General features: G+C 37.4%; 10 protein-coding genes and 2 gene segments (V, D, J or C); 10 read left to right on the top strand and 2 right to left on the bottom strand.

Annotated features, from left to right (window-relative positions):
• tbl3 (transducin beta like 3) overlaps window positions 1-15,381 on the bottom strand; it is a 29,342-nt gene extending 13,961 nt beyond the window's left edge. The window contains exons 1-16 of the mRNA XM_073833800.1: window positions 15,233-15,381; window positions 15,039-15,090; window positions 14,839-14,934; window positions 13,402-13,449; window positions 13,192-13,333; window positions 11,530-11,614; window positions 11,238-11,408; window positions 11,079-11,154; window positions 10,879-10,975; window positions 8,939-9,150; window positions 8,058-8,199; window positions 6,844-6,902; window positions 6,608-6,714; window positions 4,393-4,528; window positions 2,875-3,105; window positions 80-150 (exon numbers count right to left, since the gene is read on the bottom strand). Coding sequence (XP_073689901.1) covers window positions 80-150; window positions 2,875-3,105; window positions 4,393-4,528; window positions 6,608-6,714; window positions 6,844-6,902; window positions 8,058-8,199; window positions 8,939-9,150; window positions 10,879-10,975; window positions 11,079-11,154; window positions 11,238-11,408; window positions 11,530-11,614; window positions 13,192-13,333; window positions 13,402-13,449; window positions 14,839-14,934; window positions 15,039-15,090; window positions 15,233-15,264 — 1,757 coding nt within the window. The 5' untranslated portion in view covers window positions 15,265-15,381. The remainder of the gene's footprint in view (window positions 1-79; window positions 151-2,874; window positions 3,106-4,392; window positions 4,529-6,607; window positions 6,715-6,843; window positions 6,903-8,057; window positions 8,200-8,938; window positions 9,151-10,878; window positions 10,976-11,078; window positions 11,155-11,237; window positions 11,409-11,529; window positions 11,615-13,191; window positions 13,334-13,401; window positions 13,450-14,838; window positions 14,935-15,038; window positions 15,091-15,232) is intronic.
• Window positions 15,382-16,734: 1,353 nt separating this feature from the next.
• On the top strand, window positions 16,735-20,055 carry LOC141325242 (protein SCO1 homolog, mitochondrial-like). The gene is made up of 7 exons (XM_073833812.1): window positions 16,735-16,912; window positions 17,261-17,374; window positions 17,738-17,828; window positions 17,937-18,134; window positions 18,976-19,068; window positions 19,158-19,273; window positions 19,666-20,055. The coding sequence occupies exons 1-7, from the start codon at window positions 16,742-16,744 to the stop codon at window positions 19,798-19,800; spliced, it is 918 nt and encodes a 305-aa protein (XP_073689913.1). The 5' UTR covers window positions 16,735-16,741; the 3' UTR covers window positions 19,801-20,055.
• Window positions 20,056-21,905: 1,850 nt separating this feature from the next.
• On the top strand, window positions 21,906-24,467 carry LOC141325219 (immunoglobulin lambda-1 light chain-like). 2 transcript variants are annotated; one of them, XM_073833786.1, is made up of 4 exons: window positions 21,931-21,973; window positions 22,063-22,382; window positions 23,038-23,077; window positions 23,933-24,467. In XM_073833786.1, exons 1-4 carry the CDS (start codon window positions 21,931-21,933, stop codon window positions 24,253-24,255), a joined length of 726 nt encoding a protein of 241 aa, XP_073689887.1. In that variant the 3' UTR covers window positions 24,256-24,467. The 2 variants fall into 2 exon arrangements, 1 of the variants encoding a protein (XP_073689887.1); XR_012353757.1 differs by lacking the exon at window positions 22,063-22,382 and having other exon boundaries at window positions 21,906-21,973; window positions 22,997-23,077; window positions 23,933-24,071.
• Window positions 24,468-33,285: 8,818 nt separating this feature from the next.
• Window positions 33,286-36,599, top strand: LOC141325206 (protein SCO1 homolog, mitochondrial-like). The gene is made up of 7 exons (XM_073833755.1): window positions 33,286-33,460; window positions 33,792-33,905; window positions 34,269-34,359; window positions 34,468-34,665; window positions 35,503-35,595; window positions 35,685-35,800; window positions 36,193-36,599. Exons 1-7 carry the CDS (start codon window positions 33,290-33,292, stop codon window positions 36,325-36,327), a joined length of 918 nt encoding a protein of 305 aa, XP_073689856.1. The 5' UTR covers window positions 33,286-33,289; the 3' UTR covers window positions 36,328-36,599.
• Window positions 36,600-38,237: 1,638 nt separating this feature from the next.
• On the top strand, window positions 38,238-40,797 carry LOC141325211 (immunoglobulin lambda-1 light chain-like). 2 transcript variants are annotated; one of them, XM_073833768.1, is made up of 4 exons: window positions 38,263-38,305; window positions 38,395-38,714; window positions 39,370-39,409; window positions 40,263-40,797. In XM_073833768.1, exons 1-4 carry the CDS (start codon window positions 38,263-38,265, stop codon window positions 40,583-40,585), a joined length of 726 nt encoding a protein of 241 aa, XP_073689869.1. In that variant the 3' UTR covers window positions 40,586-40,797. The 2 variants fall into 2 exon arrangements, 1 of the variants encoding a protein (XP_073689869.1); XR_012353755.1 differs by lacking the exon at window positions 38,395-38,714 and having other exon boundaries at window positions 38,238-38,305; window positions 39,329-39,409; window positions 40,263-40,401.
• A 6,934-nt stretch (window positions 40,798-47,731) lies between these two features.
• On the top strand, window positions 47,732-54,943 carry LOC141325199 (immunoglobulin lambda-1 light chain-like). The gene is made up of 4 exons (XM_073833742.1): window positions 47,732-47,771; window positions 47,851-48,172; window positions 53,871-53,905; window positions 54,620-54,943. The coding sequence occupies exons 1-4, from the start codon at window positions 47,732-47,734 to the stop codon at window positions 54,940-54,942; spliced, it is 720 nt and encodes a 239-aa protein (XP_073689843.1). The 3' UTR covers window position 54,943.
• Window positions 49,965-51,599, top strand: LOC141342364 (protein SCO1 homolog, mitochondrial-like). The gene is made up of 2 exons (XM_073846808.1): window positions 49,965-50,186; window positions 51,309-51,599. Exons 1-2 carry the CDS (start codon window positions 49,965-49,967, stop codon window positions 51,441-51,443), a joined length of 357 nt encoding a protein of 118 aa, XP_073702909.1. The 3' UTR covers window positions 51,444-51,599.
• A 3,079-nt stretch (window positions 54,944-58,022) lies between the features above and the next one.
• On the bottom strand, window positions 58,023-58,603 carry LOC141317784 (immunoglobulin kappa variable 3-20-like). The segment is given in 2 exon segments: window positions 58,023-58,360; window positions 58,582-58,603. Coding segments are annotated over 2 exon segments (360 nt in total).
• A 2,934-nt stretch (window positions 58,604-61,537) lies between these two features.
• Window positions 61,538-66,659, top strand: LOC141317767 (immunoglobulin lambda-1 light chain-like). Its single transcript, XM_073833159.1, has 5 exons — window positions 61,538-61,798; window positions 64,096-64,222; window positions 64,303-64,627; window positions 65,285-65,319; window positions 66,129-66,659. The coding sequence occupies exons 1-5, from the start codon at window positions 61,538-61,540 to the stop codon at window positions 66,449-66,451; spliced, it is 1,071 nt and encodes a 356-aa protein (XP_073689260.1). The 3' UTR covers window positions 66,452-66,659.
• Window positions 66,660-70,615: 3,956 nt separating this feature from the next.
• Window positions 70,616-71,069, top strand: LOC141317751 (immunoglobulin lambda variable 3-21-like). The segment is given in 2 exon segments: window positions 70,616-70,655; window positions 70,735-71,069. Coding segments are annotated over 2 exon segments (375 nt in total).
• Window positions 71,070-82,500: 11,431 nt separating this feature from the next.
• On the top strand, window positions 82,501-87,824 carry LOC141317735 (immunoglobulin lambda-1 light chain-like). Its single transcript, XM_073833158.1, has 5 exons — window positions 82,501-82,506; window positions 85,391-85,517; window positions 85,598-85,925; window positions 86,612-86,646; window positions 87,402-87,824. Exons 1-5 carry the CDS (start codon window positions 82,501-82,503, stop codon window positions 87,722-87,724), a joined length of 819 nt encoding a protein of 272 aa, XP_073689259.1. The 3' UTR covers window positions 87,725-87,824.
• A 7,705-nt stretch (window positions 87,825-95,529) lies between these two features.
• Window positions 95,530-118,816, top strand: LOC141337146 (myosin heavy chain, fast skeletal muscle-like). Its single transcript, XM_073842913.1, has 39 exons — window positions 95,530-95,752; window positions 95,856-95,989; window positions 96,074-96,230; window positions 96,523-96,550; window positions 96,660-96,771; window positions 96,839-96,931; window positions 97,010-97,073; window positions 97,144-97,242; window positions 97,575-97,678; window positions 98,832-98,970; window positions 102,963-103,081; window positions 103,163-103,312; window positions 103,441-103,611; window positions 105,996-106,305; window positions 106,401-106,462; window positions 106,543-106,630; window positions 106,725-106,842; window positions 107,739-107,862; window positions 107,951-108,087; window positions 108,211-108,466; window positions 109,169-109,411; window positions 110,614-110,790; window positions 110,862-111,007; window positions 111,085-111,175; window positions 111,270-111,659; window positions 111,729-111,855; window positions 111,931-112,049; window positions 112,131-112,327; window positions 112,951-113,134; window positions 113,298-113,463; window positions 113,563-113,687; window positions 113,765-114,073; window positions 114,450-114,653; window positions 114,926-115,051; window positions 116,046-116,216; window positions 116,294-116,398; window positions 116,475-116,570; window positions 116,651-116,785; window positions 116,916-118,816. The coding sequence occupies exons 1-39, from the start codon at window positions 95,530-95,532 to the stop codon at window positions 116,937-116,939; spliced, it is 5,823 nt and encodes a 1,940-aa protein (XP_073699014.1). The 3' UTR covers window positions 116,940-118,816.
• The last annotated feature ends 24,516 nt before the right edge of the window (window positions 118,817-143,332 follow it).

The following is a 143,332-nucleotide window of genomic DNA, read 5'->3' as shown; positions in this document are numbered from 1 at the left end:
TTATTAAAATGAAAGTGAATGTTTACATAGCTGAACGTAGTCCGTGTGAATCGTGGTTACAAAATGTAAGATAACCTACCTAGACACTACTTGAGTTCCTCGGCTGACAAATATGATGTTTAGCACAGAGGCATCATGACCCTCAAAAGTCTGCAGAGACAAAACACAGAAATCATTTAAAGCTAATGTTTGAAGAAGGATTAAAATACAGTGTAGTTTCTCACAGTGAAATTAAAAAAATGAAAATGTACCCTGTTTACTTTTCTAATACATGTTCTAGGTCTCCAATGATTCAGTGCATGTTAAGCTAAAGAAATATATACATTTGCCTTCAAAAAAAAAAAAAAAAGCTGAATAAATTAAGCTTTCAATTGATGTATGGTTTGTTAGCATAAGACATTATTTGGCCGAGATACAACTATTTGAAAATCTGGAACCTGAGGGTGCAAAACAGTGTTGTTTTTGACAACCATCTTAGATTTAGTCTTAGTCTTATGGACTAAAATGCTTCTTAGTTTTAGTCAAATTTTAGTCACTTCTATATGTTATAGTTTTAGTCCAATTTTAGTCGACGAAAAGTCAAAAAGGTTTTAGTCTAGTTTTAGTCAAAAAAGGGAAAAAAGTAGTCTTTTAACAAATTAATGTAGGTCAGTAAGTATTTTGCTGTTGGGTAGTGTCACTTATAAGTTCTGAAAATAGCAGATCCATAGTTCAACACAATGTGAGCTTCCGGATCGACTATTTTCACCAATAATTACAATAATGAAGGAATGTTTTAGAACATAAAAGACAAAAAAGGATGGAATGCTAAAACGGCTTGCCATACTAGTATAGCAAAGAGTATTTAATGCTAAAACGGCTTGCCATAGCGTCAGATACTTCATAGGTTTTAATTGGCATGCACAATAAGCAGAAATGTCATGCATTTTAAACGTCTGACGGACCACCCACTAACATTTTCGTCTATTCTCGTCTCGTCAACGAAAACTCACGTCTCGTCATGTTTTAGTCATCAACGAGCCATTTTTATCTCGTCATCGTCTCGTTATCGTCATGAAAAAAAGTGGCGTCAACGAAATGATTTCGTCATCGTCATCGTTGACGAAAACAACACTGGTGCAAAAAAATCAAAATATTGAGAAAATCACCACAAGTTGTCCAAATGAAGTTCTTACGCCTGTTTCACACATACTCCGTCTGCAGTGCGTATGCATGGCGTATTTTTTTCCCGCACCCATGTTAACGGACTAGAGCGTCCACACTGCACGCGTTTGCTGTCCGGCAGTGCATTCCAGAAGCGGTGCGTTTGCAGCAGTGCAGCGAGTCTATTTTTTGCTGTGCTGCAGCCTTGAATTAAAGTGACAGTGCATTGTTAGCTGTTAAAATTTACATGTATTGACATGGAAATGTGGTGATTACACCATAAATGCATATAAATGTCTACTATGTTTTACAGTCAACACGTGGCTTTTTGGCTAAGTTTAAAACTAGGAAAAGTGCACTTTTAAATAAACAAGGCAACATAATAGATGCACCTGTCCAGGTAGAAAAGTTCTTTAAGGGATTGTTTTTAATAACGATTTAATGCGAAAGGCACGAGAGCCGTCTGTTTCTGTCTGTGATAAGTTTTAATTTAAAATATTTGTGATAGCCCAATTTTAATAAGAAAAGGAAGCTATACCTATGCTGTTTATATGTGCTGCAACTTGCTTTAGCAACTTAATATATACATCTAGAAGTCAAGTGCATTGAATATTATGTTTAATCTATTGAGTTTAAATGTGAATATGTCTATGAACGATTGTATTACTGTACTGTAATAAAAGAGGATCACAATGCTGAAAAAGCACTTTTGTATTCGAAATCAAAATAATGGATAAATGGTGTGTTTGTGGTAAACAGCCGTGGATCAGGAACGGACTGCAAACGCGGCCTGTGTGAAAGCAAAACGAGTCCGTGCGGACTGCATGCTCACTGCAGACGGAGTATGTGTGAAACAGGCGTTAGCAATGCATATTACTAATCAAAAGTTAAGTTTTAATTTATTTATGGTAGAAAATGTACAAAATATCTTCATGGAATATGATCTTTACTTAGCATAAAAGAAAATCAATCATTTTAACTCATACAATGTATTGTTGGCTATTGCTACAAATATACCCGTGCTACTTAAGACCAGGGTCACATTTTACTATCAAATAGGATAAAATTAAATCCACCTTTACTGATTTTCTAAGATTTTGCACCCTCAGATTCCTTTCAAATAGTTTTATCTTGGTCAAATATTGTCCTATTGTCCTAACAATCCATACATGGAAAGCTTATTTATTCAGCTGTCAGATGATGGCAAAATTGACCCTAATGAGTGGTTTTGTGGTCCAGGGTCACAATTCACGAAATTAAATCAATAGCTTTATATTTCTCCATTGTTTTTAATTTGATTGCTATTCACAATGATTCATGGAATTGTACTTCTTTCCTTCATTAAAGCTGCAAATATAATCCTATAACGTTTTGCTTGTTTTTCAATTATTTTGCTTTAAAGAGGATACCAGATGGCCATTTTCCGACTGTTTAGGTTTTTTGGCGATTAAAAGATGTAGATGTAGATGTAGATGTATTTATTTCATTGTAGGGTGGTTGTGTCCACACAATGATAAGACACATTTATATGCAAACACCATGTAAAAGTGAATTTTTCATCCTATGCCCCATTTAAATCAAAGTTAGTAAGGTTGGAATAAAATGCTTTTTGGCTTGGTTTATGGCATGTACCTCTTTAACAAAGAGTTACGTTACGGTATGGAAAAAAAAAAAAACTCTCTAGAACACACATATCAAAGTTACCTAAACAGCTCTTTAAACGTAACTCACCTTGAGGCAGCTGAAGTCTTGAATGCTCCAGATTTTGATGGAGCCATCCGCTGAGGCCGTGGCCAGGACCTGGTCCACAGGAGAGAACTGAACACACCAAATACCTCGACTATGACCTCTGAAGACACCTAACAGACTCATATCAGCCAGCGACCAGAGTTTAGCCGTGCGATCCTGAGAGCCAGAGGCCAGCAGCTTGTCATTGGGAGAGATGGTCACGCTGTTCACATCCTTCAGGAATTTATGAGAAAGAGACAGGACAACAGAAGAGGAGATGATGAAATATAAAATGACAACTTTGATACATTTTGATAGTTCAAATAAATAAAGGCCAAAAACAGCAAATCGACATCACCATTTGTTTGTGTTTGATAAATACAACTCTGATTAAAATACATATACACTGCCTTTCAAAAGTCTGGGATCAGTAATATTTTTACAGTTTTAATAATCACTTATGCTCATCAAGGCTGTATTTATTTGATCAAAAAGACAGTAACGTTGTGAAATATTATTGCAATTTTTAATATTTATTTCCTACTTTAATATACTTTAAAATGCAATTTATTTTTGTGACGCAGCACTTCATTTTCACCAGCAGTTACTCCAGACTTCAGTGTCCCATGATCCTTCAGAAATCATTCTAATATGCTGATATATTATGAGTATTGAAACAGTTGTGCTGCTTAATATTTTTTTAAGGAATGAAAGGTTAAAATAGAACAGCATTTATTCAAAATAGAAACCTTTTCTAACAATGTAAGACTTTACTATCACTTTTTATCCATTTAACACATCCTTACTGAATAAAAAGTATTAATTTCTTACAAAATAAAAAAAAAACTTACTGGTCTCAAACAATTTAATAGTAGTGTATATTGTAACACAAAATTTCAATTTTGAATAAATACTGTTCTTTTAACCTATTTATCAAAGAATCCCGAAAAAGTATCACACGTTCTAAAAATATTAAGCAGAACAACTGTTTCCAACTTTGATAATAAAGCATATTAGAATGATTTCTGTAGGATCATGTGACACTGAAGACTAGAATAATGATGCTTTGCATCACAGGAATACATTTTATTTTAAACTACATTAAAACAGAAAATTGATCATTTAAATTTCAATAATATTTCACAAAATTATTTTTTTTTGTATTTTAATTAAATAGCTACAGCATTAATGAGCATAAGAAACTTCTTAAAAAAAAAAAAAAACATTAAAAATGTTACTGATCCCAAACGTTTGAACAGCAGTGTATATTCTTATATATTAAAAAAATACTGACTATTTGAATGATTTTCACGACATCAGAGAAAGACAAACTTCTCAACACCCTGTTTTTGATGTAATGGACACACAAGAGACGTCAATAACAAAAAAAGCAATGTGTTTAAAAGCATGGTTTCTGCTGTCAAAACTATTTTTGCAACTGGATAAACATGTTTTCATCCACATTTCATCATTGAAGGCATTTCCTGTCTGAGAGAGAACGTGACAGGGGCAACTACCCACCTTGTCGTGAACTTTCTCTGTGAGTCTTGCTGTTATCAAAAGCGGTTCACATCCCACATCAGGAAGAAGGTCAGGCAAGTCCCAGACCTTAATAGTACAGTCCTGACTGCCCGACACCAGGAAGGTGCTCCTTAACCTGTGTACATAACAGGGTTATTATGATTAACTAAAAACATAAAACGGTAACACTAAGCTGTCATTTGTTAACATTAGTTAATGTATTAACTAACATGAACCAACAATAGATTTTTTTAAACTACTTGTTAATCTTTGCTAATGTTAGTTAATAAAAATAGTCATTCATTGTTTGTTCATAGTGCATTAACTAATGTTAACTGTAATTTTAATTATTGTTCATTCTTAGCTTGTGTTAACTACTAAACCTTATTGTAAAGTGTTAACATTTTTTTTTTTTTTTACTTGAAACACTTTAATACACTACCAGTCATAAGATTTGAACAGTAAGATTTTTAATGTTTTTTAAAGAAGGATCATGTGACTGGAGTAATGATGCTGAAAATTCAGCTTTGAAATCACAGAAATAAATTACATTTGAAAATATATTCTAACAGAAAGCAATTATATTAAATAGTAAAAATATAACTGCTTTTGCTCTATTTTCGATCAAATAAATGCAGACTTGGTGAGCAACTTCAAAGAAGAGACTTCAAAAAATTATACTGTTCAAAAACTTTTGACGGGTAGTGTATGTATTAAAATAATAGCATTTATAGCAAAAGTTCACAAAAAATTATTGATGGTATTATTAGTGTATATTTGTGATATTCCGTGTAAATATATCAGTTCAAAAACATCTAACTGAGATCATGTTTGCTTCAAATCTAAGTGAAACTAAAATGAAATAAAACTATACTTTATTTCAGCTAGCTGCCAATGCAACGTTTCTCAATTTTATTTATGCTCTAAAAAACTAAAAGAAAAGACAAAAACAAACTTTAAATTTAAAAATAAAATTAAAAAACAAAAAACAAAAGCAAAAATAACACTGGCACAGGAACAAGGAAACACAACCGTTTACATAATATAAAGTGACAAATATACAAACCAATAAATGGTTAAAAAAAAATGGATCTGTTTTTTTAAAGTTCATTTCCAGAACAAAAATTTACAGATAATGTACTCACCCCCTTGTCATCCAAGAGGTTCGTGTCTTTCTTTCTTCAGTTGTAAAGAAAAAAAAAAAAAAGTGTTTTTTTTGTGGAAAACAATTCAGGATTTTTCTCTATATAGTGGACTTCTATGGTGCCCTGAGTCTGAACTTCCAAAATGCGGTTTAAATTTGGTTTCAGACGATCCCAGACAAGCAAAATAATTTTTTTTATTTTAAATTCCTTAAATTACAATTTATGTACTTTTTAACCTCAAACGCTTGTCTTGTTTTGCTCTGCCTGAGCTCTGATTTCTGATTCAAGACAGTTAGGGTATGTTGAAAAACTCCCCTTTTTTGTTAAAGATGTTTAAGCTTCTTTGCATGTTTACTTTGTAAACACTGGGTCGCTACTTCTGCAGCGACATAGGATAATTTTGAAATGATTTTTGAAGTTGAGAGAGAAAATCAGATGGGAGTTTTTTGACATGCTCTAACTGTCTTGAACTGGAAAAAACTGAGTTCAGGCAGAGCAAGACAAGTCGAGCGTTTGAGGTTAAAAAGTATATAAACTGTATTTCTTTTAATTAAAGATTGTTTCGCTGGATAAGACCCTTCTTTCTCAGCTGGGACAGTCTACAACTGCATGTGGGATTGTTTGAAGCAGCTGCATTTAAACTGCATTTTGGAAGTTTAAACTCGGGGCACTGTAGAAGTCCACTATTTCTTTACAACTGAAGAAAGAAAGAAAGAAAGAAAGAAAGACAGACATAAACATCTTGGATGACAAGGGCGTGAGTACATTATCTGTAAATTTTTGTTCTGGAAGTGAACTTCTTAAATCTGATTAGATAGGCCATGTTCTAAGGTGTTATAAAATTGCCAGTAAGTGCTGCATAACATGGCAGCCGAAAAAGTTTGTGAACTAAATTAGACTAGATTATAATGTTTAGGAATGTCGCAATTATTAATCTAAATATGACAGAATGTGTTATCAGCTTAGTAGAAAGTGTGTCAATGATTCAGGAAACAGACTTTTCAAAGGTGTTCTGCTTGTGTCTCAACTTCTATTGCTTATCTAACTAATATTTCTAAGAGAGATCAGACCTGGAGCAGGCGACAGAACCCACAGCATTGGAGTGTCCGCTCCCCTGAGCCACACAGTGCACCCGCCCGCTCTCCGGATCCATTTTCCACAGCCGCAAGGACTTGTCCTGTGCAAAAGATTACATAAACGTCACCTTTCCAAGTGTGGGGGCGAAGCTGTACATTTTTTTTGAATGGCGTTCCAAGCCAGTGAAAAGCAACCAGTGCAGCTTTTCATGAAAAAGTGAAAGAATCACCTTTGCACAGCTTGCAAACATGGAACCTTTGCGAAAGACATCAATAGATAAGATGGTATCTGCAGACGAAGAATAGAAAATAGTCAGATGACTTGAAGAGAATTGTGCACTAACAATGTCAACAATGCAGACTGATTACTGAAGAGGAAAGAACGTAGGCAGCCTGACAATCCCTACTTAAAGTTATAAAGACAGTTGTTTTAAAGGAGAAGTGGCTTCCAGAACAAAAATGTACAGATAATGTACTCACCCCCTTGTCATCCAAGATGTTACTGTTTTTCTTTCTTAAGTCGTAAAGAAATTATTTTTTTGAGAAAAACATTTCAGGAATTTTCTCCATATAGTGGACTTCTATGGTGCCCCCGAGTTTGAATTTCCAAAATGCAGTTTCAAAGGGCTCTACATGATCCTAGCCGAAGAAAAAGGGCCTTATCTAGTGAAACAATCGGTTATTTTCTTTAAAAAAACAAACAAAACTATTTATATACTTTTTAACCTGTGTATTCCAGTTAGGGTATGTTGAAAAACTCATATCTCATTTTCTTCTCCAACCTCAAAATCATCCTACATCGCTGCAGAAGTATTAACAAAGTGAACGTGCAAAGAAGATCAAATGCTTTTTACAAAAAAAAGGTCAAATGGCGATTTAGGGCAATTTCGAAGTTGGAGGAGACAATGAGGTGGGAGTTTTTCAACATACCCTAACTGTATTGAACCAGAATACACATAGCTGATGCAGTGCTACATAAGATGAGCATTTGAGGTTAAAACATATATAATTGTATTTTTTTTTAAAGAGAATAACTGATCATTTTGCTATATAAGACCGTTCTTCCTCAGCTGTGATGGTTTAGAGCCCTTTGAAACTGCATTTTGGAAGTTCAAACTCGGGGCACCATAGAAGTCCACTATAAGGAGAGAAATCCTGAAATGTTTTTCTGAAAAAAGACAGACATGAACATCTTGGATGACAAGGTGGCGAGTAAATCTTTAGAACAGTTTTATTCTGGAAGTGAACTAATCCTTCAACATACAACCTTTTCACTAAAACAATTTTCAGTGGTTAATCACAGCAGGCCTAGTCGTGAGGTCATGTGACAGCAATACAAATTACTAAAGTTGCTTAAAACATACTGTGCGCACCCAGCATATACTGTGGTGTGTAGTAAGCAGAACATATCCACAGTGCTGCCGCCCTCTTGTGGCTCACTCACCTGTGTGTCCATACAGAATCTGACAGCTGTTAGTGGCCAACTCAAACACCTTCAGCTGAGAGCTGTTAGTGGCCACAACTATGTGTGTGTCATCCTTTCCCAAGAACTTCACATCCAGGATATCATCATTGTAGCCAACAAACTTTATAAGAAGAGAAAAACAAGCAACATGAATTACCATTTCAGATTCTGAATAAGACAGGTCATCTAAAAATAAAAATTCTGTCACTATTTACTCATTTTCAAGCTGTTCTAAACCTATATGTGACTCTGGACCGCAACACCAGTCATAAGGGTCAATTTGTTTCCACTTATGTAAGGATTGTTAAGATAGGACAATACTTGGTCGAAATTCAACTATTTGAAAATCTGGAATCTCAAAAATACTGAGAAAATCGCCTATTAATACATATTACTAATCAAAAATTAAGTTTTGATATGTTTACGGTAGGAAATTTACAAAATATCTTCATGGAACATGATCTTTACTTAATATCCTAAAAATTCTTGGCATAAAAGAAAAATTTATCATTTTGAACCATACATTGTATCTTTGGCTATGGCTACAAATATACCCTTGCAACTTAAGACTGTTTTTTTTTTGGTCCAGGGTCACATATTTCTTTTTCTTCTGTTAAACACAAAAGAAGATATTTTAAAGAATATTGTTAACCAAACAGTTTAGCCATTGGCATCCATAGTATAAAAAAACTAAATGGTATGAAAGTCATTCTTCAAAATATCTTCTTTTGTGTGCTTTAGTACAAATGGAGGGTAAGTAAATAATGACAGTTTTTATTTTTGGGTGAACTATCCCTTTAAACTCAGTAATTAGCTATATAGTAGATGTTTTCTGATGGAAATTGGATTGTTAGGCTTACCTGCTGCTGTACAGCGAGATCGGGCATCTGATGGATGATGATGTTGTGCTCTGCGGTGACGGTAACCAGTTTGTTGGACTGTGGCATGGGCAGAAGGTGCATCAGACTGCGCGGGTCCAAATCGCCATCCTCTGTTTTGAGAACTTGAGCATCACGCAGCGTTTGAGTGAACACACATTGCGCTGAGCTAGAGTCCCACACTCGAAGAACACCTGTGGAAAACAGCAGAACATCCACTTACACACAAACAACCTAAGGCCATATAGAGGGTATTCAACATATGTTATGCATAGAGGCACCATACAGCATTAATAAATGTGACCCTTGACCACAAAACCAGTATACCAATAAGGTTAAATTTCTTATATTGAGATTTACAGTGGTGTGTGCAATTTCTAAAGCTTTGGGTCTCCAGCGAACCACAGTGAGAGCCATTATCCACAAATGGCGAAAACACGGAACAGTGGTGAACCTTCCCAGGAGTGGCCGGCCGACCAAAAATTACCCCAAGAGTGCAGCGACGACTCATCCAAGAGGTCACAAAAGACCCCACAACAACATCTAAAGAACTGCAGGCCTTTCTTGCCTCAGTTAAGGTCAGTGTTCATGACCCCACCATAAGAAAGAGACTGGGCAAAAATGGCCTGCATGGCAGAGCTCCAAGACGAAAACAGTTGCTGAGAAAAAAGAATATAAAGGCTCACCTCAGTTTTGCCAGAACTCATCTTGATGATCCCCAAGACTTTTGGGAAAATACTGTGGACTGATGAGACAAAAGTTTAATTTTTGGAAGGTGTGTGTCCCATTACATCTGGAGTAAAAGTAACACAGCATTTCAGAAAAAGAACATCATACCAGCACTAAAAAATGGTGGTGGTAGTGTGATGGTCTTGGGCTGTTTTGCTGCTTCTGGACCTGGAAGACTTGCTGTGATAAATGGAACCATAAATTCTGCTGTCTACCAAAAAATCCTGAAGGACAATGTCCGGCCATCTGTTCGTGACCTCAAGCTGAAGCAAACTTGGTTTTTGCAGCAGGACAATGATCCAAAACACACCAGCAAATCCACCTCTGAGTGGCTGAAGAAAAACAAAATGAAGACTTTGGAGTGGCCTAGTCAAAGTCCTGACCTGAATCCTGTTGAGATGCTGTGGCATGACCTTAAAAGGGCAGTTCATGCTCAAAAACCCTCCAATGTGGCTGAATTACAACAATTCTGCTAAGATGAGTGGGCCCAAATTCCTGCACAGCGCTGTAACAGACTCATGGCAAGTTATTCGCAAACGCTTGATTGCAGTTGTTGCTGCTAAGGGTGGCCCAACCAGTTATTAAGTTTAGGGGGCAAACACTTTCTCACACAGGGCCATGTGGGTTTGGATTTTCCCTTCATAATAAAAAAACTTCATTCAAAAACTGCATGTTGTGTTTACTCGTGTTATCTTTGATTAATATTTAAAATGGTTTGATGATCTGAAACATTAAAGAGTGACAAACATGCAAAAAAAAAAAAAAAAATCAGGAAGGGGGGCAACATTTTTTCACACCACTGTATACATCATATGAAAGCTGAATAAATAGCTTTGTATTGATATATGGTATGATATTTGGTTGAGATACAACTATTTGGAATAAATCCAGAATCTGAGGGTGCAAAAAAAATCTAAATATTGAGAAAATCACCTTCAAAGTTGTCCAAATGAAGTTCTGAGCAATGCATTACTAATCAAAAATTAAGTTTTGATATATTTACGGTAGGAAACTTACATCTTCATGGAACACAATTTTTACTTTATATCCTAATGATTTTTGGAATAAAAGAAAAAACGACCCATACAATGCATTTTTGGCTATTGCTCGAACTATACCCATGCTACTTACGACTGGTTTTGTGGTCCAAGGTCACAAATAACTGTGATTCTGATTTGAAATACAGCGCTTACCTTTACTGCCAGCTGTGACAAAGTGTAAACTGTCATTTTTCACACCCATCTGAGAGTAATCACTCTTCCCAGGGAGAAGAACAACACCTTCCACAGTCTGAACATTGACAAACAAAATAAGTCCACGTAAAATATCAATGCTGTATTTGCAGAGAAATCTGCTTGAGGATAATAGTTAAGGTGCAAAGTCACTGTCTGACCTCATAGACAGGGACAGTCTTCTTCACCGCATTACTCTTCAGGTCCCAAACTGAACAGATTTTGTCTCGGCCAGAGCTGAAAATGAAGACAGCACATCTCTGTTCAAATTTGACCAGTACAAGCACAAATTCTTCACAAGATTTTCTTTTTTTTATTACCTGACTAGAATTTGGCCATCAGGAGAGAAGGCCAGCGATGTGACGGCACTGTAGTGGGACTCCAAAATACAAATACACTTGCTGGTCTGCAGATCCCAAATACGGATGCCACAGTCCACAGAGGAAGAGAAGAGTTGCAGTCTGCTGATGTCTGGATGAAACTCAACCAAACTAGAAGAGAGATGTTATAGTTGTTATATATGGTATAACAAGCAGCTGTGCCTGTATTACAAACTGAGAGACAATTCCAGAGCAGACTAAATTTTGGAAGGAAAGTTTCTTTAGTACTTACTGTACAACGCCAGACGATCCTTTCAGATTGTGTGTGCAGTACTGCTTCACAACATCCCACAGCTTGATGGTGCCATCACAACCACCTATGAACACAATTAGGTGCACTTAAAGAGAGACACTTCCATGTTTCTTAACATACTTAAGTGCACTTTGCAATGTTAAATTCAAAGATTTACTTTAAAGTGCATTTTAAATCATTATGTTTTAATAATCTTTTGTCGTGCAGTTATTTTGATGTGTTGAAGCACATGTTAAGTTCTTGATGATAATTTTAACTGTAGTGATATGCAACATTACATTTAAAAAGTTAAAATATTTTAAAATGTACTAAATTGCAAAAGTCACCATTACAAATAAGTAAATACAAATATCTTCAAATGGATGACATACAAGCTTCAATAGCAATTATATTAAAGTCAAAGTATATTTTAATGCTTGACAGTACAATTAGCAGTTCACTTTAAACATATTTTAAAGCCAACAGAAGTGCATTTAAAAAAGTTCTACCTAAATGAACCAAAAAAGCATTTATTTGCATTTGAAAAACTAGCACACTTAATTGCAATTAACATTCAATTAAGCGTCTAAACACTTTAGATTCAGTTGCACTAAGGTATACATTTTGTAAATGTGTTATTTTCATAAGTACTCTTTGTAAAATATGCAAAAGTGTACTTTTTCACAAGCGTAGTCCTGAGCAAAATAATTAAAATCAAGACTTCAAATCAATATTCACTACCAGTCAAAAGTTTTTGGACAGTAAGATCTTTAATGTTTTTTTATGAAGTCTGCATTTATTTGATCCAAAGTACAGCAAAAACTTTGATTTTTTTTTTTACCATTTATTTATATTTATTTAAATATATTTTAAAATGTAATTTATTTATGTGATCAAAGCTACATTTTTAGCATCATTACTCAGTCTTAAGCATCACATGATCCTTCAAAAATCATATATATATGTTAATTTGCTGCTCAAAAAACATTTATTATTATTATTATTGTTGAAAACAGCAGTAAAACTTTGTAAGGTTTCTTTGATGTAAAATTTATGAACTGCATTTATCTTCAATAGAAATCTTTTATAACATTACAACTGTCTTTATCATCAACTTTGATAAATTTAAAACATCCTTGCTAAAGTATTGGTTTACTGTAAGTAAAAGTAATAGAATAAAGTATAATATTAAAAAAGCTTTTTAATTCAGATAAATGCTGCTCTTTGGATCTTTCGATTCATCAAAGAATCCTGAAAAAAAAAATACCATTTTAAATAATGATGATGATAATGATAATAATTTAAAAAAAAAAGGTTAAAGCATATTAGCATATTAGAATGATTTCTGAAGGATCATGTGACACTGAAGACTGGAGCAATGATGCTGAAAATGTAGCTTTGATCACACAAATAAATTACATTTCAAAATATATTCAAATAGAAAACAGTTATTTTAAATAGTAAATATATTTTACAAAATTACTGCTTTTGCTGTATTTTGGATCAAATAAATGCAGGCTTGGTGAGCAGAAGTGACTTATCTCTTACTGTTCAAAAACTTTTGACTTAGTATGACATTTTGCAGTATTATTAACAGATGTCTGATACCATAACTGTTGTTTAGTGTTACTCGGTGCATTAAAGATACAGTTTGAGTCTCACCTGTAGCCAGCAGGGTAGAAGTGCAGTCAAAGGCCATGCTGGCCACAGGCACATTGTGGATGGCTCTCCACGAGCGAGTGCATTTCTCCTGCTTCCAGTCCCATTGCTTGAGGAGCAGAGCTCTGCTGGCAGTCACCAGCATCTGCAGACAAACAACCTCAGTCTAGACTAATGCTGAAACATCAGACAGGTAAATGAAGCTCATCTTACCTCATCATCAGGGCTGAGAGAGAACGAGGTGATGTCCTCTTGATCATCCTGCTCAGAGAAAACAAAAGTGAGAAACACTGGTAATCATAAGCAATCATATTTCAGATATGAGCGCTTCTTCAATTTTGGGCACTTTTATATCACAGGGGCTGATTTTTATTAAAGCTAAGTAGTTCACCTTTTTTCTCTTTGGTAAATAAAGTTTGCATAAAGCTTGTTAACAGCCTTTAATCACACTGCTATTTTTCAAAAGTACATGTTTTTTTTTTTCACCAAGCCTGCATATATTTAATCCAAAATACAGCAAAAGCAGTAATATTGTGAATATTTTTATATATATAATATTATATTACTGTTTAAAACAACTGCTTTCTATTGGAAAATAGTTTCAAATGTAATTTATCCCTGTGATCAAAGCTAAATTTTCAGCATCATTACTCCAGTCTTCAGTGTCACATGATCCTTCAGAAATCATTCTAATATGCTGACCTAATGTTCCAAAAAAAAAAAAACATTTAATTATTATTATCAATATTTAAAACGGCGGAGTACATTTTTTCAGGATTCTTTGAAAAATAGAAAGATCAGCATTTATCTGAAATAAAAAGCTTTTGTAACAATATATCTTTTTTTTTTTCTGGGAAAGAAATTATAGAAATTAATACTTTTTTATAGCAAGGATGCTTCAGACTGATCAAAGGTGATGATAAAGACATTTATAATGTTACAAAAGATTTCTATTCCAGGTAATGCTGTTCTTATGAACTTTCTATTCATCAAAGAAACCTGAAAAAAAAAAACATAATAATAATAAATGTTTTTAAGCAGCAAATTAGAATGATTTCTGTAGGATCATGTGACTGGAGTAATGAATAAATTCACAGGAATAAATTACCTTTTAAAATATTGTCAAACAGAAAAGATTTATTTTAGATAGTAAAAACATTTTCACTGTTTTTGCTGTACTTTGAATCAAATAAATGCAGGCTTGGTGAGCAGAAGAGACTTCTTTTAAAAACTAAAAACATTAAAAAAAACTTTTGACTGAAAGTGTAACTATAAGTAACACAAAGGTGCCTCTTTTTAACACATAAATGGCCTTTGGTTTCTTTAATGGCCTTTAAATCTGCAGATGCAAATTGATAAAGCGTAATAAACACCTAAATTTGTATTTTGGATGTTTTCTTTCCACTAGTCAGAAAAAAAGATATTTTCTGAAACCAAAACAGAAAAACTGGTGGGAAAAAAAATCTAAACATTCATACATCATTTCAGCTTTTTATGTTGCAATCGTATTTATTTATTTGCAAAAAAGACACAGATCTTCTGTTATTGTGTGTTTACTCTTTATAGACACACTAAATAAACTAAAAATGTGGTTTATTTTGCCCATAGTTGAAGAAACACACATATAAAACAAAACTGTAAGACACTGACCTGCTCAATGCTATGGACGATTTTCCCTGTACTGATCTGTAAAATGTTGACTCTTGGACCACATGTGCAAAATATGTACTGCTCATCATGACTTATCTGGAGGGAGAAACAAAACAAGCAAAATACTTGAGTATAACAGCTGTAATTCACAGACCACGTCAAGTAATTTTCCAACTAACGTTACTAAATTACGAACTTACCTGCACTTTACCTCCCTTATAGAACGGTTCTATTTTGCCGGAGACTGCGTAACTAAACAAACAAACGAGATAATCATAAACTAGTTGTCAAATAAAATAGTTAACAGCAATCTCAAGTAGTCACTGTAAGCTCTGCACATTTTAAAGAATCTTTGCCATTGAGAAGAGTCAAAATAGAAGAAAACCACTCTTACTTTGATTTAAACAGCAGCGTGTTTCCAGCCATGACAACCCACGATGTTTTAACCTCTCGTGAAGAATACAGATATTATTTAAAGCATGTGTAGTACTTCATATGACTCTATATTTTTACACGCATGGTGCATGTGTTCATGAAAATGTCGCACAAGTATGACGTCAAAAGTGAAACGCAAACTCCTGTGACCTCTAGCGGCAATTTGGTGATATAGAAGGAGAAGAGTTTTAGCTTCGTTGACAAAAAATATTTTTTATCTAATAAAGTCTCTATTAAAATTATCCATAATTGCTATCCGGTAAATTATAAACGTGCTAAATTTAATAATAGTATTTCCTCCAATTGCTCTTTATTGTCTTCAGTCTGAAGAAACAACAACTAGGCTAAGTGTATTGGGTCGACTTTTCTAATTTTGTTAAAAAATACTTAGATCCAAATTTCTGTATAACCCCCAAAAATGTATTAGGTTTCGCTTTGAATTTCGACCCTTGTCACTGTAAATTTATTGTTATTCCTTGCTAAATTTTACATTCATAAATGTACATTTTCAAAGAAAACTCAATACTTTTTTATTTTCAGGAAAGATTTTGATATGCATGCGAACTCTTTAAGAAACTCTAATAATTCTATTGCAAGACTCTTTCGTGATGTAAATCCTATAAGCCAATATAATATGCTTTGGATTAATGTATGTAACCCTTTTTAGTTATTTTATTTCTGTAAAAAACAACCAAACTAACTAACGAATGTCTTTTATCATCTTGAATGGCAAGTATTTCTATAACGAACTCACTCTTAAAGTTGAAAAAAAAAATGTAAAAGCTGCCCATTGTAAAATATTACGAATCTGTATTTGGCGTCTTGTGAATGTCTTCCTTTTTGTTGTTGTTTTTTTAACCATCTTTGGAGCTTCTGTTTTTAATGCCTGTTTTTTCTGTAATTTTGTTGTTTACGTGTTCTATAATAATACAAAAACGACTTGCAAACAAAATATCCTTGTAGATTTAATAATAATAATAATAATAATAATAATAATAATAATAATAATAATAATAATAAAATTATAGTTCTATAAATCATAATATATAATATATCATAATTACACTATAATTCTTTAGTACCCTAAAGGAGAAAGTGCTGGTAACAAAATTGTTTTTAAAAGTAACGTTATTTGTTCATAAGCGCAAGTTCGTTTTTGTTTTTAATTCATCGTTTATTTATTATTTCATCGTTTTTAACGTGTTTTAAAGTTTTAAAGCGCTAGATGTCACCAATATTCGCCCGGACGAAAAATTTCAACCGGAGAAGTGAAGAAGTAACCCTACGTCATATCCGATTTCTAGTTAATACCTTTAAACAGACCTCAGATCAGTTCGTGTGAGTTTGATCGCCGTTGGTCTCCATTCAGTTCGCGTTTTGAATCTGATTCGGGGTCAGTCATTTGTATGCGACTTTTGTACAGCATTAGGTTGTGTAAACCACAGTCAGTTCCGCGTTGAGGAAGCGCATGATGTTGACTCTTAGCACTATGGCTTTAAGAGGAGTATTTAGTTTGAAGAGTTTAAGATGTCAGACGTTCAGGTCGATATGTGTCAGTAGATGTTATAATGTCCAAAATCCCTGCAGCGTGTCAAGATCAGCGCACACAACTGCAGTGCTGTCACAAACCAACACACTGGTAGGTCACTGACTGTTTCATTCAGTCATTCATAAATACTGTCAAATATATATCTGCAGTTTCGTGTGTAAATCATTAGTGTTACTGCCTGTTTAATTCTCAGCATTTGTCTATTCATATAAATGTGTTATTTGTTATTATGCCTTTAAATATAACATTGCCTTGATTTTAAATTAAAGTAGACCATTTAAAATCATCCTGTGGGACACTTAGAAGTTTGTTGAGGCCCTCTAGTGGGCTCCTGGTTGAAAACCGTCAAAATGATGTCTCTTTTATAAATGATGTTTATATGTAGGTGTGTCTACTGTTTCAGGATTTTAATGTTTTCTGTTTGACCATCTTCTTCAGTTTAGGACGTGTAGGACAGCAGCATGTGTGTCCTTTCTGAACATACGGCCACTGTCCACTCTACCTCCACCACCTTCATCTAAAAGAGACAAATCCAGCAACAAGAAGAGCGGTGTAAGCTTCATTTACAGCACTATACAACTCTCTGCTGTGAAAGATCAAGATTGGTCACTGAAAAGTTATTGGTTCTCCAGGGTTTGGATAAAAGTATCCATAAAAAGAACAAATTTGCAATATATTTAGGCCTATACATTAGAATAATCAAACAAATGCATTTATTTGATTAAAAATACACTAGAAAGCATATATTTATTGTATTTCAGAATGTAATTGATTACATGATCACATTAACCTTTAGTAATTATTCTAATTTGATAATTTGATGCTCAAAAAGCAGGGCACTTTACAGATTTCTTGAATTGCGAAGTGTATTTCCATCAAACTTATGAATGATACTGATGTCTCTTTTGTTGGCAGCCAGTTACATGGAAGTCTCTTGCGATCACATTTGCGTTGGGAGGAGGTCTTCTTCTAGGGATGAAATACTTCAAGAGAGAAAAAGAGGAAAGTAAGGACATGGATTTCTGCATCTGAACAGTATTTATAAGTGATTGACCTTCACTGCATCCTTATTTTGTGCAAATGCTCCACACAATAATGATTTTCGGTGTTGTAGTGATTGAGAAAGAAAGAACAAAGTCGATGGGAAAAGCGTCACTTGGAGGTCCATTCTCTCTCATCGACCACAACAATAAACCCACAAAGAGTGAAGATTTCCTCGGCCAGTGGCTGCTGATCTATTTCGGTTTCACACACTGTCCAGACATCTGTCCTGATGAACTGGAGAAAATGATCGAGGCTGTTGATGAGATCGGTAATGTAGCATTTCATTAGACTTTATAAAGCTCTCAGTGTTGATTCACTTCTCACGTTTTGATTTTTGAAGAATATCATATGAAAATGTCTCTGAGCTGAATTGATTTTTATCCAGTGGCCCAAAAGTATTTAAAACTTACACTACCCACTAAGATGTATGAATATAATATTTCAAAAATAGTCTTTAAGTGATACTGAAGTGGCCTTGGGCTTTGGAAATGTGCTTTTGAAATAAACAGCAGTGGTTCTCAACCTTTTTGACTTAAAGATCCCCCATTGTCCAACACACTATTCAAAGGCCCCTCATATACATTATACTATTTCCACCTGTATGTTCTACTGTAATTATGACAATGCTACTTGTTTTCAACCTTTTTTATGAACAGAAACTGGGAGTGTTCAAATAATTAATATTAAAATGATTAACCACAATTATTTTTGTGATTCAAGAACTTTTGTGATTTTTAAGAACTGGATGTTGTTAAATACAGTAATAGTTCATAATGATAATAATTAGGTTTTTGCAATGAAATTGGGGTTTACCTTCTTTATTTAAAATAAAAAAATAAGAAAATCAAATTTAGACCTTGATTTCATATGTTTGCAGAATTTTAAGTTAGATTTTGTGGATAAATTAATATAAACCATTTAAAGTCATACATTAAGCTACCACTAAAAATGTAAGAAAATGTAAATTACTCGATTATTTATGTTATATTTATTAATAATTCATTATTTGTATTATAATTGTTATTACATCTGAAAAAGAGTTTTTTTTTTTTTAAGAAAAATAGCACAAGAACCATTTTTAAGCAAAATGTGTTACTTTCGTGTCACAGATACAATAAAAACACTTCCAGACATAACACCAATTCTCATCACCATTGACCCTGATAGAGACACACCAGAAGCACTGGCAGCTTATGTCAAAGGTGAGCAAGGATCATTTTTATGAATACATTTGACATATGCTGTGATATGATTTCCTCATCATTTATATTTATCTGAATCTCGCATGCAGAGTTTTCCCCCAAGCTGATCGGTCTGACAGGCAAAACTGCCCAGATCGAGCAAGTGTCCAGAGCCTACAGAGTGTACTACAGCCAGGGCCCAAAAGATGAAGACAACGACTACATTGTGAGCATTTAGTGTAGAATAATGTAGTTTTGATTGAGTAATAACCTGACACAAGAAACATTTATATTCTCCCGCCTTATGTTAAAGAAATAATTCACCCAAAATCTGTCAGCATTTACTCACCCAAAAGAAGATATTTTGAATGCTGGTAACTAAACAGTTGATGGTAGCCATCTGTAGTATAGAAAATAAGATATTTTTGGTTTGGTTATCAACAGTCTTCAAAATATCTTTATAGTCAACAGAAGAAAGAAACTCATACAAGTTTGCTTCAACTTGAGGAAATTATGACTTTATTTTCATATTTGGGTGAACTGTCTAATTAAATAATTCCTAATAATCTGATAAGCCTGTACTAATCATGCATATATTGTATTGTCATGTAATTGCAGGTTGATCACACCATCATAATGTATCTGGTGGGACCTGATGGCCAGTTTCTGGAGTATTTTGGACAGAACAAGAAATCTTCTGAGATCTCATCATCCATCGCTTCCCACATGAGGAAGTACAAACATGCAAAATGAGTGAAATGGCATTGGTTCAGCACATTTGAGTGCTTATTTCTGTCTCACAGCACCATCATTACTCTGTGAAATGGGTTATATTTATTTGAAGTGCACTTCTGATTTAAGAAATCAAAGACTTTTGCAGCGTTTTTCTCCATTTCTTTACAGTTCATCACAGTACCGTCTGTGACCTTTGTTTGTAGTTTCTGTGAACAGCATTCAAAGAATTAAACTCCATTAAAGTATGTTTTAATTATTTTTACCACATAAAAAGAGACATTTCACCTTCATTTTACTCCATAACTAGGCAGAAGTGTGATGTTTATTCAGGGGATGTATGACTGAGAGAGAACTGAAGTATGACTTGAAGTGGATGCAGTGAGCCGTGAACCCAACACACACACACTTACACAGGAGACACCTGTTGACCCAACATAGTTTTATGTAAATGACTTTAAAAAACATGTAAATTTTGAGGTTTCTCTTTGCTTCATTGGGGAAACGTTAAAAAAAATTTAATGACTTACACTCATTTACAACAATGATTCACAAAACATGACATGACAGTAAAAAGACCTGATACAGTGATGTTTACTTAAATATTTCATATTTAATATATAAATTAAAATCATTTATATTTATTGTCACAGTGCATATGATAAAATAGACTAAAATCCACTTTAGCAAGACTAATCCACTGTGGCGTGTGTTGAAGTGAGTGAGTGTGTGAGATGTGTTGAGTGTGTGTTGTATTGGGTGGGCGGGTCTTTCTCTTTACTGTCTTAAAGTCTCTCTCTCTGATCTGATCTCAGTATTATTCTGCAGCACTGTTCATCTTCACACATCAACACCAAGTGTTATGGATCTGGTTTCTCTGCTCCTAAATTCACATCAACACATTCATCTGAATCAGATTATAGTCTGATCATCAATAATGTGGATGTGGATGATTCTGCAGTGTATTACTGTAAGACATGGGACAGCTCTGCTAGTGAGTTCGCATGACAAAAACCTCCTCACTGCTCACATTCACTTCTGCTTCTAGACAACATGACAAGATCACTACTTCACATCTCAGATTCATGATGAATTAATAACAAATTACACTTTACTAATCTGTCCTATAATATATCTCATCTAAGTGCTTTTATTTATTTCAGTGTTCACAATATACTATGATTACCTGTATAAGAGCAGCTTGGACATTTTGGACATTCAGTTATATATATATATATATATATATATATATATATATATATATATATATGTGTGTAAACTTTATGCTTTACTAATGGGCTCTGATAATCATCAATACATACTTTTTCTTAAAGAGATTGTAAGACCTTTTTACTGTGAAAACAATAACTGAATTGAAGACTGAAAATAGACTGAATTGGTAAAAGAGTATTAATTCTCTCTTTTTACACAGCAATATTAATTTACCACCTGTTTAATTAATAAAATATTAAACAAGGAGTTTTCTCATTCATTTTGCACAGAAATTAAGCATGTAGCCATTCAAAATGAACTATACTTTCAAACTGAAACCATTTTTCACTTCTATGAGCAATGAAAATAGTATTGATGCATTGTGCAAATAATATGAAATAATATTGAAATTATACGAGTGCCAGCATCAAACTAGTGTTACTCCTTGTAAAGAACATTAACACTTTTTTTCTTATATACAATCACAAATATTTTCAAATATCAAATTATGTAATTATGCAAACAATAAAGTGAGATAAAAGGTCAGATTTATGTAAACCATTAACTCATGAAGGTGGAATTAATTAATTGTGTCAATAAAACTACATTTAATAATGTAGTTAAGTTTTTGTATTCATTATATATATTTTAATATATATCCATACACAACCAGGGTTTCACGCTTTGAAAATATGACTTATTAGACATTTGTCATTGAACATTCATTTAGCAGGAATGCTGGCAACATTACAATATTTTTTTAATCATACATTTAGCTAAGAATATTAAACCAGTGTCTAGTTCACTGTTAGGATGAAGTGATTGGCTGAAGTCTAGTGATCCTCCCTCTTTCAGAGTTTCTCTTCTCTATATGAGTATCTCATTCTCTCTTCTTCTCTTCATCTCTTCACTAAACTCAATCTGCTCATCACAGTCAAGATGCTGATAATATTCTACTGCTTTATTCTCACTCTTCTGTCATGTAAGTTACACATTTCACTCTAAACATCTTGTTCTCTCAGGAGTGTCAATGTGGATAAAATTATAATTTTTTTAATTATAATTTTACAGCTGTCAGATGTGTGAAAGTGGTCACACAGAAACCTTCTGTACTGACAGAACAAAAAGGCAGATCTGTGACTATGGACTGTAATGTTGAAAAGGACTATGATTATGTCAGCTGGTACAAACAGATTCCAAATGCAGCTCCTCAGTTTGTGCTGAGATACTATCATTCTCACGGATCCCCTGACAAATATGGGGATGGTTTTACCTCCAGCCGCTTCACATCTAAAGCTCAGTCAAATATTGACTATCAGCTGATCATCAATAATGTGGATGTGGATGATTCTGCAGTGTATTACTGTTGCTCACGAGACAACTCTAATGAGATGGTATCACAGTGATTCACAGCATGACAAAAACCTCCTCACTGCTCACATTCACTTCTGCTTCTAGACATCAGATGACAAGATCACTACTTCACATCTCAGATTTATGACAAATTAAAAATATTCTTCAGTTTCTTTACTAATCTGTCCTGTAATAGAACTCATCTCTTTTGTCCTATTTCTGGACAGTCACTGATCACTTTATGCTTTAATTAAATGTAAAAGAGCAGTTTGGACATTTTGCTAAATTTTGCTAAATCCTTTTGTGCTCCTCAGAAGACAGAAAGTCCTGTGGGTTTGTAAGGAACGTTTCCTTTAGTGTCCATCATCAGTAGATCCATGTGTTGATGTTCAGAGTGACTTTATGTGCTTGATTGACTGTGATTGACTAGAGCAGGATTCACGACAGTCACTGACACCTGCAGAATAACAACAGCCACATATGAGATTGTGTTTCAAAGCACTTTAATACACAGCAGTCAAACACAACTAACATGAAACTAAAACAGTGTTTGTGTCTGAATCTGAATCATTTCTCCATCAATTAAATGTGTAAAGGACACAGTCAGCTGAGCTCCAGTGAGTGTTTCACTTCTGTTTGTGTCTCTTCACAGACTGAGGAGGTTTTTGTACGACTGAACATATGAAATGAATCACTGTGGTATTCGGACAAGGAACAAAACTCATTGTGACTGGTAAGTCATCTTTACACTGTTATTACATGTTTTTCTCACTGTATGTCTACTGATTGTAGATATACAGAAATACTATTTTTTTTTTTTTAGTTTACCTTGTTGTTCATTTACAGTTCAAAGTGTGAATTTAGTCACAGTAAGTTTTATCCAGAACCTCCATTAACCAGTCTTAAAAATATACAAAAAAAAAAACCTTTCATTACAGTGTTAGCTTTTTTTTTTTTGTCTTTTCTAACTGGCTGTATGTTATATTAAGGTAGTAGTAGTAGTATTGAACAGACTGTAATCCTGTTGTTATTTACGGAGCGTCAGCTTTATGTTTAATTTGAAATTTTAAAAATCTTTTTCATTATTATTATTAATGTACAGTATCAGTGAAACAGCATTTGAGAAATCGACCTGTGGTGTGACATGCTGTACTTCACCTAAAACTATGTTTTGATAATTATGATATAATTATTATACATGCAGAATTTATTAATTAATTGATAAACTACATTAATTTTGACTTCATAATTTGTCAAACTGCAGAACCATTGAAAATGAGTTAGTAAAGACGGAGATTATTAAAAATGGTATAAAGTGTCAGCACCTAAAATATACACAGTGCCACATATATTCATGTACATTGTAACCTAAAATCCTTGAAAAAATGAGAATCATTTGTTTTCTGTCTTTGAGCAAATATTTATGTTAATTAATGAATTATTAAATTATTAAGATGAAGTGTTTTCATGCTGATGTGTGAAATTTTATAGACGTAGAAAGTTTGAAATATATAGTCAGACTTTAATATGTGAGTTGTGTGTGTGAGATGAAGGTTTGTTTCAGATGTTGATGCTGATTTGTGTTTAGATGCTGCTGCTGCTGCTCCTGTGCTGAACATCCTCCGTCCATCCAGAGAAGAGCTGAGCTCCAGTAAAGTCACTCTGGTGTGTCTGATCAATCACATGTCTGGGGCTTTGGCTGATGTGCGTTGGCTTGTGAACGGGAACTCAGTTACTGAAGGCGTCTTCACTGGATCTGCTGAACAGCAGCCTGATAAGAAATTCAAGATGAGCAGTTCTTTAACCATTGAGAGCTCAGAGTGGGACAAAGACACACAGCTGACATGTGAAGCAACTACTGCCTCAAAAACCACCAGCAAAAGCATCAAGAAATCTGACTGCAGCGACTGAACATGAAGAATCTGATGTGCTGTTTGATTGTTTTTATGATAGCGCATAATATTATTTCCTGGCATGGTGTAATAGGAATCATGAAACTATTAAAATAGCTAAAGAATGCAATTTAGTAGCTTGAACTGTGTCATTTTCTGCAGAATTTTTTTGGCTTTAATGCTAATGTACAATAATTTACAACCTGTTTAATAAAGTGCATGTTAAAAACAGTTTGAAAATGAAGTCATTTTTAATTTATGCAATCAATGAAAACATGAACAATGAAAGAAGTAAACTTTCAACTAGTGTTAATGCAGGTAAAGATCATTTGTGAGGAAAACAGAAGAAATGAATATAGTTTGAATATGGTTGAGTGACAGTCAACAAAATCCCACTCACTGTCACATGACTAATAAATAGACATTGTTGTATTATTTGATACAGTAAAGTTATGCTTTTAACTGAAAGAGTTAAAATGCTCCCAACAGCCTGAAATTCACGTGATACGACAACATGTAAATCTGAAAAGTTCATGCTGAAGTTTGTCTTCTATCAGATGCAGTGATCTGTGGAGATTTTCTTCAGGACAGGAAGTTGAGTCCTGACACACAGGAAACACCTGCTCTCATAATCAGCTCTATGTAAATGAGTTCTAACAGATTCTTATTATTAGCTCTGAAAACAAATGATCAGCGTCAGTTTCAGATCCAGATCTGATTCAAATATTCAAATGAAAATTAGTCAAAGATCATCATGTTGGAACAAGCCAAGTTTGTTTACCATTTTTTAGCAGGACTGAATGAGCAGGCGAACATGTGAAATACTAAAACTGAATTCTGCATGTATATTCATTTAGCACCATATGAATGTATATTTATTATGTATTACTATGCTTATATCTCAAATCCATTAAAATAAACACTACTGAAGCAGAGTAATATATTTTAATTAAACATTTAAAATATTTTTATTTTAAATAATAATACATTTTAATTTTTCATTTCAGTGTCACACTCTGTCTAGAGCCATGGCTTTTCCCTGATGCTCTTCAAAGATGATTAACCCTATAAATCATGCTCAAATGTGAGCATTAAATTGATACATCAGGCTTTTGAGGAATGTTTATCATCTATCAGTCATATATTGAAATATCTGTCATCAATAAGATATTATTGTGATAGAGTGACAACTGATACTTGTAATACTGTTATAAAGATCTCATTGGTGTACATTACATGTTACATGCTCAAATCGTGACACTTGCAAAGCATGTTTATAAGGAATTTTATATACATAAAAAAGGTTATATTTAGCACCAAAAAGGGTTCTGCTTATTGTTACAAGCCGAAAACCCCTAATTTGAGTTTCCAGGGTTAACAAACACCAGACTGTCAAGCTTGTAGTGACTACAGTTTACCAGCAGGTGACAGCCTTTCTTTATTTTATTTCACAGACTTCAATCAATCAGTTATTCCTCTTCACTGATGATGCTAAAATTGAATATTTACACCAATTTGACTTTTTGAGGGTTTGCGTTTCACAACTAAATCCAAGATTGCTAGTAATACAGTGACTGACTATCTGATGTTCATCTTTCTAAACTCAGGGCTGCAGAGAGGATGTGGCAAAAATCAAAATATCCTACAGGCTTTAGTTTGCATTGGTCACTCCTCCTTCCCTTCTCTGCTAATGTCTTCACTGCCTTCATCAACTCTAACAGCTGACAACTTTGCCAGATTCTTTATTAATAAAATTACAACCATCAATGCACAACTCTAACCAGCAAACATACACTCGCTTACGTTCAAACTCATTCCATTCAATCATCTTATTACTTGTCCACTTGATCCTATTCCATCTCACCTCCTTCAAGATATTTCTCCTTCAGTTGTGCCTGCACTCATTCACATCATTAACAGATCCCTTAACACTAGTGTCTTTCCCTCAGCATTTAAACAGACCCAGATAACCCCACTATACTTAAAAAACACTCTTAACCCATGCAGTACCAAAACTACAGACTGGTATCCTTTTTTCCTTTCACTCATAATCATTTAAATGAGTTGTGTTTAACCAAAACTCAGCCTTTTTCACACAGAACAACCTTCCGGACAGCAACCAGTTTGGTCTCTGATGTGGACATTCAACTGAGACTCTCCTGTTCTTGGTTGTTGAAGCTCTAAGACTGGCAAGAGCAGCTTCCAAATCTTCAGTATTTATCTTGCTGGATCTGTCCACACCTTTTGATATAAATCACCAGATCCTCCTGTCAACACTCTTGACAAAAAACATCTGCACCCGCAGGAACCGCACTCCAGTGGATAGAGTTTTAACTCTCAGATAAGTTCTTCAAGGTATCTTGGAGGAGTGAGGTGTCCAAGTTGCAACATCTCGCTATTGGGGTGCCTCAGGGCTCAGTTCTCGGACCTCTTCTCTTCTCTGTCTACATGGCATAAGTAGGTTCTGTCATTCAGAAACATGGCTTTTTTAATATCACTGCTATGCTGAAGACACTCATCTCTACCTCTCATTTCATCCTGATGATCTGATGATAGCTGCTGACATCTCAGCACGTCTAACAGACATTACTTGCTGGATGATGAACCATTACTTTTAACTCAACCTTAAGAAGAACTACTTGTGGTTTCAGCCAAACCAACCTTTCATCACAGTCGATCCATCCAGCTAGGCGTATCAACCATAAAACCACCCAGGACAACCAGGAACATTGGTATTTCATGATCAGCTGAATTTCAGAGACCACATTGTTAGACCAGTCCGGTCCTACAGAATTGCCTTATACAAGATCAGGAAGATCAGGCCCTTTCTATCAGAACATGTTACAAGCTCCGTGTTTATGTTTTATCAATCCTCTGTCAATAATCCAGAATGCGGCAGTAAGAGTAGAATTTAACATGCCGGAAAGAGAGCACATTACAACTCTATTCATCAAATTTGCACTGGCTACCAATAGCTGCTTGCATAAAATTCCGGTGTTGATGGCATTGCTTCAGCATGTTTGAGCATTTATCTTTGTCTCAGAGCCACTGTCACTGCTTTGTGAAACAGCCTATATTTATTTGAAGTGCAATTCTAATTTACAAAATCAAAGACTTTTGCAACATTCAACATTTTCCTGCAGACCAACACAGTAACTTCTGTTGTCCTTTGTTTGTAGTTTCTGTGAACAGACATTCAGAGAATTTAACTTCAATAAAGCACATTCTGATTTATATTTTGGTAACACTTTACATTAAGTTTCCCTTTGTAAAGGGTTTATAAAGGTGTTCATAAATGACTAATAACTAATTTACAAATATATAAATATAAATCCTTGATAAGCAAACAAACAAAAAAGGTGATTTTATCTGCCAAATAATAAACAATTTTTAAGTTACGTGTTATAAATCCTTAATAAACATATTTGTTTATACACTAATGTCACTCAAAACCAGATTCCTGATATATTTTATGATGCAAAATTGTATTTGTGGTTATCTCACTTTTCTTACCATAAACTAGTTACCTGTAAACCTTATTGTAGGGTGAACCATTTATTCATAAATTATAGTTATAGTTAAGTTAGTCTCAGCCTCAGACGTCACGCCCACGGAACGTTGGCCAAACGTCTGATGCATATGGTACACTTAACTGGAAACACTTCAGGAATGTCGAAGTCGTCATCTGATTAGTTGAATTTGACCAGATTTCCGGGAGACGCGAGTGCCGCGTTTATTTTCGGTCCGCCGGGAAACAAAGCGCAGACTGATTTACTCGGCGTTTTGCTAAAAGGTGCTCATGCAGACGCCATTGTTGTTATACACATACGCAACGTTCGCGAACAAATTACTGACTTACTGCTTGTTCTCCTTCTTCTTCGTTAACTTTCAATGCTGGTTATTTCAATGACTGACTTGTTGCATGCCAGTCTGTTGTTGTGGGGGCATTTCTACACCCCGAAACGTGACGCTGAACGAAACGAACTGTGATTGGTTGTTTGACATGTCGGTCAAACGGTCTTATGGGCGGGCTTGGCCAATGAAAGCTGCCATGAATTCCAGACCTTCAGCTGTCAGTCTGAAGGTCTGGCTACGCGAGACTATAGTTAAGTTAATAATAACCTGTGAAAGGGAATCTTAGTGTAAAGTGAATGTTTATTCGGAGTTATGTGTATGCATCTGTGTAGAGAAGAATAAGGGATTGTTTTGAATTCTATCTTAAGTTTATTCGAATAAAACAGACATGACTGAAGTCCCCCAGAGAACTGAAGTATGACTTGTGAAGTGGATGCAGTAAGCTGGGAAGCCAACTCACTTACACAGGAGACACCTGTTAACCCAACTGTTTTATATACATGATACAAAAAGCTGTATGTACATTTTTTGGTTTTAAATTTATTCAAATATTCCATATTCAATATGAATAAATTCATTTATATTTATTATATCAGTGCATGTATTAAAAATAATAATCCACTTTAGGAAGAATAATCCATTGTGGTGTGTGCTGAAGTGAGTGAGTGTGAGAGATGTGTTGAGTGTGTGTTGTATTGGGTGGGCGGGTCTTTCTCTTTACTGTCTTAAAGTCTCTCTCTCTCTCATCTGATCTCAGCATTATTCTGCAGCACTGCTCATCTTCACACATCAACACCAAATCACAAGATGATCACAATATTCTGTGCTTTCTTCACTCTTCTGACCTGTAAGTCTTCATCAGATCTGACGATTTCAAGTGTTTTGACACACATGTATCTCATATAAAGGTTGTGTTTATTCTGCAGGTGTCAGTGGAGTGACTGTAGTGACTCAGAGTCCATTAATCACAGTCAGTAAAGGACAAACGGCTAAACTGGACTGTAATCTGGGGACAGTAACTGATGCTGGGGCTAGATGGTACAAACAGACTCCAGGAGGAGTTCCTCAACATGTGTTAAGATTTTATCATGGCTGGAGCTCAGTTCGTTATGGATCTGGTTTCTCTGCTCCTAAATTCACATCAACACATTCATCTAAATCAGATTATAGTCTGATCATCAATAATGCGGATGTGGATGATTCTGCAGTGTATTACTGTAACACATGGGACAGCTCTGTTAGTGAGTACGTATCACAGTGATTCACAGCATGACAAAAACCTCCTCACTGCTCACATTCACTTCTGCTTCTAGACAACAGATGACAAGAGCACTACTTCACATCTCAAATTCATGATGAATTAATTACTGCTGTTGAGAATATTATTCTGCAATTTCTTTATTAATCTCTCCTGTTATTTAACTCATCTAAGTGCTTTTATTTATTTCCTGTATAAGAGCAGCTTGGACATTTTGGACATATATTTATGTATGTATATAAATGTATATTTAGTTTGTATATCTAAACTTTATGCTTTACTAATAGGCTCTGATATTTCAATAAGTACTTTTTCTTAACAAGATTGTGAGACTTTCTTATTGTGAATATTTACTGAATTGGTAAAAGAGTATTAATGATCTCTGTTTACACAGCAATATTAATTTGCCATGTGTTTAATTAACTAAATATTAAACAATTAGTTTTCTTATTAATTTGAAGTGAAATTTGAAATGAAGCATGTAACCATTCAAAATCTATCAAAATCTATATCTTCATATATTATAGACATCAATTAAGCTTATCTTTTGGTATCTTTTCTTCAAAGAATTTTAAGTAAAACAGCTCTCTATATAAGGAGTGCATACAGAAAACCTAAATGGGATGCAATAATTCTGGTTTCAGCATGTGACGTTCAGCATGAATCCTTTTTTCTTTCCTGAGATGGACATGAGCTGGCATCATCTTCCTGGGCTGGAGTTTTCTTCCCTGCAGTAAATAAAAAATTGTTATTAATGTAAAAGTATTACGTAAAAGCAAAACTGACAGCTTGATGACAATATACAGTACAAGTTACAAATGTGGGTGTTATATTAGACAGCAACCTGTCTTTTGAAAATCATATTTCCTATGTTACAAAAACAGCATTCTTTCATCTTAGAAACATTGCTAAGCTACGGAACATGTTACCTGTTTCTGATGCAGAAAAGTTAGTCCATGCATTCATGACGTCTAGACTGGACTATTGTAATGCACTACTAGGTGGTTGTCCTGCTTCTTCAATAAATAAGCTACAGGTAGTCCAAAATGCAGCTGCTAGAGTCCTTACCAGGTCAAGAAAATATGATCATATTACCCCAATTTTACAGTCTCTACACTGGCTACCTATTAGGTTCCGTATCACTTACAAAATATTACTTCTTACCTATAAGGCCCTAAATTGTTTAGCTCCTGCATACCTAACTAGTCTCCTACTACGCTACAATCCCTCACGCTCCCTAAGGTCGCAAAACTCTGGACTTTTGGTAGTACCTAGGATAGCAAAGTCCACTAAAGGAGGGAGAGCCTTTTCTCATTTGGCTCCCAAACTCTGGAATAGCCTTCCTGATAACGTTCGGGTTTCAGACACACTCTCTATGTTTAAATCTAGATTAAAGACTCATCTCTTTAGCCAAGCATTCACATAATGTATCTCATAACGTTGTAATTTCAGTTACATCTGATCAAATGCACATTAATATTCCTCAGCTTGGGCTAAACACATATTTTTTGTTTGGTCGGAAGTTGGAACAGCAGCTACGCTAATTATTTCTTTGTTTCTCTGTCTCTGCCACGGGATTTCCATCCCGTGGTAACTAGGGTTTACACAAGATTCAGCCCGGATTCAGAAGAAGAGATGATGCCAACCCCTCAGAGGACCGCAGATGATGCCAGCCTTGAAACAACATACAGCACTACATAATTTTCCTACAAGTCGATTACAGCACATAACCATTGCAATTAGTGTTCATCATCTGTTTGATTACACAGTTACTGATTTTAATATTTATATCATATGTACATCGACTCAACATACAGTATTCACCACTAATAAGCTACTAAATATATTGTAGTAGCCTAAAACTTTTGTACAGCTGCTCTGCAACAATTTGTATTGTAAAAAGCGCTATACAAATAAACTTGAATTGAATTGAATTGAATTGAAGTTATATTGGCCAAATCAAATGATCCATTCAACATGCATTACAATGCTTCACTTCTCTATGGACCAGTATTTCTTAATTCCTGTCTCCATATAAACTGTCTCTATAAACTGAACTGTCAGATAAGACTTATATACAAAATGTGCAGAGCAGGGAGTCCTCAGCCAGAACTATTTGCTGAGAACCACTGCATTAACCACATTCACTCACAACCACTTTCCTCAACTACCAATAAAAACTGGCCTTTTTACACAAATATATATTTTTATTTTTACAGCTAAGAGCAGTTTAGAAATAAATCAACACAAATAATAAAAGGACAAACATGCAATATGTGTGACAATACAGGACACACAACAAATCAAAAATAGGTCACAAAAAATTAAACAGGCAAAACAGGGGACACCCTTATGATGCCACACCAAACATACAGTATCATGTGTTGAGTGTGTGTTGTATTGGGTGGGCGGGTCTTTCTCTTTACTGTCTTAAAGTCTCTCTCTCTGATCTGATCTCAGCATTATTCTGCAGCACTGCTCATCTTCACACATCAACACCAAATCACAAGATGATCACAATATTCTGTGCTTTCTTCACTCTTCTGACCTGTAAGTCTTCATCAGATCTGATGATTTCAAGTGTTTTGACACACATGTATCTCATGTAAAGGTTGTGTTTATTCTGCAGGTGTCAGTGGAGTGACTGTAGTGACTCAGAGTCCATTAATCACAGTCAGTAAAGGACAAACGGCTAAACTGGACTGTAATCTGGGGACAGTAACTGAATCTGCTGCTAGATGGTACAAACAGACTCCAGGAGGAGTTCCTCAGTATATGTTAAGATTTCATCATAGTGGGAGCTCAGTTCAGTATGGATCTGTTTTTTCTGCTCCTAAATTCACATCAACACATTCATCTAAATCAGATTATAGTCTGATCATCAGTAATGTGGATGTGGATGATTCTGCAGTGTATTACTGTAACACATGGGACAAGTCTGTTAGTGAGTACATATCACAGTGATTCACAGCATGACAAAAACCTCCTCACTGCTCACATTCACTTCTGCTTCAACAGATAAAAAATAAGATCACTACTTCACATCTCACATTCATGATGAATTAATAACAAGTTACATGAGTTCTATCCTGTAATTTAATTTCTTATGGTGATCTGATGATGTTTTGTTGGAAAGTAAGTGGTCACAATATGCTATGATTATGTATAAAGAGCGGCGTACACATTCTGGACATTCAGTTTTTTATATCTAAACTTTACTAATGGGATATTTCAGTATGTGCTTTTTTTTTGCTGTGAACATTTACTGAATTGTATTAAGAGTATTAAATACATAGCAATAATTAAAATTTTGATATTTGGTTAAAATTTTAAAAATGAGTAATCTTTTTGTTAATATTTAATGTTTAGGAGTTTATCAGATTGTCAACAAGTGCATTTATTTCTTCAGTTATTTAACCATTGAGAGCTCAGAGTGGGACAAAGACACCTGACCTGTGAAGTGAAAAAAAAAAAGAAAAGAAAGAAGCATCAAGAAATTTGATTGCAGTGACTGAACTCAAAGAATTTGATGGGTTTGGATTTTTATAATAGCCAGAGATAATATTTACTGGTGTGATAGAAATCATGAATATAAACACTTTCAAAAATAGCTGAAAATGCAATTTAGTTGCTTGAACTGTGTCACTTTCTGGAGGCAAAACAGTTTTCTTACTGATTTTGCAGAAAAATGAAGCATGCAAGCAACCACATAAAACCAACTACTTTCAAAATGTAGTCAATTTTTACTTCTGTGTGCACTGAAGAATGAACAGTGACAGTAAAAAGATGCATTGTAAGAATAGTTTTAGTTTGTTTTTTTAATATTATAAATATAATATAATTAAATATTAACATCTCATTCGGGGTCAGTCATTTGTATGCGACTTTTGTACAGCGTAAGGTTGTGTAAACCACAGTCAGTTCCGCGTTGAGGAAGCGCATGATGTTGACTCTTAGCACTATGGCTTTAAGAGGAGTATTTAGTTTGAAGAGTTTAAGATGTCAGTCGTTCAGATCGATATGTGTCAGTAGATGTTATAATGTCCGAAATCCCTGCAGTGTGTCAAGATCAGCGCACACATGTGCAGTGCTCTCACAAACCAACACACTGGTAGGTCACTGGCTGTTTCATTCAGTCATTCATAAATACTGTCAAATATATATCTGCAGCTTCGTGTGTAAATCATTAGTGTTACTGCCTGTTTAATTCTCAGCATTTGTCTATTCATATAAATGTGTTAATTGTTATTATGCCTTTAAATGTAGCATCACCTTGATTTTAAATGAAAGTAAACCATTTAAAATCATCCTGTGGGACACTTAGAAGTTTCCTGGTTGAAAACCATTGGTCGAAATGACTTCTCTTTTATAAATGATGTTTATATGTAGGTGTGTCTACTATTTCAGGATTTAATTTTTTTCTGTTTGACCACCTTCTTCAGTTTAGGACGTGTAGGACAGCAGCATGTGTGTCCTTTCTGAGCATACGGCCACTGTCCACTCTACCTCCACCACCTTCATCTAAAAGAGACAAATCCAGCAACAAGAAGAGCGGTGTAAGCTTCATTTACAGCACTATACAACTCTCTGCTGTGAAAAATCAAGATTGGTGACTGAAAAGTTATTGGTTCTCCAGGGTTTGGATAAAAGTATCCATAAAAAGAACAAATTTGCAATATATTTAGGCTTATACATTAGAATAATCAAACAAATGCATTTATTTTATTAAAAATACACTAGAAAGCATATATTTATTGTATTTCAGAATGTAATTGATTACATGATCACATTAACCTTTAGTAATTATTCTAATTTGATAATTTGATGCTCAAAAAGTAGGGCACTTTACAGATTTCTTGAACCGCTAAGTGTATTTCCATCAAGCTTATGAATGATACTGATGTCTCTTTTGTTGGCAGCCAGTTACATGGAAGTCTCTTGCGATCACATTTGCGTTGGGAGGAGGTTTTCTTCTAGGGATGAAATACTTCAAGAGAGAAAAAGAGGAAAGTAAGGACATGGATTTCTGCATCTGAACAGTATTTAGAAGTGATTGACCTTCACTGCATCCTTATTTTGTGCAAATGCTCCACACAATAATGATTTTCGGTGTTGTAGTGATTGAGAAAGAAAGAACAAAGTCGATGGGAAAAGCGTCACTTGGAGGTCCATTCTCACTCGTCGACCACAACAATAAACCCACAAAGAGTGAAGATTTCCTCGGCCAGTGGCTGCTGATCTATTTCGGTTTCACACACTGTCCAGACATCTGTCCTGATGAACTGGAGAAAATGATCGAGGCTGTTGATGAGATCGGTAATGTAGCATTTCATTAGACTTTATAAAGCTCTCAGTGTTGATTCACTTCTCACGTTTTGATTTTTGAAGAATATCATATGAAAATGTCTCTGAGCTGAATTGATTTTTATCCAGTGGCCCAAAAGTATTTAAAACTTACACTACCCACTAAGATGTATGAATATAATATTTCAAAAATAGTCTTTAAGTGATACTGAAGTGGCCTTGGGCTTTGGAAATGTGCTTTTGAAATAAACAGCAGTGGTTCTCAACCTTTTTGACTTAAAGATCCCCCATTGTCCAACACACTATTCAAAGGCCCCTCATATACATTATACTATTTCCACCTGTATGTTCTACTGTAATTATGACAATGCTACTTGTTTTCAACCTTTTTTATGAACAGAAACTGGGAGTGTTCAAATAATTAATATTAAAATGATTAACCACAATTATTTTTGTGATTCAAGAACTTTTGTGATTTTTAAGAACTGGATGTTGTTAAATACAGTAATAGTTCATAATGATAATAATTAGGTTTTTGCAATGAAATTGGGGTTTACCTTCTTTATTTAAAATAAAAAAATAAGAAAATCAAATTTAGACCTTGATTTCATATGTTCGCAGAATTTTAAGTTAGATTTTGTGGATAAATTAATATAAACCATTTAAAGTCATACATTAAGCTACCACTAAAAATGTAAGAAAATGTAAATTACTCGATTATTTATGTTATATTTATTAATAATTCATTATTTGTATTATAATTGTTATTACATCTGAAAAAGAGTTTTTTTTTAAGAAAAATAGCACAAGAACCATTTTTAAGCAAAATGTGTTACTTTCGTGTCACAGATACAATAAAAACACTTCCAGACATAACACCAATTCTCATCACCATTGACCCTGATAGAGACACACCAGAAGCACTGGCAGCTTATGTCAAAGGTGAGCAAGGATCATTTTTATGAATACATTTGACATATGCTGTGATATGATTTCCTCATCATTTATATTTATCTGAATCTCGCATGCAGAGTTTTCCCCCAAGCTGATCGGTCTGACAGGCAAAACTGCCCAGATCGAGCAAGTGTCCAGAGCCTACAGAGTGTACTACAGCCAGGGCCCAAAAGATGAAGACAACGACTACATTGTGAGCATTTAGTGTAGAATAATGTAGTTTTGATTGAGTAATAACCTGACACAAGAAACATTTATATTCTCCCGCCTTATGTTAAAGAAATAATTCACCCAAAATCTGTCAGCATTTACTCACCCAAAAGAAGATATTTTGAATGCTGGTAACTAAACAGTTGATGGTAGCCATCTGTAGTATAGAAAATAAGATATTTTTGGTTTGGTTATCAACAGTCTTCAAAATATCTTTATAGTCAACAGAAGAAAGAAACTCATACAAGTTTGGTTCAACTTGAGTAAATTATGACTTTATTTTCATATTTGGGTGGACTGTCTAATTAAATAATTCCTAATAATCTGATAAGCCTGTACTAATCATGCATATATTTTATTTTCCTGTGATTGCAGGTTGATCACACCATCATAATGTATCTGGTGGGACCTGATGGCCAGTTTCTGGAGTATTTTGGACAGAACAAGAAATCTTCTGAGATCTCATCATCCATCGCTTCCCACATGAGGAAGTACAAACATGGAAAATGAGTGAAATGGCATTGCTTCAGCACATTTGAGTGCTTATTTCTCTCTCACAGCACCATCATTACTCTGTGAAATGGGTTATATTTATTTGAAGTGCAATTCTGATTTAAGAAATCAAAGACTTTTGCAGCGTTTTTCTCCATTTCTTTACAGTTCATCACAGTACTGTCTGTGACCTTTGTTTGTAGTTTCTGTGAACAGCATTCAAAGAATTAAACTCCACTAAAGTATGTTTTAATTCTTTTTACCACATAAAAAGAGACATTTCACCTTCATTTTACTCCACAACTAGGCAGAAGTGTGATGTTTATTCAGGGGATGTATGACTGAGAGAGAACTGAAGTATGACTTGAAGTGGATGCAGTGAGCCGTGAACCCAACACACACACTTACACAAGAGACACCTGTTGACCCAACATAGTTGTATGTAAATTACTCAAAAAAAAACATGTAAATTTTGAGGTTTCTCTTTGCTTCATTGGGGAAACATTAAAAAAAATTTAATGACTTATACTCATTTACAACAATGATTCACAAAACATGACATGACAGTAAAAAGACCTGATACAGTGATGTTTACTTAAATATTTCATATTTAATATATATATTAAAATCATTTATATTTATTATCACAGTGCATATGATAAAATAGACTAAAATCCACTTTAGCAAGACTAATCTATTGTGGTGTGTGTTGAAGTGAGTGAGTGTGTGAGATGTGTTGAGTGTGTGTTGTGTTCGGTGGGCGGGTCTTTCTCTTTACTGTCTTAAAGTTTGTCTCTCTGATCTGATCTCAGTATTATTCTGCAGCACTGCTCATCTTCACACATCAACACCAAATGTTATGGATCTGGTTTCTCTGCTCCTAAATTCACATCAACACATTCATCTGAATCAGATTATAGTCTGATCATCAGTAATGTGGATGTGGATGATTCTGCAGTGTATTACTGTAAGACATGGGACACCTCTGTTAGTGAGTGGGTATCACAGTGATTCACAGCATGACAAAAACCTCCTCACTGCTCACATTCACTTCTGCTTCTAGACAACAGATCACTACTTCACATCTCAAATTCATGATGAATTAATAACAAATTACACTTTACTAATCTGTCCTATAATATATCTCATCTAAGTGCTTTTATTTATTTCAGTGGTCACAATATACTATGATTATCTGTATAAGAGCAGCTTGGACATTGTGGACATTCAGTTAATTTATTAATTTACCACCTGTTTAATTAATAAAATATTAAACAAGGAGTTTTCTCATTCATTTTGCACAGAAATTAAGCATGTAACCATTCAAAATGAACTATACTTTCAAACTGAAACCATTTTTCACTTCTATGAGCAATGAAAATAGTATTGATGCATTGTGCAAATAATATGAAATAATATTGAAATTATACGAGTGCCAGCATCAAACTAGTGTTACTCCTTGTAAAGAACATTAACACTTTTTTTCTTATATACAATCACAAATATTTTCATATATCAAATTATGTAATTATGCAAACAATAAAGTGAGATAAAAGGTCAGATTTATGTAAACCATTAACTCATGAAGGTGGAATTAATTAATTGTGTCAATAAAACTACATTTAATAATGTAGTTAAGTTTTTGTATTCATTATATATATTTTAATATATATCCATACACAACCAGGGTTTCACGCTTTGAAAATATGACTTATTAGACATTTGTCATTGAACATTCATTTAGCAGGAATGCTGGCAACATTACAATATTTTTTTAATCATACATTTAGCTAAGAATATTAAACCAGTGTCTAGTTCACTGTTAGGATGAAGTGATTGGCTGAAGTCTAGTGATCCTCCCTCTTTCAGAGTTTCTCTTCTCTATATGAGTATCTCATTCTCTCTTCTTCTCTTCATCTCTTCACTAAACTCAATCTGCTCATCACAGTCAAGATGCTGATAATATTCTACTGCTTTATTCTCACTCTTCTGTCATGTAAGTTACACATTTCACTCTAAACATCTTGTTCTCTCAGGAGTGTCAATGTGGATAAAATTATAATTTTTTTAATTATAATTTTACAGCTGTCAGATGTGTGAAAGTGGTCACACAGAAACCTTCTGTACTGACAGAACAAAAAGGCAGATCTGTGACTATGGACTGTAATGTTGAAAAGGACTATGATTATGTCAGCTGGTACAAACAGATTCCAAATGCAGCTCCTCAGTTTGTGCTGAGATACTATCATTCTCACGGATCCCCTGACAAATATGGGGATGGTTTTACCTCCAGCCGCTTCACATCTAAAGCTCAGTCAAATATTGACTATCAGCTGATCATCAATAATGTGGATGTGGATGATTCTGCAGTGTATTACTGTTGTTCACGAGACAACTCTAATGAGATGGTATCACAGTGATTCACAGCATGACAAAAACCTCCTCACTGCTCACATTCACTTCTGCTTCTAGACAACAGATGAAAAGATCACTACTTCACATCTCAGATTTATGACAAATTAAAAATATTCTTCAGTTTCTTTACTAATCTGTCCTGTAATAGAACTCATCTCTTTTGTCCTATTTCTGGACAGTCACTGATCACTTTATGCTTTAATTAAATGTAAAAGAGCAGTTTGGACATTTTGCTAAATTTTGCTAAATCCTTTTGTGCTCCTCAGAAGACAGAAAGTCCTGTGGGTTTGTAAGGAACGTTTCCTTTAGTGTCCATCATCAGTAGATCCATGTGTTGATGTTCAGAGTGACTTTATGTGCTTGATTGACTGTGATTGACTAGAGCAGGATTCACGACAGTCACTGACACCTGCAGAATAACAACAGCCACATATGAGATTGTGTTTCAAAGCACTTTAATACACAGCAGTCAAACACAACTAACATGAAACTAAAACAGTGTTTGTGTCTGAATCTGAATCATTTCTCCATCAATTAAATGTGTAAAGGACACAGTCAGCTGAGCTCCAGTGAGTGTTTCACTTCTGTTTGTGTCTCTTCACAGACTGAGGAGGTTTTTGTACGACTGAACATATGAAATGAATCACTGTGGTATTCGGACAAGGAACAAAACTCATTGTGACTGGTAAGTCATCTTTACACTGTTATTACATGTACATATTTTCTCACTGTATGTCTACTGATTGTAGATATACAGAAATACTCATTATTTTTTTTAGTTTACCTTGTTGTTCATTTACAGTTCAAAGTGTGAATTTAGTCACAGTCAGTTTTATCCAGAACCTCCATTAACCAGTCTTAAAAATATACTAAAAAAAACCTTTTATTACAGTGTTAGCTTTTTTTTTTGTCTTTTCTAACTGGCTGTATGTTATATTAAGCTAGTAGTAGTAGTATTGAACAGACTGTAATCCTGTTGTTATTTACGGAGCGTCAGCTTTATGTTTAATTTGATATTTTAAAAATCTTTTTCATTATTATTATTAATGTACAGTATCAGTGAAACAGCATTTGAGAAATCGACCTGTGGTGTGACATGCTGTACTTCACCTAAAACTATGTTTTGATAATTATGATATAATTATTATACATGCAGAATTTATTAATTAATTGATAAACTACATTAATTTTGACTTCATAATTTGTCAAACTGCAGAACCATTGAAAATGAGTTAGTAAAGACGGAGATTATTAAAAATGGTATAAAGTGTCAGCACCTAAAATATACACAGTGCCACATATTCATGTACATTGTAACCTAAAATCCTTGAAAAAATGAGAATCATTTGTTTTCTGTCTTTGAGCAAATATTTATGTTAATTAATGAATTATTAAATTATTAAGATTAATTGTTTTCATGCTGATGTGTGAAATTTTAGAGACGTAGAAAGTTTGAAATATATAGTCAGACTTTAATATGTGAGTTGTGTGTGTGAGATGAAGGTTTGTTTCAGATGTTGATGCTGATTTGTGTTTAGATGCTGCTGCTGCTGCTCCTGTGCTGAACATCCTCCGTCCATCCAGAGAAGAGCTGAGCTCCAGTAAAGTCACTCTGGTGTGTCTGATCAATCACATGTCTGGGGCTTTGGCTGATGTGCGTTGGCTTGTGAACGGGAACTCAGTTACTGAAGGCGTCTTCACTGGATCTGCTGAACAGCAGCCTGATAAGAAATTCAAGATGAGCAGTTCTTTAACCATTGAGAGCTCAGAGTGGGACAAAGACACACAGCTGACATGTGAAGCAACTACTGCCTCAAAAACCACCAGCAAAAGCATCAAGAAATCTGACTGCAGCGACTGAACATGAAGAATCTGATGTGCTGTTTGATTGTTTTTATGATAGCGCATAATATTATTTCCTGGCATGGTGTAATAGGAATCATGAAACTATTAAAATAGCTAAAGAATGCAATTTAGTAGCTTGAACTGTGTCATTTTCTGCAGAATTTTTTTGGCTTTAATGCTAATGTACAATAATTTACAACCTGTTTAATAAAGTGCATGTTAAAAACAGTTTGAAAATGAAGTCATTTTTAATTTATGCAATCAATGAAAACATGAACAATGAAAGAAGTAAACTTTCAACTAGTGTTAATGCAGGTAAAGATCATTTGTGAGGAAAACAGAAGAAATGAATATAGTTTGAATATGGTTGAGTGACAGTCAACAAAATCCCACTCACTGTCACATGACTAATAAATAGACATTGTTGTATTATTTGATACAGTAAAGTTATGCTTTTAACTGAAAGAGTTAAAATGCTCCCAACAGCCTGAAATTCACGTGATACGACAACATGTAAATCTGAAAAGTTCATGCTGAAGTTTGTCTTCTATCAGATGCAGTGATCTGTGGAGATTTTCTTCAGGACAGGAAGTTGAGTCCTGACACACAGGAAACACCTGCTCTCATAATCAGCTCTATGTAAATGAGTTCTAACAGATTCTTATTATTAGCTCTGAAAACAAATGATCAGCGTCAGTTTCAGATCCAGATCTGATTCAAATATTCAAATAAAATTAGTCAAAGATCATCATGTTGGAACAAGCCAAGTTTGTTTACCATTTTTTAGCAGGACTGAATGAGCAGGCGAACATGTGAAATACTAAAACTGAATTCTGCATGTATATTCATTTAGCACCATATGAATGTATATTTATTATGTATTACTATGCTTATATCTCAAAGCCATTAAAATAAACACTACTGAAGCAGAGTAATATATTTTAATTAAACATTTAAAATATTTTTATTTTAAATAATAATACATTTTAATTTTTCATTTCAGTGTCACACTATGTCTAGAGCCATGGCTTTTCCCTGATGCTCTTCAAAGATGATTAACCCTATAAATCATGCTCAAATGTGAGCATTACATTGATACATCAGGCTTTTGAGGAATGTTTATCATCTATCAGTCATATATTGAAATATCTGTCATCAATAAGATATTATTGAGATAGAGTGACAACTGATACTTGTAATACTGTTATAAAGATCTCATTGGTGTACATTACACGTTTTCAACATTTTGTCCATAGAAATATCAACAACTTTTTATACTTTCTAACACTTGCTGTCACATGGACGGTCGGAGACGAGCGGATCCATTCGCAGCATTTATTAAGAATAAACAAACACAAAGGGGCAGGCAGAAATCGTAGTCAAACACAGGCAGAATGGTCGGGGCAGGCAGCGAGAATCAAACACAAGAGGGAGTCCAGGAATCAAAAACACGGGAAAGAAACGCTCAGAATGTAGCCGGGGCAATACAAGACTTCTCGGGGAGTGAAGTGTGAGTGTGGCTTATATGCTGTCTGTGTGATTAACTGCAGGTGTGTGTGTGTGTGTGTGTGTGTGTGTGAATGAGCTGCAGGTGTGAGCAGTGATGGGTGCAGTGGCTTGTGGGGGATGAAGTCCATGATGTATGGTGCAAGAGTTTGTGATCCCAGGGCGACGGAGGCTCAAATCGTGACACTTGCAAAGCATGTTTATAAGGAATTTTATATACATAAAAAAGGTTATATTTAGCACCAAAAAGGGTTCTGCTTATTGTTACAAGCCGAAAACCCCTAATTTGAGTTTCCAGGGTTAACAAACACCAGACTGTCAAGCTTGTAGTGACTACAGTTTACCAGCAGGTGACAGCCTTTCTTTATTTTATTTCACAGACTTCAATCAATCAGTTATTCCTCTTCACTGATGACCAATTTGACTTTTTGAGGGTTTGCGTTTCACAACTAAATCCAAGATTGCTAGTAATACAGTGACTGACAGTGACTGACTATCTGATGTTCATCTTTCTAAACTCAGTGTCACGCTGTAGGCAGGAACACACGAACAACGACGTAGTAAAAAACGAACATTTAATAAATCCAATGGGAACAGGCAGACACAGGAACATGGAGTGGAAACATCAGGATAACATCAAAGACCGACAAGAGTACAGGGGAAAACACACACCTTATACACACAGACTAATTACAAACACAGGTGCAGACGATGAGGGAGAAACCAAAACACACTGAACTGCGGGGGAGAATGGGAGAAACCAACATAAAGTCCAGGGGTGTGACATTACACCCCCCTCCCGGAAAAGGCGCGTCCACGCGCCGACCGAACTACAAAGTCCTTAGGAGGGGGTTTGGGTGGAGGACGTTCTTCCGGAAGGGGGGCCAGGAATGAAGTCCAGAAAGGTGACAGAAATGTCCATGGAGGTGATGACGGAGGGAGGAGCCAAGGAGGTGACAGGAGGGGGCTGGAGCAGGAGGAGCCAGGTGAGACCCAGGCCGCAGCCAAGATGTAAATCCACGGTGGAGCCGATGGAGGGAGGAGCCATGGTGGAGGAGAGGCTGACGACTCCATGGATCCGACCGACGGAGGCGGAGCAGGTGGTGGTGGAGCCCGAGGCGGAGACGGAAAGCCGAAGATCTTGGGTGACGCCGCGGATCCGGAGGGCCAAGGCGGAACCCAAGGCTCTGGCGACCAAGGCGGAGATGGAGATCCGGAGATCCGCGGCGGAGCCGGAGCGACAGAGGGCCGAGGCTGTGCCCGCGGGAGGGAGGAGGTCCAATGAGCTGGTGGGACGGAGCGACGAGGCACAGCCGGAGGAGTATAGTCCTGAGGCGAAGATGGGGCGACGACTGACCAGGGCGGAGCCGGAGGGCCGATGGAGCCCGGTGGAGCTGGTGGATCGACGGGCGACGGCGGAGACGAGGGAGCAGAGAGCCGGGGTGGAGCCGCAGGGTCGGAGGGCCGAGGTGGAGTCCAGGACTCTGAGGCTGGAGGCGATGGTGAGGGATCCTCCAGCCATGACACCGATGGAGACTGGCAGACCTGCGGCGAACCCACTGCACAGATGGTGGGCTGAGGGTGAGCAAGGGGACAGACAGTCGACAACGGGAATTCAGGTAGGCTGGGCGGGACCAGCGGAGATTCAGGACTAGGCAGAAGAGGGAGGGTGGGTGGGAAATCCAGGCAGATAGGTATTTCCATGACACAGTCCATTAAGTCCCCAGAGTGCTCTTGCTCACCCCCAGTGGCGGTGCAGTGGACGGGGCTCTCTACAGCCCTCTCTTGCTCTTCGAAGCATTCCACCGGCGCGGATGTAATGGTTGGCTCACGCACCTGATCAGTAGTTTTGACCTCTTCGGCAGTCCATAATGTTGTCGCTCTGGGTTCGGGCTTTCCGTCTGTGACGGGCTCATAATCCGCGGGTCGGGGTGGCTGGCTGGGCTCTGGGTCCGGAGTGGCACTGGCGAGATTCTCCGTGGAACAGGCGGGAAACGAGGATCGGTTTCTCGCCAGTGTCCACTCCACAAACGAGGCAAAGTTCGCTCGAGGGCCGTCTTCGGACGACGGCGCTCTGCAAGACGCATTGAGGCTGGCGTCATAGAACGCACAGAGCGCGTCGTCCGGGTAGCTGGTGTTATTAGCTACGAGTTGGAACATTAACGTGTAGCCCTCGAGCGGTAATTCCCCCTGCTTCAGCCGTAGCAGGATGAATTCTGGTCGGAGGAAGGGATCCATGGGGGAAACACACTACGGAAATAAAAGACTGGAGAAAACGAACGGAAAACAAAACGGAGGTGAACACGCAAAAAAAACTGTATCGGTCGGTCTTTCTGTCACGCTGTAGGCAGGAACACACGAACAACGACGTAGTAAAAAACGAACATTTAATAAATCCAATGGGAACAGGCAGACACAGGAACATGGAGTGGAAACATCAGGATAACATCAAAGACCGACAAGAGTACAGGGGAAAACACACACCTTATACACACAGACTAATTACAAACACAGGTGCAGACGATGAGGGAGAAACCAAAACACACTGAACTGCGGGGGAGAATGGGAGAAACCAACATAAAGTCCAGGGGTGTGACACTCAGGGCTGCAGAGAGGATGTGGCAAAAATCAAAATATCCTACAGGCTTTAGTTTGCATTGGTCACTCCTCCTTCCCTTCTCTGCTAATGTCTTCACTGCCTTCATCAACTCTAACAGCTGACAACTTTGCCAGATTCTTTATTAATAAAATTACAACCATCAATGCACAACTCTAACCAGCAAACATACACTCGCTTACGTTCAAACTCATTCCATTCAATCATCTTATTACTTGTCCACTTGATCCTATTCCATCTCACCTCCTTCAAGATATTTCTCCTTCAGTTGTGCCTGCACTCATTCACATCATTAACAGATCCCTTAACACTAGTGTCTTTCCCTCAGCATTTAAACAGACTCAGATAACCCCACTATACTTAAAAAAACACTCTTAGCATGCAGTACCAAAACTACAGACTGGTATCCTTTTTTCCTTTCACTCATAATCATTTAAATGAGTTGTGTTTAACCAAAACTCAGCCTTTTTCACACAGAACAACCTTCCGGACAGCAACCAGTTTGGTCTCTGATGTGGACATTCAACTGAGACTCTCCTGTTCTTGGTTGTTGAAGCTCTAAGACTGGCAAGAGCAGCTTCCAAATCTTCAGTATTTATCTTGCTGGATCTGTCCACACCTTTTGATATAGTAAATCACCAGATCCTCCTGTCAATCCTCGTGGCAAAGAACATCCGCACCCGCAGGAACCGCACTCCAGTGGTTCGAGTTTTAACTCTCAGATAGGTTCTTCAAGGTATCTTGGAGGGGTGAGGTGTCCAAGTCATAACATCTCGCTATTGGGGTGCCTCAGGGCTCAGTTCTTGAACCTCTTCTCTTCTCTGTCTACATGGCATAAGTAGGTTCTGTCATTCAGAAACATGGCTTTTTTAATATCACTGCTATGCTGAAGACACTCATCTCTCTCATTTCATCCTGATGATCTGATGATAGCTGCTCACATCTCAGCACGTCTAACAGACATTACTTGCTGGATGATGAACCATCACTTTTAACTCAACCTTAAGAAGAACTACTTGTGGTTTCAGCCAAACCAACATTTCATCACAGTTGATCCATCCAGCTAGGCGTATCAACCATAAAACCACCCATGACAACCAGGAACATTGGTATTTCATGATCAGCTGAATTTCACAGACCACATTGTTAGACCAGTCCGGTCCTACAGAATTGCCTTATACAAGATCAGGAAGATCAGGCCCTTTCTATCAGAACATGTTACAAGCTCCTTGTTTATGTTTTATCAATCCTCTGTCAATAATCCAGAATGCGGCAGTAAGAGTAGAATTTAACATGCCGGAAAGAGAGCACATTACAACTCTATTCATCAATTTGCACTTGCTATCAGTAGCTGCTTGCATAAAATTCCGGTGTTGATGGCATTGCTTCAGCATGTTTGAGCATTTATCTTTGTCTCAGAGCCACTGTCACTGCTTTGTGAAACAGCCTATATTTATTTGAAGTGCAATTCTAATTTACAAAATCAAAGACTTTTGCAACATTCAACATTTTCCTGCAGACCAACACAGTAACTTCTGTTGTCCTTTGTTTGTAGTTTCTGTGAACAGACATTCAGAGAATTTAACTTCAATAAAGCACATTCTGATTTATATTTTGGTAACACTTTACATTAAGTTTCCCTTTGTAAAGGGTTTATAAAGGTGTTCATAAATGACTAATAACTAATTTACAAATATATAAATATAAATCCTTGATAAGCAAACAAACAAAAAATGTGATTTTATCTGCCAAATAATAAACAATTTTTAAGTTACGTGTTATAAATCCTTAATAAACATATTGGTTTATACACTAATGTCACTCAAAACCAGATTCCTGATATATTTTATGATGCAAAATTGTATTTGTGGTTATCTCACTTTTCTTACCATAAACTAGTTACCTGTAAACCTTATTGTAGGGTGAACCATTTATTCATAAATTATAGTTCTGTTAAGTTAGTCTCAGCCTCAGGCGTCACGCCCACGGAACGTTGGCCAAACGTCTGATGCATATGGTACACTTAACTGGAAACACTTCAGGAATGTCGAAGTCGTCATCTGATTAGTTGAATTTGACCAGATTTCCGGGAGACGCGAGTGCCGCGTTTATTTTCGGTCCGCCGGGAAACAAAGCGCAGACTGATTTACTCGGCGTTTTGCTAAAATGTGCTCATGCAGACGCCATTGTTGTTATACACATACGCAACGTTCGCAAACAAATTACTGACTTACTGCTTGTTCTCCTTCTTTTTCGTTAACTTTCAATGCTGGTTATTTCAATGACTGACTTGTTGCATGCCAGTCTGTTGTTGTGGGGGCATTTCTACACCCCGAAACGTGACGCTGAACGAAACGAACTGTGATTGGTTGTTTGACATGTCGGTCAAACGGTCTTATGGGCGGGCTTGGCCAATGAAAGCTGCCATGAATTCCAGACCTTCAGCTGTCAGTCTGAAGGTCTGGCTACGCGAGACTATAGTTAAGTTAATAATAACCTGTGAAAGGGAATCTTAGTGTAAAGTGAATGTTTATTCGGAGTTATGTGTATGCATCTGTGTAGAGAAGAATAAGGGATTGTTTTGAATTCTATCTTAAGTTTATTCGAATAAAACAGACATGACTGAAGTCCCCCAGAGAACTGAGTATGACTTGTGAAGTGGATGCAGTAAGCTGGGAAGCCAACTCACTTACACAGGAGACACCTGTTGACCCAACTGTTTTATATACATGATACAAAAAGCTGTATGTACATTTTTTGGTTTTAAATTTATTCAAATATTTCATATTCAATATAAATAAATTAATTTATATTTATTATATCAGTGCATGTATTAAAAATGAATAATCCACTTCAGGAAGAATAATCCATTGTGGTGTGTGCTGAAGTGAGTGAGTGTGAGAGATGTGTTGAGTGTGTGTTGTATTGGGTGGGCGGGTCTTTCTCTTTACTGTCTTAAAGTCTCTCTCTCTCTCTGATCTGATCTCAGCATTATTCTGCAGCACTGCTCATCTTCACACATCAACACCAAATCACAAGATGATCACAATATTCTGTGCTTTCTTCACTCTTCTGACCTGTAAGTTTTCATCAGATCTGATGATTTCAAGTGTTTTGACACACATGTATCTCATGTAAAGGTTGTGTTTATTCTGCAGGTGTCAGTGGAGTGACTGTAGTGACTCAGAGTCCATTAATCACAGTCAGTAAAGGACAAACAGCTAAACTGGACTGTAATCTGGGAATAGTAACTGATCAGTCTGCTAGATGGTACAAACAGACTCCAGGAGGAGTTCCTCAGTATATGTTAAAATTTTATCATGGCTGGAGCTCAGTTGAATATGGATCTGGTTTCTCTGCTCCTAAATTCACATCAACATATTCATCTAAATCAGATTATAGTCTGATCATCAGTAATGTGGATGTGGATGATTCTGCAGTGTATTACTGTAGCACATGGGACACCTCTGTTAGTGAGGAGGTATCACAGTGATTCACAGCATGACAAAAACCCCCACTGCTCACATTCACTTCTGCTTCTAGACAACAGACACTACTTCACATCTCAGATTCATGATGAATTAATAAGAAATTACAGCTGCTGAATTATTTACTAATCTGTCCTATGATATACCTCATCTAAGTGCTTTTATTTATTTCAGTGGTATAAGAGCAGCTTGGACATTCAGTTATATATATCTAAACTTTATGCTTTACTAATAGGCTCTGATATTTCAATAAGCAAGAGTGAGACTTTCTTGCTGTGAACATTTACTGATTTGGTAAAAGAGTATTAATGCTCTCTGTTAACACAGCAAAATTAGAATTAGCAATACTAATTTACCACCTTTAACATCTTAAAGAGTGTTTTATTCATTTTGCACAGAAATTAAGTGTGTTACCATTCAAAATGAACTATACTTTCAAAATGAAGTACATTTTCACTTATATGAGCGATGAAAATAGTATCAGAGGCTCATTGTGCAAATACTCAGACTGTTTCTTCAGTTTGAAATTATATGCAATCTTTCAATCTTTGAGTGCCAACATCAAACTAGTCTTACTCACAGTAAAGATCATGAACACTTTTTTTTCCTTATATACAATCACACATGTTTTTATATATCAAATGTGTAAGTATGCTAACAATAAAGTGAGATAAAAGGTCAAATTTATGTTAACCATTAACTCATGAAGGTGAAATTAATTAATTTTTTCAATAAAGCTACATTTAATAATGTAGCTCAGTTTTTGTCTTCATTACTATATATTTTTAACATGTATCCATGCACAACCAGGGTTTCATGCTTGAAAATAATTCCTATTATTATACATTTTTCATTAACATTCATTTAGCAGGAATGCTGGCAACATTACATTTTTTTTAAATCATACATTTAGCTAAGAATATGAAACTGGTGTCCATTTCACTGTTAGGATGAAGTGATTGGCTGAAGTCTAGTGATCCTCCCTCTTTCAGAGTTTCTCTTCTCTATATGAGTATCTCATTCTCTCTTCTTCTCTTCATCTCTTCACTAAACTCAATCTGCTCATCACAGTCAAGATGCTGATAATATTCTACTGCTTTATTCTCACTCTTCTGTCATGTAAGTTACACATTTCACTCTAAACATCTTGTTCTCTCAGGGGTGTCAAGGTTGATTAATTAATTGTATTTACTGTAATTTTACAGCTGTCAGATGTGCAAAAGTGGTCACACAGAAACCCTCCATACTGACTGAACAAAAAGGGAGATCTGTGACTATGGACTGTAACATTGAAAAGGATCAGGGCTATTATGCCAACTGGTATAAACAGATTCCAAATGCAGCTCTTCAGTTTGTGTTGAGATACTATATTTCTGACAGCTCCCCTGACAAATATGGGGATGGTTTTACCTCCAGCCGCTTCACATCTAAAGCTCAGTCAAATATTGATTATAGTCTGATCATCAGTAATGTGGATGTGGATGATTCTGCAGTGTATTACTGTTACACATGGGATGACACTGCTAAAGAGCATGTGTCACAGTGATTCACAGCATGACAAAAACCTCCTCACTGCTCACATTCACTTCTGCTTGAAGACAACAGACAATAAGATCACTACTTCACATCTCAGATTCATATTAAAATAAAAACTTTCTTTAAAAAATTACTTTCTTTATTTCTTATTTCCTTTTTTTTTTTACCAATCTGAACTGTAATTTAACTCATCTCTACTATAGTCACTATAGCCGTAGACTTATTTTGTGCAAATGTTTTATACATTAATGTTTTTTGGTGTTGTAGTGATTGAGAAAGAAAGAACAAAGTCGATGGGAAAAGTGTCACTTGGAGGTCCATTCTCACTCGTCGACCACAACAATAAACCCACAAAGAGTGAAGATTTCCTCGGCCAGTGGCTGCTGATCTATTTCGGTTTCACACACTGTCCAGACATCTGTCCTGATGAACTGGAGAAAATGATCGAGGCTGTTGATGAGATCGGTAATGTAGCATTTCATTAGACTTTATAAAGCTCTCAGTGTTGATTCACTTCTCATGTTTTGATTTTTGAAGAATATCATATGAAAATGTCTCTGAGCTGAATTGATTTTTATCCAGTGGCCCAAAAGTATTTAAAACTTACACTACCCACTAAGAAGTATGAATATAATATTTCAAAAATAGTATTTAAGTGATACTAAAGTGGCCTTGGGCTTTGGAAATGTGCTTTTGAAATAAACAGCAGTGGTTCTCAACCTTTTTGACTTAAAGATCCCCCATTGTCCAACACACAATATTCAAAGACCCCTCATATACATTATAATATTTCCACCTGTATGTTCTACTGTAATTTATTATAATGCTACTTGTTTTCAACCTTTTTTATGAACAGAAACTGGGAGTGTTCAAATAATTAATATTAAAACTACAATTATTTTTGTGATTCAAGATGTTCTTTAATACAATAAATGTTCATAATGATAATAATTACATTTTTGCAATGAAAATAGGGGTTTTCTGTTTTTTTTTTTTTTTTTTTTAAATAAAGACACATCTAAGGCAGGCAGAGAAACAGATAGGACAAGAAAAACCTTAACGAATACATTTAAATTATCACTGTGCATTGGAAATGTGCTATTTAAATACAAATTTGTATTATTAAATTACATTACTATTTATGAAATATTTATTTATTCTTATTTGTATTATAATTGTTGTTACATAAGAAAACATGGCATTTTCTCAAGAACCATTTTCAAGCAAAATGTGTTACTTTTGTGTCACAGATAGAATAAAAACACTTCCAGACATAACACCAATTCTCATCACCATTGATCTGTCAGCATTTACTCACCCAAAAGAAGATATTTTGAATGCTGGTAACTAAACAGTTGACCGTAGCCAACCATAGTATGGAAAATAAGATATTTTTGATTTGGTTATCAACAGTCTTCAAAATATCTTCTTTTTATAGTCAACAGAAGAAAGAAACTCATACGAGTTTGGTTCAGCTTGAGGAAATTATGACATTATTTTCATATTTGGGTGGACTGTCTAATTAAATAATTCCTAATAATCTGATAAGCCTGTACTAATCATGCATATATTGTATTGTCATGTAATTGCAGGTTGATCACACCATCATAATGTATCTGGTGGGACCTGATGGCCAGTTTCTGGAGTATTTTGGACAGAACAAGAAATCTGCGGAGATCTCATCATCCATCTCTTCCCACATGAGGAAGTACAAACATGGAAAATGAGTGAAATGGCATTGCTTCAGCACATTTGAGTGCTTATTTCTCTCTCACAGCACCATCATTACTCTGTGAAATGGGTTATAAATCAAAGACTTTTGCAGCGTTTTTCTCCATTTCTTTACAGTTCATCACAGTACCGTCTGTTGACCTTTGTTTGTAGCTTCTGTGAACAGCATTCAAAGAATTAAACTCCAATAAAGTATGTTTTAATTCTTTTTACCACATATAAAGAGACATTTCACCTTCATTTTACTCCTACTCATAACTAAGCAGAAGTGTGACGTTAATTTAGGGAATGTGTACATGACTGAGAGAGAACTGAAGTATGACTTAAAGTGGATGCAGTGAGCCGTGAACCTAACACACACACTTACACAGGAGACACCTGTTGACCCAACATAGTTTTATGTAAATGACGATGTAAATTTTGAGGTTTCTCTTTGCTTCATAGAGGAGACAGATATCCAAAACTCTAATGATTTATAACAATTCACAAAACTTAACATGACACAATAAAAAGACCTGATACAGTGATATTTAATATATAAATTAAAATCATTTATATTTATTATCACAGTGCATATGAAAAAATAGAAAAATTCACTTTATCAAGATTAATCTATTGTGGTGTGTGCTGAAGTGAGTGAGTGTGTGAGATGAAAACATGAAGCTCCTTCTCCATAATGATTTCACAGTTTCAACTGCACATCCAGTCTTAATAGTTAATGCTAAACTTTTCTTGCTGTCCTCAAAGGAGGCACAACCTTAATTTATGTTTATATTTATAAAATCTCAGCACCCACCCTGTTCCTATGACTTTAACAAACAACCAACTGTCCAAAAATCACGAACACTTTTTTCTTATATACATGTATCACACATCTTTTCATACATGAAATGTGTAACCATGCAAACAATAAAGTTAAATAAAAATCTATGAAAATGTGTTCAGCTTTATGTTAAACCATGCGTTAACTCTTGAAGATAAAATGAATTTAGTGTTTCAGTAAAGCAAGATGTAAAAATCAAGTTCAATTTCTGCCTTCATTACTATATACTTTTATATGTATCTATTTGACTTGTCATTTAACTACCATTCATTTAACAGGCAGCATTATGATTTTTTTTTAAATCATACATATAGCTAAGAATATTAAACTAGTGTCTATTTCACTGTTAGGATGAAGTGATTGGCTGAACTCTAGTGATCCTCCCTCTTTCAGAGTTTCTCTTCTCTATATGAGTATCTCATTCTCTCTTCTTCTCTTCATCTCTTCACTAAACTCAATCTGCTCATCACAGTCAAGATGCTGATAATATTCTACTGCTTTATTCTCACTCTTCTGTCATGTAAGTTACACATTTTACTCCAAACATGTTGTTCTTTTGGGGGCGTCATTTAGATTAAATTAATTGTATTTATTGTAATTTTACAGCTGTCAGATGTGCAAAAGTGGTCACACAGAAACCCTCCATACTGACTGAACAAAAAGGGAGATCTGTGACTATGGACTGTAACATTGAAAAGGATCAGGGCTATTCTGTCAGCTGGTATAAACAGATCCCAAATGCAGCTCCTCAGTATGTGCTGAGATACCATCATTCTTACAGTTCCCCTAGCTATGGGGATGGTTTTACCTCCAGCCGCTTCACATCTAAAACTCAGTCAAATATTGATTATCAGCTGATCATCAATAATGTGGATGTGGATGATTCTGCAGTGTATTACTGTGGCACATGGGACAACTCTGTTAATAAGGGGGTATCACAGTGATTCACAGCATGACAAAAACCTCCTCACTGCTCACATTCACTTCTGCTTCTAGACAACAAACAATAAGAGCACTACTTCACATCTCAGATTCATGATGAACTAAAAACTAAGATTATTAATTAGTTATTAGTTTTTTTCTAATCTGTCCTGTAATTGAACTCATCTATTTTGTCCTGTTTGTGTCTGGACAGTCACTGATCACTTTATGCTTTGATTAAATGTAAAAGAGCAGTTTGGACATTTTGCTAAATTTCTCCTTTTGTGCTCCTCAGAAGACAGAAAGTCCTGTGGGTTTGTCAGGAACATTTCCTTTAGTGTCTGTCATCAGTAAATCCATGTGTTGATGTTCAGAGTGACTTTATGTTCTTGATTGACTGTGATTGACTAGAGCAGGATTCCCGACAGTCACTGACACCTGCAGAATAACAACAGTCACATATGAGATTGTGTTTCAAAGCACTTTAATACACAGCAGTCAAACACAACTAACATGAAACTAAAACAGTGTTTGTGTCTGAATCTGAATCATTTCTCCATCAATTAAATGTGTAAAGGACACAGTCAGCTGAGCTCCAGTGAGTGTTTCACTTCTGTTTGTGTCTCTTCACAGACTGAGGAGGTTTTTGTACGACTGAACATATGAAATGAATCACTGTGGTATTCGGACAAGGAACAAAACTCATTGTGACTGGTAAGTCATTTTTACACTGTTATTACGTTCAAAACATCCAGTAACCAATTTTAAAAATATACTAAAAAAGACTTTCACTACAGTGTTAACTTTCATTTGTCTTTTCTAACTGGCTGTATGTTATATTAAGCTAGTAGTAGTAGTAATATTGAACAGACTGTAATCCTGTTGTTATTTATGGAGCATCAGCTTTGTGTTTATTTTAATATTTTTTTGCATCTTTTTTTATTATAAATGTACAGTGAAACAGCATTTGAGAAATCGACCTGTGGTGTGACATGCTGTACTTCACCTAAAACTATGTTTTGATATTCTGTTATAATTATTAAACATGCAGAATTGATGAATTAATTAATAAACTATATGAATTTTGACTTCATAATTTGCCAAACTGCAGAATCATTGAAAATTAAATAGTAAAGACACAGAGATGACTAAAAATGTTACATTTGAACATTTTAACCTAAAATCCTGGTGTTGAAAACTAAAAAATCCATCAATCCAAAAATGAGAATCAATTGTTTTATGTCTTTGAGCAAATAATTATGTTAATAATTTTTTAATTGATGAACGAGTAATTGTTAGAAATTTGGTCAATTTTTATTCAGTTTTATTCAATATAGAAAGTTTGAAAGGTACAGTCATACTATATTATTTGAGTTGTGTGTGTGAGATGAAGGTTTGTTTCAGATGTTGATGCTGGTTTGTGTTTAGATGCTGCTGCTGCTGCTCCTGTGCTGAACATCCTCCGTCCATCCAGAGAAGAGCTGAGCTCCAGTAAAGTCACTCTGGTGTGTCTGATCAATCACATGTCTGGGGCTTTGGCTGATGTGCGTTGGCTTGTGAACAGGAACTCAGTTACTGAAGGCGTCTTCACTGGATCTGCTGAACAGCAGCCTGATAAGAAATTCAAGATGAGCAGTTCTTTAACCATTGAGAGCTCAGAGTGGGACAAAGACACACAGCTGACATGTGAAGCGACTACTGCCTCAAAAACCACCAGCAAAAGCATCAAGAAATCTGACTGCAGCGACTGAACATGAAGAATCTGATGTGCTGTTTGATTTAGATTTTTATGATAGTTAGTAATATTATTTCCTGGCAAGGTGTAGTAGGAATCATAACTTACTTAGTAGCTTGAACTGTCTTTTTCTGCAGAATATGTTTTGGCTGTAAGGCTAATGTACGATAATTTACAACCTGTTCAATAAAGTGCATGTTAAAAAACAGTTTTAAAATGAAGTCAGTTTTCACTTATGCAATCAATGAAAGCATGAAGAATGAAAGAAGTAGCCTTTCAACTTGTGTTAATGCAGGTACAGGTCATTTGTGAGAAATACAGAAGAAATTATTATAGTTTGAATATGTTTGAGTGACAGTCAACAAAATCACACTCACTGTCACATGACTAATAAATTAACTAGAAATTATTGTTTATATATTTGATACAGTAAAGTTATGCTTGATGCGACAACATGTGAATCTGAGAAATTTATACTGAAGTTAGTCTTCTATCAGATGCAGTGATCTTTGGAGATTTTCTTCAGGACAGGAAGTTGAGTCCTGACACACAGGAAACACCTGCTCTCATAATCAGCTCTATGTAAATGAGTTCTAACAGATTCTTATTTTCAGTTCTGAAAACAAGCAAACAAGTCAACAAGCCAAGTTCATTTATCATTTTAGCAGGACTGAATGAGCAGGCGAACTTATGAAATACTAAAACTGAGTGCTGCATTTATATGTATTTAGATCCATATGAATGTATTTTTATTATGTGTTTCTATGCTTATATTGCAAAGCCATTAACTACTGAAGCAGAGAAATATATATATTTTAATTAAACATTGAAATTATTTTTATTTTAAAAGTAATACATTTAAATTTTTCATTTACATTTAACATTTAAGTGTCACACTCTGTGTAGAGCCATGGCTTTTCCCCATGCTCTTTTAAGATGATTAAAAATGCTCAAATGTGAGCATTAAATTTGATACATCAGGCTTTTGAGGAATGTTTATTAGTTAATATCTCAGTCATATATCTAAGATCTAAGTATCATCTCTCATCAATAAGATATTTTTGTGAGATATAGAGTGACAACTGATATTTGTAATACTGTTATAAAGATATGTATATCATTGATGTACATTACAAGCTTTCAACTTTTTGGCCATAAATATCAACAACTCATATTCTTGTTAGCACTTTCAAACCATGTTTGTAAAGACTTTTATATCAAAAAAGGTTACATTTAACACCAAAAAAAAGGGTTCTGCTAGATTGTTACAAGCACCAAAAAAACAAAAAAACAAAAACAAAACTAATTTAGTTTTCCAAAGTCAACATACACCAGACTGTCAAGCTTGTAGTGACTACAGTTCACCAGCAGGTGGAATCATTGCATCATTTTTTTCACAGACTTTAGTCAATTAATCAGTCAATCAATCAATCAATTATTGAAGTTACCTTTCCCTGAATGAAATGAAATTTTATACATCTGAACAAATGAAGGTCATATTACTGACCCACATTTCATTTACTCTTGCCCATATAAATATGTCTCTGCAAAACTGATATAAATAAGAGACTGCCTTGCTGATTTATAAAGGCTACCACCGTCATGTTGTCTGAACAGATCAGGACATGGCCGGCAGGAAGGTTTTTAGGACTAGAAAAGGGCCATTATCTCAAAGCAGTTGATGTGCAAACGTTTATCCAGGTCTGACCAGGAGTTGAATGCTGGTCTGCCCTCATACAGAGCTCCCTAACCTGAGTTGGAGACATCTGTTGTGACCACCTTCTTTCTGGAGGTCTCATTTACTTTTAGTTTCTTGAAACTCAATCAAGCAGCATTTTGCCCTCAGACGACCATTTTTTTAGCATGCATCGGTTGTACACTCAAAATCAGAAAGGACTGTGGGTAAAAAGTAGTGAACAAAACTCAAAATTCGGACTGCACTACAAAATGTCCGAAACCTGATATAGTGCACTTCAATATAGGAGAGCGGTTTTAGACACAGCTAACAGCAGTTCGCAAAATAAGAGACCGTTCGAAAGGAAACTAATGATTTATACTCATTTACAACAATGCTTCACAAAACATGACAAAACTGGAACACAGTAAAAAGACCAAATACAGTAATATTTAGTAAAATATTTAATTTTCAATATGATTCAATTAATTTATATTATTATAGTGCGTATGATAAAATAGAAAAACACACTTTAGCAACATTAATCCATCCAGTATTTTTAGTTTATTATTTAAGCATCAGTTTTTTTTACATTAATTTTAATTATATAATTTATTTATTTAAAAAAAATAAAAAAATCTATCAAATATGAATAAAGTAATAACAACAAATAAAACAATATATTGAACACTAGAAACTAGTGTAAAGTAAAACTCATTTGCTGATTTCACAAGACATATGTTGTTTTGAAATAATCGTTTAATAATTATATTAATTAAAGAGTTTTTTAATGCAAGCTCTTGTTACGGACAAGACACAATAGTAATCCAGGGACAGGCGAGGGTCAATCGACTGCGAACGTAATCCAGGGGGCGAGGCAAACGGGTAAAACAGGCGAGAGATCCAGGGCAGGCAGAGAAACAGACAGGACGAGATAAACCAGGCAGGGATTAAGACACAGATGACTAGATATACGATTTAACTAGACTCAGGAAACTAGGAATTACACTGGGAGAGTGTTGAATGCTCAACAATACTTAGACCTGAATAGAGGGATGGGCCTCTTATTTATAGCAAGTCTGATTGGATACAGGTCAAAATGTAATCTGTGCAAAGGAGCATGGCAAGTGTAGTCCAGGGTGATGTGTAAAGTGTGAGAGTCAATGTAATGAGTGGGCGACCTCTGGTCACAAACAGAAGATCAAGGACAGAATTTGTGACAGCTCTGATCAGATGCAGTGATCTGTGGAGATTTTCTTCAGGACAGGAAGCTCACACAGGAAACACCTGCTCTCATAATCAGCTCTATGTAGATGTGTTTGATTTTATTCGTATAACATACAGAATCTAATGTGACAGTGTCTCCAGACAGAAAGCAGAAGTGAATGTGAGCAGTGAGGTTTTTTTTGTCATGCTGTGAATCACTGTGATATGTTCTCTTTAGCAGAGCTGTCCCATGTGTGACAGTAATACACTGCAGAATCATCCACATCCACATTATTGATGATCAGACTATAATCTGATTTAGTTTTGTGATTTGAGTTGAATTTAGGAGAGGAGTAGCCAGATCCATAAGTAGGAAAACTGTTTGGATGGTAGAAATATAAGACAAACTGTGGAACTCCTCCATGAATCTGTTTATACCATCGAGAGCCACTATCAGTGACGGTGTCCAGATTACAGTCCAGTGTAGCCGTCTGTCCTTTACTCAGCGTGAGAACTGGAGGATTCTGGGTCACTACGATTACACCACTGACACCTGAAAAAGACAGAAACTATTACAATGAGCTGAAACACAAGCTTCAGAAGAATCTTCTAAAGATCTGAGGTTCATACATGTCCAAGCAGTGATGAGAAGGCAGAGTTTTGTCAGCATGTTTCTCTGTTTGAGTTGATCTGCTCTCACAGTTATAATGAAGTGCTGTACAGAGAGCAGAGACAGAGATTATTTAAGAGAGGTTTGTGGGAGGAGCCTCTGACAGCCAATCACTGCTAGACTCATATTATGGAAAAGAAAATTACCTGCTTACAGGGCTGACAAAACCAAGTGCAATAGAGGGTAAAAATAATGTTACTACACTCATTAATTCCATAATTTATCCTTTTGATTGGTTGTATGTGTTGTTCTTGTTACGGTTGTTGCTATTATAATTATGTACAAATACAATCCAGTTAAGCAAATTTGATAATCCGTTTACTCAATATTTAAGCAATTTATTATTTCTGATGAAAAAAAAAAACTTTGTTTCAAACCTTTTCTGTTAGTTCTTTCATTAATAAACACTGATCATGACATAAAAGATTAAATAGCATAATCAATGTACATTTTATTTGTGACTGCTTGGTGGGGTTCCCTTTCGGGAACTCTCGCTGCGTCATCAACGCTATGGGGAACGCCACTGGCGAGCCTCTCTCTGAACGTAGTCTACCAACCAGGGTTGGGGTCAATTCAGGAATGAACTCAACAATTCCAATTCAAAGAAGGAAATGGAATTGAAATTGGAATTCAACAACAATTACAGGAAACAGAGTTGGAATTGAATTGGAATTACAGGAAGTGTAATTCAATTCAGGTAAATTCCACTGAATTCCGTGTATTGCTGTTTCTGAGTGTTTATTTGTGATTGCATTTAGAGACATACATTTGAACTTTATTTATGATGCTTTACAAATACCATGTATTAAATAGAGTTGATCAAATGCAAGTAAATAAAAACGAGAACTGTACATTATGAATTAATAATTGAATGACAGTGGTGATAAGTTTCTGGATGTACAATACATTCAATATATGATTACCACATAATATATAACTTAACTCACAAAAAAATGAGTCATGTTCATTCATGTATTTCATTCACTTTTTATTGCATCGAATTATCATCATTTCCTGAAATTTGGCATGTGAAATGATCATGCTTGACATACTAAAGATACAGTACTCTGTATTTCTTTTATATGTTTGTTGTTTATGTGATTAATAAACTATAAACTATAAACTATAAAGCAAATCAAGTCAAATTATTTTATTTAGCAACTCAAGTGGAATATAGTGGAATTTATTTGATTTCAATTCTGTTTCCTGACATTCCAATTCAATTCCAATTCCATTTCTTGTCAGCTGCATGCAATTCCAATTCCAATTCCATTCCAGGAAGTGAACTGGAATTTACCATTCATTCTCAATTCAATTCATGAATGGCCCCAACCCTGCTACCAACCAATCAAATGACGGGAGTGACGTCACCGGCGCGGAGATGTCAGCGACCAGGAAGTATAAAGCAAGTGCGTTTCAAGCTGGCATTAGCTTTTGTCATTCAGCGAAGCACTCTCTGTTTGTCTGTCTGTTGAATATTGCTGTTTTTCTGTGCCAGTTTGCACAACTTTATTTTGAGCAATATGTCAACCATAAAAGGGGGAAAGAGTTTAGGAAAAGCGGTCGTGCAGCCCCACAGAAGGTGTGTTCCTCCGTGCCAACGTTTCATTGTTGGTGGGGATACACACGTTCTGTGTGTGGTCTGCTTGGGAGCGGAGCATGCTCAGTCAGCTCTTGAGGGGGCTGGCTGTCCGCAGTGTGAGCGTTTTCCACTGCGGGTGCTTCGTTCCCGGAGGGCTCTCTTTGAGGAGGGAGCCCTCGCCAGCGTTCCTCGTGGATCTGGCCCCGCTTCCGTCGAGGCGGAGCGTCGGCTGCACTCGTGGGGTTCGCAGCTCGATGTGTTAGAGGGAGTAGAGACGGGTGATCCCCTATCTCTCTCCTCACCTAGCAGAACGGATGACCTCCTACTGGATGAGGAAGCCGGCGCTGCGGTTCCTTCCTACCAGGAAGAGGTCTCAACGCTTCTCCTGTCTTCCTCCGAGGAGGTTGATGTGGAGAGCGTTGATGAAAATGTACAACCGCTCCCCCGGTCTCCACAGTATGAGGAGCTTTTGGAAGTGGTGACGCGTGCAGTAGACAATTTAAATATCAACTGGCCTGCACAACACACTCATGAGCCACAGCGAAGCAAGCTTGACGAGCGCTTCCTGCGGACTAAGTCACCACTCCAAAGAAGGAGCCTTACATTTTTCCCTGACCTCCACGCTGAGGTGTCGAGGTCATGGGAAAAACCCTGCTCAGCCCGCCTTTTCGTTCCCTCCTCCGACTATTATGAAAACGTCAGGGGGATGGAATGTGTGGCTATAAGATGATGCCGCAGGTTGAACAGACGCTTGCGAGCTATCTGTCACCTGGCCTGGCATCATCTTTGAAGGCTCCTTCCTTGCCCTCCAAGCCTCTCAAAGTTACATCGGGCTTGCTGGGCAAGGGGTACACGGCGACAGGTCAGGCTGGCGCATGCTTGCACACTATGTCCATTCTGCAGGCATACCAGGCTGACCTGCTTAAGGAATTAGATGACGGCCAGGAGGTTAATGTGACGGAGTTACGCCGCATACACGGATCTTGCTCTCCGCGCCACCAAGGAGACCGCCCGAGCTGTTGGGCGGTCTATGGCAGCCCTGGTGGTGGCGCAGAGGCATTTGTGGCTGACCCTGTCCGACATGAGAGAAAAGGACAGGGTCCACCTCCTGGACACCGCGCTTCAGCCTTCTGGTCTGTTCGGCGACTCAGTCAATGAAGTCTTCGACAGATACCAGGAGGCTAAGAAACAAGAGGCGGCATTCCAGCGATACCTCCCATGCCGTGTCTATTCCTCTGGGACTTCTAGACGGGAGCAGTCCCAGCCGTGTACCAGCTCCTCATATAGGGAGACACAAAAGAAGATCCGGCTTAGTCCTTGAGGACCTCGGCCTAGAGCGTTGCTGAGCCCGCCCTCTAGGTCTAACGGGACGCAACGCTCTAGGCCGGGGTCCTCAAGGACTAAGCCGGATCTGAGGGTCGTGCTTCAGTCCAAGAGGTCCTCGGCCAAGCGGCCCTGACAATTATGGCTCAGGGCCAATGAGGGTAGCCCCTCTCGGGGAGGAGTGGTCCACACCACAGTTCATGGTGCCCGTTCTTCCTCGAGGCCCTCAGGAGATCGGTCAGCGAACCCTGCTAGTGTTACAGGGCGTGGCAATCTCTCGTGAACATCTTTCTCTAGTCTCTCCGCCCGGAAACGTAGCGGAGCTAGGTTCGCCACCCCTGCAGGGGTCCTCAGAGAAATTGGTTCAGGTGTTCCCTGCCAGCGAGCTGTTACAGGGCACCGAATCAATATCTCTAGTAACACCAGAAATCAGTCTCGAGAGGCTGGTTCCCTTAGTAGACTAGAATAGTTCCTGCGTACTGTAGAGAAAGGTTATTCCATCCAATTCGGCACTCCACCGCCGCCTTTCGAAGGGGTTTTTCCTACTCTGGTGAGCCCCGAGCAGGGTCTGGTTATGGAGCCAGAAGTAAATTCTCTTCTAAGGAAGGAGGCCATCGAGGTGGTCCCTCATTTAGACAGGGAAGCCGGGTTCTACAGCCGGTACTTCATTGTTCCAAAGAAGGATGGAGGGCTGAGGCCCATCTTAGATCTCAGACGGTTAAACTGCTCAGTCAAGAAACTGAAGTTCAAAATGTTATCTGTCAGACAAGTCGTGTCTCAAATCAGGTCCGAGGATTGGTTTGTCACGATGAATCTAAAAGAAGCTTACTTTCACGTCTCCATCCTTCCTCAACACAGGAAGTTCCTGAGGTTCGCTTTCAGGGGCAAAGCTTACCAATACAGAGTTCTTCCCTTCGGCCTAGCATTGTCACCCTGAACTTTCACAAAGTGTGTGGATGCTGCGCTGGCTCCTCTGCGACTCCAGGGCATCCGCATACTCAACTACATTGACGTCTGGCTGATTTTAGCCAGTTCGGAACAGTTAGTGGTTCAACATCGAGGTGTTGTTCTCGCTCACATGAAAGAGTTGGGGTTGAGACTCAACACCAACAAAAGTGTGCTGCCTCGATTACAGAGAACCACTTATCTAGGTGTAGTCCGAATGTCACCTGCACGGATCGAGTCGATCCTTACTGCAGTCTCTGCGGTCAAGCTAGGCCTGTCACTCACTGTCAAACAGTTCCAAGTACTGTTAGGCCTTATGGCAGCTGCATCCAACGTGATACCTCTTGGACTGCTGTACATGAGGCCACTACAGTGGTGGCTCAGAACCAAGGGGTTTTCCCCGAGGGGGAACCCGTTCCGCACGCTCAAGGTCACGCGGCGATGCCTACGTGCCTTGGACATGTGGAAGAAACCTTGGTTTCTTTCTCAAGGCCCGGTTCTGGAACGAGTCCGCCGGTACGGGGTCCGTCTATTACTAGTAGCCCCGTACTATTACTGGCATTACTGCTATAGCTGGCATGCAGTTGCAGAGTTACTTATAAAAAGCTGTCTAAAAGGTACCATCAAAATAAACAAACTGATAATACAAATGTGTCATATTACACATCATCTGATCTGATATCTGATCTTATGGTTCTTTGAGAAATATTATTGTTATTACTTATAAGTGGTCTTTGTATGCTTTAAGTAAAGTGACATGAGTAACATTATGCATTCATTATAATGCCTTTACCCTGTTATTATAAATACAGATTTTATACATTTTGCAAAACTATACTTTCAAAATGAAGTCAATGTTCACTTCTATGAGCAATGAAGAATGAACAATGACAGTAGAATTAAAGACGCATTGTACAAACTCTGAAACTGTCTTCAGTTTGAAAACACATCAAACTAAACTAGTGTTACTGCTATAAAGATCATTTGTGAAGAACACAGCAGAGATGAATGCCTTTTGTATATAAGTGCTTAAGGACACAGATGAAGATGGTCAAATTAATAAATGAGCCGGAGTGTTAATTACAGATGTAAAATGATTGTATTATTTCTATACAGTAAAATCACAATGTACACTATAAGAAAAAATGCTGAGCATCATATGGATATGGTGTCAGTATTGAAGTGTGTCTTCTTTCAGATGCAGTGATCTGTGGAGATTTTCTTAAGGACAGGAAACACCTGCTCTCATAATCAGCTCTATGTAAATGATCAGTTTCTCTTAGCTCTATTTTAATTTATTGACTTGATGTTCATCCAACAAGACAAGAGCATAACAACACATGATGAGAAAAGCTTGAGTTATTTATGAACAATAATAAAGGAGTAAATAAAGGAAGGAAAGTGACTAGGAACTATAAAAAAACATACACATAAAACAGAATTAAATTCAATGCCTTAAATATATATGACAAAACCTCCTCACTGCTCACATTCACTTCTGTTTCTAGACAACAGATGAAAAAGTATATTCAGCTTGTCTTTATTACTATAGATTTTATATGTATCTATACATATTCAGGGTTTTTAGGCTTTGAAAATTCCTATATGACTTGTTACACATTTGTCATTGAACTAACATTCATTTAGCAGGAATACTGGCAACATTATGATTTTTTAAAATCATACATATCTAAGAATATGAAACAAGAGTCCAATTCACTGTTAGGATGAAGCGATTGGCTGAACTCTATGATCCTCCCTCTTTCAGAGTTTCTCTTCTCTATATGAGTATCTCATTCTCTCTTCTTCTCTTCATCTCTTCACTAAACTCAATCTGCTCATCACAGTCAAGATGCTGATAATATTTTACTGCATTATTCTCACTCTTCTGTCATGTAAGTTACACATTTTACTCCAAACATGTTCTCTCTGGCAAGGTTACTTAAATTAATTGTATTTACTGTAATTTTTACAGCTGTCAGATGTGCAAAAGTGGTCACACAGAAACCCTCCATACTGACAGAACAAAAAGGGAGATCTGTGACTATGGACTGTAACACTGAAAAGGACCACACTTATGTCAGCTGGTATAAACAGATTCCAAATGCAGCTCCTCAGTTTGTGCTGAGATACTATCATTCTATCAGCTCCCCTGACAAATATGGGGATGGTTTTACCTCCAGCCGCTTCACATCTAAAGCTCAGTCAAATATTGACTATCAGCTGATCATCAGTAATGTGGATGTGGATGATTCTGCAGTGTATTACTGTGGCACATGGGACAGCTCTGTTAGTGAGGGGGTATCACAGTGATTCACAGCATGACAAAAACCTCCTCACTGCTCACATTCACTTCTGCTTCTAGACAACAGACAATAAGAGCACTACTTTATATCTCAGATTGATGACAAATTAAAAATATTCAGCAGTTTTTTTTACTAAACTGTCCTGTAATTGAACTCATCTCTTTTGTCCTGTTTATATCTGGACAGTCACTGGTCACTTTATGCTTTGATTAAATGTTAAAGAGCAGCTTGGACGTTCTGCTAAATTTCTCCTTTTGTGCTCCTCAGAAGACAGAAAGTCCTGTGGGTTTGTAAGGAACATTTCCTTTAGTGTCCATCATCAGTAGATCCATGTGTTGATGTTCAGAGTGACTTTATGTGCTTGATTGACTGTGATTGACTAGAGCAGGATTCACGACAGTCACTGACACCTGCAGAATAACAACAGCCACATATGAGATTGTGTTTCAAAGCACTTTAATACACAGCAGTCAAACACAACTAACATGAAACTAAAACAGTGTTTGTGTCTGAATCTGAATCATTTCTCCATCAATTAAATGTGTAAAGGACACAGTCAGCTGAGCTCCAGTGAGTGTTTCACTTCTGTTTGTGTCTCTTCACAGACTGAGGAGGTTTTTGTACGACTGAACATATGAAATGTATCACTGTGGTATTCGGACAAGGAACAAAACTCATTGTGACTGGTAAGTAATTTTAAACATGTTTTTCCTACTGTATTACATATTGTACTTGTTGCAGATACATAAACTCATAAACTTGTTTTTGTTGTTCATTTACAGTTAAATGTGTGAATTCAGTCACAGTTTTATTTGGCACCTCCAGTTACCAATCTTAAAAATATACTGAAAAATACTCTCAGTACGGCTTTAACTTTAATTTGTGTTTTCTATCTGGTTGTATGTTAGATTCAGAAATAATTATTATTAGTAGCAGTAGTAGAAGTAGTATTAAACAGACTGTTCTCCTGTTGTGATTTAAGGGGTTTCATTTAAAAGATCTTTAAAATTCCATTCTGTCATAATTATTATACATGCAGTGTTTATGAATTAATTAATAAACTACATGAAATATACTGACCTAATGGTTTGTCAAATTGCACTGACAATGAGCTAATTAAGAAACAGAAATAAAAATGGTATAAAAAGTGTCAGCATCTAAAATATACACAGTGCCATATATTCATGTAGATTTGAACCAAAATTCTTGGTGTTGAAAACAAAAATCCAACATGCATTTTTTTTAAGGACATTAAAATGCGCATATTATGGCAATCAATTGTTTTATGTCTTTGAGCAAATAATTATGTTAATTATTTATTCATTGATGTAAGAGTAATTGTTTATATGTTGATGATTTTAGAGATGTGTAGAGAGTTTGAAATGTACAGTCAGACTTTAATATTTGAGTTTCAAATATATATCAGATTATATGATTTGAGTTGTGTGTGTGAGATGAGGGTTTGTTTCAGATGTTGATGCTGATTTGTGTTTAGATGCTGCTGCTGCTGCTCCTGTGCTGAACATCCTCCGTCCATCCAGAGAAGAGCTGAGCTCCAGTAAAGTCACTCTGGTGTGTCTGATCAATCACATGTCTGGGGCTTTGGCTGATGTGCGTTGGCTTGTGAACGGGAACTCAGTTACTGAAGGCGTCTTCACTGGATCTGCTGAACAGCAGCCTGATAAGAAATTCAAGATGAGCAGTTCTTTAACCATTGAGAGCTCAGAGTGGGACAAAGACACACAGCTGACATGTGAAGCGACTACTGCCTCAAAAACCACCAGCAAAAGCATCAAGAAATCTGACTGCAGCGACTGAACAGAAAGAATTTGATGTGCTTTTTGATATTTTTTTTTATTTTTTTTTGCTGTTTAAGCACATAATATTATTTCCTGGCATGCAGTAATAGGAATCATGAAACTATTAAAATAGCTAAAGAATGCAACTTTTCTGCAGAAAATGTTTTGGCTGTAAGGCTAATGTACAATAATTTACAACCTGTTTAATAAAGTGCATGTTAAAAATAGTTTGAAAATGAAGTCAGTTTTAATTTATGCAATCAATGAAAGCATGAACAATGAAAGAAGTAAACTTTCAACTAGTGTTAATGTGGGTAAAGATCATTTGTGAAGAATACAGAAGAAATGAATATAGTCTGAATATGGTTGAGTGACAGTCAACAAAATCACACTCACTGTCACATGACTAATAAATGAACTAGACATTGTTGTATTATTTGATGCAGTAAAGTTTTGATCTGTAAGAAATAAAATGCTCCAATAGCCTGACATTCACATTATACGACAACATGGGAATCTAAAAAAAGTTTATGCTGAAGTTTATCTTCTATCAGATGCAGTGATCTGTGGAGATTTTCTTCAGGACAGGAAGTTGAGTCCTGACACACAGGAAACACCTGCTCTCATAATCAGCTCTATGTAAATGAGTTCTAACAGATTCTTATTATTAGCTCTGAAAACAAATGATCAGCGTCAGTTTCAGATCCAGATCTGATTCAAATATCCAAATGAAAATTAGTCAACGATCATCATGCTGGTGTAATTTTAACAAGTCAAGTTTGTTTACCATTCTTTGCAGGACTGAATGAGCAGGCGAACTCATAAAATACTAAAACTGAATGCATGTATATGTATTTACCATCATATGAATGTATTTTCATAATGTGTTACTTGCTTATATCACAAAGCCATTAAAATAAACACCACTGAAGCAAAGTAATACATTTTAATTCAATATTTTTTCATTTTTTTTATAATAATACATTTAAATTTTTTTATTTCAGTGTCACACTCTGTGTAGAGCCATGGCTTTCCTCCCATGATTAACTAAAAATCATGCTAAAATGTGAGCATTAAATTTGATACATCAGGCTTTTGAGGAATGTTTATTAGTTCAACTCTCAATTATCTATTTAAGTATCATCTGTCATCAGTAAGATATTACTGTGAGATATAGAGTGACAACTGATATTTGTAATAAATATCTCATTGATGTACATTACAAGACAAACCTTTTGGCCATAGGCATATCAACAGTTTCATATTCTTTATAGCACTTTCCAAGCATGTTTTCAAGGAATTTTAAATATGTAAAAAAGGTTATATTTAGCACCAAAAAGGGTTCTGCTTATTGTTACAAGCCGAAAAACCCTAATTTGGTTTTCCAGGGTCAACAAACACCAGACTGTCAAGCTTGTAGTGACTATAGTTTGCCAGCAGGTGACATCCTTGCTTCATTTTATTTCACAGACTTCAATCAATCAATCAATCAATCAATCAATCAATCAATCAATCAATCAATCAATCAATCAATCAATCCCTTTTGACTGATGATGCTAAAATTTTATATTTACATCAATTTGAGTTTTTGAGGGTTTGAGTTTCACAACTAAATCCATGATTGCTAGTAATACAGTGATTGACTATCAGATCTTTCTAAACTCAGGGCTGCAGAGAGGATGTGGCAAAAATAAAAAAAATCCTACTGGCTTTAGTTTGTATCAGTCACTCCTCTTTTCCCTCTCTGCTAATGTCTTCACTGCTAAAAGGGCATATTACCACAAATAAAATTAACAACTTGTCCTTATCCTCCCCTCCTTCATCAACTGTAACAGCTGACAACTTTGCCACATTCTTCATTAATACAATTACAACCATCAATGCACAATTCTCCACACCACTGTCAAACACATCTTACCAGCAAACATATACTCACTTACATCCAAACTCATTCCATTCAGTCATCTTATTACTTGTCCACTTGATCCTATTCCATCTCATCTCCTTCAAGATATTTCTCCTTCAGTTGTACCTGCACTCACTCACATCATTAACAGATCCCTTAACACTAGTGTCTTTGCCTCAGCATTTAAACAGGTTCAGATAAACCCACTACATAAGAAACCCACTCTTAACCCAGCACTTTTAGAAAACTACAGACTGGTATCTCTTCTTCGTCTCTTTGCAAAATCACTTGAATAAATTGTGTTTACCAAAACTCAGCCTTTTTTCACACAGAAAAACCTCCTGGACAACAACCAGTTTGGTCTCAGAAGTGGACATTCAACTGAGACTCTCCTGCTCTTGGTTGTTGAAGCCCTAAGACTGGCAAGAACAACTTCCAAATCTTCAGTATTTATCTTGCTGGATCTGTCCACACCTTTTGATATAGTAAATCACCAGATCCTCCTGTCAACCCTCTTGGCAAAGAACATCCACACCCGCAGGAACCGCACTCCAGTGGTTTGAGTTTTAACTCTCAGATAGGTTCTTCAAGGTATCTTGGAGGGGTGAGGTGCCTCAGGGCTCAGTTCTCCGACCTCTTCTCTTCTCTGTCTACATGGCTTTTAATATCACTGCTATGCTGAAGACACTCAACTCTACCTCTTATTCCATCCTGATAATTTGACGATAGCTGCTCACATCTCAGCACGTCTAACAGACATTACTTGTTTGATGATGAACCATCACTTTCAACTTAACATTATTAAGAAGAACTACTTGTGGTTTTAGCCAAACCAACACTTCATCACAGTTGCTCTGTCTAGCCAGGTGTATCAACCATAAAACCACCCAGGACAGCCAGGAACCTTGGAGCTGTATTTCATGATCAGCTGAATTTCACAGACCACATTGTTAGACCAGTCTGGTCCGGTCCTGTGGAATTGCCTTATACAACATCAGGAAGATCAGGCCCTTTCTATCAGAACGTGTTACAAGCTCCTTGTTTAAGCTCTTGTTTTCCAGGCTGAACTATTGCAGTGCTCTCTTGGAAGGACTTCAAGGCAGTTCTATCAATCCTCTGCCAATAATCCAGAATGCAGCAGTAAGAGTAGTCTTTAACAAGCCGAAAAGAGTACACATCACACTTCTGTTCATCTATTTGCACTGGCTACCAATATCCGCTCGCTTAAAATTCAGGTTTTGCTGACATTGCTTCAACATGTGTAAGCATTTATTTCTGTCTCAGAGCCACTGTCACTGCTTTGTGAAACAGTCTATATTTATTTGAAGTGCAATTCTAATTTACAAAATCAAAGACTTTTGCAACATTCAACATTTTGCTGCAGACCAACACAGTAACTTCTGTTGTCCTTTGTTTTTAGTTTCTGTGAACAGACATTCAGAGAAATTAACTTCAATAAAGCACATTCTGATTTATATTTTGGTAACACATTACATTAAGATTCCCTTAGTAAAGGGTTTATAAAGGTGTTCATAAATGACTAATAACTCATTTACAAATGCATTATAAACCCTTGATAAGCAAACAAACAAAAAAAGGTTATTTTTTTCTGCCAAATAATAAGCCATTTTTAAGTTATGTGTTATAAATCCTTAATAAACATATTTGTTTATACACTAATGTCACTCAAAACTAGATTCCTGCTATATTTCATGAACCTTATTGTAGGGTGAACCATTTATTCATAAATTATATTGTAGTTAAGTTAATAATAACCTGTGAAAGGGAATCTTAATGTAAAGTGAATGTTTATTCGGGGTTATGTGTATGCATTATCTTAAGTTTATTCGAATAAAACAGACATGATTGAAGTCTACCAGAGAACTGAAGTATGACTTGTGAAGTGGATGCAGTGAGCCGGGAAGCCAACACACTTACACAGGAGACACCTAACCCAACTGTTTTATGTACATGATACAAAAAGCTGTATGTATATTTTTTGGTTTTAAATTTATTCAAATATTTCATATTCAATATAAATAAATTCATATATATTTATTATCTGAGTGCATGTATTAAAAAATAATAATCCACTTTTGGAAGAATAATCCATTGTGGTGTGTGCTGAAGTGAGTGAGTGTGAGAGATGTGTTGAGTGTGTGTTGTATTGGGTGGGCGGGTCTTTCTCTTTACTGTCTTAAAGTCTCTCTCTCTGATCTGATCTCAGCATTATTCTGCAGCACTGCTCATCTTCACACATCAACACCAAATCACAAGATGATCACAATATTCTGTGCTTTCTTCACTCTTCTGACCTGTAAGTCTTCATCAGATCTGATGATTTCAAGTGTTTTGACACACATGTATCTCATGTAAAGGTTGTGTTTATTCTGCAGGTGTCAGTGGAGTGACTGTAGTGACTCAGAGTCCATTAATCACAGTCAGTAAAGGACAAACCGCTAAACTGGACTGTAATCTGGGGACAGTGACTGATGCTGGGGCTAGATGGTACAAACAGACTCCAGGAGAAGTTCCTCAACATGTGTTAAGGTTTTATCATGGCTGGAGCTCAGTTGAATATGGATCTGGTTTCTCTGCTCCTAAATTCACATCAACACATTCATCTAAATCAGATTATAGTCTGATCATCAATAATGTGGATGTGGATGATTCTGCAGTGTATTACTGTAAGGCATGGGACAGCTCTGTTAGTGAGTACGTATCACAGTGATTCACAGCATGACAAAAACCTCCCCACTGCTCACATTCACTTCTGCTTCTAGACAACAGATGAAAAGAGCATTACTGTACTTCACAGCTCAAATTCATGAAAATATTATTCTGCAACTTCTTTATTAATCTCTCCTATGATTTAACTCATCTAAGTGCTTTTATTTATTTTACCGTATAAGAGCAGCTTGGAAATTCTCGACATATATTTATGTATGTATATAAATGCATATTTAGTTTATATATCTAAACTTTATGCTTTACTAATAGGCAAAAGATTGAGGGACTTTCTTATTGGGAATATTTACTGAATTGGTAAAAGTGTCTTAATGTTCCCTGTTTACACAGCAATATTAATTTACCACATGTTTAATGAACAAAAGATTAAACAATTAGTTTTTTTATTCATTTTGCACAGAAATTAAGCATGTAACCATTCAAAATGAACTATACACTGTAAAAAGATAACTGTGAAATTTACAGCAACTTGCTGTAATATATTCCACAGTACACTGACTGTGAGTTTAATCACAGTAACTTACTGTACAGTTGTGGCCAAAAGTTTTGAGAATTACATAAATATTGGAAATTTGAAAAGTTGCTGCTTAAGTTTTTATAATAGCAATTTGCATTTACTTCAGAATGTTATGAAGAGTGATCAGATGAATTGCATAGTCCTTCTTTGCCATGAAAATTAACTTAATCCTGAAAAAAACTTTCCACTGCATTTCATTGCTGTCATTAAAGGACCTGCTGAGATCATTTCAGTAATCGTCTTGTTAACTCAGGTGAGAATGTTGACGAGCACAAGGCTGGAGATCATTATGTCAGGCTGATTGGGTTAGAATGGCAGACTTGACATGTTAAAAGGAGGGTGATGCTTGAAATCATTGTTCTTCCATTGTTAACCATGGTGACCTGCAAAGAAACGCGTGCAGCCATCATTGCGTTGCATAAAAATGGCTTCACAGGCAAGGATATTGTGGCTACTAAGATTGCACCTAAATCAACAATTTATAGGATCATCAAGAACTTCAAGGAAAGAGGTTCAGTTCTTGTTAAGAAGGCTTCAGGGCGTCCAAGAAAGTCCAGCAAGCGCCAGGATGGTCTCCTAAAGAGGATTCAGCTGCGGGATCGGAGTGCCACCAGTACAGAGCTTGCTCAGGAATGGCAGCAGGCAGGTGTGAGCGCATCTGCACGCACAGTGAGGCCAAGACTTTTGGAAGATGGCCTGGTGTCAAGAAGGGCAGCAAAGAAGCCACTTCTCTCCAAAAAAAAACAAAAAACATCAGGGACAGATTGATCTTCTGCAAAAAGTATGGCGAATGGACTGCTGAAGACTGGGGCAAAGTCATCTTCTCCGATGAAGCCTCTTTCCGATTGTTTGGGGCATCTGGAAAAAGGCTTGTCCGGAGAAGAAAAGTCGAGCGCTACCATCAGTCCTGTGAACAGTTTGGTGAAGAACAATGCATTTTCCAGCACGATGGAGCACCGTGCCATAAGGCAAAAGTGATAACTAAGTGGCTCGGGGACCAAAACATTGAAATTTTGGGTCCGTGGCCTGGAAACTCCCCAGATCTTAATCCCATTGAGAACTTGTGGTCAATCCTCAAGAGGCGAGTGGACAAACAAAAACCCACTAATTCTGACAAACTCCAAGAAGTGATTATGAAAGAATGGGTTGCTATCAGTCAGGATTTGGCCCAGAAGTTGATTGAGAGCATGTCCAGTCGAATTGCAGAGGTCCTGAAAAAGAAGGGCCAACACTGCAAATACTGACTCTTTGCATAAATGTCATGTAATTGTCGATAAAAGCCTTTAAAATGTATGAAGTGCTTGTAATTATATTTCAGTACATCACAGAAACAACTGAAACAAAGATCTAAAAGCAGTTTAGTAGCAAACTTTGTGAAAACTAATATTTGTGTCATTCTCGAAACTTTTGGCCACGACTGTACTATTGTAATTTTTATTACAGTGAATATCACAGTACCGTAAATGCATTCAGATTAATAGAATGCTGTTTTTGAATTAATTAATTCATGAATAAATTCCTTTTTAACAAATAGTAAGTAGTATACTGTACTGCAATGAGCATTATTGCTTTAACACTGTTTTTGCCACAAAATAACATTTATTGACTTTAAAATACATAAAAATAGCATACAATACATTTCAATTTTGTATTTTTCAGTCTGTAAACATTTTTTATTTTGCATAAACCTAAAAATGTATAGATTTTAGGTTCCAGTACAGGGTACACGTATACAGTGGTGGCCAAAATTATTAGAACGCTAGTATTTTCACCAGCTGAAATCTCACAGAAATCTCAGTGGATTATTACAATTAATGGCAAAATGAATGTTTGGAAATGTAAACTGATATTTCCTACTTACACACCACAGCAAAAGAGAAATAACTGACTTAAAACCATTTTTAGCTGGTAAAAATACTAATGTTCAAGTAATTTTGGCCACCTATATATATATATATATATATATATATATATTACAGACTCTATATGTAACAAGTGCAAACAGAAAACCTAAACGGGATGCAATAATTCTGGTTTCAGCATGTGACGTTCAGCATGAATCCTGTACTTTCCTGAGATGGACATGAGCTGGCATCATCTTCCTGGGCTGGAGTCTTCTTCCCTGCAATAAATAAAAAATTGTTATTAATGTAAAAGTTTATAGGCATAACTGACAGCTTGATGACAATATACAGTACAAGTTGGATTGGCCAAATCAAATGATCCATTCAACATGCATTACTATGCTTCACTTCTCTATGGACCAGTATTTCTTAATTCCTGTCTCCATATAAACTGTCTCTATAAACTGAACTGTCAGATAAGACTTATATACAAAATGTGCAGAGCAGGGAGTCCTCAGCCAGAACTATTTGCTGAGAACCACTGCATTAACCACATTCACTCACAACCACTTACCTCAACTACCAATAAAAACTGGCCTTTTTTTACACAAATATATATATTTTTATTTTTACAGCTAAGAGCAGTTTAGAAATAAATCAACACAAAAAATAAAAGTACAAACATGCAATATGTGTGACAATACAGGACACACAACAAATCAAAAATAGGTCACAAAAAATTAAACAGGCAAAACAGGGGACATGTGATGCCACACCAAACATACAAGGACAGACTATTCTGATAGCAGTAATGTATAGCAGAAATGCACTATGTTTTAAAGTATATTTGAACTGTATTCATTGTATTGTATTGCATTATAATAACTGAAGACTTTTGATGCAATGTGACAGCGGATATGTTACTAACATGTAACAAACATTAAACATTAATAATGTGATAGATAGTGGCTTACGAGATCTGATATCTTTTAGTCTGAGGCTGTTTCGCCTTTAGCCTTTAGCCCTTAGCCCTGAGTGACTCAGTTTTGCTGAGAATTGATGGTGTTTAGTCTGTGGTGCGATGCTATTTTAAAGTCTGTGTGTGACTCGAGCATATTATCACAAATATTAACAGTATAAAACTATATCAACCAAGTTAAATGTTTTTCAAGGTGTTTATAACGAACAATAAAATAAAGGATCACTGGTAAAGTGTCACAAGGAGGGTCAGAGACGTGCGGATCCATTTGCAGCATTTATTGAAACAAAACAAACACAAAGGGGCAGGCAGAAATCGTCGTCAAAAAACAGGCAGAAAGGTCGGGGCTGGCAGCAAGAATCAAACACGGGAGGGAGTCCAGGAATCAAAACACAGGGAAAACAAACTCGGGAAGAAACGCTCGGAAATACAGACCATACGGAACAATAAGACTTCGCAGAGTGGCTGTGTGTGTGAGAAGCTTAAATGCAGTCAGTGTGATGAGGTGCAGCTGTGAGCGGTAATCAGTAAAGTGAGAGCAGGTGAATGCAGTGATTAGTGCAGTGGCTTGTGGGGAATGAAGTCCATGAAGTATGGTGCAAGAGTTCATGATGACAGGATAGACCAGATACGTGACATAAAGTACAGCCAATGAAATATAATTATAATATATCTAATGATTTAAATAGAAGCTAGATCACTTTCTAAAAGCAATCTACTGTACTTATTATTTTCTTCCCTTGAAATCAAATACAGTAACTCTGATTTCATGATGCATTTCTGCCAAGTTCCAAGTGCCCAACCAAAGGGAACACTAATCATCATTATAATGTTTTTTTTTAAATCAACATCAATTTATGAAGTCAGCTCGACGTTCTCTTAAATATTTCACTTGTATTGAAAGTTCAACATTCAAGATGACTTTGGGAAACTAGTGAAAGAAAGATAACTGCAGACATGGAGGAAATGATTGAAAAGTCTATTAAGAATTGCTCCACCTCAAAAACCTTTCTTTGCATCTTCTTCTATTGTTATTTTGCACAGTACCACCATATTAGTGCACTGCTGCCTCTCACTGGTTTATTAATATTGTTGGTTCCTTTGTGGCTACTTGAATATTTTAAGTAAGCTTTACTCAAAGCTGTAAGTAAATTGTTTTACTTGCCTTGAAAGTAGCTATAACTTAATAAAACATAGTAAGTGTAGCAACTAAGTAAAGGTAACTAACTATATCTAAGTAAGGTAAACTATTGGATTTTACAGTGCAGTATGTTGCTGTAAATCTGCAAAGCATCATGGGTAAAACTACAACAGCTGGAAATTTTACAGTAAAATTATATTTTCCTATGAATCATAGTACAGTAGTTTTGAGCTGTATTTTTCTCTCAGCTGGATTAATCAATGTAATGGACGTAATTTTTGCAATTTGACCTCAGAAAGGTAAAGTTGCTAGCAACATGTAAAAATCTAGTTCAATTTCTGTCTTCATTACTGTATACGTCTATAGGGGAAAGTGGGGTGATTTGTGCCAGGGGGGAAAGTAGTTCCACCCCTTGTTTCTAGAAAACCATAGAAGAAATTGGTCATGTGACCACATACTTTTGAAGAGCCAACCAATTTACCCATCCCTCAAAGAAGAGAGACACATGGCATGAGGGCTAAGCACATTTTAGCTCGTAAAACAGTTTTTTGCCTTTCAAAGTAAAATTCATATGATCAAGGCTTTTTGATTGTTGCGCCTAAACAATTATAGTGTGACGTAGCCATAGACTGATCCGGAGGCGTTGGATCCATATGCAACAGCTTTATTGATACAAATCGAGAAAACAGGCAGGGTTCAACGACAGCAGACTGGTATAGTGAAGGCAAGCTGAAAGGGTTAATCAGAGTCCGTGCAATAGGTCGGGGCTGGCGGCAATCCAAAGGGGTAATCCGTGAAACGAGCTGGGGTCGGCAAAAGGCAGGCGGCAAAAGTTCACACAAACGATACACAGTCTGGTTGGCAATGGGAAAGCAGTCATGGCTATAACAAAACTTCGTGAGGGAAACGCCGGCGCGGCGCTCCTAAAATCGCTGAAAGGGGGAAATGACCCGGAAGACCTGGAACTGGAAGTCAGAGACCCAGGTACGGGGATGCTGGGAAATGTAGTGTCAAAACTCCGGTGAAGGTTCCCGCTGGTGGCGGTTGGAGGGAGCCACAGAGACCGCATTTGTGACAGAGCCCCCCCCCCCCCCCCCCCCCTACGAGCGACTCCTGGCGCGAGGAGAAGCCCAACGCCGGGGCCTACCCCTCCCACGGGGTGCGGGTCGATCTGGATGGGCAGAGTGAAACTCAGAGGTTAAAGAGGGGTCGAGGATGTCCTCAGCAAGTACCCACGATCTCTACTCGGGACCGAAGCCCTCCCAGTCGACCAGGTATTGGAGATGGCCATTCCGACGCCGGGAGTCCAGAAGGGAGTTGACACGATAAACCTCCTCGCCATCGATGATCATGGGGGGAGGCGTGGAGCGGTCTCGTCTAGGTTCTCTAGGTCACCAGCGGGCTTAAACAGAGAGACATGAAAGGTGGGTGAGATTCGGTATTCAGGAGGAAGTTCTAGACGGAATGATACCGGGGTAATTTGTCTGATAATTCTGAATGGACCCACGTACCTGGGGCTGAGCTTTTTGCAGGGCAGGCACAGACGAAGGTCCCAGGTCGAGAGCCACACCCATTGGCCGGGTTCGTATGGGGTCGGCGCTGCCGATCGGCCTGAGTCTGGGTACGATGCACTGCCCTCTGTAGGTGGACGTGAGCTTGATTCCAGGTCTCCTCGCTGCGTTGAAACCAGGATTTGACAGTTGGCAGGTCGGATGGTTCCCCTGACCAGGGAAACAGAGGCGGCTGGAACCCTAAAATGCATTGGAATGGAGTAAGGTTAGTGGTGGGTTTGCGCAGTGAGTTCTGTGCATATTCTGCCCAGAAGAGGTAGCGGTTCCAGACCTCCTGGTGGTCCTGACAGTAGGAACGTAGGAAGCGGGTCAACTTTTGGTTTAATCTCTCAGTCTGGCCATTGGATTGAGATGGTAGCCAGAAGTGAGGCTGACATTGACTCCAAGAAGGCTGAAGAAACTAGACCATAGTCAGGAGGTGAACTGGGGCCCACGGTCCGACACTATGTCCTCTGGTAGTCCAAAGAATTGAAAAACAGAGTTGCACAGTATCTCCGCTGTCTCCATGGCGGTGGGTAATTTGGGGAGAGGGATGAAACGGCAGCCCTTAGAAAAGCGGTCCACGACCGTGAGGATGGTGGTATACCCGTTGGAGGAGGGAAGGTCTGTAACGAAGTCCAGGGCGATATGGGACCAGGGAAGTTGGGGCACAGGCAGAGGTTGAAGGATACCGGCAGGTAATTGGTGAGGGACCTTGGCAGTGTTGCACACAGAACAGTTCTTAATGAAGGTGATGACATCTGGATGAAGAGAAGGCCACCAGAAGCTGTTGCGGAGCAGGTGGAGAGTTGCCTCAATGCCTGGATGACCGGAGCTTGGTGAGAAGTGGACTTCGGATAGAACTCGAGAGCGTAGATTCAAGGGAACATAGGTGTGATTAGCTGGACAGTCGGTAGGCGTGGGATCCTAAGATTGCCCCTCTGCGATCTCGGTCATAATGTCCCAGGTGACAGGAGCCACAATCACAGAGGAGGGTAGTATGGTCTCCGAGGAGTTGAGGGGGTGATCGGGTTCGTGGATGCGTGAGAGCATCAGCCTTGGTGTTCTGAGATCCCGGATGGTAAGTTACCTGAAACTGGAAGCGGGTGAAGAAAAGTGCCCATCTGGCCTGGCGGTGATTAAGAACTTTAGCTGATCAGGCTCTTCCGGTTGAGTGAACGCTGTGCGAATTGTTTGCCGCTGCTCTCCGGTCTTATTGTTTTGTTTTATTAATTTGTTTATTTTATTACGATCTGTTTTTAAACTGTTTTCAATTTGATGATAACCGAGAATTTTGTCTTCGGGTTGAGTTCCCCCTCGATCGGTGCAATATGAAATTCAAGCAGTCTGCAACCGAATGCTAAAGCTAACCTGGGAATTCTTCTCCGTTGTTGCCGTCGGAGTGGTGCCAACACCGGGCATGGTGATTTGGACGTCTTCTGGATTAACATACTGCCATTTGGGTATCGGCAACTCGGTACTGTGATTCATCGGAGTCTCTGCTGCTGAATTTTCCCCGGATGCCTGCTATACCTGGGCGGCATTCTGGATTATTGATCTGGACTTCTGAGCATAGTCTAATATTTTGTCAGAGGTAACGTTACGCCGCTAATCTTCCCACGATCTCCCTTGGATTTGCCCGGTGAGTGTCTGTTCCATGGGACTATCACTATGAATTTGACCTCTGTCTGCTGTCTACTTCTGTCTGCTCTCCGAATTATCGTCACTTGGAACAGTGAACGACAATTCGCTATCTCATCTCTTATGACAACTGCGACGATGTCATTTACATACATGTTCTCTGAACTAATCCGACTAAATGATCAGTCAGTTATGCTGCCATCAGACATTTATCTACGATGCTCTGGTTTGGGGGTTCTTCGTCGACCACAATATCTTCACCGCGGCGTTCGTTCTACACAGCGTACACAGCTGACTATGTCTGTAATATCTGACAATTTTCCTGTAATATTGTCTAATGAGCGGTTTTCGCGACGACGTTGCTTATCTCCGCGCAGGGCGAACTCGAATCTCCTTCGCTCGCTATCAGAGGTGTCCCAGCATGACTTCTTATTGCAAGAGCCAAATCAGCTTGAGAATAAAATGGCCTTGATAAATGCAAGATCAATATTGAACAAAACATTTTTATTGAATGACTTCTTTTTAACCAACAACCTGGACTTCTTATTCATTACTGAAACCTGGCTCACGGCAGATGACCTAAGCCCTCTATCTGAACTTTCCCCTGTATAGTGTAACTATCTTAGTTGCCCAAGAACTTCTAGTCGGGGTGGAGGAGTTGCTGTCATTTTTAAGGATACCTTTAAATGCAAACCTCTGCCTGTTGAGGCTTATTCTAGCTTTGAGGTTTTGATATGCACAGTGTAACTTTCTACTCCTCTGCTTTGTGTTTTGATATACAGACCTCCAAAAGCTAACAATGATTTTATAAAGGAGTTTTCCGATTTCTTATCAGACGTGGTCCCATGTGCCGATAATCTCTTGATTCTTGGTGATTTTAACATACATCTGTGCTGTCCTTCGAGACCTATTTCAAGAGATTTTGTACAACTTTTGGACTCTTTTAATCTTTTTCAACATGTCACATAAGCTGGGTCATACTCTTGATCTTGTATTATCATCAGGTTTCTCTGTTAGTAACGTAACTGTTAGTGAGACTGGATTGTCTGACCACTGGCCGGTTTTGTTTGACAGTGTGATTGCTTTTCCTAGCCCTGTAAACCAGTCTTCTACCTACCTTTCTCGATCTATTAATTCCTTTACGGCCTTGCAGTTCACTGAAGTTTTTGCAGCTTTGTCTGCTCAAAGTAGTGCCCTGGTAGCACAGGATACAAATGCTGATAAGTTAGCTAACAGTTTTAACTACTCTTGCTTAGATATCTTAAATGTAGTTGCCCCTCTCAAACCCAAAAAGACCAAATCAAAAAAGCAGCCATGGTTTAATAACAGCATCAAAGCTTTAAGAAAAGATTGCAGAAGGGCAGAAAGAAGATGGAAAAAGGATAAATTACAAATTTCATATCAATTACTGCAGAGCACCTTGTCTACTTTTCAGGAAGCCGTTTCTCTAGAACGGGCAAAGTACCTTTCTGATTTAATTTCAAAAAACTCCCATTGTCCAAATATTTTGTTTTCTACATTAAACGCTGTGTTAAATCCCTCTAGATCAACAGGCCTAGATCCTAGCTTGGAGTTATGTGAGAAGTTTTGCAACTTCTTCATTAACATGATTGCTTCTATTAGGGTGCAGATTTCTTGTAATGTATCCCAGAAGCCTCACTATGAAAATACTAGCTCTTCTGTGTTTCCAAATTTTCAAGCCATCTCACTTTCTGAGTTGTCAGACACTATTTTAAATATGAAATCAACTACTTGCTCTTATGATGTTATTCCTACAAAGCTGTTGAAGGATGTCCTGCCAGCTGTTTTGCCCAGCTCACTCTCTATTATTAATAGCTCTGTACAGACAGGTACTGTCCCTTCTTGCCTTAAACATGACGTGGTCCAGCCTTTGCTCAAAAAAACAAATCTTGATCCCACTGATTTAAATAATTATAGGCCAATCTCCCCTTACCTAACGTCTAATAATATTCTGGATCCCTTTCAGTCTGGTTTTAGAGCAAAACATAGTACCGAGTCTGCTCTTCTAAGAGTAGAAAATGATCTCTTGTTATCTGCAGACTCTGGTAACTGCACTATTCTTCTGCTACTGGACCTGAGTGCAGCTTTCGATACAGTAGATCACCACATTTTGTTAAAAAGATTACATTCTGAGGTTGGTATTTGTGGTACTGCATTAGACTGGTTTGTATCGTATCTCACAAATAGGAGTTTCTCGGTGGAAATCGGTGAATTTTCATCTAACTCAGTTCCCATTACTTGTGGGGTACCTCAAGGTTCTATCCTAGGTCCACTTTTATTCGCTCTGTATTTGCTACCGCTTCGTCATATCTCCGAGTCTCATCAAGTTTCATACCACATTTATGCTGATGATACTCAGCTTTATTTTCCTCTAAAATCAGGTTCTGATTCACTGTCCTCCTTACTGGCTTGCTTAGAGGACATTAAGAATTGGATGGCGATTAACTTCTTACAGTTGAATCAAAAAAAGACTGAAGCTATCTTGTTTAGCCCTTCTCATCATTTACATAATTTGAGACCTTCATTGTGCCCCTTTGAAGAAAACATCCGTGATAAAGTAAAAAATTTGGGAGTCATTTTTGATCCTGAACTCAAATTTGACAAACAAATAAACTCCGTAGTTAGAGCCAGTTTCCTGCAGCTTAAGGGGCTTCGCAAGCTCAAAAGTTTTCTTAGTTTTAAAGACTTAGAAGTTGTTATTCACGCTTTCATTTAAACTAGGTTGGACTATTGCAACGCTCTTTACGCTGGAATTAACCAGTTTTCATTATCGCGGCTACAGTTAGTACAGAATGCTGCTGCTCATTTTCTGTCAGGGGTAAAAAAGAGGGAGCACATCACCCCTGTGTTAGATTCACTCCACTGGTTACCTGTTAAGTTTAGAATTGATTTTAAAGTTTTAGTTTTTGTTTTCAAAGCACTTCATGGTCTTGCCCCCACTTACATTTCAGATCTCCTCCATTGCTATTCCCCTGTGAGAACGCTTAGATCATCCTCCCAGTTGTTATTGACTGTCCCAAAATCTCGGTTAAAATCTAAAGGGAACAGGGCTTTTTCGGTTCATGGTCCTATGCTCTGGAATTCTTTGCCCTTATCTATCAGATCATCCCCTACATTATCTTCTTTTAAATAATCTCTTAAAATCTTTTTTTCTCAGGCTTTTGTTTAATTTGAACATATTATGTTGTATCTCTGTTGTCTTGTGATGTTTGCATTTCTTATTTATTTTTCAATGATTTTATATTCTATTTGTCTTAATGCTTTGTTAGTTGATTTTTGGTTGTGCAGCACCTTGGTCAGCACTCGTTGCTTTTAAGGTGCTATATAAATAAACTTGACCTTGACCTTGACCTTGATCAGAGGTACTCCAAATTCTTGTGGTCCATGAGCACAGTAAAGGGATGTTGGGCGCCCTCGAGCCAGTGCCGCCTCGAGGGCTAGTTTAATGGCCAACAGTTCTCGATTACCCACGTCATAATTTCTCTCAGCCGGACTCAACTTGTGGGAGAAAAAGGCGCACGGAAAGGTCTTGGGTGGTTCCCCATGTCGCTGGGAGAGAATTGCCCCGATGCCGGTCATAGAGGCGTTCATCTCCACGAGGAAGGGTCTTTTGGGATCAGGATGGTGGAGGATGGGTGCTGTGGTGAATCTCTGACGAAGATTGTTGAATGCCTGGTTGGCGGGTTGTGACCAGGTGAGCCGGGAACAGCCTTTCTTAACCATGGAGGTGAGGGGTGTGGCCAGGGAGCTGAAGTGACGGATGAAGCGGCGGTAGAAGTTTGAGAACCCCAGAAATCGATGGTTCGACCCTGAGAGTGAGATCGTCGGTGATGAAGTCGATCCGTCCAGATCCTAATGGTTGTCTGTCGAGGGCGGCCACTGCCACAGGTGGAGCACAAGAGAGGATGGGAAAGTAATTAGCTTTAGCAAAGTCTGCGTCAATAAAATTCCCGGCTGCACCGGAATCAATCAGGGCTATAGTAGAAACAGACTTGCCCTCAGAGATTAATGTTACGGGTATTTCACAAACTAATAGGAGTTCGGTTCTTACTCACCGACAGGGGTGCCGCTAAGGGGGGGAAAGTTAGGACTCATATTCTTGTTAGCATTTTTAAACCATGTTTTTAAGGACTTTTATATTAAAGAAGGTTACATTTAACACCAAAAAGGGTTCTGCTATATTGTTACAAGCGAGGAAAAAAAAAAAAAAAAAAAACTCATTTGGTTTTCCATGATCAACATACATCAGACTGTCAAGCTTGTAGTGACTACAGTTCACCAGCAGGTGGCATCATTGCATAATTTTTTTTTCACAGACTTTAGTCAATTAATCAGTCAATCAATCAATCAATTTTTGAAGTTACCTTTCCCTGAATGAATTGAAATTTTATACATCTGAACAAATGAAGGTCATATTACTGACCTGCATTTCATTTACTCTTGCCCATATAAATGTGTCCCTGGAAAACTGATATAAATAAGAGACGGCCTTGCTGATTTATAAAGGCTACCACCGTCATGTTGTCTGAACAGATCAGGACATGGCCGGCAGGAAGGTTTTTAGGACTAGAAAAGGGCCATTATCTCAAAGCAGTTGATGTGTAAACGTTTATCCAGGTCTGACCAGGAGTTGAATGCTGGCCCTCATACAGAGCTCCCTAACCTGAGTTGGAGGCATCTGTTGTGACCACCTTCCTTCTGGAGGTCTCATTTACTTTTAGTTTCTTGAAACTCGATCGAGCAGCATTTTGCCCTCAGGCAGAAACTAGTACTAAAAGTAAAACTCATTTGCTGATTTCACAAGACAGATGTTGTTGAAATAATTGTTTAATAATGCTATTAATTAAAGAGTTTTTTAAATGCATGCTCTTGTTACAGACAAGACACAATAGTAATCTAGGAACAGGCGAGGGTCAATCGACAGCGAACATAATTCAGGGTGCGAGGTAAACGGGTAAAACAGGCGAGAGATCCAGGGAAAGGCAGAGAAACAGACTGGACAAGATAAAACAGGCAGAGATTAAGACACGGATGACTAGACTAGATATACGATTTAACTAGACTCAGGAAACTAGGAATTACTTGAAAGGGTAAGGGTAATTCTCCCAATGTTAGCCGTAAATGTGGCTAACATTGGGAGAGTGTTGAACGCTAAACAATACTCACACCTGAATAGAGGGATGGGTCTTGTATTTATAGCAAGTCTGATTGGATACAAGTGAAAGTGCAATATGTGCAAAGTAGCATGGGAAGTGCAGTCCAGGGTGAAGTGTAACAGTCTGTGTAGTGTGAGAGTCAATGTAATGAGGCTAGCAGACAGAAGACCATGGACAGGATTTGTGACAGCTCTGAATAGAAAAACAGAGTCCTGAAATTTGTCTTCTATCAGATGCAGTGATCTGTGGAGATTTTCTTCAGGACAGGAAGTTCAGACACATAATCTCATAATCAGCTCAATGTTTGATGATGAGTTTGATTATATTCGTAAAAACATACAGTATCTAATGTGACAATGTCTGCAGGCAGAAAGCAGAAGTGAATGTGAGCTGGCATGCAGTTGCAGAGTTACTGCACTGCTGTCTAAAGGGTACCATCGAAATAATCAAACTGATAATACGAATGCATCATATTACACATCATCTGATCTGATACAGTATCTCATCTTATGGCTCTTTGAGAAATTTTAAATGAACTATACTTTCAAAATGAAGTCAATGTTCACTTCTATGAGCAATGAAGAATGAAAAATGACAGTAGAATTAAAGACGCATTGTACAAAATCTGAAACTGTCTTCAGTTTGAAAACACATCAAACTAAACTAGTGTTACTGCTATAAAGATCATTTGTGAAGAACACAGCAGAGATGAATGCCTTTTGTATATAAGTGCTTAAGGACACAGATGAAGATGGTCAAATTAATAAATGAGCCGGAGTGTTAATTACAGATGTAAAATGATTGTATTATTTCTATACAGTAAAGTCACTATTTACACTATAAGAAAAAATGCTGAGCATCATATGGATATGGTGTAAAGTTCACGTTGAAGTCTTCTTTCAGATGCAGTGATCTGTGGAGATTTTCTTAAGGACAGGAAACACCTGCTCTCATAATCAGCTCTATGTAAATGATCAGTTTCTCTGAGCTCTATTTTAATTTATTGACTTGATGTTCATCCAACAAGACAAGAGCAAAACAACACATGATGAGAAAAGCTTGAGTTATTCATGAACAATAATAAAGGAGTAAATAAAGGAAGGAAAGTGACTAGGAACTATAAAAAACATACACATAAAACAGAATTAAATTCAATGCCTTAAATATATATGACAAAACCTCCTCACTGCTCACATTCACTTCTGTTTCTAGACAAGAAATAAAAGAGTATATTCAGCTTGTCTTTATTACTATATATTTTATATGTATCTATACATATTCAGGGTTTTTAGACTTTAAAAAATCCTATATGACTTGTTATACATTTCATTTAGCAGGAATACTGGCAACATTATGATTTTTTAAAATCATACATATCTAAGAATATGAAACAAGTGTCCAATTCACTGTTAGGATGAAGCGATTGGCTGAACTCTATGATCCTCCCTCTTTCAGAGTTTCTCTTCTCTATATGAGTATCTCATTCTCTCTTCTTCTCTTCATCTCTTCACAAAACTCAATCTGCTCATCACAGTCAAGATGCTGATAATATTCTACTGCTTTATTCTCACTCTTCTGTCATGTAAGTTACACATTTCACTCTAAACATGTTCTCTCTGACAAGGTTACTTAAATTAATTGTATTTACTGTAATTTTTACAGCTGTCAGATGTGCAAAAGTGGTCACACAGAAACCCTCCATACTGACTGAACAAAAAGGGAGATCTGTGACTATGGACTGTAACATTGAAAAAGATGAGGGTAATTATGCCAGCTGGTATAAACAGATTCCCAATGCAGCTCCTCAGTTTGTGTTGAGATACTATCATTCTCACAGCTCCCCTGACAAATATGGGGATGGTTTTACCTCCAGCCGCTTCACATCTAAAGCTCAGTCAAATATTGATTATCAGCTGATCATCAGTAATGTGGATGTGGATGATTCTGCAGTGTATTACTGTGGCACATGGGACGACTCTGTTAGTGAGGGGGTATCACAGTGATTCACAGCATGACAAAAACCTCCTCACTGCTCACATTCACTTCTGCTTCTAGACAACAGACAATAAGAGTACTACTTCACATCTCAGATTCATGTTGAATTAAAAACTAATCTGATATGATAAAAACTAAATGAAACAAATGAAAACTAACTAAACAGATATGATGAGAATATTCTGCAGTTTCTTTACTAATCTGTCCTGTAATTTAACTCTCTTTTGTCCTGTTTGTATATGGACAGTCACTGATCACGTTATGCTTTGATTAAATGGTAACTTTTGTGCTCCTCAGAAGACAGAAAGTCCAGTGGGTTTTTAAGGAACATTTCCTTTAGTGTCTGTCATCAGTAGATCGATGTGTTGATGTTCAGAGTGACTTTATGTGCTTGATTGACTGTGATTGACTAGAGCAGGATTCACGACAGTCACTGACACCTGCAGAATAACAACAGCCACATATGAGATTGTGTTTCAAAGCACTTTAATACACAGCAGTCAAACACAACTAACATGAAACTAAAACAGTGTTTGTGTCTGAATCTGAGTCATTTCTCCATCAATTAAATGTGTAAAGGACACAGTCAGCTGAGCTCCAGTGAGTGTTTCACTTCTGTTTGTGTCTCTTCACAGACTGAGGAGGTTTTTGTACGACTGAACATATGAAATGAATCACTGTGGTATTCGGACAAGGAACAAAACTCATTGTGACTGGTAAGTCATTTTAAACATGTTTTTTCCTACTGTATTACATATTGTCTACTTGTTGCAGATACATAAACTCATAAACTTGTTTTTGTTGTTCATTTACAGCTAAATGTGTGAATTCAGTCACAGTTTTAAATATTTAAAAATATACTGAAAAAACACTCTCACTACAGCTTTAACTTTAATTTGTGTTTTCTATCTGTTAGTATGTTAGATTCAGATATAATTATTATTAGTAGCAGTAGTAGAAGTAGTATTGAACAGACTGTTCTCCTGTTGTGATTCAAGGGCTTTAATTTAAAAGATCTTTAAAATTCCATTCTGTCATAATTATTATACATGCAGTGTTTATTAATTAATTGATCAACTACATGAAATATACTGACCTAATGGTTTGTCAAATTGCACCGACAATGAGCTAATTAAGAAACAGAAATAAAAATGGTATAAAAAGTGTCAGCATCTAAAATATACACAGTGCCATATATTCATGTAGATTTGAACCACAATTGTTGGTTTTGAAAACAAAAATCCACATGCATTTTTTTAAGGACATTAAAATGTGCATATTATGGCAATCAATTCTTTTATGTCTTTGAGCAAATAATTATGTTAATTATTTATTCCTTGATGTAAGAGTAATTGTTTATATGTTGATGTGTGAAATTTTAAAGATGTATGGAAAGTTTGAAACATTAATATGTGAGTTGTGTGTCTGAGATGAAGGTTTGTTTCAGATGTTGATGCTGATTTGTGTTTAGATGCTGCTGCTGCTGCTCCTGTGCTGAACATCCTCCGTCCATCCAGAGAAGAGCTGAGCTCCAGTAAAGTCACTCTGGTGTGTCTGATCAATCACATGTCTGGGGCTTTGGCTGATGTGCGTTGGCTTGTGAACGGGAACTCAGTTACTGAAGGCGTCTTCACTGGATCTGCTGAACAGCAGCCTGATAAGAAATTCAAGATGAGCAGTTCTTTAACCATTGAGAGCTCAGAGTGGGACAAAGACACACAGCTGACATGTGAAGCGACTACTGCCTCAAAAACCACCAGCAAAAGCATCAATAAATCTGACTGCAGCGACTGAACATGAAGAATTTGATGTGGCATGGTGTAATAGGAATCATGAAACTATTAAAAGTAGCTAAATAATGCAACTTAGTAGACTGAACTGTGTAATTTTTTTGCAGAAAATATTTGGGCTTTAATGCTAATGTACAATGATTTACAACCTGTTTAATAAACTGCATGTTAAAAAAAAAAAACTTTTTCCTATTGATTTTTCAGAGAAATTAAGCATGAAACCATTTAGTTACGTTCAAAATGAAGGACATTTTCACTTATACAATCAATAAAAGAATGAGCAATAGAAGAAGTAAACTTTAATTTTATTTGTGAAGAATACGAGATGAACGTAATTAAGTGACATATCATGTGAATCTGAAAAGTTCATGCTGAAGTTTGTCTTCTATCAGATGCAGTGATCTGTGGAGATTTTCTTCAGGACAGGAAGTTGAGTCCTGACACACAGGAAACACCTGCTCTCATTATCAGCTCTATGTAAATGAGTTCTAACAGATTCTTATTTTCATTTCTGAAAACAAATGAACAGGGTCAGTTTCAGATCCAGATCTGATTCAAATATTCAAATGTCAGTTGAAAATCAGCGTATTATAATGTATTATCTTAATTATAAACACTGGTTTGTAGTTTCAAACAGTTTTACCGTTTCCTACACGTTGTTATTCTTCTTCTTATTTCTATATTTAGCGGCTAATGAGCTGAGAAGTCTCACTCATAGGCTTATTTCTGCATTGAAGAATAAGGTTGGTAGCACTTCCGAAGCAAAGCAAAGCAAAGCAAAGCAAAGCAAAGCAAAGCAAATCAAAGCAAAGCAAAAAGGTTATATTTAACAACCAAGAACGCCGAAGAACCATAATTTGGGTTTACATTTGGTTTACCAAACTGTCACGCTTGTAGTGAGTACAGTTCACCAGCAGGTGACATCCTTGCTTCATTATATTTCACAGACATTTAGACATGCATACACACAGTACAGTACATACACATATCTTTTAACAAATGTCAGGGCTCTGATGAGATTATACAAGCTAAAACAACCTTTCCCTGTCATAAAAAGGTGAAATTATTTGATATTTCAAGAGATTTTGGCACACAGTAATGAGGGTTTGATCTCTAAATCTGATCCTGTGCTGTGTTTCCAATTTGAGTTATTGAATGTTTGAGTTTCAAGATTACATCCAAGATTTCTAGTAATACAGTGACTAACTGTGATCATAATGTCTTGGACGTCCTCTTGCAAGCGGCCACAGCTGTCATACACTGTAGGTCATTCTCATGCTTAAGGCAGATCAATTAGACACCTGAGAATCTAACCTTTTCTTTTCTAGCCATTCTGATCTGCTGCAAGGACAATTGCAAATGACTAACAGTAACAACAGAATGCACAAAAAAGGTGTTCAATTTTTTTAAATATCTCAAATATGTGACATAAATGGACCAAATGGAAAGAAAACACACCAAGAACTCTTAGTCCGATGTCACTTTGTGACTTTGTGACAAAGTCAAAGACTCAAAGTGCTGCACAGATTAATGCGCATGAATAGAGAAGTAAATATGTTTCTCTTTCATTTAGCAAAACATTCCCTTGACTTTTGTCCAATTCTCACGTCGATAACATCTCTGCAGGCTCCTCAGCCATCTGTCACAGTATCCTTTTGGCATCCTGTGTCAAAACACACTCACGTGACATCATCAAAGTCCCGGCTTCCGAACATGTTAAACAGGATCAAAGCGCTCTCTCGTGGGGCTATTTCAGGGATGTCACGCATCAGAGAACTCCTTAATGATCAGAAGGCAGAATATAGATTTCTACAGGCGCTTTTATGCTGCTATTCCTCTTTTGAAGGTGTTTTTCTGTTCACCAAAAGGAATTGTGACAAATAATGATTGTTTCCAAACATGTCTCTATCTTCCATTGATCACTTAAGCAGGTACACACTTCACTTTTAAACTCAAACAGTTCTATTTAAACTCTATTTACAAATGTCTTTTTAGTGGTGTTCTGAAATGAGGAGAGTCCTTAACCTTTATTATTAGAGCCCAAGCCAAGGCACAGGGCCCTATTGATCCCCTAAGGATTATTATTATTTTTGTGTAATTTTATTTAAATTTCGCTTTCAACCTTCCGGGGGTTTTGGGGGGCCTTATGCTGCGTTCCAGGCAGGTTTTTGAGCTTGTAAATCACGACTTCAAACCACGACTTACGACTTTGTAGTGTTCCAGGCAAGTCACGCCAAACTGCCTGAGCGCATTTATGAATATTATATTATTAGTAATTTGTTTGTAACGTTATATTGTCCTAAAGGCTATTTATCCACCGTGTACCACTTGCATAAACACCAAACCTGTAGGTGCTGACATTGCTGTTTCGCGGGCTATGTTACATCAGAACTCGGAACTGGCAGTATATCGATCTAGTACGAGTTCACAAGGGGAAGTCACGGGTTTGACTGCCATTCGGGTGCACTTTCACGGGTAGAAGGTTGGAAAAACACGAGTAACGGGTTGCCTGGAACGCGGCATTAAAAGAGTAGTTCACTTGCAGAACAAAAATTTACAGATACTCACCCCCTTGTCATCCAAAATGTTCATATCTTTCTTTCTTCAGTAGTAAAGACATTATGTTTTTTGAGGAAAACATTTCAGGATTTCTCTCCATAAAATGGACTTCTATGGTGCCCCCGAGTTTGAACTTATACAGCTGGTCACAGCTGGTCAACAGGCTGGTTTCAGAGGGGTAAAACCAGCCTAGCCAGGCTGGGAGATCAGCTTAAACCAGCTAAGACCAACCAAGGAGCCTAGGTTTTAGCTGTTTTTTCAGCAGGGTATCCTCACTAAAAACTCCCACAGATCGTGTTTTCAGACCATTTCAAGTCTTATTTTGATGTAACAACATGGTTATATCTAAGTGTGTAAGTTGTTAACTTAAATTTAAATTAGTTTAAATTTATTTCCACTAACGGCATTATATTGTTTATTCAGACTGATTCACAAATACGGAACAAGCACGTGCATGAACACAAGAGGCGGGATTATCACATGAACCAATCACAGCTGAACAACCAGTCATATCCAATCATATCGCTTCCCCCATTTATTCAATGCAATATTTCTTTAAAAAAAAAATGAAATATCTATAATGTTATAGAATGTTGTATTTTGTAATACAGACGTTGTTTTATTTTTGTACTACAACATTTTTTTCTCAATGAATATTTTAAAGAGCAATCATATGGTATTTTAAAGTGTCTTAATATAGTGTTGGAGTCCCCTACAACAGGTTTGAATTAATCTAAGGTCAGAAAGATGGAGTCCAGAATGGTGACGGAACAGTCCATGGAGGTGATTACGGAGGGAGGAGCCAAGGAGGTGACAGGAGGGGGCTGGAGCAGGAGGAGCCAGGTGGGACCCAGGCCGCAGCCAAGATGTAATTCCACGGTGGAGCCGATGGAGGGAGGAGCCATGGTGGAGGAGAGGCTGACGACTCCATGGGTCCGACCGACGGAGGCGGAGCAGGTGGTGGGAGAGCCCGATGCGGAGACGGAAAGCCGAAGATCTTGGGTGACACCGCGAATCCGGAGGGCCAAGGCGGAACCCAAGGCTCTGGCGACCAAGGCGGAGATGGAGATCCGGAGGTCCGCGGCGGAGCCGGAGCGACAGAGGGCCGAGGCTGTGCCCGCAGGAGGGAGGAGGTCCAACGAGCCGGTGGGACGGAGCGACGAGGCACAGCCGGAGGAGTATAGTCCGGAGGCGAAGGTGGGGCGACGACTGACCAGGGCGGAGCCGGAGGGACGATGGAGCCCGGTGGAGCTGGTGGACCAACGGGCGACAGCGGAGACGAGGGAGCAGAGAGCCGGGGTGGAGCCGCAGGGTCGGAGGGCCGAGGCGGAGTCCAGGACTCTGAGGCTGGAGGCGATGGTGAGGGATCCTCCAGCCATGACACCGATGGAGATTGGCAGACCCGCGGCGAACCCACCGCACAGATGGTGGTCTGAGGGTGAGCAAGGGGACAGACAGTAGACAGCGGGGAAATCAGGATGGCTGGACGGAACCAGCGGAGATTCAGGGATAGACAGAAAAGGGAGGGTGGATGGGAAATCCAGGCAGACAGGTATATCAGTGACAAAGTCTATTAAGTCCCCAAAATCTTGTTCCAGCTCACCCTCAGTGGTGGTGCAGTGGGCAGGGCTCTCTACCGCCCTCTCTTGCTCCACGAAGCACTCCACCGTCGCGGATGTAATGGCCGGCTCTCGCACCTGGTCGGATGTTATGAACCCATCGGCACTCCATACAGCTGTCGCTCCGGGCTCGGGCTTTCCGTCTATGATGGGTTCGGGCTCGTAATCCGCACGTCGGGGTGGCTGGCTGGGTTCTGGGTCTGGAGTGACACTGGCAAGATTCTCCTTGGAACAGGCGGGAAACGAGAGTTCGTTTCTCGCCAGTGTCCACTCCACAAACGCGGCGAAGTCCGCTCGAGGGCCGTCCTCGTACGGATAGCTGGTGGTGTTTGCTACAAGCTGGAACATGACGGTAAATCCCTCGAGCGGTAGATCCCCCTGCTTCAGCCGGAGGAGGATGAATTCTGGTCGGAGGAAGGAATCCATGGGGGAAACACAACGGAAACAAAAAGACTGGTAAAAACGAACGGGAAACAAAACGGAGGATAACACGCCAAAAAAATAAACTGTATCGGTCGGTCTTTCTGTCACAATCTAGGCAGGAACAGATGAACAACGACGTAGTAAAAAGACGTACATTTTAATAAATCCACAGGGAAATAGGCAGACACAGGAACACCAAAAGAATACATCAAAGACCGACAGCATAAAGGGGAAAACACACACTAAATAGACAGACTGATTACACATCCAGGTGGAGACAATGAGGGAGAAACCAAAAACACTCTGAACTGCGGGGGAGAATGGGAGAAACCAACATGAAAGTCCGGGGGTGTGACAAATATACATTTAATATTAAAATAATTTTGCAATGATTTCATTCAAAGAAGTTCTAAACTTAAGATCTGTAAATCCCTCCCTTTCATAAGCCTACTCTGCTCTGATTGGTCAGATGGCCAAGTCTGTTGTGACTGATCTTTCCTTATACAAAGCTTGTCGGAAACCAAACACTTCACAAAACGCATCATCCAAGTGGATGCATCATCCAAGTGGATGCTGCACACTGGTGATGGTTGAGGAGAGATCCCCTATATGATTGTAAAGCGCTTTGGGTGTACGGCAATACACAATGAAAGCGCTATATAAATGCATCATTCATTCATTCATTCATTCAAAACAATAACAGTGGATAGCCCAGTGATAAGGACTAACTGATGAAACAATACCGTTTGTAAACCAAAATGTGTCTACATTCTAATTAGAACAACAACAGTCAATCGACACATTAATCGACACATTCTTAGGTAATAGTGAGTTTACAAAAATTATTAGTACCCTGCAGAAAAAAAAAAAAAAAAAAAAAAAAACATCTTAGACTGGTTGGCTGGTCTTAGCTGGTTTAAGCTGGAAGTAGCTTGTTTTAGCTGGTCTCTCAGCCTGGCCAGGCTGGTAAAGTGGACAAAACCCCACTAAAACCAGCCTGTTGACCAGCAAAAACCAGCCAACCAGCCTAAGCTGTTTTTGGCTGTTTTTTTCTGCATGGTATTTCAGTAAGACAGCAATATCGTGGTTTACCTGAAAACCTAAGGCTGCACTAGTTATACATCACATATTTGCACAAAAACTTGATATTTTGAGCACTCAATTGAAAATGTACACATAACGTATTAATTATACTGGTGAACCAGCTTGTGGTTCAGAGACGCTTGTTGGTTCAAATAAAGAAGGTACAGACTTATTTTTCATGGACAAGCATTTAACGAATCCCGTGTTGAACTCACCAAGATTAGAGAAGCAGTCCTATGTAAAATGATGAGCACACAACAAGAGGTTCAAATTGTATTGCTGTGGTATCGTGGAAAATGGCGTTTTCTCGACATGTTGTAAACACACTAAATAGCGGAAGTGTTTGTGGGCATGTCAGAGTGTCAGTTTTTTTCTCGGGCAGGTGGGGATTTGGCTAAAATGTTACCTAGTGATGTATATTGTTAAAATTAAGGTTCAGAGTCAACTCTTTCTTTTGAGAGAGAGTATCTTTATTTATCATACACTGTTTTGATTAACAACTTGCAGAATGTTAACATTGACGGATAGCCATTTTACAAACTGCAAAAAACAAAAACAAAAAAAAACAACAAAAATAAAACATATGACCTCCTCTTTAAGAAGATATTGCCGCCCTTGCTTCCTCGGTGGAAACACCATAGTTAGAAAGCACTGATATTGCAGTACCTTCGGACTAAAGAGTTTGTTTGAATAATGTTTGTTCCCAAATGGTTTCCTAGAAGAGCTATCCTAAGTTTAATATTAGTCCGCTCACGGATGTAAAGGACTTGTCTTACAGTTAGTGTCCTCCACCAAGGATTTCCAACATAAATGTCAAACAAACATTCTCAAAGATTAACACAGTTGTAGAATTGTGTAACAAGTCAAACTGAGCTTTGTAGGTGGTATTTTTGGGTCTGGAGGAGCATGTGCTCAGAACAGTCAGCAAGCATCTGTCCTTGAAAACGGAAGTGCACGTTTGGAGAAGGATTTAAGGTGTTCTTAACGTGAAGCATTCCTATACAGAGAAGGCTATTGCAAAAAAATCACAGGGCAAGAAAGAATGCATGCCCTTTTCTTGTCATAAGGCACAACTAGTAATTATGACAGACATATTTAAGTTCTATTTAAAATCTCTTTAATAAAAGATATGACTGGGAAAACATTGACCTGCACTTGACAAGGATTTGGGTGTCGAGGTGCTTGATTATGTGATGAAGATTAACCTTTGACATACAGTATTTTCCGCCCTTAAACATTTCATTCAGGATTTTAACATCACAAATTACATGAAAAATTAATTAGAGCTTTATTATTAGAGATAAAAACAAATAATATGTAGTCATGCACATTTAAATCCAGATCCATGAACATTGTCACCTGATCCTCAAGACGCATTCAATTAGCCTTTGAATTTAGAGGCTATAGAAAGATAAAGATAGTGTGACATGATTAAGGTTTGAATAGAATTACATGTCCAAATATAGAGGGTGATTTCTGCTGCTCTGGCATATCTTAATAAAAAGGAACTTCATGCTGTGCTAAGGAGACTGTCACTTCGTGGTCACCCACGGTAAGATCGCTCTCTATTTCAGTTTATATGCATTGGTGGACAAACTGATAGACTAAAGAATGTAAGTAGAAACAGATTTAAGATCTAGCCTAGTTATTATTCTACCCTCTTGAAAATAAAGGCGCTTTAAAAGGTTCTTCACAGCGATGCTATAGAAGAACCATTTTTGGTTCCTCAGAGAACCATTCATTCAAAGGTTCTTTAAAGAACCATCTCTTTTTTACCTTTTTACAATCTGAGAAAACAGAGAACCTTTTGTGAAACAGAAAGGTTCTTCAGATGTTAAAGGTTCTTTATGGAACCATTTAAACAAAAAAGGTTCTTCTATGGCATCGTGAAGCACCTTTATTTTTAAGAGTGTAAATGAGGGAAAGTGTAAGTGTAATTAGCTGTTGGTTAATAAAAAATTGTTACATTTTATATAATATCATATCTTATAAAGACAGTGTGATCAATATCCTACTACTGGTAAGAACTATACTGTCTAATTTTTCCATTTATCTTTCTAGTGTTTCTCTTATTGTTGCATAATATTTTCACAAGGTTAGTGTTGTTTTCCAGTTTTAGGACATCATGAGCAGCGATGCAGAAATGGCCCAATATGGGCCAGCTTCAGTCTATCTCCGCAAACCCGAGAAGGAGCGAATTGAAGCTCAGAATCGTCCTTTTGATGCCAAGACAGCCTGTTTTGTTCCTGATGCCAAAGAGCTGTACATTAAAGGCATCATTCAAAATAGAGAAGGAGGCAAGGCTACAGTGCAGACTGAGGCTGGGGAGGTGAGACGCCATGAAATCGGTTTAGACTGAAATGTCTTTAAGCGTTTATTCAAAATAAAAAGAAATCGTAATGACCGCTGGAGAATACAGTGAGTTGACATTTTCCCTGCAGACTGTGACAGTGAAGGATGAGGAATGTCACCCGATGAATCCACCCAAGTATGATAAAATTGAGGACATGGCCATGATGACCCACCTCAACGAGCCCTCGGTGCTGTTTAACCTCAAAGATCGTTACGCGGCTTGGATGATTTATGTAAGCAACACCTCAGTTCTGAAAAATGGTCGGAGTAGAGCACTTAATATCATTTTAATGAATCCCTGTGATTTCTCTCTGCAGACCTACTCTGGGCTCTTCTGTGTCACTGTGAATCCTTACAAGTGGTTGCCGGTGTATAACTCAGAGGTGGTGGCGGCTTACAGGGGCAAAAAGCGCATGGAGGCGCCACCTCACATCTTCTCTGTGTCTGACAATGCGTATCAGAATATGCTTACAGGTGGGTCTAATTCACTATCAGAACAAAATTAAGGACACATTTTTAATCAAGACAAACATTTATAAGCTGCTTTAGTTTTACACTGTTGAGAAATTTCATAGCCATTGTGTTCAAGTGCTCAACAAGTGGTTATGATTCTCAATGCTGAAACATTAGCCACTCTGATTTTAGAAGCAGGTCTAACATTTTTGTAATTCTGACATTCTGACTGCTAGCAAAGACAACACTTTACTTTCCAATTCTAAACAAGAAGTGCAAGAGATTCCTATTATTTCTCCTGTTTTATTTGTAGACCGTGAGAATCAGTCTGTCCTGATTACGTAAGTCATGATCAATGGCCTTGACTGTGCTATAACTCTACACTCTCAAAAGATTGATGATGAGCTGTGAAGCTCCAGCTGCGTAACCGTGTAACTGTGTCATTTCCAGCGGAGAATCAGGCGCAGGCAAGACTGTGAACACTAAACGTGTCATTCAGTACTTTGCGACAATCGCGGTGTCTGGAGACAAGAAGAAAGAGCCCGTACAAGGAAAAATGCAGGTGAGGAAAAGATCATAGTGCATGAGCAGCAAAAATCAATCATATTTACTGAAATCTTCCGCCACAGGGGACGCTGGAGGATCAAATAATTTCAGCCAACCCTTTGCTTGAAGCTTTTGGGAATGCCAAAACTGTGAGGAATGACAACTCCTCACGCTTTGTGAGTTAAAAAGTTGTGTTGTTTTACTTTTAAGAATATAATTAGCATTTGTTTATGTTAAGCTGCAAATTCCAACAGGGTAAATTCATACGAATCCACTTTGGAACGTCTGGAAAACTCGCCTCCGCTGATATTGAAACATGTAAGTCTTTTTGCACATCAACAAAATGATAAACACTTTCCACGTAGTAACTGTGTTTTTGTCCTTCTAGATTTGCTGGAGAAGTCCAGGGTGACGTTTCAGCTGTCTGATGAAAGAAGTTACCACATTTTCTATCAGATCATCACAGGCCATAAACCAGAGCTGTTAGGTAAGAATGTCACATACACTCTTAAAAATAAAGGTGCTTTAAAAGGTTTCTCACAGCGATGCTTAACTATTTTTGGTTCCACAAAGAACCATTCAGTCAAAGGTTCTTTAAAGAACCATCTCTTTCTTACCTTTTTATAATCTGAAGAACCAGTTTTTGCCACAAGGAACCTTTTGTGAAACAGAAAGGTTCTTCAGAAGTTAAAGGTTCTTTATGGAACATTTAAACAAAAAAGGTTCTTCTATGGCATCGTGAAGCACCTTTATTTTTAAGAGTGTATAATGTCAAATGAAGCCAGTTCCTATTTGATCTGTTTCCTTCTTGCTCCTCAGATATGCTCCTCATCACAACAAATCCCTATGATTTTCCAATGATCAGCCAAGGCCAGATCTCAGTGGCCAGCATTAATGATAAGGAGGAGTTGGATGCCACAGATGTGAGAAGAAAACTCAGAAACTACATCTAAATTCCTTGTTTAATTACTAATTTCATACTCGTGTTCAATTACACGTGAGCAATTCATGATCCAGTGTTTTCAGCAGCTCAGAGCGGCTCATTTCATTGTAAATGCTGCTCCACACAAACTTATCTCTGCATCTGCTCTGAATTTGCATAAAATGCATTTGGTCACCTAGAGCATGTGCAACTGTCGTCCCATACTTGTAGTGAGTAGTGCTTATAAACCAGCTACGGTCATTTTAGTTTTAGATATTTTAGTACATCAAATTATACTATATCCCTGCTGAAAAAATCCCAGCTAAAACCAGCCTAGGCTGGTTGGCTGGTCTTAGCTGGTTTAGGCTGGAAGTAGCTGGTCTCCCAGCCTGGCAAGGTTTCCCAGTCTGACAAGCTAAGACCAGCCTGACCAGTCTCGGAAAGTGGCCAAAACCCCTCTAAAACCAGCCTGCTGACCAGCTAATACCAGGCTGGTTGACCAGCTAAAACCAGCCAACTAGCCTAGGCTGGTTTTAGTTTTTTTTTTTTTCTACTAGGGATGAAAGTGAGAAATGTTTTCTTGACAACTAGCTGAATGTTTTTATTAAAGCTGCAGTACGTAACTTTTGGCTCTCCAGCGGGTAGCGTTTTGCGGAAGAACATTTTAGCCGGAACTACTTTTCTCTGTTTATGTCTATGATGAATCATGCAGGTACTGGGCTACTCCACAGTGGTTTCTACCCGAACCAGTCTGAAATAGTCAGGATATAAAAACGTATTATAGGTGTACCGTAGTAATTCAGGATAAGCCAAAATCCCAGTTTGGAAAATGGATTCATGATGTATTCGCTGCTAATATAAATTCTATAAATTTTGAATACAAAAAAAAAAAAAATTAAGGACTGCAGCTTTAACTATAATAAAAATACAGTGCAATATTACAATTGAAATATTTATTACGTTATTTAATATTTATATTATTATTAACAATAATAAAAATAATAGTGCTTATAATAGTCACTCTGATATGCACAGAGCAAACCTGGATCTTTACAAAAATCACAAGTTTTATCAGAAAAATCACAGTTTAGTTTTTTCTTCAAACTGTACAGCCCTATTCATGTCTCTAAATTTGATTCTTTAAAATGTTCCAGTCAGCCATTGACATCCTGGGCTTCACCACTGAAGAGAAAGGCAGCATTTATAAGATGACAGGTGCAGTGATGCATTATGGGAACATGAAGTTTAAACAGAAGCAGCGTGAAGAACAGGCTGAACCAGACGGCACTGAAGGTAATGTAACACATTTAAGCATCATTGATTTTTATTTTTATTTTTTATAAGGCCTATCTATCATCACTTTTGCATTCCTAATTTACCAGACTATTCAAAATATTCTAATGTTAATCATTTTGCTGACCCAAAAACTCACACTTGTTTATACCAAACTCATTAATTTCTGTGGAATTTGTGGAACAAAAGAAGATATTTAACTGGAAGTTAATACTGCTATACAATGAAAGCAATAGTGGACAGAAGCTGTCAAGCTGCAAAAATGACTAGAAAATATCATAAAAGTATATTGTGTGCCATATTCTTCTAGTTGCTACAGCTTCTGAAGCCACATTATTGTAACAACAGATATATTTTTCTGTATTTTCATGTACATCCAAGAATTTGACATTTGGCAAATGACATTTAGATTAAATTACGTGGTCAAAATGTGATAAATTGTTCGCAAAAAGATCAATGACATGCAATGAGAAAATAGATTTGAGAATTAGGGTTACAACAAACAAACGAACAAACCAGACAGGAGAGTAGATTAACTTTGGAATTGAACTTGAAAAATGGTGTGTATTGACATCTTTCTGCAGTTAAAGCAAGGTACAATTGGAGTCAAAAGTTGACATACACCTTGTAGGATTTGCAAAATGTTAATTATTTGACCAAAATAAGAGAGATCACACAAAATTCATGTTTTTTTTTTTTTTTTTTTTTTTTTTAAGAACTGACCGGAATAAGACATTTCACATAAAAGACGTTTACATACATTCCTCATGAGAAAATAATAGTTGAATTTATAAAAATGACTCGTTCAAAAGTTTACACACACTTGATTTTTAATACTGTGTTGTTACCTGAATGATCCACAGCTGTGTTTTATTTGTTTAGTTGTTCATGAGTCCCTTGTTTGTCCTGAACAGTTAAACTGCCTGATGTTCTTCAGAAAAATCCTTCAGGTCCCACATATTTTTTGGTTTTTCAGCATCTTTGTGTATTAGAGACTTTACAACAATGACTGTATGATTTTGAGATCCATCTGAGGGACTCATATGCAACTATTACAGAAGCTTCAAAACTCACTGATGCTTCAGAAGTAAACACGATGCATTAAGAGCCAGGGGTGTAAACTTTTGAACAGAATGATGTTCACATTGATGTGCACATTTTCCTAAACATCATTTTTTTCCATTTAGTCCTGCCCTTCAGAAGCAACAGAAGATACTTACATGTTCCCCAAAAGACAAAATAAGTTAAATTGACCCTGATCTTCAAATTCAAAAAGTTTTTACCCCCTGGCATCAGGGAGCATTTGAACCTTCTGTAATAGTTGCATATGAGTCCCTCAGTTGTCCTCAGTGTGAAAAGATGCATCTCGAAATCATACAGTCATTGCTGGAAAGGCTTCAAATACACAAAAATGCAAAACAATAAAATAAATAAATAATAATAATAATAATAATAATAATAAAATAAATAATAATAATAAAACAAAGAATTTGTGGGACCAACAGCAGGCAGTTTAACTGTTCAGGACAAACAAGGGACTCATGAACTATTATCACTAAACAAAAAAACACAGCTGTGAATAATTCAGGTAACAACACAGTATTAAGAATCAAGTGTATGTAAACTTTTGAACTGGGTCATTTTTATTTTATTTTTAAATTCAACTATTATTTTCTCTTGTGGACTACATGTAAATGTCTTTTATGTAAAATGTCTTATTCAGGTCAGTACTAAATAAAAAATAACATGCATTTTGTACGCTCCCTCTTGTTTTGGTAAAATAATTAACATTTTGCAGATTCTGCAAGGTGTACGTAAACTTTAGACTTCAGCTGTACCTTCTGATGTTCATTCATGTTTATTTCATGCTATAACTAATAAACAGAAAGAGATGATGGGTTCACATGCCGTTTTAAACTGAGGCGCTACAGCGATCTGTCACAGCATATTAAAGTGCCACAAAATGCTATTTATTGTTTGAATTTCTTAAAAAATGACCAAATTTGAAGGCTGAGATGTTGTCTCACACAAGCCCGGATTAACCATACGGGCAACTGGGCAATTGCCCAGGGGCCCACGACATCTAAAGGGCCCAGGACAGCAAGAGCAAGAGCAAAATAACTTGCCTTATGTTATTTATCTTATTTACACGAAGGCATGTCATTTCTGTCTCTACATAGTCGCGCGTTTACAATGTCTCCTCCGCGAAAACACGGACGGGATCGCGCACTCCATTCATAAAAACCGAATTTACTATAGCGCGGAATGCCACGGAATTCGTCGATTTTTGGATTAATAATCAAAAGTTGGTCTGTCACTTAATTCAAATCGCGATATGGACTAGTGTCTGTGAAAACTGAAATGCAAAAAGACCGTTTCAATATTAATCCTGCATGTTCCGTTTGCCTCTGTGTGTTTGAATGGCGGAGACGTGTTTTTGTAATATATGCATACAGAAGTACACGTGACGCTCCTGCTAATTTTTTGCATTTGCATCTCAAATGAACAGATAAACTCGATCTCCAAAACTGCTGTGAGTGTCACTTTTACCGTTTCATTTAAGAAAACTAGCATCATATCATACTGTACACACCTGTCAAAATAAAAGTACGGTTTAACATGTAACAACAATATTAGTCTTGTATTCCTTTTGTACAGTATAATGTAGGTGTTTATATATTCCTATTTAAATAATTTACATAAAACAATATATATGATAAAAAATAAATATTACAACACGATTAGCCACTTAATTGTAGAAAAAAATACTACAATTATTATTTAAACGTTTAAACTGAATATAATTTAAACTGAATATAATTTTTCTTCCATGTATTGATTTTAACAGTAAATCTCTGTTTGCCAAAAATTAAAAGGGTTTATTTTTCATTTGATTAAAAATAAATAAATGTTTAGGCTTTCATTTGATTATCAGAAAAATTAAAACACATAAGAATTTCAAAAAAAAAAAAGATTGTTCAAAATGTTAAAATAGAGAGTTTTGGACTTATTTTTCACTGAAATAAATGTTTTCGTTTTTACACAAAGTAGGCTTAAGTACCGGGAAAAAAGTAACGTTGGCTACTGGCAAATGGTTTGAAAGTGGTTGCTTATTATATCAAGGAAAAAGGCTGTTGTGAATCCTTGTGTTAAAGCATGTTCTTCGACATCAAATTGACCAAAGATTTGACCAAAGAGTTTTTAGTATTCATGTGAAATGTAAAATGCAGTCTAACCTCTTTTTGTATGGAACTGTCCATTGTGTATTATTACCAAATACATTTTCATTGAGGACACTATTAATTTTTTGTGAAAATGGAGGATACTTCCCTCCCTCTCAATGTAGTGGGTCAATTTTACCAGATTATACTGTACAGATGCTGATGTGTTTTGTTTTCATAGCATCATATGTGAGTGAATATCTTTGATAGGGGACATAGTAGTGCATTTGTAGTTCTATGAGCATTTAAATATTTGTAAATCAAAATATGATGACAGTTAGGATTTGAAGTATTGAGTATATTTACTGTATATTACAATAATATATTCTATATATGACCATATTATGGTGATCCTGGGGTCGTGATGATGGGGCCCTTGAATATTGTTGCCCAGGGTACAACAAAGTGTTAATCTGGCCCTGGTCTCACACCTAAAGTAATCTGCTCAGTCTTTTTTGTTGGCACATTGGAAACCAGTTTCCTCTTTGCTTTGCAATGTATTTTTCACGGTGTGAGAGCACCATGGCTTGATGGACACAACAACATTAATGAAGGGGGGCAGGTCTTTGCGAAGTCATTGTTCATGTATATACAAATATGGCAAGTGAAGATGCAGATCGGCAAGTGTGGCATCAGTGATGCAAAAAATACTGGTTTGTTATTCTCACAAAGCTACACCCACAAAAGCCACTAAGATTTTTATAGATTTCATTAAAAATGTGAAAGAATTCTGTGAAATGTAAGAATATTTCTGTATTGTGGCTGTTGCAGTGGCTGATAAAGTTGCTTACCTGATGGGTCTAAACTCTGCCGACTTGTTGAAAGCTCTTTGTTATCCCAGAGTGAAAGTTGGGAATGAGTACGTCACTAAAGGGCAGACGGTTCAACAGGTACTGTATGTGCTTCACATTCCTGCTTTAGCATGCTTACATGAACTAGTCAACACTTTACTTTATCTATTAACCCCACAGGTCACGAATTCAGTGATGGCCTTATCGAAGTCCGTCTACGAGAAGATGTTCTTGTGGATGGTTGTCCGAATCAACCAGATGTTGGACACCAAGCAGCCTCGTGCCTTCTACATCGGAGTACTTGACATTGCTGGATTTGAAATCTTTGATGTGAGCAATGCATATTTAATAATTAATTTGACAGGCTGTCATAGCTGTAGGAAGACAGTGACTCATGAAAGTTCATTTGTTAACTAGTGGATGGCAAAATGATTCATTGTTTGATTGTTCTGGATTAGTTCAATAGCCTGGAGCAGCTGTGCATCAACTTCACCAATGAAAAACTGCAACAGTTCTTCAACCATCACATGTTTGTGCTCGAACAAGAAGAGTACAAGAAGGAGGGAATAGACTGGGAGTTCATAGACTTCGGAATGGATCTGGCAGCCTGCATTGAGCTTATTGAGAAGGTAAGGCTGTAAAAGCACAAGTGAATGTATTACAAAAAAGGAAATGAATAATACTGACAAATGTGTTTCAAATTATGATTATTCTCCCAAGGTCAGCACTCAGTCATGTCAGTAGCCTATAAAAAGGTGTTTTAATTCTACATAGTTCTACACCCTCATGGTGCCCGGTTAAGATCACATGACCAACCAAATAGTAGGCTTACTCACTTTCTCAGAGTGGGAAAATTACTTTTGGGGCCAGATTTGAAATTAAAACTGTACCTTTTTAGCACAAATCTGTTGAGGTTTGCCTTCTTCAACTCAAACCGTGTTCCAAACACATATGAGTTTTTTTTTTTTTCTGCTGTGGAAGTCAGTGGCTATTGTCAACAGTTTGGTTTCATGGGCATTCATGCTGATACAGTAGATGTCAGTATAAAATTCACCATTTGGGGAAAAAATAAGTGTGCAGATTTGCATGAGTAGTAATTTTGAAGCATAATAATTTGAAGGTGTACTTGTAGTTCAGCTAGGGTTGGGTATTGACAACCGGTTCCAATAACCGGGTATTCAATAAGACACGTGTATTTCGTTTCTGCATAACGATTCCCGCATTCACATTTTAATGTGATTTTTAAACTATTTAAGTGCGGGAAGAAAAAAAAACTTGCACGCTGTTTGGATGCAGTGCACACATCTGAAGCGCGAGGACGGAGAACAGCGGTCCCAAAATGGGTTCCCGACCTGTGTCCGTTCTCGAAAAGTTTTGGCCCGGAACTGACTTGATCAGTATGTACGAAATACGTCAGCATATTATCATAAACACACTGTTTTTTTTTTTTTTGTCTTAAGTGAACGTAAACAGATGAGAAAGAAAACACATGTATAGCAGTATTTTTAGATCTGTGTTCAGTGTTAAAGTGACAGCTGTCTAATAAACGTGCCGCCTGTCAATAATGTTACTCAAAGAACAAAAGAAAATCAGTAAAGGAGTAGTTCACTTTCAGAACAATAATTTACAGATAATATACTCACCCCCTTGTCATCCAAGATGTTCATGTCTTTCTTTCCTCAGTCGTAAGGAAATTATGTTTTTTGAGGAAAACTTTTCAGGATTTCTCCCCATATAATGGACTTCTATGGTGCCCCCGAATTTGAACTTCCAAAATGCAGCTTCAAAGGGCTCTAAATGATCACAGCCGAGGAAAGAATGGTCTTATCTAGCAAAGTGATTGGTTATTTTCTAAAAAAAAAAAAAAAAAAAATTCTAGCTCTGTGTGTACTCTGTATAGAGATTTAAATGTATATAAATTGTAAATGTTTTTAGAAAAAAACTGATCGTTTCGCTAGATAAGACCCTTCTTCCTCGGCTGGGATCGTTTAGAGCCCTTTGAAGCTGCATTTAAACTGCATTTTGGAAGTTCAAACTCGGGGGCACCATAGAAGTCCATTATACTGAGAGAAGTCCTTGTAAATCCTTGTAATTCTTTTGTAAATTTAATGAAGATTAATCAATATTTTATTTATAAAAAGAAAACTATGCAGCGTTTTTAAACTTTTGATTTCAATTTCCTTACCTGACATTTGTTCAGTTTTATTTATTTAAGCTATTGCTAATTGACTCGCGTGTACCCATTTTATTACCTGTCTTTAACAATTTAAAGGTGCCATAGAATGAACCCTCCATAGACAGCAACGCAACTGATACATTCAAGGCCCAGAAAGGTAGTAAGGACATTGATGAAATAGTTCATGTGACATCAGTGGTTCAAAAGTAATATTATGAAGCTATGAGAATACTTTTTGTGTGCAAAGAATACAAAAACAACACATTTATTGAACAATTTCTTTTCTTCCGTGTCAATCTTCGAGGCACGTTCATGAGTACCATGACAAATGTATGTGGTGCTGCTAACGCAGGAGCTGGTGTTCTGTTTTCTTTGTGCATCAAAAGTGTTCTTGTAGCTTCATGAAATTAAGGTTGAACCACTGATTTCACATGGACTATTTTATCAATGTCTTTACTACCTTTCTGGGCCGTTTGAATGTTTCAGTTGCGTCTACGCAGGGTCAGAAACCTCTCAGATTTCATCAAAAATACCTTTACTTGCGTTCGAAATGAACAAAGGTCCTTCAGGTTTGGAACGAGATGAAGGTGAGTAATTATGGCAGATTTATTTTTCTTTTTGGGTGAACTATCCCTTTAACGCATTTGCAAAAAGTTTTTAAATCTTGAAATGTGATTTGTGATTGAGAAATCTGAAAGTTTTATGTCCTAATTCATTTGAAACTTCTTAAAAATTGTACACACTTTCACTAGAATCTCTTCATAAATTTATGAATAGTGCATGTACCAAGTCTGATTTCCCATTGTACTCTTATGACTTAATCGTTTTGTCTGCCAGCCAATGGGAATCTTTTCCATCCTTGAAGAGGAATGCATGTTTCCAAAGGCCACTGACACCTCCTTCAAAAACAAGCTGCATGATCAGCATCTGGGCAAGAACAATGCTTTCCAAAAGCCCAAGCCGACCAAAGGAAAGGCTGAGGCTCACTTCTCTTTAGTGCACTATGCCGGCACCGTCGACTACAACATCTCTGGCTGGCTGGACAAAAACAAGGACCCGTTAAACGAGTCTGTTGTTCAGTTATACCAGAAGTCATCCGTCAAGCTGCTGGCTAACCTATATGCCTCCTTTGCCTCTACCGAAGCAGGTAAATCATTAAGAAACATTAGAGGTAAAACTAAAATGATTTAACCATTAATCCATCACTTTTTTGTTCCAAAGAGGCCAGTAATGGAGGCGCAGGAGGCAAAAAAGCAGCCAAGAAGAAAGGAGGATCTTTCCAGACGGTCTCAGCTGTTTTCAGAGTATGAACACCAAGGGGTTTTAGATTTGTTTTTTTGCTTGTTAATATTTGAAATGACATGGATTATTTCATGTCTCACAGGAAAACCTGGGCAAGCTAATGACCAACTTGCGACGCACACATCCTCACTTTGTGCGTTGCCTGATCCCCAATGAGGTGAAAACACCAGGTACACGAAATAAGATTGAATTCAGCACTGTAGTCGACTGAAATGTTAAAAACGAAGTATAAAGTAATTCTATTTTAATCACTCACTCATACAGGAATAATGGACAACAATCTGGTTATCCACCAGTTACGCTGTAATGGCGTATTGGAAGGCATCAGGATTTGTAGGAAAGGTTTTCCAAGTAGAATCCTTTATGCTGACTTCAAGCAGAGGTAAAATAAGAGGTAGACTAATTTGCGCATTTGCTTTTATAATATTACTACCACATGGCTCTGTGGAATATATTCTGTGGTCAATCATATATGTGACCCTGGACCACAAAACCAGTCTTAAGTCGCTGGGGTATATTTGTAGCAATAGCCAAAAATACATTGTATGGGTCAAAATTTTTGATTTTTCTTTTATGCCAAAAATCATTAGGAAATTAAGTAAAGATCATGTTCCATGATGATTCTTTGTAAAATTCCTACTGTAAATATATCAAAATGTAATTTTTGATTAGTAATATGCATTGTTAAGAACCTAATTTGGACAACTTTAAAGGTGATTTATCCTAACAAACCATACATCAATAGAAAGCTTATTTATTGAGTATTCATATGATGTATACATCTCAGTTTTGTAAAATTTAACCTTATGACTGATTTTGTGGTCCAGGGTCACATATATGCATACTAACTAACTGACCATTGTCTCAGCCAACTGATTTTCCATATGTGACCCTGGACCACAAAACCAGGCATAAGGGTCACTGAATCTGCAAAAAAAAATAAAAAATCTGAATATTGAGAAAATCACCTATAAAGCTGTTCAAATTACGGTCTTAGCAATGCATTTTACTAAAAAAAATTAAGTGCTTATATATTTACGAAAGGAAATTTACAACCTTCATGGAACATGATCTTTATTTCTTCTTTCATAATACTAATTTCAATTTCAGATCAATATTTAATGACCATTTATTTGGTATTTCACATTGTAATAAATTGGAAAATTCTACACTCTACTCTACACTGTATTGCATTTCACAGTTATGACCAGCTTACGATGTACTTTCCTTTATATATCTATGAATTATGATCTAACATCTATAATCTCATGGTCATAGGTACAGAATCCTTAAGGCCAGTGCGATCCCTGAAGGACAGTTCATCGATGGAAAGAAGGCTTCTGAGAAGCTCTTGGGATCAATTGATATTGATCACACACAGTATAAGTTTGGCCACACAAAGGTCGCACAGATTTATCTTCTGTTATCAATTTTAAAAATATTATTGTAAACATTCACTATTTCATACTGACGCTTAATTCATCTAACAGGTGTTTTTCAAAGCTGGCCTACTGGGGACATTAGAGGAAATGCGAGATGAAAAATTGGCATCACTAGTATCCTGCCTTCAGTCCCTATGCCGAGGATATGTAATGAGGAAAGAGTTCAAGAAAATGTATGCTCAAAAGTAAGTTTTCAGGAATCTCAAACATCTCAAAATTGTAATTTAATTTATTTTTTTATATATTTTTTGTTTTCTAATTTTATTTAGCTTTAATAAACCTAATGTACATTACTTTTTTTTTTCCAGAGATGCAATTTACACTTTGCAATACAACCTTCGTGCATTTATGAATGTGAAACACTGGCCATGGATGAAGCTGTTTTATAAGATAAAGCCTCTCTTGAAGAGTGCTGAAACTGAGAAAGAGATGGCCACCATGAAGGAAGACTTTCTGAAGTGCAAAGAGAACCTTGCTAAAGCTGAGGCCAAATGCAAAGAGCTGGAGGAGAAAATGGTCTCTGTGATACATGAGAAGAATGACCTTCTCATTCAAGTCCAAGCTGTTAGTGATTATTCTCCTTTCTTAAAAAATATTTTACTTTTTTTAAATGGATAGTTTACCCAAAAATAAAAATTAATGACTTACTCTCATGTCATTCCAAAGCTGTAAGACCTTCATTCATCTTCGGAACACATATTAAGACATTTTTGATGAAATCCCAGAGCTTTCTGACCCTGCATAGACAGCAACACAACCACGTTCAAGGCTCAGAAAGGTAGTAAGGACATTGTTAAAATAGTCTTTATTCTCGTGAACATGTGTCGAAGACTGAGATGAAATTGTTAAATAAGTTTTCTTTGCACACAAAAAGTATTCTCGTAGCTTAATAACATTAAGGTTGAATCACTGATGTCACATGGACTATTTTAACAATGTCCTTACTAACTTTCTGGTCCTTGATAGTTTCAGTTGTGTTGCTGTATATGCAGGATAAGAAAGATCTCAGATTTTATCAAAAACTTCAAAACTATCAAAAAATCTTTGAGTCTTTTTGGAATGGTTTTGGAGCGACATGAGGGCGAGTAATTAATGCCAGAATCTTCGGGTGAACTAACCCTTTAATAACATGCATTTGTTGGAGTATGGCCATAATCAGTTCCTGGCCTTTTTCTTGATATTGCTTTAAGGAAAAAGTAACAGAAAGCAAATCTAATTCGACACTATTGACAATTTAAAGACTGTCTCCTTCTACTGCACTCATAGGACAGTGAGAATCTCATAGATGCTGAAGAGAGGTGTGAAGGGCTGATTAAAAGCAAACTCCAGCTAGAAGCCAAGCTGAAAGAGCTGACTGAAAGACTGGATGATGAAGAAGAAATCAATTCAGAGCTGACAGCAAAGAAAAGGAAACTAGAGGATGAATGCTCTGAGCTGAAGAAAGACATTGATGATCTGGAGCTTACCTTGGCTAAAGTGGAGAAGGAAAAGCATGCAACTGAGAATAAGGTTTGAATATCCTAGTGTATACATTGAAGGGAATCCAGGGTATTAAGACTTGTATGGCTTAATATATCGTAAATGATGTTTCTTACAGAAATATGTCATAGAAAACCCATGAAAGACTTACATTATTTTCAAAAATCATTGTTTTATACATGTTTTGGACTATGGGGGGTGCCATTATTTCAATCACATAAAATGGTTGCACTCCCAGAGCTACTAGCGCTACCTACTGCTATTTTTACCGCAACACAACTCGGAAAATTAAATACTGATATAATGCCACATTGTGCCGCTTTTGGTTGTAATTTTCAGTCGAAGGGCAAAAAGAGAAACTATGTAAATCTTCACTGCTTTTCTAGCGACAAAAAGAGGAGAAAAAATGGTAAGATGCCTGTGGACGAATAAAACTTCCTAAAGATCAGCGTCTTTGTTCTCTCCCCTTTAGCCCTGATGCTTTTGAGGGTTTTAGTAGACCACAGCTACTGAAAGAGCTTACAAACGACAGAGACAAGAAACACTAGATGCCATCCTGGCAGGATTTAAACATCCCGACACTTGTCATGACGCCGCAGTCACTGAAGCCACAGTCACTGAAGCAGTTTTTTCAGCGCGGTTTTCACTCGACATGCAGGGGTGTTTAGACTCCTTGTGAGGAAAAATCGATAGTACAGCATTTGGTTTATGTCTTTGCATATATTCATTGCCACCTATAAGCTCTTTCAGCTGTGGTCATCGTATCAGTATTTTATTTTCAGAGTTGGGTTGTGGTAAAAAGCAACACGTCGCGACTGTAGCTCACCAAGTGCAACCATTTGACAACATCAAAAACAATGGCACCCCCATAGTCCAAAAAATGTATAAAACAATGTGGATTTTTAAATCATGTAAACCTTTATTTAAACATTGCATTATTTACATTATATTAAGCCATACATGTCTTAATACCTGGGGTTTCCTTAAAACAAATTTGCACAAATTAATCTCATTGTCAGTTTTGAGTATTTGAGTGGGTGTGTCCCAACTGGGGTTGCACGAGTTAGTGCAGTCTCAGGACTGGGTTGCGTCAGGAAGGGCATCCGGCTTAAAACGTGCCAAATTGGCTGTGCGGATCACTCCGCTGTGGTGACCCCTGATTAGAAGGGAGTAAGCTGAGAGAGAAAGAATCTCATTGTCAGTTTTGATGGACAACAAATGGATTTTCACAGGTTAAAAACCTTTCAGAGGAAATATGTAGCCAAGAGGCAAATCTTGCGAAGTTAACCAAGGAAAAGAAAGCCCTCCAAGAGGCACACCAACAAGTTATTGATGATCTCCAGGCTGAGGAGGACAAAGTCAATACTTTGACCAAAGCCAAAACTAAGCTTGAACAACAAGTGGATGATGTGAGTATGGCAATCACAAAAACTCTAAATATATTCATTTGAGATTTGTACTCTAATACTGTTCAAATTAGCTTGAAGGTTCCCTTGAGCAAGAGAAGAAGACACGAATGGACCTTGAGAGGGCTAAAAGGAAGCTGGAAGGGGATGTGAAAATATCTCAGGAGACCATCATGGACATGGAGAATGACAGACAACAACTGCAAGAGAAACTCAAAAAGTAATATTTATGATAAGCACAGAAAAACTGGGATCACTAACAAAGTGTATTAACCATCTCTAAATTCCTTCTTCCAGAAAAGACTTTGAGATCAGCCAATTATTAAGCAAATTAGAGAATGAGCAATCGATGGGTATCCAGTTTCACAAGAAAATAAAAGAGCTCCATGTAAGCTGTTTTGTTCGTTGTTTTTCAACAAGTGCCAGGTGAAGACATGGAAAAGCTCATTATTTCAACGTACCTTAATTCCCTCCTGTCTTAGGCTCGCACTGAGGAGTTAGAAGAAGAAATGGAGGCTGAGCGTGCGGCTCGGGCCAAGGTGGATAAGCAGAGATCTGATCTCTCCAGGGAACTTGAGGAAATCAGTGAGAGGCTGGAAGAAGCTGGTGGCGCCACTGCAGCTCAAGCCGAGATGAACAAGAAACGAGAGATTGACTTTCAGAAGCTGCGACGTGGTCTTGAAGAAGCAAACCTACAGCACGAGGCCACTGCGGCAACTCTACGCAAGAAACATGCTGACAGCATGGCAGAGCTTGGAGAACAACTCGACAATCTCCAGCGAGTCAAACAGAAACTGGAGAAAGAGAAGAGTGAATGCAAGATGGAGATTGATGATCTAGCAAGCAACATGATGGCCATATCAAAAGCCAAGGTTTATAGATTCTACCGTTCTGACATCCACCAATGGCGTTGTCTAATACAGTATATCTGTTATTAACAGGTTAATCTGGAGAAGATGTGCCACAATCTTGAAGACCAGCTGTCTGAAGTGAATAGCAAGAATGAGGAGAATGTGCGTCAAATCAATGACCTGAGCTCCCATAAAGCTCGTCTCCAAAGTGAAAATGGTAGACAGTGATTTCACTCATAACAATGAATTCTTATGTGCCATTGGCTGCAAAGCTTCTGACTTTGTTCAACAGGTGAGTACTCCAGGCAAATTGAAGAGAAGGATAGTCTCATTTCACAGTTGGTACGGGCCAAACAGGGCTTCACTCAGCAAATCGATGAACTGAAGAGACAGCTTGAGGAGGAGTCAAAGGTAATGAAATGTTCAAGACAATATGGCATCAGAGCTAGCAAGCAAAATGTGTTTTTGAACTCTCATAATCTACCCTTATAGGCTAAGATTGCTCTAGCCCATGGCTTACAATCAGCTCGTCATGACTGTGATCTCCTGAGGGAGCAGTTTGAAGAAGAACAGGAAGCCAAGGGTGAGCTACAACGAGGGATGTCTAAAGCAAGTGGTGAAGTAACTCAATGGAGAACCAAATATGAGTCTGATGCTATTCACCGCACTGAGGAACTTGAGGAGGCCAAGTAAGACAAGCATGTGTTTGCAACTTAATAGGTATTCCTAGATATCTCAATATCCCTTGGTCCTGAAACTATATTCATGTCAACCAGATTTTACATTCTTATTACCATTCAGAGGTTGGTTACTGAGGCACAATGCCATAGTTAGGTAAATGACTCCCCCCAAACTTAATGCCATTTAGTGCAAGTGCAAATAGCCCACTTGTTGGCAAAGGCTATTTACATTACCTCTGCCAACCAAAGTATGGTTGGACTATACAACATTACAAAAGACGGTTGGTATTGCTAAGAAAATAAGCTGTTTTCACTGTAAATAGCATCTATCATGCAATGCAATTAGCTGCTGCATATTTTACATATTCTTTTTAAAATACATTTTCTTGCTATGTAACTGTTCGTAGTCTGTGTTGACCTTTGCTCCAAAATGAAGTTCCCCTTGGGGAACAATAAAGAAAGAAAGAGTCTGGTTTTCAATGGTTTGTTCAAAACCACATGAAACCAACTTGAATACAAAGAGTATGTTCCTAGCAATTTGGTAAGTATGGTATAAACTAGATTTGAAAAAGATTTTTCCTTTTCTTTATTGTGGACACTCTTATACGTCACTGTCTCATTAATCATTGCAGGAAAAAGCTTGCTCAGCGACTCCAAGAAGCAGAGGAGCAAACAGAAGCGGCAAACGCAAAGTGTGCTTCACTGGAGAAAACCAAGCAGAGACTACAGAGTGAGATGGAGGACCTTATGATAGATTTGGAAAGGGCAAATAGCTCAGCAGTCAATTTAGACAAGAAGCAGAGAAATTTTGACAAGGTATATAAAACAGTTTCATGGAATCATTCATTTATATATTTATTTTTCTACATGTACTTGATAATTGTTACCGGTTACCTGAAACAGAACAATACAGAGTTCAATTTCAGAAATAGAGAAACCATAATGAGCAGACGAGATTCTCCTTAATCTAACTTTGTAGGTTCTGGTTGAATGGAAGCAAAAGTATGAAGAGTCACAGGCAGAGTTGGAAGGTGCTCAGAAAGAGTCTCGATCATTGAGCACTGAGCTCTATAAATTAAAAAACTCCTATGTGGAGACCTTGGACCATCTGGAAACTCTTAAACGAGAGAAAATGAATTTGCAGCGTAAGTTGTTTGGTTGATGCGATAAAGAACGGTTCAACATATCTAGAGCAAGATCTAATAAAGTTATAAAACTAGCAATGTTTCCTATTCTTTTAACAGAGGAAATCTCAGATCTCACTCAGCAGATAGGTGAGACTGGAAAAAGCATCCATGAACTGGAGAAGTCCAGGAAGCTAATGGAGACTGAGAAAACTGAGATACAATGTACACTTGAAGAGGCAGAGGTAAAAAGATATAAAAAAATACATATACTGCATACAGGTGAGGTTAATGCTTCAAAATTGGTCTTGATATGTTTCAGGCATCCCTGTATCATGAGGAATCTAAGATCCTCCGTGTACAAATAGAGCTCAACCAGTTTAAGACGGAAATGGAAAGAAAGCTGGCTGAAAAGGATGAAGAGATTGCCCAGCTGAAGAGAAACACTCAGAGAGTTACGGACTCCATGCAAAGCACTCTGGATGCTGAGGTGAGAAGCAGGAATGAAGCCTTGCGAGTCAAGAAGAAGATGGAAGGGGATCTCAATGAGATGGAAATACAGTTGAGCCACGCCAATCGCATGGCGGCAGAAGCCCAGAAACAGCTACGAAACCTTCAAGGACAATTCAAGGTGACTTGATTAGAAATTGTTTAATGTTAATTGTTCTTAAAACCATGGCTCAGAAGTTAGTGGTTAAAGTTCTGAGATGAAGTACATGCAGATGATCCAGGTTTCACAAGTTTTCCAAAGTCTGCAACATGTCCCAATTCCATTCTCAGAATTTGCTCCTATTACATTCTTGCCATTTTTCACTCAGTTTATCTAACTTGTGGTGAGGGTCCAGCTGGTCAACCAGCATTGGTTTGTTTTTCACCAGCAGGTTTACCTGATTGGCTACATTTCCTTTATTGGGAGCCTGGTTGATCCAGGGTGTCTTTTTGATTAGGCTAGTTAAGAAGCGGAAACGCAACATGTGACTAATCTGATTTGGTCCATGTCTCAACAGGATGTTCAGCTTCACTTTGGCGATTCTCAAAGAGAACAAGAAGACATGAAGGAACAGCTAGCAATGTCTGAACGCAGGAGCTTGCTGATGCAGGCTGAGATTGAAGAACTGAGAGCTGCTCTGGAACAGACTGAGAGGAGCCGGAAAATCGCTGAGCAGGAACTGACAGATGCCAGTGAACGAGTGGGACTCCTGCACACCCAGGTTAGGAATGACAACCTAGAATCATAGGTTTGCAAACAAAAGTATGCTTATAACAGGGGTGCCCAAACTCGGCCCTGAACGGCTGGTGTCCTGCAGAGTTTAGCCCTCAACACACATGTCAGGACGTTTCTAGTATGTCTAGTAAGAGCTTGAACAGCTGGTTCAGGTGTTTTTAATTGGGGTTGGAGCTAAACTTTGCAGGACACCAACCCCCCAGGACTGAGTTTGGGCACCCCTGGCTTATAAAGTACCATCTACCTCCATTTTTTCAGAACACCAGCCTTCTGCACACCAAGAAAAAGCTTGAAGCTGATATTTCCCAGCTCCAGAGTGAAGTGGAGGACTCTGCTCAGGAGTCAAGGAATGCTGAGGAAAGGGCTAAGAAAGCAATAACTGATGTAAGCAGACAACTTTCTTTCTTTCTTTGATCCATACCTGGCGCTTGGTTTGGTTTTCTAAGACTGTACGCTGCTGTGGGTGCTAATGGTTGCCAGATTTCTTTTACAAGGCATTTCTATCCCTGGAGGTCCATGGCCATGGACCTGGCATCATCAAGGTTTAGATGCTGTTTTCTCAAATAATCTTCGACCTGTTTAATCCATATTTTCTTTGGCACTGTTCATTGGACTATCCATGTGGTAGGTTGATATTCCCAGAGGATGGATGGTAACCTGCTGTCAGTCATTCTACATTCTACATTGTCGATTCTGAATCTGCTCCTCGATAATTGGTTGATGTTCACATCGACAGCGGATATCATCATTTTGAAGGTGGTCATGAAGGGAAACTCGTACAATCTGGCATAGACACCACATTTGAAAAACCTTGAGTTTGACCAGGTCTAATTTGAGTAATGTCCAAGTTTCTGATCCATAGAGGAGAGCTGGCAGGATTCGAGTCTGGAAAATGCGAACATTGATGAGGGAAGCCACTTGAGGGAAGCAAAGGCTATGGCTGCTTGACCAATTCGAGTTTTAGAGTAGACTTCTGGTGTGGTCGCTACTTTCCTTTTATCATTGTTCCCAGTTATTTAAATTATTGAACTTGCTCAATTCGATGTCCATCGACTCGAGATAAAGGATGGCCACTGATCCGTCTGTGGTCAATACTTTTGTCTTATCCACACTGATCTTAAGATTTTACAGATTATGTCTGTGGCCTCAACATCGTCATTAGACAGTACACTCTTAAAAATAAAGGTTTCAAAAGGGTGTTTTTGTAATGATGCCATAGAAAAATCCTTTTTGTTTCCCAAACACCACCTCAATCTTACACCAGTTGTTTTGGTGCAGATCCAAGCTGGGTTCTGAAACAAAAGCTCCAAACAAACCAGGTATGAAAATATTCCACTCTGAACCCATTCGCTAATTTCTGCCCTTGCTTCCCTCCAAGGCTGCAATGATGTCGGAAGAACTCAAGAAAGAGCAGGACACCTGTGCACACCTGGAGCGAATGAGGAAGAACCTAGAGGCCACAATCAAAGACTTGCAGAATCGTTTGGATGAAGCAGAAAACTTAGCTATGAAGGGTGGGAAGAAACAACTCCAGAAACTGGAATCCAGGGTACGTAGGTGTTTGGTCAAACCAACACATGGAATATATGAATGTTTTTTTGTACTACTTTGGTACCTGTTGTCCAGGTCCGCGAACTGGAGAATGAGCTGGATGCTGAACAAAAGCGTGGAGCTGATGCTGGCAAAGGTGTTCGTAAATATGAAAAAAAAGTAAAGGAGCTTACATTCCAGGTATGCAGTAGACAAGAACATCTGGACTGCTGGTTGTCTAGCAGATTAATAAGTGCTGATATTGTCTTTAAATTAGTCTGAAGAGGACAAGAAGACACTTAACAAACTTCAGGATCTGGTAAATAAACTTCAGATAAAAGTCAAGGCCTACAAGAAACAAGCAGAGGACGCTGTAAGTCAAAATATATCCATCTGACTTCACAAACGCTCACTGTAAAACTCATAAAATGGACTCTTTATGTGCTTTTATAGGAGGAACAAGCCAATGTCCATCTAGCACGGTGGAGGAAGGCCCAGCATGAGCTTGAACAGGCTGAGGAGAGAGCAGACATGGCTGAGTCTCAGGTCAACAAGATGAGAGCAAGGAACCGGGATCTGGGAGCAAAGGTCAGTGTTTGAATCTTTTCAGCTGTTTGGTGATCCCTAACAGTTGCTTTTCATAATATGCACTGCAGTGTGGGATGGAAAGTTGTGGCAGATTTAAGAAGATTAAAATATTTTTCTTCTTTGTAAACAGGGGCAAGAAAACCGACTGGAGTAAAGGATTCGTAGTCCATGTGTCTTCACTTATATGTAGTAATGAAAGCAGCATGTCTGTAAAAGTTCTAGGTCACTAGTGACAATTTTTCAGAGTACATTCATCAGGCTAAACCATTTAATGCTAACACGGCTGGAGGTGAAAGCAAAAACAGTTTGATCTGTCATGTAACTGTGGATATAAACATCACATAGGATTGTATTGTATTGATATCTTTTGGGGACATTTTGTCCCCATAACGTAGGGCATACCGAAACCACAAATACAAGAGTGAAAAAAAAAAAAAAAACTTTAATTGAACTGCTTCCATTAATGCAATGTAAATCACAGTCAGGTAATCATAATTTAACCATCCTGAAATATCTGTAGTATAATTCTATTGATTATCTAAGTGTAAGATATCATATGTTTATTGCAAAATGATCAGTCATATTTATGAATGTAAGTTGTTTGTAAATGGAGGGATACTGACTTCATTACTTCATTCACAGTGCTTAGTAGGAGTAGGCATTCAGGCTGTTTCTTTTGGTGCTATTTCTGTTTCCATGGGAACAGCAACCTCTCTGATTGGTGGAGCTCTTGGGATTGTGGGTAGTATAGTTTTTCACAGGGAAAGGCTCACGTAAACTTATATGTAATGATCTATCATCACTGCAGAAACTACAATTTCTTAAAATCATTTATAGCTACAATTTTGCTCTTGGGACAGCAGGGCTGATAAATACTAAAACAACTACACTACTAAATTTGATCATCTTTGTTAGAATATACTGTAAGTATCACAAAAGTATCACACAAATGAATACAATCTAATTTTGCCCATTCATTTCATCCCACTTTCATTGCATTATATTCTACAATTATTTAATATTTTAAACTACAGTTGCATTAAATATTTGCACTCGAAAACTATTTGCATGCTGTTTATTTAAGAACTTTTGGGAGTAATTAGATAAATTTGATCATTTAATATGCATGCAAGTCTATAGAGTAAAAGTAACCTTAATATTCAGAGCTTGTAATGCCTTTATACTCTTTCATACTTACTGTACATCATTACATACACATTATTAATAAAAGAGTCACTGAAACACCTGCCAAACAATTCCAATTGTCATATGGTATCACCACTTATTTTCTTGCACGATAAGTTGCTTGTGATAATGTAAAAATAAATCTAAATTTAAATAATTCAGTAAATAATAAAATTTTTGCATGAAATTCAGATGCACATTTATTGTGTTTTAATGGTTACTTTGCAGAGCGGTATCAGGCATAAACAAATTTGCATTATCATGCACAAACATACTAAAAAATGTATTGTTTAATATGCAACCCAGATTCCTCGAACTTTGCAGTTCTTGCACATATCAAACAGATTACAGAGAGGTAAAAATTGCTGAGCTGAGATGTTTAATATGCACATGGAAAGGAAACCTCAATATTTTTCAGTAACCCACTTTGGATCTTGACCTCTATAGGGACTGTGTTTGAGACTTGGGGAAAATGGCTATATTTATCATGACATTTGATGGTTCTGCCACACATACAGCATTTTTTTTTCAATCTTACAACAACCACAACAAATTTTATATTTAAGTCTTCTTTGTTAACTGCTGTTCATGTGTTTTTTGAAGACCTTCCTCTTTGGAATACCTTAGAAATGTTCTGACCAGGAAAAAACTAAGTCTATTTCTGTACAAGAGTAATGCTACCACTGTTTTGATGAACACTTTTAGACTTATATACATTATAAATACTGCACATCAAATCTCAAGAAATAGTTTGACATGTTACTTTTATGTTTTCCAAATGTTACCTATTTATGTGTCCCGACTTGTATGAAGTGTCATCTATATCAATAAAGTGAAGCAATTTGAGCCAATTGAGTTTTAAAAGAGCCCCTAAAGTGTGCGGTGAGTTTGATGGGGGGTAATTGAGAATGAATGGGGGAATGTCATGTGAGAGGAGGCAATGCCTCTATCGCGATATGATTGGATATGACTAGATATGATCGGCTGTATGCGATAAATCCCGCCTCTTGTGTTCTTGCATGTTCTGTGTTCACAAATCAATCTGAATGAACAATATAATGGCGTTAATGGGAAGACTAATTGAAAAAAAATTAAGTTAACAACTCACACACTTAGATATAATCACTTTGTTACCTCAAAATAAGATTTTTAATGAGTAATCAGCTTAAATTTAAAGTAAATCTCGGTGTCTGTGACTAATATTTACAGAGCTTTGATGACTGATGATCCAAAAAATTCAAAGATAGTTAAAAGTTAACTATTAAAAATAATAGCTGAACATAAGTTAACAAAATATACTGCTAAAATTGTTACTGCCTTAAATTATTATTTTGGAATAAATGTAAAATGCTTAAAAATACTAACTTGATAAGATTCATACTTGGCTTTAATAAATATAATATTCATTACATTGTTAATTCTAAACATATATGAAATATTTTTTTTCTTTTTCTTATAGTGTAAGTTTTTTTACTGAGAAAATGTGACTGGGATATGAATTTACATTTGATTGAAAAACTTTGAGGACTTCATTTCAGCACACCTCTGGGTGAAACATACCTATGTTAGTGTCTGCATGAAATGAGAACAGCACATTTATAGACTACTGCTTCTCAGATTAGATACCAACTTGTTCTGGTTTTCCTATGAATCAAGGATAATGAATTATTCATGGTGTTTTGCAGATGCATAAGTATTCATGAATGAAAGGGAATGAAGATTTCAGGTATATCAGAGGCTAAAGAGAGCAGCAGGATAGATAAGTCTAGAAAGTCTTACTGAGTGAGAGTTTTCACAGGGTTCAAAGTCTGAACCGCATTGCACGCCCACATAGACGGGAAGGGGCCATCTGATTGATATGTAAACATAACATGCAGAATTCAATGATGACAAAATAATTGACCAATTATTGTAGAAATTAGCGGAAAATATAAACTTTGTGGTCAGAAATTGCAGTTGTCCAAAAATAATAATTAAATTTGAATACAAAGCAATATATACAATTATACTCAAAGTCAGCTTGCTAGTCAGTGCCACAAACATTCAGATGTTGGAAATCTTTTTAGAACAGCACAGATGGTCTGTTAGCATTCCGTGGGGCATCACATGAGGCTGAAACTTAGGAAAGATAAGTTTGGAAACTTCTGCTTTCTTGAATCTTCCCACTTCTACTTCCTGAACAACTTTAGTCAGCTGAAACAGAAGCAAATATTAATGTGCAAACTATGTTTGAAATGCAACATATCACACTCAAGCCATTAAATATTCTAATATACGCTCATATTAATAATCAAGATGGAATCTAGCCAGAGAACATGGTGAATTACACCCACGTGGAAATGAATAGCTTGTTTTCATTGTGCGAGTGGAATTCTCATTTACTGCCTCACATATAGCAAAGCCAGCAGCTTCCAGCTCCACAACACGCTCAGAAAAAGAATCTTTGCTTTTCAGATACTATGTGAATGTTGAATATTATGGGAACAAACTATATGTGATAAAAAAAAAATCACAAAATGAATGAAACATTGATTTTAAAATGTGATACAACTGCATTTGTTACCACTTTCATTTTCTCATTCATGATCCCACAATGCATTAGTTCACCAAAAATGCTTTTTTTAAACATGTAGCGTTAAAACCCTATTGTAGTTGTTAGAATGGCCAAGGATAAGTGATATCCACGTAAAACTGAGTGTGCAGACCAAACCGTAAGTCCTAGAGACTTGAAAATTGGAGGGATGGTAGAAGTCACACCTACATGACCAAGGCTCGCCCCAATTAGCCTGACGGGGCGCTATAGTGATCAAAAGTACAAAATCACTCATAACTCCTAAGCCGTCATTCGCAGGCTCAAGTGTATTATGTTGTTGGGATCCTTGGCTTATGCCAGACAAAACGGACCACCTTATTTGATTGTGAGCTTGGTGGAATTTTCGTTTTTTTTTTTTTTTTTTTTTTGTTGCAAAACCAACCTTTGCCAAACCGGTGCAGGAAGATTCTCCAGAGATTGAATATCAGTAATTATCAAAAAAAGTTTAACTTTCGACCCACTGTCAAAAGTCGCCAAAACGTTCAAAAGGGGGTTTTAGTAAAATGCCTATAACTGCTGAACAGAATGAGATATCTTTGCCAAACTCAGAACACTCTTGTAAAAGCTCAATCTGAGGTCCCAGGAAAGAGCTTGGCCACAAAATGGCTATAACTACACAAACTTTTGTCCTATCACCATGAAAAATCGCCACCATTGGCAGAAGTTTCAGCACCTAATAGACAAGATTAACGAAACAGGCGGGGCCACTTTTAGTAAAATGCCTATAACTCCTGAATGGAAAGAAATATCTTCACCAAACTCAGAACACTTATGTAAGAGGTTAATCTGAGGTCACAGATTAACAAATATTGTGAAGCTTGGCCACTTAGTGGTGCTATAAGCAAGGCAAAACTATATATGCTATAACTACGCAACCATTTGGCCAATCATCATGAAAATCACGGTGCACACTCATGGTCCAAAGTGCCACAAGTGTCTATAAAGACCTTTGCATATCTCAAAAAACATGGCCGCCGTTGGCCGATGAAGTTTAAGCATCTATTAGACAAGGTTAACAAAGGCCCCGAAGGTCTGTGAGAAATTTGAAAGAAATTTGCCACTGGGGGGCATATCGCATTTTTCAACGGCATAACGATTGTACATTGCATGGTTTTCTAAACATAGACGTGATATTCATATAATATGATGGATCTCCTCATTCTAGACAACTTTGCCTCTAGAACCAATGCTGTCAATCAAATTGTTTGTTACATGATTGAGAAGATCTGGAAAAAAACTGCAGTACAATTCTCTGGACTCTCTAGGTCAATAATTATGAAAACATGTTGAAATTTACCCTTTAGGAAGCTATAATGGGGTTGTTCAGAAAAGGGGCCTGTCCAAATTTACCCAAAATCCTATAAAGCCGATAGGAAAGCTCAAAACTTCACAAACCTGGTGAGCGCATGCGACAGGTGATTCTAAACAAGCATGCAAAGTTTTAAGCACTATAAGACAAAAATGCTTTTTTAAACATTGATTACGGTGGTTACAGGCTTGCTAAATAATGTCTTTTTTTCATATGTGCTCAAATGGCGTAATGGTTTGAAACACGTTAATCTCTGCTTGCAGCTATATTTAATTTTATTATTTTAAAAAAGAACATTGTTGAGGGGACAAATTAAAAAGGACCTTGATCTTGTTTTTAGCTGAGGTCTCCTAGATGAGAACCACTGCCTTAGTAGATTTATGAAAATCCTAAATGAACAAAATATGTAACATGGACTGAACAATAGTAACCAATCAGCTTTTAGCTGACTCACTTGACACACACAATTAAAGCAAATTAGCCAAGTGCAGCCGACTGCCCACACAAAGGACTCCAAACGGATGACTGACAGATGATTGTTTGCTGTGTCTTCACAGGATCCCCTTTTTGACACTGAAATGGAGCCCACGAGCAGACGGCTGCGTTTGAGACCGGCTTTCCGGCAACACCATCTTATCATGTATAATTTAGTCACACTGCTTTAATCAACGGTGCGGCTGTTCTCACCTTTAATTATGATTGTGTTAATTAAAACTGTGGCCACATTTACTTCGGAGTACAATGTCACAGTAAGGTGATTTTGCAGCAGGGGCAGCTTTGACTAAGCTTGGTGGGGGAAAACGATACAGGAAGGCTTTTGTTTCAGGCTAATTAATCGCTTGACTTCTCATGACAGGCGTGTAGTCTCAGAATTGCCGCAACCATTTGTCAGTGCCAAGATTTACAGGATTTTGTTGCATCCACAAGAATACATTCAATATATTGTGACTGATAGAGGAGCTTACTGTTGCTATATGAAGAACCAAACCTAAAATATAAACAAACAAATAAATGAATGCACTTTTTTGACACATACTTTAAAAAGGACTATGTGATGCAAATATGTTTAACCATCTATGGTGCCCACTACAGCTGACAGAATAACCAATGAGGTGTTACCTCATATGATAAACAGCAAACTATTCTTTAATCAGTATACATTTACAAGGTTTATTTCCTTTGTGAATTCATAATTTATTCATGAGGGTTAATTAAATATCATAAATAAAACACCAATGAATAGGCCTATATATGATCAGGGATGAGCAGTATTTCAGATAGCCTACATGTATTTGAAATACAATATTTTTTCCCAACCTAGCATTAATATTATTTGAAACAGATTTTATTAAGCGTTTGTGCCAATCTAGTAGGTTTGCTCTTCCATTGATGTCCACTGCTTGATGAAATCATATTCTACATTAATCGCTAGAGAGCGCAACTTCCAGATATTTTTTTTATTAAGGTAAATACATTATTTAACCTAGTAAACGTTACGTTATTTTTGCATGCTTTTTAAATATCAGCGATAAAGTCATACAAGGCTGCACCAAAAATGCTAAATATTTTTATATAAACCCTGAAATTATTATTTTGTTTATCACTGTTTGTAGGCCCACTAAGGCGTTTTCAAGTGACAGTTTGTAACGAAGTTTGAAGCGCAAAGAATCATGGCATGAATTTGCCGATACTTTTACCATTCCTTCAGCTTTACTGACCCACCAAAGGAGATGAAAACTTGGGAAAACGTTCCCGACAATGCCCGGTGCTTATCTTTAGATGTCTGTATGCGTTTAGAGCATCATAAGGTTGCAGAGCTTCTGGACGGAGGCCGGTGGAAAGATGTTCGACATGGCATGCTTCTCTGCTAATTATGTTCAGGTTTTGGAGGTAAGTTCACTTTTGACTAACTTTTGGAAATGGATGTATGTTACATGTATGTTACATGTATATTTTTCTGAAGTTATCTACTGTATGCCTGATTTAATTTCTTGAATCAAAATGCTGAACAAAAACTGAACAAAAACTGTATATACAGTCAAGCCCGGAATTATTCATACCCCTCCTTGCAAATTCTGATTTAAAGTTACTTTTATTTAACCAGCAAGTTTTTTTTTTTTTTTATTAGAAATGACACAGACATCTCCCAGAAGATAATAAGATGATGTACAAGAAGCATTGTTGTGGAAAAAAATATTACACATCTTTTATTTACATTTGAACAAAAAGTGGCATGTCCAAAATTATTCATACTCTTCTCAATAATCAATAGAAAACGCTTCCTATAATTGCTGACCAGCTTTTTGCATGTCTCCACTGGTATTTTTGCCATTCATCTTTAGAGAAGAGCTCCAACTCTTTCAGGTTAGAGGGTTTCCTTGCCATCACCCTGATCTTTAGCTCCCTCCACAGACTCTCAATTGGATTTAAGTCAGGACTCTGGCTGGGCCACTGCAAAACGTTAATGTTTTTGTCTGCTAACCATTTCTTCACCACTTTTGCTGTGTGTTTTGGGTCGTTGTGGTGATCCTTTTTTACCTCTCTCACTATGTTCCTGGCCAGCACTGATGTCACTTTTGGCTTCCGACCACATCCTCTAAGATTTTTCACAGTGCAGAATGTCTTGTATTTTTTAATAATAATTTGCACTGTAGCCACTGGGACTTCAAAACATTTAGATATGGTCTCATAGCCCTTTCCTGACTTGTGAGCAGCCACAATGCACAGCCGCAGGTCCTCAGTGAGCTCCTTTGTCTTAGCCATGACTGTCCACAAACCAACAGCAGAGAGCTTCTGTTTTTCACCTGTTGAGTTGATTAAAACAGCTGTTCCCGGTGAATCAGGGTAATTAGGATGCGTTAGAACAGCTTGGACTATTTGGAATGGTATAGAACTTTGGATTTTCCCATAGACTGTGACAGTTTGCAAAGGGTGTGAATAATTTTGGCCATGCCACTTTTTGTTCAAATGTAAATAAAAGCTGAGAAATATTTTTTTTCCACAATGATGCCTCTTGTACATCTTCTTATTATCTTTTCGGAGAAGCCTGTGTCATTTGCGGTCAAAAAAACAAAACAAAAAACAACAACTTGCCGGTTGAATAAAAGTAACTTTAAGTCAGAATTTGCCAGGGGTATGAATAATTTCTGGCTATATATATATATATATATATATATATATATATATATATATATAGATAGATAGATAGATAGATAGATAGATATCCTTCCACATTCAAGGCCCAGAATGCTACCAGGAACATCGACCAAATAGTCCATGTGACATCAGTAGTTCAATCATGATTTTTTATGAAGCTACGAGAATACTTTCTGTGCGATTAATTGTTGATGTTCTTGGAACCTTTTGGGCCTTGAATGTGCAAGGATCCTTGCTGTCTACAGAGGGTCAGAGAGCTCTTGGGTTTCATCAAAAATATCTTCATTTGTGTTCCAAAGTTGAACAAAAGTCTTACGGGTTTGGAACAACAGGAGGGGGAGTAATTGATGACAGAACTTTAATTTTTGGGTGAACTATCCCTTTAAAAAAATAACTTCTCTCAAATCAGTGTCAGTAAACACAATGCTTCTGTGGTGACAACATGCCCCGCCATAGGGTCTACTTGTGTTATGCGAACTCTTTGATCACTGTACATGCTTTTTCTGTAATCTCATGAATTGCATGTATCATTGAACCCTAGAGCACTTGCATTATAAGGACACTGTTGGAATTCTGCATGGGTGGCTGATCTGTACAGTGTTTGTTGACACTACTTTTAGTCTTTAATGATGTGGTTTACAGTGCATGGTGCCCCCACAATCAGTGGGTGTTTACTGCCCACAGATAGGTTTGTTTAACTAAAAAGAAGTTGCTTACATGTCATTCGCCAAAGATTCTTGCAGCTATCATTCGTCTCCATTCAGACCAGGAATTAATGTGAATGCAGTTCTGTTTGTTTGTGAACACACCAAGGGTCAAGGTCTGGCTGGTCAGTGTGGGCCAGTGAGCCCCTGCTGGTCGATGTCGTAACTACACCATCTGGCAGCAATAATTTGGAAATATCTGTGTATGGAGACAAAAAACGATTTTTCACAAACATGCAGTTCATTATAGCAGGTGTTATACTAGTGCCCAGTTTTTAGAGCTGTACAAGCCGTGATGAAAACGGAAGTCGCAATATATTGTGAATTATATTTGAAAAATTGGTTCTGTACTTTGAGTATTGATCGGCTTTTTAGATGTAGGTTCTGCGTTCAAAATTAGAGAAAGAAGAATGCAAGCTTGCAGAGGTGGGTCTAAATGATCAGAAAAGTCTGGCGTAAAAACTAATAAAAAATCGTTTAATTTAAGATAAATAAAAATGAGAAATGTTGCAAACTAAATATTTTTTGTAAATACTGATAAATGGGCCTAGTAAAGTACTAAATTCATTCAAACTAAAACAAAAAAGTAATACAAAAAAAAAATAGAAATAGAAAAAAATGACAAAAACACAGAAAATACTAAATTAATATTAATAAAATAAATCTTCTACAATTCTAAACCCTAACTACAATTACATATAAAAAAAATATATAATAATATTTTAGAAAATTCTAAGTGTCAATAAATATACTATAATAGTTAAAAACTGTACTGTAATCTATTTTTATTATTTTTGTTTTGGTTGTTTTTGCCAAATGTTTCACGAATGCTTTTCGCATTTACATTTTCAAGGGAGTGTATTAATAACAAGCTTCCATATGTGGATAAAAATATATTTCTTCATTTTCCATCTGTTATCTATAGATGCAATTATACAGGCAGTATTAAATATCATGTCCATATTCAGTTCTATATTTTCTGCAGTTGGAAAGCAAATAGCAAACTGTCATTTAACAGATGTGGTTTCCAATAAACCTATCACAACAACAGCCTGCCTGGAGCAACTTAGGATCTCTCTCTCTCTCACACACACACACACACACACACACACACACACACACACACACACACACACACGTTGGGTTTACATGTTTTATGGGGACATTCCATGGGCGTAATGGTTTTTATACTGTACAAACCGTACTTTCTATTGCCCTACACCTACCCTACACCTAAACCTAGCCCTCACAGGAGATTGTGCACACTTTTACTTCCTCAAAAAAACTCATTGTGCATGATTTATAAGCCTGTTTCCTCATGGGGACCTAAGAAATGTCCCCAGAAGGTCAAAATCTACTGGTATTCCTATCCTTGTGGGGACATTTGGTCCCTACAACGTGATGAATACCAGGTACACACACACACACACACACACACACACACACACACACACACACACCCTAAATGAGCACATAGACTTCTACTTTTGTTGTTACATAAAGCTAATTATACTTACTAGAAACCAAAATCATAATCCTAACCCCAAAAAAGACAAGATTTATTTTCTGTACAAACTGTTTTTCCAAACAAGACTCTCTTGTCTTGATGTCATCAAACTGAGGTTTTATTATCATCTAAATGGTCTTTAGCATTTATATTCTTTGACAAATCAAGTATTTATAAAGAACATGCATCTATTCATTTTGATTCACAAATGCATTATGGTTGGAAATCCTCTGGATTTAAGACTATTCGAATTAGTAACTTGTAAGAATCACTTGGTCTTCAATTGTACAGCATATTTGTTTTAAATTAGTTGTTTGGCCTGCTCTTGCATGTTATTTCAGGAAGGAACCATGAGAAAGTTCTGTTTAGTGGTCTGTGGTCACTCAATTACAAAGATACTTGTCGAATTTATTTCCTCTAGACTTCTGTTGCATCCAAGGATGTGTCAGATTTCCTGCCAGCTATTGGACTTGAGTTTTTGCAGGAAAATCATATGGAATGATTTCTTTGGGGTAGTTTCAAAAATTATTTTGTCATGATAAACAGTTGTAAAATTAGATTAGGTAGATTAGATATATTTTTAACATTATACTGACAGTGCCCATATTTAAGTGCCCATATTTTGTAGGGTCTGCTAGAATACATTTACATGATTTAAAAGACAAAACACATGATTTTGTTTTTTACATATTATACATTGCTGCAGCACCTTCTACCTGAAACACATTTTTTTGTACTTTTACACACAAAAAAGTTTTCCTTTGAGTTTGAGCATACAGACAACAACACTGTCAAAATGAAAATGCTCTATTATGATAGCCAGGCAAGTAGTTGGCGATGACAAAAAAAAAAAAAAAAACAAGTTTACACTGAGATAAAACTATTATTTTCAAAAATTTGCACTTTTTGAATTTTCAAAAGTTTGGGTTTTCAGGCCATTTAGTCCAAGGTTCTTTAAAGAACCCCTCTTTCTTACCTTTTTATAATCTGAGGAGCCTTCTTTCACCACAAATAACCTTTTGTGAAACAGAAAGGTTCTTCAGATGTTAAAGACTCTTTATGGAACTATTTAGACAAAAAAGATTATTTAATGGCATCATGAAGCACCTTTATTTTTAAGAGTGTATGCATCTAGTCTTGTCAAAAGTACAGACTTCGGTACCAGTCGGTACAGAAATTTTAAAAACGAAACTATGGCAATGCAGGACTGTCAGTCAGTGGTGGTGGGCGGAGCCTAAACAATGTGACGTCACACTGTGAGAATCAAAACCGCAGGCTCATTGAGAGTTTTGTATAGGAGATTGAAAAATAAGAAGTGGGTGGATTTTTATCATTGTACGGTGGATGTGTTCACACACTGCAAAAAACGTTACAATGGATTTCGTATAATAGGCTTACTTTCCGTCTCTTTAAAGCCCATCTTTTGAAAAAGCTTAGTCTGCTCTGATTGGTCAATTGGCCCAGTCTGTTATAACTGTTCTACCATTTACAGTGTGTGTTGGAAATGTAACACCCCTTACCATTATTGGTTTTCACAGCTCCAGAGGCTTCATGAGAAGCTGTAAACACTATAGTATATCTTTAAAAAATATGACAGCAATATTGAAAGTCCATATGTTTTTTTGCCCTTGCACTGAAGCGTCCCCTCAACACAGCAATTGTTCTTTGCAGCAGATTGTTTACATGCACAATACTACCTACATTACACACTAAAGGAAGGGTGAAATCTAAAAAAAAAAGTATAAAAGGTGCCTTTTAGCACTCATTAATTGGCCCCATCACTACCATTGTAAATATCATAGAATTTTTTTTTTTAATTTATTTATTGTAAGGAGAGTCAACGTTAAGCCACAGCTGCTGTCACTTTGCTGGTTTTCATTTAGCTAAAAGCTGAAATGAAATGTTTCGGTTTGGATAACTGAATTAAAGGTGGGCAGAGGTGGGTCTAAATGATCAGAAAAGTCTGGCGTAAAAACTAATAAAAAATCGTTTAATTTAAGATAAATAAAAATGAGAAATGTTGCAAACTAAATATTTTTTGTAAATACTGATAAATGGGCCTAGTAAAGTACTAAATTCATTCAAACTAAAACAAAAAAGTAATACAAAAAAAAAATAGAAATAGAAAAAAATGACAAAAACACAGAAAATACTAAATTAATATTAATAAAATAAATCTTCTACAATTCTAAACCCTAACTACAATTACATATAAAAAAATATATAATAATATTTTAGAAAATTCTAAGTGTCAATAAATATACTATAATAGTTAAAAACTGTACTGTAATCTATTTTTATTATTTTTGTTTTGGTTGTTTTTGCCAAATGTTTCACGAATGCTTTTCGCATTTACATTTTCAAGGGAGTGTATTAATAACAAGCTTCCATATGTGGATAAAAATATATTTCTTCATTTTCCATCTGTTATCTATAGATGCAATTATACAGGCAGTATTAAATATCATGTCCATATTCAGTTCTATATTTTCTGCAGTTGGAAAGCAAATAGCAAACTGTCATTTAACAGATGTGGTTTCCAATAAACCTATCACAACAACAGCCTGCCTGGAGCAACTTAGGATCTCTCTCTCTCTCACACACACACACACACACACACACACACACACACACACACACACACACACACACGTTGGGTTTACATGTTTTATGGGGACATTCCATGGGCGTAATGGTTTTTATACTGTACAAACCGTACTTTCTATTGCCCTACACCTACCCTACACCTAAACCTAGCCCTCACAGGAGATTGTGCACACTTTTACTTCCTCAAAAAAACTCATTGTGCATGATTTATAAGCCTGTTTCCTCATGGGGACCTAAGAAATGTCCCCAGAAGGTCAAAATCTACTGGTATTCCTATCCTTGTGGGGACATTTGGTCCCTACAACGTGATGAATACCAGGTACACACACACACACACACACACACACACACACACACACACACACACACCCTAAATGAGCACATAGACTTCTACTTTTGTTGTTACATAAAGCTAATTATACTTACTAGAAACCAAAATCATAATCCTAACCCCAAAAAAGACAAGATTTATTTTCTGTACAAACTGTTTTTCCAAACAAGACTCTCTTGTCTTGATGTCATCAAACTGAGGTTTTATTATCATCTAAATGGTCTTTAGCATTTATATTCTTTGACAAATCAAGTATTTATAAAGAACATGCATCTATTCATTTTGATTCACAAATGCATTATGGTTGGAAATCCTCTGGATTTAAGACTATTCGAATTAGTAACTTGTAAGAATCACTTGGTCTTCAATTGTACAGCATATTTGTTTTAAATTAGTTGTTTGGCCTGCTCTTGCATGTTATTTCAGGAAGGAACCATGAGAAAGTTCTGTTTAGTGGTCTGTGGTCACTCAATTACAAAGATACTTGTCGAATTTATTTCCTCTAGACTTCTGTTGCATCCAAGGATGTGTCAGATTTCCTGCCAGCTATTGGACTTGAGTTTTTGCAGGAAAACTTTCCTTCAAAATGCCCTATTTATGCTCCAGTCTCAAGACGGCATTTTGTCTGCTGTCTTCCTCACTTCCTTCCCTTTTAGCGATCCTTCTTGTCAGAACAGAAGAGCACTTCTAGCTGTTTGAGAGTGTCATTAAAGCAAGAAATGAGGGACCGCATGGGCAGCAGACCCTGCACACAAGGGTTAATTTGATTTAGTAGAAAAGGAGAGTTTGACAGTACAAAACAGGCCTTGTTGCTTAAAAGAGTGCCATCGCTCCATCCAAACAGTGTCAGACATTGTGCTGCTGCTCAGCTCTCAGAGAACAGCCAGATTACGGCACTAGACTCTCTTAAGTCTCCTACATCTGGAACTCCCAAACAAAGGCTTTTAGAAATCACTTCAGCCCAGAAACCAGAGCAAGACATTTTTCATCTGACCCCTCTTTTGGGAAATGTGAAAAAAGATGAGCTAAGTGACATGCTGGTTCATTCTTTCCATGTCTTTGGCGCTGTTGACCCTGCGATATGGGTCATTTCATGCATGAAGGAGTGAGGAGTTCCATGTGTGAGAAGTTTGGCTGCCTCTCCTGAGTCACTTGGACTGGTCATAGATGTGCACAGGACTGCATTTTCTTAATTAAGTGGACTTCTTTTGAAATCTCTGGGAAAGGCTTGTTTGGAGTAGTATGGTAAGAGCTTTGCTATTTGATTAGGACTTTTAAATCGAGGTTACTGCAATGCATTTAGAATATGGAATGGTTTCTTTGGGGTTTTAGTTGGTTTGGGGTTTCAAACATTATGTTGTCATGACAAAAAGTTGTAAAGTTAAATATAATTGTACACATAATTTGACAGAATCCAAGGTTAGTGATGCGTTTATAATATGGAATGATTTCTTTGGGGTAGTTTCAAAAATTATTTTGTCATGATAAACAGTTGTAAAATTAGATTAGGTAGATTAGATATATTTTTAACATTATACTGACAGTGCCCATATTTAAGTGCCCATATTTTGTAGGGTCTGCTAGAATACATTTACATGATTTAAAAGACAAAACACATGATTTTGTTTTTTACATATTATACATTGCTGCAGCACCTTCTACCTGAAACACATTTTTTTGTACTTTTACACACAAAAAAGTTTTCCTTTGAGTTTGAGCATACAGACAACAACACTGTCAAAATGAAAATGCTCTATTATGATAGCCAGGCAAGTAGTTGGCGATGACAAAAAAAAAAAAAAAAACAAGTTTACACTGAGATAAAACTATTATTTTCAAAAATTTGCACTTTTTGAATTTTCAAAAGTTTGGGTTTTCAGGCCATTTAGTCCAAGGTTCTTTAAAGAACCCCTCTTTCTTACCTTTTTATAATCTGAGGAGCCTTCTTTCACCACAAATAACCTTTTGTGAAACAGAAAGGTTCTTCAGATGTTAAAGACTCTTTATGGAACTATTTAGACAAAAAAGATTATTTAATGGCATCATGAAGCACCTTTATTTTTAAGAGTGTATGCATCTAGTCTTGTCAAAAGTACAGACTTCGGTACCAGTCGGTACAGAAATTTTAAAAACGAAACTATGGCAATGCAGGACTGTCAGTCAGTGGTGGTGGGCGGAGCCTAAACAATGTGACGTCACACTGTGAGAATCAAAACCGCAGGCTCATTGAGAGTTTTGTATAGGAGATTGAAAAATAAGAAGTGGGTGGATTTTTATCATTGTACGGTGGATGTGTTCACACACTGCAAAAAACGTTACAATGGATTTCGTATAATAGGCTTACTTTCCGTCTCTTTAAAGCCCATCTTTTGAAAAAGCTTAGTCTGCTCTGATTGGTCAATTGGCCCAGTCTGTTATAACTGTTCTACCATTTACAGTGTGTGTTGGAAATGTAACACCCCTTACCATTATTGGTTTTCACAGCTCCAGAGGCTTCATGAGAAGCTGTAAACACTATAGTATATCTTTAAAAAATATGACAGCAATATTGAAAGTCCATATGTTTTTTTGCCCTTGCACTGAAGCGTCCCCTCAACACAGCAATTGTTCTTTGCAGCAGATTGTTTACATGCACAATACTACCTACATTACACACTAAAGGAAGGGTGAAATCTAAAAAAAAAAGTATAAAAGGTGCCTTTTAGCACTCATTAATTGGCCCCATCACTACCATTGTAAATATCATAGAATTTTTTTTTTTAATTTATTTATTGTAAGGAGAGTCAACGTTAAGCCACAGCTGCTGTCACTTTGCTGGTTTTCATTTAGCTAAAAGCTGAAATGAAATGTTTCGGTTTGGATAACTGAATTAAACTCATTGTGCTGTTTAGGGTGTTCTCCCATGATAAATTACACATTTATAAATTTACAGATAATACCTTTGGCAAAAAGACGTGGCGCGACATTTCGGCCAAACAGATTTTATATATATTGCTATTTTAGCATTATTTTGGATTAAAAATCCATGTGTTAAAATTTCTGCAGTGTGGAAAGTGCGGACAGTCCATGCAGAATCCAGTCACAAAAGTATTTTTTTGATGAATAAATAAAACATAGGTTAGGACACTTATCCAGAAAATGTATGGAAATTTGATAACACTTTTTAAATTATTTCATAGGGCCCTAAAAATGTCATTTTTTGTTGAACTTTTAATACATTGCTGATAAATTAATCAATTAAATTGTGTACATTTCATGATTTCAGTTAATTAGACATGCTTTTTGATTCATATTTTTAACTTAACCAATTAAAAAAGAGTCTAGAAAAAAATTGTTTGAAAAAGAAAAATGGAAAAAATAAAACTAATTTCATAAAGCCCTAAAATTTTTGAACAGTAAAAATGCATCATCAAAGACTTGCCAAATAAACGTTACTGATTCAATCAGTGACTTTGATGCTCAAAAACTGTTTGTAATGGAACTTAAAAATGGTTTGGGGTTTCAAACATTATTTTGTCATGACAAAAAGTTGTGGAATTGAATTGAATTTTACAAATAATTGGACAAAATCGAGGTTATAGTGATGCATTTATAAAAAGGGATGGTTTCTTTAGGGTTTTAGTTGGTTTGGGGTTTCAAACATTATGTTGTCATGACAAAAAGTTGTAAAATTGAATATAATTTTAAAAATAATTTGACAAAATCGAGGTTATAGTGATGCATTTATAAAAAGGGATGGTTTCTTTAGGGTTTTAGTTGGTTTGGGGTTTCAAACATTATGTTGTCATGACAAAAAGTTGTAAAATTGAATATAATTTTAAAAATAATTTGACAAAATCGAGGTTATAGTGATGCATTTATAAAATGGGATGGTTTCTTTGGGGTTTTAGTTGGTTTGGGGTTTGAAACATTATATTTTCATGACAAAAAGTTGTAAAATTTTATATAATTTTACAAATAAAAATAAATTTTTTGGGTAAGTGTCCTAACCTATGTTTTATTTATTCATCCAAAAATGTATATATTCTATGACATTACACAATAAATAGAATCTTTATGACTTGGTTCTGCAATTCCGTCCGCACTTTCTGCACTGCAGGAAATGCCCTTTTTTGCTGCCATGGTTGAATATTTTTGATTTCCCAAATGTCAGTGCATCACCCTTTATTGAATCTGGAATATACTTTAAATAATACTCACAGATACACTACCACAAACAATTAGCTTTTTAAAGCACAGGAATAAATTACATTTTAAAATATATTCAAATAGAAAACTAATAGTATTCAAATAGAAAAAAAAAATAGTAAATATATTTCAAATTTTTCATAATCTCGCTCTCAACCGACAAGCAAGATGGCAATTTAATAGTTCAAATTTGGATTTTTTTTTTTGCATCATTCCTTAAGTGAATGCTAAAACAACACAAATAGAATGTGGAAGTGAATGTGAATTCTCCTCTTTGTGTCTCCCTCTCTGTGTTCTGTCTGTGTTCACCTGTTTCCGTCATTTCTGCATGTTCTTTAATAAAGTGCTGTCAAAACACAGAATAACAGTTTCAAATATCCGACCTGGCTGTTGCATCTCTGCGAGTGTTTGTATTCTCAAGCCCCTGCTGTTGACCTTGCCCCTTGTCTCTTTAAATCCCCCTCTTGTCTTGAAGGAGAACAGAAAAAGTCCACATGTCAGATGAAGTCTGCTTTGTTTATAGTCGTGTTCATTGGCTTTCTCTTCTAGTAGGACTCCTCAGATGTTAGGATTTGGGCCAAGGCAAATTCCCTCGTACATATGTGAGAAGGTTCTGTAAGTAGCCCCTAATGAATACAGCTCAGCTTATGAATTGAGTTAATCTTTCCTAAAAAATTGGTTTCATTTAAATGCCATTGACTCCAGCTCTGCTATTAGTATCCATAGAAACTGGTTGGTCAATTGAGGTCACATATCAGTGGCAACATCATATTATGAGTTGTGCTGTAATAATGTGTTTGGCTTAGTGCCTGTCGATCAGTGGAAACCACAACGAGGTTGAGTCTAAATATAGGATGTAGATTAAAATTGCACTATTTGTTGACTTGGGCTGAAAATGGGCTGTTCCTTGCAAAACTGAACTTTATAATTAGTAAACGCATCCATTCAAAACATAATTAGCAAATTTGTATGGCAATTTTGAAATATTGTTCGGGTTTTTAACTTTGAAGGAAAACACAATCCTTTCATCACATGTATAATGACCCTGCTACGGTTTTCAAAGGAGTGCAAGGGGATCAGGAAAAAAAAAGGATTTTTTTTCTCTCTCAATATGGTTAGCACTTAATATATTTATGAAATGTTTACCAAATGTTTATGTCTGTTACTTATGTTTACTTTTTTTTTTTTTTTTTATTAGTGGTCAGAAATGATGTGATTTTATTGTGATTTTTGAAAATGTTATCCTGTATTTTATTTACTTAAACGTGTATACATTTCTATGGAAGCCTGTTTCCATCACTGAACGATAAAAAAGGTCTGTTTGCACCAATATAGCTTCATTTGGTATGGTTTGTCATAAAAAAAATAATAATAATAATACTAAATCGCAGTCCTAAACAACCATGACGTTCAATTACAAAGCTGAAGAAAGAACCAAGACTTTCTCTAAAGTAATTTCCTCATCTGACATCCTTAAATTACTGTTAGGTAGAAAAATCTGTAGCTAGAGGCCGGTTAAATACATTTAACTAAAGTAAGCTTTTAAAATGTTTCCTTTTTAGTATCTGAAATTGAAGAAAGTCCACTGAATGAATAATTAAAAATTAAAAATTAAAAATGGCTTTTTTTCTCAGAATTGCGTCATATAAACACAATTCTGACTTTTTTTTCTCAGAACTGTGAGTTATAAATGCAGAATTTCGAGTTATAAAGTCAGAATTGCAGGATATAAACTATTTTGAATTATAAGGTCAGAATTGCAAAATATATACTCACAATTGTGAGAAATAAAGTCAGAATTGGAAGATATAACTCGTAATTCTGACTTTTTTTTCTCACAATTGCGAGTTTGTATCTCAAAATTCTGACTTTTTTTTCTCAGAACTGTGAGATATAAACAATTTTCGAGTTATAAAGTCAGAATTGCAAAGTCTAAACTTACAATTGTGAGAAATAAGGTCAGAATTGTAAGGTATAAATTCACATTTCTGACTTTTTTCTCACAATTGCGAGTTTGTATCTCACTATTGCATTCTTTTTTCTCAGAACTTATAAAGTCAGAATTGCAGGATATAAACTCAGTTTTGAGTTATAAGGTCAGAATTGCAAAATATAAACTCACAATTGTGAGAAATAAAGTTAGAATTGGAAGATATGTATAAACTCATAATTCTGACTTTTTCTTGCAATTGCAACTTTGTATCTCACAATTCTGACTTTTTTTTCTCACAATTGTGAGTTTGTATCTCACTATTCTGACTTTTTTTCTCAGAACTGTGAGATATAAATGAATAATTTGGAGTTATAAAGTCAGAATTGCAGCATATAAACTCAATTTTTAGTTATAAGGTCAGAATTGCAAAATATAAACTCACAATTGTGAGAAATAAAGTCAAAATTGGAAGATATGTATAAACTCACAATTCTGACTTTTTCTTGCAATTGCGACTTTGTATCTCGCAATTCTGACTTTTTTCTCACAATTGTGAGTTTGTATCTCACTATTCTGACTTTTTTTCTCACAATTTTGAGATATATACTCGCAATTGCGAGGTATAAAGTCCAGTTCTAAGGAGAAAAAAAGACTTATATGTTCACAGAATTGTTTATGTCTTGGAATTCTGACATTATTAATTCATTCAATTTTGACTGTACAACTTGCAACTGTGAGTATATATCTCACAATTCTGACTTTTTGTGTCAGAATTACGAGATATATACTCGCAAGTGCAAGTTATAAAGTCAAAATTGCATGATGAACTGGACTTTATAACTGGCAATTGCGAGTACATCTCAGTTCTGAGAAAAAAAGTCAGAATTGTGAGAAACAAACTTGCAATTGCGAGGAAAAAGTCAGAATGGAGAGATACGAAGTTGCAATTGCGAGAAAAAATTCATTATTGTGAGTTTATATTTTGCAATTCTGATTTTATAACTCGCAATTGTGCATTTAAATCTCACAGTTCTGAGAAAATATTTCAGAATTGCGAGTTTATATAAAAAAAAGTCCGAATTGTGAGATAAAAAGTCGCAATTACCATTTTTCTTATTTATTCAGTGGCAGAAACAGGCTTCCTTATATTTCAGATACTAAAAAGTAAATATTTAAAAAGCTTACTTTAGTGCATTTAATTATTTATATCTATAAATATAATTCATATTAAAAATTTTGATGTCTTTGGTATCTTAATGTAGTCACACTGTTTCAGTGTTATTATCTTTAACTAAAACTAAAACTATTAAAATATTTGTTAAAATCTGAAATAAATTTTAAATATTAGAAAACATAAAGTAAATGAAAATTAATTCTCTCTTAACAAAAATAAATTTAAAACACTAAACTGTAAAAAAAAATGACACTGAACTAGATTAAAAATAAATTAGAATTATTTTAAAAAATAATATTAATTTATATTTCACAATTTATACATTTATTACAGTTTTTTACGATTGTTTACACTCTAAAATAAAAATTTCCACACAATTTGCAAAATTCTACTCCAAGGAACAAAACACCGCCACTGATTTGCACACTATTACACATAATGTCTGCTTCACTCTTTTTGCAAAACATCACACACAGTGATTTGTAAAACTCTACACACATTTCGACACCTAAGACACAGATAAGGATTGTGAGGTTACTTCCTTGTCATTACAAAGCCCCGGATTGCCAATGACCACACTTACAGTTTTTCTCAATTGCTAAAACACTATAACCAGTCTTTTGAACTAAAATTTCAAAACTATAATGCCATTTTTGAAAAAGCACACCCATTTCCCTAAACTATAAACACTATTCCCTGCTTTGACACATGAGTTATATTTGGTGAACTGTTACTTCAAAACTCTACACACAAATCCCTACATTTCTCAGTGCTTACACCATGTGGTCATTTAGAAAGCACAAGCATTCAATATTGTTCACTCAAGTCTGCGAAGTTTGAGCTCAATTAGCACACAATTACCCAACTGGAAACACTAGGAGTCAAAATTTAGCACACACCAATCAGAACCTTCGATGGAGATAAAAGGATAAAAGTTTTTCTCAGTCACTTTGGTGCATTTCTCAGATCAGAAATGAAATATACATTTGTCTGCAGTTTCCTACATTATCAGTTGCTATTGTCATGTTGCTCAAAATGTATTATATACTGTAGTTCTCTGTGCAATAGTCTTACCCCTCAAAACATCAAGTCATTAGCTCATCGTATAAATCATTACCTAAATGCAAAATTTTTGATCTAGTTGTCCTAAACTGTCAATCATATATTCTACACATTTCTATTAGACTTTTTGTAAATTTGCCATGAATTATTCAAGTGAATCTTGACTTTCACTAATGAAGATAATATAGATCAACCAATGATAAAGCAGTTCCCTTCCGGAGGGAACTCTACGCTGCGTCCTGGTTCAGGACACTTTGGGAACTGCCTTCAGCATGACCGGTTCTGAAACAAATGTATGAAACAACGACAGTGAACTTGACACTGGCCGGCGCCAGCCTATGACATCATCATCAGGCGCCTGCTAGTATAAAAGCAGGTGCCTGAGAGCACAACACCATCTTTTTGTCTTCAGAGTCCTCTGTTCTAAACGAGTGAGTACAGCGATGCCTAGAGAAAGAAAACTGTAGGAAGTGTGCGGATCCGTGTCAGAGAAATCTGACACTTGATGACGCACACGACCTTTTGTTTGGTGTGTTTAGGTGTAAGAGCACGCGCGCTCTGCTCTAGAAGAGCGGAGCGCGTTCATTGTGAGAGTTTCACTTTGAAGAAACTCCATTCTCGTCTGGCCCTTTTCTCGAGGGAATCGGGCCATCCATCTGCCCCACGCTGCTCCGGTCCCGCCACAGCTGAGGCTGCTCGGCGGCCGAGATTGCGGGGCTCACGGGTGGAGCTGGCTGACGAGTTTGAGAGAGCGTTTAATCGCTCGCGCACGTCAGCCGGAGACGAGAATGCGCTGCTAGCGGATGATGTGTTGTCTCTCACATCCTCCGGTTCTGCAGCGAGTGCTCTTTTGGCTTCAAGCCAGGGCGAGCAGGAGGTTGAAATGGAACAAATATGAGCTCGTTTGAGCCCATGCAGCCTCTCTGCCCCGCATATGAAGAGTTGATGTCTGTTATGGACCGCGCGGCTGCCCGCTTGTATCTACAGTGGAAGCCCGCGAGGGAAGAGGCCGCTCTCGGCAGACTAGACGAGCGGCTTCTTCCGGGCCATGACAAAGCCAACTCCTGTGAGCCTCCCATTCCTTCCTGATCTGCTTAAGAGATCGAGAGGGAATGGGACAGGCCATATTCAGCCCGCATTCACAGGCATCGGCATGTGAATCATGCTGATGTCGAGGGAATGCACGGGCGCGGATATGTGACGATGTCTCTCGCTGACGGCTGCGAACTATCTCTCAGAGCGAGGGACATCGACCCTGAAGGCTCCAAAGCATATGCGGCAGTGGCCGGTGCTCCTCTGCACACGATGGCAGTGTTGCAGAGGCGCACCAGGCTGATCTGCTAAAAGATCTGGACCGAGCCCCGGGGGTTTGCATCCCTTGCCGGTCCACGCCTCCACCTAAACACCGGGGGGAAACCAGGCCCGTCCTGGCCCAAGGGCCAGAGACGAGGCCAGTGTGGGGCTACCTGCCCCTCCCTTTTCCCCTTGACTCCGGGGCTGGGCCAACGATGAGACTGAGGCTCCGTCTGTTGGCCCGGTATGTGAACAGTAAAGACACTTTAATAAAATATTCAAGCGTGTATGTGTATGTTTTCCTTTGTCTACCAGCTCCGCTTGGGTGATTACTATTGCAGTTTCGAGCTCCTCTTGAGTTCTACTGCCACCAAGTGCCGAGTGTAGCCAGGTCTCCCCTCGTTTTATAAAAGAAAACAGTGTGTAGAGACCTCCACTCGTAGAAACCCCCTCGTGGGTTAAGCGTTGTCAGGTTTTGAAACCTCCGCTAGAGTGAGCTTGGTATAGACATGATCCAACATACATATACATACGAGAATAACCCTCTTGAGCGTTGTCAAGCTGCTTCAGGCGGAGTATCGCTCTGCCGAAGCCTCCGCTCACTCAAACCCTGCTAAGAGTAATACTCTTTTTTGCATGAGTGTGGTCAGGTACCATCCCTGTGTATTTTCATATACACATATGTGAGACCTCCACTCTTGGGAGTTTGTGCGTTAGGGTGAATAGAGCGTTGTCAAGGCTCCCTCTCTGAGAGAGAGGTGTTTTACTGGAGCCTCCGCTCTCTTTAAAAAGCCCCGCTTTGAAGTAGAATTGAGTGTAGCAGGCCTAGGAGGCCTCCTCTCTGCGAAGTCCTCTGTGAAGAGAGACATAAAGATAATACTTCTTAGCGCTGAATGTGGCAGGTCATTTTTAGACCTCCATTCATGAGATCTTTTTACTGGGTCGAGTGTTGCTAGGCTCCCTCTACATGAGGTGTTTCTGTTAAGCCTCCACTTCCCAGAAATACAGGCCGGGAGAACACAAGGTTAAGGCAGCTTGTGAACTCTTTCCGTGAACCTGTCACTACAAGCGTTGAGTGTAAAACAAAGTAGGCCTCCCTTCTATGAGAGGGCGTGTATTCCAAGGCCTCCACTCGATAGAGCTTCCTCAGTTGAGCGTCGTCAGGCTTGTTATGTTCAAGAGCTTAAAGCCTCCCTCACTGAAAGCTCCGCTTCCGGGTTCTGCTATCACCCGGGTTAATACAAGCTAAGTGATAGCACAGTGTAATAGGTCTCCCTCTGTCACAGCCAACAGTGCTGAGACCTTCACTCTCACAGTTATAGCAGCTGGCAGGCCCATGAGTGCCTCGCTGACTATTTTTTTGGGGGAGTGCAGTCTTCCACTCACCAAAAACTAGTGTTGTAGGCTTCTCTCCTTGGAGATGTAGTCTCGGAGCCTCCACTACACAGAGCTAGATGATAAATGAGAATTTTTCATTATTGGCTCTGACTGTGAGTATCTGCCTTTCTTGAGCGTCGAGTGTAGTCAGGCCTCCCCTCGCCTAGAGGGTTTCACCTGAGGCCTCCACTCTGAAGAGCTTCCTAGGGAGAGCGTCGTAGGCCTCCTCTCGCTTAGAGAGTCTTTCTGCTGAAGCCTCCCCTCTCCAGAAGCTCCGCTTTCAGGCTCCGCTATCGCCTAGAGACTGCAAATCTGGTGATCCTCGCTATGCTCAGGACACCTACTCAAAACCACATTTGTGGTGTTTGCTCACGCGAAGTCTTTGGGCATTCTCTAAAATCCACGTGAGTGGTAAGTGCACTGTTCAGGCACTTCACTAAAATCCATACTCATGGTAAGGTCCCTCCCGTAAAGGCAGGTTCCTTTCTCCCATGGACCACGCAGGATTCCTCCGTGTCCATTCTCTGAGCTGGTTTTTCTCAAAAACCTTTTAGTTTTCCAGCTCCAATCCAGATAGCGCTGCTAGCAGGATCGAGTGTCTGGCCTCCTCAGGCCTCACTCTCCAGGAGAGCTCCAAAATGAAGGTATTTCTGTCGCACAGGCTAGTCAGCCACGCGGATGACCTTCAAGGCTAGAGTGTAGTTAGGTCATGAGACCTCCACTCTCAGAGTTCTTCCTTGCTAAGCACGGAGGTGCGTAAGGCTCCCTCTTTAGAAAGCCTCCACTCTCCAGACTCCACTCAGGCAGTACTGTCGTTTAGGCTGTTCAGCTTCGATGAACGCCTGCAGTGTTGAAGTGTAGTAGGTCTTGGGACCTCCACTCTTAGAGTCCTTCTGCTGCTCGCAGAACATTGCCAGCCTCACTCACAGAGTGTTGCCAGGCTTCCTTTCGGCGAAGCCTCCACTCCTCAGGAAATCTCCACTTAGACAGGCCTGCTGCACAGGCTATTCAGCCTCACAGGCCGTCGTCAGTGTTAAGTGTAGTTAGGTCATGAGACCTCCACTCTGTAGATTCCCTCTGAGCAGAAGCTCCACTCGGGTAGTTCGGGTTGCATAGGCTATGCAGCCTCACTGAATACCCCCAGTGTCGAGTATGGGCTTTTTCCTCCGGGCGTGAGTGTAGCCAGGTCTCCCCTCACTGAAGGGCTAGTGAGACCTCCACTCCTAAGAGCTGGTGGACTGAACGTTGTCAGGTTTCCTCTCTTTTTAGAGAGTCTTCTGCGAAGCCTCCGTTCTCCAGAGGCTCCGCCTCCAGTACTTCTAGGCGTGAGTGTAGCCAGGTCTCCCCTCACGGCAGGGTTATTTGAGACCTCCACTCCTAAGAGCTAGTGGATGGAATGTTGTCAGGTTTCCTCTCTTTCAGAGAGTCTTTTTTTTTGAAGCCTCCATTCTCCAGAAGCTCCGCTTTCAGTACTTTCAAGCGTGAGTGTAGCCAGGTCTCCCCTCACTGAGGGTTATTTTGAGACCTCCACTCCTAAAGAGCTAGTGGATGGAATGTTGTCAGGTTTCCTCTCTTTTCAGAGAGTCTTTTATGAAGCCTCCATTCTCCAGAGGCTCCGCTTCCAGTACTTTTAAGCGTGAGTGTAGCCAGGTCTCCCCTCACTGCAGGGCTATTTGAGACCTCCACTCCTAAGAGCTAGTGGATGGAATGTTGTCAGGTTTCCTCTCTTTCAGAGAGTCTTTTATGAAGCCTCCATTCTCCAGAAGCTCCGCTTTCAGTACTTTCAAGCGTGAGTGTAGCCAGGTCTCCCCTCACTGGAGGGTTATTTTGAGACCTCCACTCCTAAGAGCTAGTGGATTGAATGTTGTCAGGCTTCCTCTCTTTTAGAGAGTCTTTTATGAAGCCTCCATTCTCCAGAAGCTCCGCTTCCCCATCTATACCTGTAGCACTGAATGTTGTCAGGTCCCTAGAGCAGGCGTTTGCCCTGCCGAGACCTCCATTCCCTAAACTCCGCCCCTTATGATCAGGGCGTTTATGAGCTCCTTCACTTAGGGAGCTAAGTGTAGTAGGCTTCCTCTAGGCCTCCACGCTTGAGAGTTGTGTGCACAGGTAGCCGGGCTAGCCGTGG

The sequence above is a fragment of the Garra rufa genome, chromosome 1, assembly GCF_049309525.1.
Source record: "Garra rufa chromosome 1, GarRuf1.0, whole genome shotgun sequence".
NCBI lineage: Eukaryota > Metazoa > Chordata > Actinopteri > Cypriniformes > Cyprinidae > Garra > Garra rufa.
This window is presented reverse-complemented; position numbering and strand designations above follow the sequence as displayed.

Coding starts and splice junctions, on each gene's coding strand:
- LOC141325219 (XM_073833786.1), top strand. CDS start 21,931: ATGCTGATAATATTCTACTGCTTTATTCTCACTCTTCTGTCAT. Junction 21,974..22,062: donor TATTCTCACTCTTCTGTCAT/GTAAGTTACACA, acceptor ATAATTTTACAG/CTGTCAGATGTGTGAAAGTG. Junction 23,078..23,932: donor AACAAAACTCATTGTGACTG/GTAAGTCATCTT, acceptor ATTTGTGTTTAG/ATGCTGCTGCTGCTGCTCCT.
- LOC141317735 (XM_073833158.1), top strand. Junction 85,518..85,597: donor TATTCTCACTCTTCTGTCAT/GTAAGTTACACA, acceptor TAATTTTTACAG/CTGTCAGATGTGCAAAAGTG. Junction 85,926..86,611: donor GACGACTCTGTTAGTGAGGG/GGTATCACAGTG, acceptor ATGAATCACTGT/GGTATTCGGACAAGGAACAA.
- LOC141325206 (XM_073833755.1), top strand. CDS start 33,290: ATGATGTTGACTCTTAGCACTATGGCTTTAAGAGGAGTATTTAGTTTG. Junction 33,906..34,268: donor CCAGCAACAAGAAGAGCGGT/GTAAGCTTCATT, acceptor TTTTGTTGGCAG/CCAGTTACATGGAAGTCTCT. Junction 34,666..35,502: donor CGAGGCTGTTGATGAGATCG/GTAATGTAGCAT, acceptor TTCGTGTCACAG/ATACAATAAAAACACTTCCA.
- LOC141325242 (XM_073833812.1), top strand. CDS start 16,742: ATGATGTTGACTCTTAGCACTATGGCTTTAAGAGGAGTATTTAGTTTG. Junction 16,913..17,260: donor TGTCACAAACCAACACACTG/GTAGGTCACTGA, acceptor CATCTTCTTCAG/TTTAGGACGTGTAGGACAGC. Junction 17,829..17,936: donor CAAGAGAGAAAAAGAGGAAA/GTAAGGACATGG, acceptor TCGGTGTTGTAG/TGATTGAGAAAGAAAGAACA.
- LOC141317767 (XM_073833159.1), top strand. CDS start 61,538: ATGAGGGTAGCCCCTCTCGGGGAGGAGTGGTCCACACCACAGTTCATG. Junction 61,799..64,095: donor GCACCGAATCAATATCTCTA/GTAACACCAGAA, acceptor TCCCTCTTTCAG/AGTTTCTCTTCTCTATATGA. Junction 64,223..64,302: donor TATTCTCACTCTTCTGTCAT/GTAAGTTACACA, acceptor TAATTTTTACAG/CTGTCAGATGTGCAAAAGTG.
- LOC141325211 (XM_073833768.1), top strand. CDS start 38,263: ATGCTGATAATATTCTACTGCTTTATTCTCACTCTTCTGTCAT. Junction 38,306..38,394: donor TATTCTCACTCTTCTGTCAT/GTAAGTTACACA, acceptor ATAATTTTACAG/CTGTCAGATGTGTGAAAGTG. Junction 39,410..40,262: donor AACAAAACTCATTGTGACTG/GTAAGTCATCTT, acceptor ATTTGTGTTTAG/ATGCTGCTGCTGCTGCTCCT.
- LOC141342364 (XM_073846808.1), top strand. CDS start 49,965: ATGTTTTTTGGTGTTGTAGTGATTGAGAAAGAAAGAACAAAGTCGATG. Junction 50,187..51,308: donor CTGTTGATGAGATCGGTAAT/GTAGCATTTCAT, acceptor ATGTAATTGCAG/GTTGATCACACCATCATAAT.
- LOC141325199 (XM_073833742.1), top strand. CDS start 47,732: ATGATCACAATATTCTGTGCTTTCTTCACTCTTCTGACCT. Junction 48,173..53,870: donor GACACCTCTGTTAGTGAGGA/GGTATCACAGTG, acceptor ATGAATCACTGT/GGTATTCGGACAAGGAACAA. Junction 53,906..54,619: donor AACAAAACTCATTGTGACTG/GTAAGTCATTTT, acceptor GTTTGTGTTTAG/ATGCTGCTGCTGCTGCTCCT.
- LOC141337146 (XM_073842913.1), top strand. CDS start 95,530: ATGAGCAGCGATGCAGAAATGGCCCAATATGGGCCAGCTTCAGTCTAT. Junction 96,231..96,522: donor GTATCAGAATATGCTTACAG/GTGGGTCTAATT, acceptor TTTTATTTGTAG/ACCGTGAGAATCAGTCTGTC. Junction 115,052..116,045: donor CTAAGAAAGCAATAACTGAT/GTAAGCAGACAA, acceptor CTTCCCTCCAAG/GCTGCAATGATGTCGGAAGA.